At 39.8% G+C, this 128,784-nt stretch overlaps 1 protein-coding gene and 1 long non-coding RNA gene across 5 annotated transcripts; one reads left to right on the forward strand and one right to left on the reverse strand.

Annotated features, from left to right (window-relative positions):
- Positions 1-900: 900 nt before the first annotated feature.
- On the reverse strand, positions 901-115,288 carry HTR7 (5-hydroxytryptamine receptor 7). 3 transcript variants are annotated; one of them, XM_015147667.3, is made up of 5 exons: positions 114,376-115,277; positions 9,982-10,737; position 9,497; positions 3,651-3,747; positions 901-2,585 (listed from the first exon to the last, which is right to left on the reverse strand). In XM_015147667.3, the coding sequence occupies exons 1-5, from the start codon at positions 114,912-114,914 to the stop codon at positions 2,500-2,502; spliced, it is 1,479 nt and encodes a 492-aa protein (XP_015003153.2). In that variant the 5' UTR covers positions 114,915-115,277; the 3' UTR covers positions 901-2,499. The 3 variants fall into 3 exon arrangements, with proteins under 3 accessions (XP_015003153.2, XP_015003150.1, XP_015003151.1); XM_015147664.3 differs by lacking the exons at positions 3,651-3,747; position 9,497 and having other exon boundaries at positions 114,376-115,288; XM_015147665.3 differs by lacking the exons at positions 3,651-3,747; position 9,497 and having other exon boundaries at positions 9,977-10,737; positions 114,376-115,288.
- LOC144331168 (uncharacterized) lies at positions 59,606-70,635 on the forward strand. Of its 2 annotated transcripts, none has more exons than XR_013398121.1 (2): positions 59,606-60,546; positions 63,237-70,635. It is a non-coding gene; the product is annotated as an uncharacterized LOC144331168 (long non-coding RNA). The 2 variants fall into 2 exon arrangements; XR_013398122.1 differs by having other exon boundaries at positions 60,274-60,546; positions 62,718-70,635.
- Positions 115,289-128,784: the final 13,496 nt, after the last annotated feature.

The following is a 128,784-nucleotide window of genomic DNA, read 5'->3' on the forward strand; positions in this document are numbered from 1 at the left end:
AGAATAAAACTAAATGCTAAGGCAACAGTGACTCAGTTATCTCTTACAAGTAAGTGATTTACTTCTCAAGCATGGTTTCCCAGTACTCAGCCTTGCCAGAAAATGACAGCTGATACCCTAGAGTGAGAAGAGGAATAGTCCTTCTTGCTTGAACAGTCATTATATACAAAATGTTCATTTCAATGATTTTCCCAGTTCTTAGTTAAAACAAAAGCTGTGTCTTTGACACAAATTATGTCATATGTGAAACTGTATTAATGATTTATTTTTCTCATCCCTTTGCCATTTCTACCTTTGCCTTTCATTTGCTGCCATATATTTAAAGTACAGTATACACATGAAGCTCAGCCTTTGTAGCCAGAATGAAGCAGAGAGGTCAACAGTCAGGCATTCAAGTCAGGCAGGATAAAGAGCCAATTTAAATCACGAAGGTCTTCATAAAAAATTAAACAACACATCTGAAAACTCGAATCAATCCAACTAACCATAGTGCCCTGTCTTGCACTACAGGAAAGAAAAAGTCACTCCCTAAAACCTGCTATAGCACTTACTATACTACATTGCGACAAACCGAGACATGTTTGCCATCTACCTGATGGCAAACTCTTAAAAGCAAGGACTGTGCCATACCCATCTTTGTCCCCTCGATGCCAGCAATGCCGAGTGTGCCAGGAGCCCAAACAATGCTCATTAATCAGATCAAGTAATGAACAGGCATTGTTTTATAAAAATAAAGTCACTAAGGCAATGAATCCTCACAGTGAAATGTAATTGAATCCAGAGCTGTCTTAGCTACCTGTTAGGATTTTAGCAAACATATAAAGTGTTTGCCCTTCAGTCATTCTACAGACAGCAACATGTATGACATGACCTTTAATTAAAAATTTTTACTTACATTGCTTTATTTCAGCTACAAATAAACTTTATTTGATGTAATGTAATAAAACATTTTCAAGTTTAACAATATGTATCTGACCATAAATAATCATTTAAATTATGAATATAATATATACGGTCACTTTAGCAAATTTGCGGTTCAGGAATTTATACAAGCTTTGTCTGAAAGGACAGTGCCCTCCTCCCCTTTCAGGAAAGGCAACTCTTCCCCATGTCTGGTAAGAAGCAATGTCAATGGGAGTTAGAAGAAGTCCATAATCCATGTCGGAATTCCACTTTATCCTGTGACAGGACAGCTTGCTTTATTGTAGGAAAATAATATTATCTTTCAGTTCTCTCTTATCAAATAAAGAATTGCATTCATTTTTCCCCTTGTAGGTACAGGTACTCTTCTATTCTCATCTGCTGTCTTTCTGTCTCCTTAGCTCTTAATTGCTACATAGTGCCATTTAAAAAATATATATCCGCAGAGAGACCTTTTCTGTTTCCTTACCTGCCCTTCATGTCTACCATTTTTTGGTGGGTAGGGGTGGGAATCAGAGGACAGAACTGCTTAGGCACACATTTGATTTAAGATACAGAGAACACAAAAACAAATAATCTAGAAGGAACAGACTGGTGTTCTGAAGCATTTCCCAAGAGTGGTCCAGGTGACCTTGCTTCACACAATTTGGTTGAATACAATGCAGCTCAACAAGAATGAACATGTTTATGCCCCATCTCCAGAAGCATCACAACATTTCATGGAAAACCCATCATTCCCACACTTCTTCCACATAACATACAGTTATGGGCCAGCCCATGGGTGGGCCCACTGCAGCCTGGTAGAAAATGAGAGTCAAAAGCATGCCAATAATCATGTTAATTACAATGCAGTTGGGTACCACTTGAGCTTCACTGCGATAAAAATCCTCACAGAAGGCATCACCCTCACCCCTCAAGACCCTTCAGAGCACAACAAAAAGCTTTGCTCAAGTTATATGCTTCTCTCCATCCTGAGACCTGTTCCTGAGTTATACCATAATAAGTGAGTTAACAAAGAAAGTACATTGGTGGGGAAATCACAGAGACCCTGCAGAAAAGCCAAACTATTTGACAGAAGCTTGAAACAAACACTGCTCTGGGAAATCATTTGTATTAGCTGATGACTGGATTCTGTTTTCTAACATAGACATGCAACATATTCAACACTACACTCACTGCAGTTTGCTTGGAAAAGCCTTCTGTCATACAACAAAATACATTCTGTCTCAGGAATGATTCCTGCATATTCACCACAACACCTAGACTCAGAAGCATGGGAAGTGTGCATTGGAACTTTCTCCCACTTGCATGGATTTGGACATATGCAAAGCACCAGAAACTGCTTCCTTTGTGGAACTCAGTTCTGTCGGTGTGCTTACTGCTGAGATGATCTGCTATCTTAAACTGAGAACACACAACAGCACTGATCCACAGAAAAAAGGAGAAGTCACCATCTCCCTTGTAAGGTAATGTGTACAACAGATCACCCTGTTTGTCACGTTTTAGACATCCCAAGAAAGGAGAGAAGTCGCATTCCATTCTGCAGGCTCAGCAAATGACTTCCTTCTGTTTCCACCTCTAATTTGCCTTGTTTATTTCATCTCCATTGTTCTGCTTTCGATCATGAATCATGACCTTTTTTTCTACAGTAGTCAGCGTTTTGTCTAAAAAAAAAAGAGAGAGAGAAATAAGAAAATGATTTAGCAGAACCGTAAATGTGAGTTTTCATTTTGTGGTGGGTGGACTTAATTTTTACAGCAGTCAGTAATTTGAATCATTTGTGGCTTCTAATGGATTATGAGTATCCTTAAAGGGAAACAAAAAGTGCTGTGACTCTTTGGGTAAGTTTCATAACTCCCACAAGTTGCCAAGGCTTTAATATATTTGCAAATCAGCCCCAAATAACCCATTTAGAAATTCACCTTTTTAATATAGCCATAGCCAAAAATGACTTTGCTTTCAAAAATCCTTGCAAAATACTATTGCACTTGCCCTACTTGAAAAGAATAATGACTAAATAATGATTACCAACGAGAAGTGTTCTCTCTCTCAAACCTAGGAAGGTGTGTTATTGTAAGGTAAGTGTGCAGGGACCAAGAAACTTCACTTCTCTCCCTCGTTCCTAGATGCACAGAAGTGGTATTAGTGATAGAGAAGTGTCAGCCAATGGCTGAGAAAAGTCCCTTTCTCCTGGTGTAAAGCCACTCCCCTAACTGCACCTCCACCGGCCTCGAATTACCACACTACATCATGTGCTTGAGAGCTAGGTCTATGAGGACCCAGAGCCTGGGACTGTGCAACCAATCTCAGCCTACCCACCCCATCTAAAGCACTCCCTACCCTGCCATTTGGCTATTTTGCCTGCAGTCCTGCTCTTCCTTCTTTGAGGTCCCCCTCTCAGCCCAGCCCTTCAGATGGGTGATCAATAGATGGATTTTGCTGGAGACATGGTTTCTGGCTTTTCCCCTCAGCCTCACACAATAACACTTGAGGACAAGTGCTGCACTTCAGCCCAGACCCAGCACTATAGGCTCCTAGGTATCTGAAGAGGGGACTGGCAACCATCTGTGCTCCACAGACGCGTTCCTAGCCCAGGGCCTCTGTCTCTTCTCAGCACAGGAGAGACCACACTTTCTCCAGCTCAGCACTGCTCTGCTCACATAGTTCATGTTCTGAATTCCTCTAGGCCACAGCACTATCTCCAAAGTCTCCCTTTCCTTGCTACCCACCTGCTAACCAATTGTGATGGTCTGGAGATTGTAGCATCCACACAGACACCTGTGGCCTCTTTCCTAGTCTCAACAGCACCCTCCTTGTGCAGGCCCTCTTGACATGAGACCCCACTCTTGTATCAGTCTTCTAACCCATATCCCTTCTCCTATTGTGAAGCCTTCCATACATCATTTATACTGCATCCCTAGTCTCACTCCTGCTCAAAAGCCTTCATCTCCCTCCCTCACCCCTGCCCACTTAGCCCTCCATGCTGACCATAGACTACCCAGCTTCCCAGTACTGCTGAAGACATGCCCCAAACTTCTTGTCCACCTCTATCAACATCTGGGCCCCTCGGTCCATGCTGTCCCCTCTGCCTTGAGCAGCCACCACTCTACTTCCACCCCTACTATGTCTTCTTGTTAAAATCCTACTCCTTCTTCAAGACCCACCTCAAATATCCCCCTGTTCTTGATTTCTACCATGGATATTTTCTTTCTAAGAATGCCCCTCAAGACTTATTTTTCTTCTGTACTCCTCTGTACTGCTTGATTTTATATTGTGCTATATGAATTTATTATCTACTAATAGAACAAAAATATATAAATATTAGACAAAGCAAGGGAGGGAAATCACCTGCCTTCCTTAAAGAAACATTGCAAAGTTAAAATGTAGGCAATTGCGAAGCATGAAGCAAATAAGCTATTATTACTAATTGATGATTTAGTAAAAATAAAATGATGACTTAATGAAAATAAATCATCTATGGAGAAGAAAAGTCCATGAAATAGCAAACTTTTTGTTTGTTTCTGCCTTTAAGGCAGCATCCGATCACAGATACCCAGGGTTTCAGAGGCTTTGATGCTTCTTCCCAATTTTCTCTGGGATCTATTTTATTTTATTTTATTTTTAATTACTGGTTTCCACAAAGAAAGAAAGTACCTTTCAGGATGCTTCACAACAAACCCTGGAGCACTGTATTAGCAGAATTCATGGCAGAAACCCAAGGTTACTCTGCTACAAGTCACCACTAGGACTCCTGCAATCCACAGGAATTATAAGAGGCCCTTTGAAGACAATGACAATACAATCACCAGGAAAAAAGGGAGCAGGAAAAGAAGAGCTACTTTAAAACAATTTCATGACATTCTTTTATATGGAAGTATTTAGCAAGTGCTGTTCAATGTTATTCATAAATGACATCAACAAAATTCATGAAAACAGGATACTTAAAAGCAATTGATGGCAATTCAAAGCAAATCCATAAGTAATCAAATTTAAAAAGAAAAAAGAATCCTTGATTATATTTCATTATCACATTTGGTTTTATATTACCAATCTGTGAATACTTGTGAAAAGGATTAAAATTGATAGCAGTAAATTAAAATTACCAGTGCAAAAGTATTCACAACTTTTCCCCCATCTATTCACTTCATTACCCCAGGGAAAATTTTCAAGTGCCTTTTGAACTCCTGAGGTTCTGGTTATGCTGATCAAGAAAATGGGGAAAAATAGGTAAATATTTGGGAGTAGGAACACAGTCTCACAGGTTTACACAGGAAAGAAAGAAACTATTATGTAGGAGAATACGTAGAGCCAAGAAGGCAGAACAGGGCGAGAAGGTTAAGAGAGACTAGAAGCCCAGAAGCTAATGGGAGGAAAAGAGCTGGAGAAAGCCCAGAGTCTGGAGGAGCCCAGAGTCTGTAGGGTGACCACAAGATGAGTGAGAGCTAGAGAGAGGCAGGGGGAGCAAAGGGTTCTGATTACAAGTCTCCTACTAGCCACCACCACCTCTACAGCCACCCCAGCATACTAGATTAAAAGCTTCCAGAGACTACAACTGTCATTTACTCACCTTTCTACCCTACCCATGCCTGGTTCCATACCTTGTATATAGCAGACCCTCAAATGTTTCTGGGAAAAACAAGCCAATTTTCTGGGAAAAACAACATCCATTTTTTACCTTCTGAGTTACCCACACAGTGCTACTGCATCAGTCTTGACCACTGTGATGACTCCATTCCCCTACCTGCAGATTCACTGATGGCTTACTATATTTACACCAGAGTGTCACAACTTTAGCAATAAGGACTGGGTACTTCTTTGTTGGAGCGGGGAGGGGGGCAGGGGTGCTGGCCTGTATACTGTAAAATCCTTAACAGCAGCCCTGGCCTCTACCCAGTAGATGCCAGAAGCGTCCCACCCCCACTTGTGACAACCAAAAATGCCTCCAGAAAATGCCAAATGTTTCCAAAGAGTTGGGATGGGAGGCAAAATTACTCCTGATTAAGAACCATTTGTCAATACTAAAAGTCCAAATTATTGGAGCTGGCATAGAAGATCCTTTACAATTTCATCTCAATCTACTTTTCTGCTTTGATCTCCAACAGTTCCTGCACCCAAATGCTTAGTTTCAGCCAGGTGGTCCTTTGTATAAGCTCCCACATTGGTGCCTTTACAAAAAAAGTCCTCTTCACCTAGAATAACATTTCTGCTCTCCTTTCACTATAAATGCTTTGACCAACTTAATAGACATTCTTGAGTTTATATCCTTCAGGAAGTCTTCTCTGATCAGGGTTAGTATAAGCTCTGGGTTATTTTCCTTTCCTTTGAATCCTATAGCTTTTCCTGTCTCCACATTTCCTTATTACAGAAAGGTTGCATGTGCGTATGTCTTAGCCTAGCCAGGCTGCTATAAAAAAATACCATAAGCTGGTAGCTTATAAACAACAGAGATTTATTTCTTAGAGTTCAAGAGGCTGAGAAATCCAAGATTAAGCCACCAGCAGATCCCATGTCTGGTGAGGGCTCGCTGTCTGCTTCATAGAAGGTAACTTCTAACTGCGTCCTCACATGGTAGAAGATGTGAACAAGCTCCCTCAGGCCTCTTCTATAAGGGCAATAATCCCATTTATGAGGGCCCTGTCCTCATGACCTAATTACCTCCTAAAGAATCCACATTTTCATACTATTGCATTGGGAATTTGGTTTCAAAATACGAATTTTGCAGGAGACACAAATATTCAGGCCATAGCAACATATGTCTGTTTGTGTAAGGTATATCCAACAAAAATATATGCACAAGGACATGAGAGATATCATCTGTTTTCTGTATTTTCCTCAATGCATGGCAGCCACATTAGAAATTTCCTAAAGCTGATGGATGTTTTTAGGCTAATCATCCTTAATGAAGTGGATATTCTGTAATTATAAATTCAAACTGAGAGAAATGTAAAGAGGATACAGCAGACTATGGCTTGTGGGCCAAATACAACTGGCAGCCTCTTTTTGTAAATAAAGTTTTATTGGTACACAGGCCTATCCGTTTACTTATGTCAGTGACAAATTACTCATCAGTGAGAAGAGTAGTTTCAATAGGGACCATATGGCTAGCAAAGTTTAAAATATTTACCACTTGGCCCTTCACAGTTAAAGTTTGCTGACCTCTGTGTTAAGCTAACAGGAAAACAACATCCAAGCCTCCAGACCAGCTAAAGATACAAAGGCAAATATCTTTAGACTTTACGTTAGCTGATTTATTTTTATAAAAGGCACAGTAGCATAGAAGTTAAAAGCACTTTTGAACACAGATGTCCTGGGCTCAAATCCAGCTCTATCACTCTCTGTATGACTGTGGGGGAAATTATTTTACTTCTCCAAGCCCTTGTTTTGTTATTTTCAGAATGGAAATGAAGAAAACTAACCTATCATAAACTTTTGAGGATTAATTGATCAAATTCACATAAAGTGCTCAGCAAAGTGCCTGAGAGTGAGTCTTGAGCAAACACAAGCTATTATTTTAAATTGGAAAACCTTTTAGTGTTACATTTTAAAGATTACCATTTTATGATCTATCTGAATTATCTATGAATTATTAACTAAAATAATCAATAAAATTATTCTCAAGTTATTTGACCCTATAGGATGCATGCAAATATAGCAGTGTTTCCTAGCTCATGACATTATCTGTTCTTTCCTAGTTTATACACTGGCTGCTTAACTGGATCCCCTGCCCTCCTCACTATTGCCAGAGAGACCTTCCCATGTTACTCCTGAGAACTAGAACCAACACGCTTTCCTTTTCCTGTGCTAAACAATGCTGGAGCCAGGCAAAATAACCTAGCTATTTGTTCTAGGAAGTAGTCACTTTCAGAAGATAAGACTATATGCCAACAAAAATAGCCTACTTATCAAAACTAATAGTTTGCTCATTAGCACTTACTTCACAGCCCTCATCTAGTTGTACTTACCAGTCTAAAGCTATTATGTCATAAACTCTGCCTAATCTTCACCAGTTCCCCACCTTCAAATCACCCAGCCCAAGCCCCAAAACTCTATCAATATCCTTGCCTTATTTCCTTCATCTGAGAAACTACTAAGACTGTCTAGGAGTGGATACCACTCATAGTGCAGTAAGTCTAATAAACTTTACTTACTTAGTGTAACAAGTCATTCTCATTGTCTTCTTAGAGAGCTTACGGCTAGTCTCCAGCTCGAAAATATTCTGAGACTCTTCACTGCCTATATACTGAAGTCACTTGACAAGTATTATTGCATAACATTCCATAGAAGCATCGGAGTGATTCATATCACAGCTACCACTTAGGGACTGTGTGAACATAGGTCAGTTACTTTATGCTCCTGAGCCGTAAGTTGTTCTTCTGAAAAGTGGGGATGCCAGAAGCACCTATTTTGCAGGTAGCATGCTGCATAGCACGTAGCAGGTGTTCAATAATGGTTAGCAGTTATTACTTTTATTTATCATCTATTATGTGTCAAGTACTGTACTAGATTCTGCAGAAAGAAATCTGATTAAGACATAGTTCCTTCTCTGAAGGAATTCAGAATCTGGTGGGAAAATCCTAATGGTAAATTCAATGAACTCTTACAGGCATAGTAAGATCTCTGGGTTTGCTCATAGTACATGTTCTAGAACTTAAAATTACATTATTTTTTAATGCTACTTTTTATATTGTGAACAATCTCATGTGTACAAAAGAGTATATAGAAGTAAACATGAATGCCTGTGAAGCTACACTCAGCTTAAGAATTAGCATAACTGTAGTCTTCCAACTTTCAGTTGTAAGATAAAGGCAGTCCAGTATAAGAAAAATGAGTAGCACTGGGATTCAGATGATGTGGGATCTAGACTTAGTTGTGACACTAGCTAAGTGTGAGACATCTCACTTTTCAACTCCCAGTTAGCTCTTCTGTTGAATGACAGGGGTGGACAAGATGACTGGGAAGGTCCCTCTCTGCTAGAGTGGTCCCTGGTTCTCTAGTCTGCTCCTTCCCGCCAGGCTGTGAAGATGGACACCTCCAACATTAATCTGCTCACTGTCTCAACAGAACCTTCCAATTTTTCATTCCAAGTTTATTTTTCCCCTGACTTTCAAATGTGAAGAAATCTCCTCTACCTCACATTTAAAACAGAGTCTTCATCTGACATGTTGACACCTCTAACTAATATACTATCTCTTTCCTTCTTTACAATGTCAATTTTTTAACACGTGGGTCACTTCTGAAATTTCCATTTCTCTATCACCATCAGATCCTTTTTCAGATCCCAAGACCCTATGGTAATTGCTTCCTTGAAAGTCATTAAGACTTCTTAGAGCAATTCTTGGTTCTCTCCTGCCAAGATGGCCAGGAACATTTCCTAAACGGTCCTGTGGCTCTTTTCCTTTTCTTTTTTAGAGGCAGGTCTTGCTCTGTCAACCAGGTTGGAGGGCAATGGCATGATCATAGCTCACTGCATAATCCAACCCCTGGGCTCAAGCTATCCTCCTGCCTTGGCCTCCCAAGAGGCTAGGATTACAGAGGCGCTCTACCATGTCTGGTTCTTGAGACCCACACTAATCACTCTTCTTTTTCCTGGGCTGCCTCCTTTCAGCCCAGGTGAATGTAACTGCATACTAGAGAGATCATTGTGCCTCCTACCTCAAAAGAAGAATTTATCGGTGAAGGTTGAAGTCGTCAAAAAAGTTTTACTAGATAGAAGAATAATAACAACTAAAATAATAATGTTACAAAATTCAGATGTAAGGACATAATTTGGATGTCATTTATGGAGAAAGAATGGAAAATATCACCTCTTTGTTGTCAATCACATCAATTGCAATTCTTCAGCAAATTAGTCTCATCTACCAATCCAACTAAGTACCTATTTTTGGCTTTTGGAATTTTACTGGGTGGAAGATTGGAATCTATACTGTTGTCAATTCAAATCTGGTATGTTTAGTAAAAAATAAGCTAGCTACTCGTTCAGGAAACTTTCTGTGATGTGCTTCAAAAAGCTGCATGAAAGGGTTTGGGGGATAAAAGGAAAATAATGATAAATGACCTTACAGCACAAACTCAGCTCTCTCTGGCCTCTCAGCAAGCTTCAGGGCTTCATGCATGCCTGCAGCTGAGAGCTTCCGGTTGATATTCCGGTACTGGCACTGAAGCAGGCTGCGATAGGTGGTCCTCAGGTCCCGGTTGAAGAAGGCATATATAAAAGGGTTAATGAGAGAGTTTGCATAGCCTAGCCACAGAAATGTCCTCTCCACCCACAGTGGGATGCAGCTGCAGGAAGTGCCACAGATGAAGGGTCTGGCTGTCGAGAGGAGGAAAAATGGCAGCCAGCACACGGTAAAGGCCCCGACGATGATCCCCAGGGTGGTGGCTGCTTTCTGTTCCCGCTTAAAGATGGAGATGTTTTTCCTTTCATGCTTGAGGAGTCTCGAAAGGTTTGCACACTCTTCCACCTCCTTCTGGAGCTTCACTATGCCATTCAGGGCGATGACGCTGTCTGGCTCCACTCGAGGGAAGCCAGGGAATTTGTGTTTGGCAGCACTCTTCCTGGCAGCCTTGTAAATCTGGTAGTACATGAAAAGCATGACGGACATGGGGATATAAAATGCCACTGCGGTAGAGTAAATCGTGTAGCCAAAGTCCTGGCTGATCAAGCACACCTTATCGTCATTTACATTCTGAGCCCATCCAAAGAGCGGAGGTAAAGTGATGGAGGCAGAGAGAAGCCAGACGGAGAGAATCATCTTCGCCATGCATTTCCCATTTTGCCTCACAGGGTAGGTGAGGGGCCTTGTGATTCCAAGGTACCTAGTGGAGAGATGGAAAGATAACAGGTGAACACTGTGATCATAACTGGTCAGCTGAGCAAGTCCTGCCAGCCAGGTACCAGCACCAGTCCTCACAACAGCCCTTCTAGGTAGGCATCATTACTCCCATTTTGCAGAAAGGTAAACTAAGCCTCTGAGATGTTACCTATTTTATTCCAGGTCACAAAGAGGCAATGCCAGATTGTAGCCTGAGAGCCCTCTGGCTCTAAAGTCAGTCCATGCTTTTTGCATGCCTTACAGTTTTTCACAATCCATATAGTCAACAAAGTTTAAAGAGCTCCCCCTCCCCATGACCACAGCCACCAAAATCAGCCAGGACAACATATCAACTCTGATGTAGGATGCTGTGACACATTCTCAAAACAACCAAGGTCTACCACACTCTGGTATTATATACCCAGTGATCACCCCAGCTGTCTTAATTTAGGCCAGCTTTTAATTCATTTTAGCTTTCCCTTTGCATTACAGCAAAAGCATTTCTTTAAGATCACACAGATCCGTGAGATAGTCTGGGAATCCTAGAGTGTTGAAATGGTTAGCAGAAAATGATATTATTATTATTATTTACCCACAGAAAAGTCTCACACAACAGCAATGTCAGAGGAACAATCTAAGAAATAAAAACATTCTGCCTTCTCTCTCCAGTTCTTAGGAGAATCACAAAACAAGGGTACAGTTCTGCAAAATATTAGGGAAATCCAGCATTTTCTCTGTGCTTAGTTCTATACAGGGAATAAATATGACTCCAAGTCTGTGATCAAGGATTTGTAATGCAAACAAATCTGTGCACACAGAGAAAACATATACAGAAAAGATATTCTGCCAAATGCTTAATATTTTTCAGCTTTTCAAACCTGTGTTTTCCTCATATTTAATAGCCTTAGATTCTATTTTGGGAAGCTTGGAGCACTTGAGAAGCAAAGACAGAAAAAAAGATGGTCATTTTGTTGTTGTTTTTACTTCCTTTATGTATATAAAAGATACATTATTGAAACATAAAAAGGAAAGATACAGAGAGTCCCTAACTTACCAACAGGTTATTTTCTGAAAGTTGGCCAGTTAGTAGGTTAGAACTTAAAAAACAATTTCTGCTAGAAATATCCTTTAATACTTAAATTATCCCACAAAAGTCCAAAATCATACTTTCACAATGAAAATTAGCATCACTATAACACTTACAAGAAGACAACATCGAAATACAGTAAAAAATGATGAGCCAGATGTTCTTACTCCTCTAGAATTCTTTCCTTCAACAAGTATTAGTGGAGCTCGTTTTACTGGACAGGTACTGTTCCAGGTGTTGGAGATATGGCAGTGGGTAGAAGAGATGAAAATCCTGCGTGCAGGCAAATGGAGAAATCATGTCGGATGAAGGGGAAAATCTGACACCATGGTAATGTTGAAGGGGACTTCTGATCCCTTCCAAGGACTCATGCGTTCACAATGCTGGGTTCTTCATTTGCCAAATTCTGCCTTCCCTTTTCCTTAATAAAGTTGACCTACAATCACTACCCTTAGACTTATCAGCTGTAGTTAGGATTATGATGCTGCTCCCAAACAGAATGAGGGAAGAGAGAGAGGGAGGCTTTCCTTAGAATGCAAGAACAAGAGTTAAGAAAAAGGCAGGCAGTGTGGGGGAAAGTAACTCAGAAGAAGAGAGGGAGGGAAGGAGGAAGGAAGACGGAAAAGGGAGGAGGGAGGGAAAAGGAAAATCTAGTCCTTGTTCTCAACCAGCTCCTGTGAATGTGGCCTTTTGGGCACCTTCCTTATTCCCCCAGCAGCCTTTCCCCAGACCTGCACTTTGATTTCTTGTCACTCTTGGTCTACAGCCCCATTGTAAACTGCCTGCTCTCAAGCCTGAATGTGGCATCCAAGACATGAGCCCAGGTCGGTACCTCAGGTTCACCAAGGAGTGAAGTCCAGCAGGTAGAGGTTACTGTACACAATTCCCCAGGGGGCCACCAGATGGCATTGTCAGACCATTTTACACCTACTTACTGGGATTGGGGGTGTGTCGATAGGGTAGATGGTTGATGTAACAGGTGTTATGTTGGAAAAATTAAGACAAAAAAAGAAGTTATATTTTATTTGTGGAGAATTAAAAAAATTAGCAAGCCTGGAATTCACAACCTAGTAAACTCCTATTTTGAGGAAATCCTTTTTCTCTCCCATTTCTTCATACTTTCCTTACTAGAACTATGCCTTCCCACTTAAGTAACAATTCCATCTTTTTCCTGGTTAAGTAAATAATATAGAATTCACAAAGATTAATCCTGAGAGATTAATAAAGTACAAATAACATTTCGGAATATTAATCTCATTTAAATGGTATGTTTATTCATTCTAGTACACTTAGGCTGACACATTATATTTCAATCATGGTGATTAGTCTACATTCAGCCTGCCCTGGATGTACAAATTATATTTCATAAACTCTGTTCTACTTTAGGCACCATTCTCTAATTATTTCAAGACATCCTACAATAAGATAGTTATATTTACTTCTTAGGCCCCTCACTTCCACCTGGTGAGACAATATAAGGCTAAAATCAACTGAAATATTACTAGAAAAAAAAAATGAGTGCTCACTGAAGTGTCTGGATATAAAATAAATAAACAAAAGTTAATAGTTTATGTTTTAACCATTAACAATCAGAAAATAGTGTGGAGATGATGCAATTAACAACAATTAAAAACATCTAGGAAAAAGCTTTTTAAAAATAATACCTAGGGCCTATATGGAGAAAATACAAAATGCTACTGAGGTACATTTTTAAAAATACTTAAATCCATGGGGGAAAAACTTGTTTTTTCAATAAGAAAATCTAGTATTATAAAAGTACCTATTTCCCCTCAATCTATAAATACTATATAACCCCAAATGAATAAACTGGCATGGCTTTTGTTAATGATTTTAAATCTCACCAAGTCAACATGCAAAAATGGACAGATAATCTGAAAAAGAATAATGAAGGGATACTTTTCCTATTAAAAAAAAGCCACAGAAATAAAAGTCCCCCCAAAATTATTCAAAAAGATGTCAATAAAACAGGATAGTTTCAAATTGATTCAAATATATAAGAGAATTCAATATAAAAGGAGTCACTTTAAATCACTAGTAAAAAACTGGATATTCATAAAGTCTCACAACTGTTCAGCAATTGAGGTAAAAGTATTACTGGCTTCTTACCTTTCTTTTGATTAAATATAAATCCCAGATGGATCAAAGATTATCATGTAAAAAAAATTAAACCCTAAGACTATGAGAAAATATTGGCAAGTATTTCACAATCCTGAGATGACAAAGGCCATTCTTAACTATAATACAAAAGCTTGAAAGTATAAAATGAAACATCAATAAATGTTTGTAACAAACAAAATAAATGAGTGACATTTATAAGCAACATTTAGTTTAATTCAAAAATCATTCTGTGAAGAGTTAAAAGTCAAATCATAAACTAGAAATCTAAATGGCAATATCACAATATTCACAGATTTCCTACAGGTCAATACAAAACACAACCATCCCATAGTAAGAACTTCATAGTTTGTAAAAGAAAAAGGAAAAAGCCAACCATCCCTCAAAAAATATTGAAGCAACTGATCAAAGAAGAAAAACTAATGGCCAAAGCCGGGTGCCGTGGCTCATGCCTATAATCCCAGCACTTTGGGAGGCCAAGGTGGAAGGATCACTTGAGGCCAGGAGTTTGGGACCAGCCTGAGCAACAGAGCAAGACGCCATCTCTACTTTAAAGACAGAGACAGAGAAACTATGACCAATAAGCACTTAAAAATATGTAGAACTTCATTAATAATCAAAGAGATGCAAATTTTAAAACGACATATTTTTATCATTTGCCAATATTTAAGAAAGACCAAATCCAATATTAGAAAACTGTGAAAAAGCAATCGTTCTATTAGGTTGCTACTGGAAGTGTCAACTGAAATAATTCTGGTAGACAGTTTGGTAATTAATCAGATATCTAGGATTTTGTCTTAAGAAGATAATTGTACAGATGCAAAATGACTAATGTGCAGAGATGTTGCTAAACACATAATAGAGGAAAAAGGATGCAATCTAAGTATTATCAATAGGAGATTAGATATGGTATACATATATATATACTGTATATAATATGTATAATGCAACCATTAAAATGATGATGTATATCTGTATTTACTAACACAGAAACAACAGAAGAGTGCATTAAAAATGCATTGATAATAGAATATCGTATAACATATTTTATTAACCTTTCTACATAAAACTGGGTGTATGCCTGTGTGAGCACGTCTGTGTATGCACAGATGTCTACAAGAATATTAACTAAAATATCAATAGTAGTTCTACCTGAGATGTAGAAATTTTAATGATTTTAAATTTTCTTTATATTTTTCTATGCTTGATATTTTTGTAGTGAGCACGTAAAAAAAACCCCACTACTTTAAGAACAAAATAAAAGATTTAAGAGGATTCTGAGATTCCTAAATTACTAAATGATTCTGGCAATAGAAACAATCTGGTTCATAAAACCTTTAGAAAGCTGATAATTAAATCTTATATTGTTTTATTTGATTAGCTTGTCAAAAGTGCTTTATTATAATACATTCATAAGTTCATACAAAAGAAAAAGAACTCATTGGCATTTAAAATCCCATAATTACTATATAAAGTAATATTGGTATTCAGGGAAGTGTTTCTCTAAATTATACATTCATTCTTCCAAACCTTGTATCGGATAAATCTTACCTTCAAGGGAGAGAAAGAAAAAAAGAAAAAAAAACTAGACTGATTTTTAATATTCCTTAATTATGCATGTTTAATATTTATCACACTAACATTTTATCCTCACTGTTAATTAGAAAGCAGGATGCTTATAAAGTCTTCAAAATTTTACTGTAAAATGCATACAAATGTTAAAGTACAGTAAATCTCGGAGACAAAAGCACCAAAGTATTATATAATTGAGAAATATATGCAACTCACATTAGGGGTGCCATTGCAGTACAGGTTCAGAGAAAAAGAGGATTAGGGAGCTATAATCTGCATAGAGAGGGATCGGAAGCAAACTAACTCTGCTGCCTGTCTTCTGTTCTAACTGTATAGAAATGGTAAATAACAGTTCTTTAATCAAATGGCTTTTTCTGAGTTTCACTGCTATAGAATAATAATTTAGGGAGTAAAAGAAACTGGGTAGAATTATTCTGAAATATGGTGGTTTTTCAGAATGTTCAGCTTAAAAAGGGTTCACACACTTAGAACACCTCCTCCAGGAGATTCCTCCCTTGCGGTTGGCAAAATCCACTAGAATCTCCAGCTAATGTCAGTGGCTCCTGAAACTGCCAGATTATCAGAATCACTCAGGAGCTTTAGAAACATGCAGATTCCCAAGCCAATATTCTCATTCAAGGATTGGAGACCTAGGACTTTGCGTTTAGGATTGACTGTTCTGGGTCTTTATCCCACACACTGCTGTCAAAGCAGCCTTCTCCCATTCAATTACAAGGACTTTATACTTATCACATGAAGGGTTTTACTTACTATATATTTCATCTGAACAGTTTGCTTCCAGTTTAGTCTAACAAAATCATTATGAATCATGTTTCCATTATCTCAGCTATTAGATTTATTTCCCAGTACTGTGCTAAATGAGATATGTGTGGTCTTTATGTTTTAATCAAGTTGTAGATTTTTCTTAAGCACATAATACTCAACAGGGTTTTTTAAAACCTTTTTGACCATAGTTCACAAAAAGAAATATAACATTTTACCTATATAATAAACTGATATGTGTGTATATTTATATTTAGGAAATTAAAAGTTTCACGCATCTATATTTACCATTATAAACCATTATTTACTCTCTTCTATTCTATTTCAGACTTTTTAAGTGCTGGCCTTAATGCACTAAATTGATTTCATAACCCATTATTGGATCAAGGCCTAAAGTTTGAAAATTACTCACCTTCACCAAACACATGAAAAGGTGTTTAACATCCTGAGTCATGAGAAAAATGCAGATTAGCACAATGAAATGTCACTAACAGCCATCAGAGTAGTTAAAATTAATGATGATGATGATGATGATGATGATGATGATGATAAAAGCTATGATGCCAAGTGTTCTGTGAAGATATGAAACAATTGTGATTCTCACACATTACTGGTGGGAGTGTAACCTGAGGCAGTAACTTTGGGAAACTATTTTGTAATATCTACTAAAGCTAAATAATACACACACTATGATCTAGCAATTCCAAGTATATAATGAATATTAACCAAAATACACATACAAAACTTTATAGCAGCACTGTTGGTAATAGCCCCAAATGAAACTCACCCACTCTACAAAAGTAAAATTAGTATAACTCTATAATAGTAGGATAAGTACATAAACTGTGGCATATTTATGCAATGGAATTCTATAAAACAATGAGAATGAACCCACTACTGCTTGTCAACATGGATGATTTTCACAAACATAAGGTCGAGCTAAAGAAGCTAAAAAACAAAAGAGAACATACTATTCCAAACCAGGCAAAACTAGCCCCTGGTAACAGAAGCCACAATGGCAGTTACCTGTGGGGAACAACAGGTCCTAAGCAGTGAGGGTGCAGGAGGAAAGCTTGGAGTTCTGAAAATGTTCTTTCTCTTCCTCTGGGTGTGTTAAGCAGGTATGCTTACCTTGTAGAAAGTAAGTGAGCTATTCAGTTATGACTGGTGCAGTGTTCTGGATGTATGTAAATCAGGGTTTTTTTAAATACTAAAAGTAAATTTTTAACAATACACTGAACTTATCATTTGCCATTAACCTAGATGCTGACCTGTTCTCTAAAACCATCATTACAGTGGGGTTCCAATATACTTTTAAACCATTTCCATCAGTGTTTCTAAGCTGCACTTATAGTTAGGACCAATAAACAACTTAAATTCCTTATTCTGCCCTCAGCATTGAGGGAGGGAAGTAGATAAAAGAGAAGGGGAGAAAAAGCAACAAAATTCAATCAAGTCTGGAAACACAGTAGCAAAGCCTCCTCTTTGAGAAAGCATATTATCATTAAACAAAAAGGAGAGTTTCCCTTAAGAGAGAAAATCAGATTTAATTAAAATAAAACAAATCACTTAATTCTAAAAGTACCTGTAAAAATTCATATATTATATTTGTTAACTGTTGCTACATAACTAATTAGCCCACTTTAGTGGCTTAAAACACCACCAAGGAAAACCCTGTGGCAAAAAAAAAGAAAGAAAAAGAAAACTACATAACTATTAAAGGATTTTTAGATAATTATACAAACTCATGAAAATGAATAGTGTGAGAGATTAGTAGTGACCCCTGAATTATACCTGTTAATTACCTCAGTTGTATATGGATTCACAATAAACTAAATTTTCCCAAAGAATTTGGCCTTTTATTCCTCAGAAAAAGGGGGTGGGGGTGGCAGCAAAGAAAGAACCAAAATTTATCAGCAATAATACAAGAAATTAATGGCATAAAACCTTAAAAACTTTGTAAAGGTTAGAGGCAGGAAAAGAAAAGAAAATATTCTGTTTTATGATGCTTCTGTGTGGCTTTCAACCCCATCCCATAGAAGCAGTACTGAGGAAAGGGGGTGAGTAAATCCTTAAAATTCCAAATAATACCTTCATATTGGGGAGAAGCAAATCGAGCGGGTGAGAAGACAACCTAAAGAAAAGTACTGAAAAGCCATGAAGAGCAGAAGCCCCACATACCATTTTAGCAGAGTTAAGGGCGAACAGAACTTGTCATCTTTCAGGACACTGAGCTGAACCAGAGTAGTATGCCAAGTTCCAGAAGACTGGTAAATCCCGAGCTTAGCGGGATATTTTCTGGTCCAGGACATCTAATGAGTATTCAGAGTACAGAGTAGTCCTCCTTAACAAACTTCACTCAGCTGCAGTAGAATCTACTCCCTTCCTTTCCCTGCAACCCTACACTTTCAGGCAATTGAAAAGTAGATACACTAAATACTAGCCTAAAAGGAGAAAAATACCATACCAAATAAGGCAGAATATCAATGATAATTCAACCACAGTATGTGAGAACAAATATTAGGGTTTAAATAAACAACTCATGTTAAGAATGAGCAAAATGAAAAAAATAAAACAAACTGTTACAGCAACTACACAAACATGCTCCAACAATAAATAACAACAATGAAAGGAAAAAAAGAAAGAAAGAGAACATGGCTAAGACTTGAAGAACCAAGTCAAGAGGCAAACACAATTTTCAGAATAGAAGTTGTTTTCCTAAAAGTACTTTTCACTGTAAGAGACCTTAATAAATATATGTAATCACTGAAGTAGAGGCTCAAAGATGTTAAAACAGCAGAATGAGATAAAAAGAGACTGCTAAGTTAAGAAAATAAATTGAGGCCAGAACATTATCAGGGCAGATCTAATGGATGAATAAGCAGGAGCTGAGAATAGAAACAGACACACCTGACCAGGTGCTGTGGGTCACGCCTGTAATCCCAGTACTTTGGGAGGCCAAGGCGGGCAGATCACGAGGTTAGGAGTTCGAGACCATCCTAGCCAATATGGTGAAACTCTGTCTCTACTAAAAATACAAAAATTAGCTGGGCATAGTGGTGCTCGTCTGTAGTCCCAGCTACTTGGGAGGCTGAAGCAGAAGAATTGCTTGAACCCAGGAGGTAGAGGTTACAGTGAGTAGAGATCATGCCACTGCACTCTAGCCTGGGTGACAGAGCGAGGCTCCATCTCAAAAAAAGAAAAGAAAAGAAACAAGACACACCTGAAAAGCAAATCAATGGCATGAAGTAAAAAGGCTTGAGGTAATCATATCAATGCATAAGGAAAAATTTATTCAAGCAATTAGAAGGTGATAGGTAAGGAGAACACACAAAGATAAGACATAATAATAACATCTCCCTGAAGAAAAGAAAGAAACTAAACAAGGAGGGCGGAAATTGTTTAAGTAAATAGAGCTGCAACATGTAAAAAGTACACAGTGATATAATTTAGGACATTTTCCTTGAATCAATGAAAGAGCTGAATCTTACCAGCAAAAGGACACATAACATAGTTGGGAAAAAGTGATACAGAATTATTATCCATGATACCTATCCTAGTAAAGTTACTGAACTTCAAGACATAGAAAGACCACTGCAGGAATTCGGGAATGAAAAAAAAAAAATCAGAAAATACGCAAGGTAGAAAAAAAATCAGGCTGATTCTCAACAGCATAATTCCATGCCAAAATATAATAGAAAATGTCTAAAAATATAGAGTGTATAAAATGTGAAATAGCATTATGTCTGTATCTAAAATTATAAAGCTAAGAAGTAGACATTCTCAAACATGAGAGAATTTGAAGAGTAAAGTATCCATAAAGCCTATTTTGGAGGAGGAAATAAAATCCATCCAACCAAAAATGAACCAAATGAAGAATTTAAAACCAGGGAAACAATGCCTATTATTGAACTTGTTTAAATGCAACAGTAAGACCCATGGGAATTATATTAGCACAACAGAATGTAAATTTTACAAAGTAAAAATAATATAAGCCACAAGAATCAGGAGCTGGGGGAAGCAACGTAGGATACAGTGTTAGAGCACTAATCAATTCAACTTTCAAAGTAGACATCAACTGATGCTGTCTAAAATTGTAACATTTTAAAATTGTAACATATAGTTTATACAAATCCAACTTCCTAATGGCTTTCACATTTTCCCATAATCTTTACACAATCTTTCAGGAACAAATAGCTCTTAAAATTAGTGCTGCACAAAGGAAAGGAAATCAGTGTATCAAAGGGACATCTGCATCCCCATGTTTACTGTAGCCCTATTCACAATAGCCAAGGTATTGAATCAACCTAGGTGTCCAACAACAGATTAATGGATATAGAAAGTGTGGTGTATACACACAATGAATACTATTCAGCCATAAAAAGAGGGAAAGCCTGTCGTTCACAGAAACATGAATGAAACTGGAAGACATTAAGTGAAATACGCCAGGTACAGAAAGTTAAACACCGCATGTTCTCACTCTAAAATTAGTTGATATCATAGGAGTAAAAAGTAGGACAGAGGATAACAGAGGCTGGAAAGGGTAGGAGGAAAGAAGGATATACAAAGATTTGTTAAAGGCACAAAATTAAAGCTAGATAAGAGAAACAAGTTCTAGTGTTCTATAGCACTGTAGGATGACTATAGTTAACAATGCATTATATAGTTTCAAATAGCTAGAAGGAGGATATTGAAAATATTCCCAATGCAAAGAAATGATAAGTGTTTGAGATGAGGGATATGTTAATTACCCTGAGCTGATCACTATACATTATATGTATCAAAACATCAATATGGGCTGGATGCATTGGCTCACGCCTGTAATCCCAGCAATTTGGAAGGCCAAGGTAAGTGAATCACCTGAGGTCAGGAGTTTGAGACCAACCTGGCCAACATGGTGAAACCCCATCTGTACTAAAAATACAGAAAATTAGCCAGGCGTGTTGGTGGGCAACTGTAATCCCAGCTACTTGCGAGGCTGAGGAGGGAGAACTGCTTGGATCCAGGAAGTGGAGGTTCCAGTGAGCTGAGATTGCACCATTGAACTCCAGCCTGGGCAACAGAGTGAGACTCTGTCTCAAAAATAAATAAATAAAATAAACATGTACCCCATAAATATGTACAATTATTATGTGTCCAAAAAATTAAATGAAAAAATAGTAGCTCTGACTGAAAGTTCTTCTGCTTCAGTTTATTTTTCTTCTTCTAAATTTAAGTAAATTTAGTTTTAATATTTTGTTAAAATAACATGCATAGTGTGATATCATTTTTATAATTTTTTTAATCAATCAACTTTCTATCTACCTGTCATTGAGTCAACTAACCAGCTAGCCAGTCATCCTCCTAAGTGGACATAAGTATAAAGAAATATCTAAAATGATACTTACTACGTGTTATTTATTTTATTTTTCTGCATAAGAGTTTAGATGATTTGTTTTCTTTTGCATATTTTTTATAATTGAATTTTCATAATGAGCACATACAGTTTTCAAAAAATTAAAGAATTACTCTAAAATACTGCAAAGCTTTATTTTTTATTTTTGGACTGTTTCTACCTTACCACTTTCTCTTTTTTACTATACATATATTGTGAAATGATTACCACAGTAAAGTTAGTTAACACATCTATTACCTCACATAGTTACCATTGTGTGGGGGGGGGCAGGGGCGGGGGACGGTGAGGTTTACTCTCTTAGCAAATTTCAAGTATACAATGCACTACTGTTAACAATAGTCACCATGCTGTACATTAGATTCCCATACCTTATTCATCCTACAACTAAGAGTTTGGACCAACATTTCCCCTTTTTCCACATCCCCATCCCCCTGCCAACAACCATGCTACACTCTGTTTCTAAGTTTTTTAGATTCCACATACAAGTGAGATTATGCAGTATTTATCTTTCTCTGTCTGACTTATTTCACTTAGCATAATGCCCTGAAGGTTCATCTATGTTATTGCAAATGGCAGGACTGCCTTCTTTCGTAGCTGAAAAATATTCTATTGTGTATATATACCACATTTTCTTTATCCACTCATCCCTTAACAGACACTTAGATTGCTTCCATAGCTTGGCTACAGTAAATAGTGGGCAATTAACATGGGAGTGCGGATATTTCTTCAATATACTGGCTTCATTTCCTTTGGATATATACCCAGAAGTAGAAGCACTGGATCATATGGCAGTTAGTTGTATTTTTATTTTTTTAAGGAACCTCCATACTGTTTTCCATAAGAGCTGTACTAACTTACATTCTCACCAACAAGTGCACAAGGGTTCCCTTTTCTCCACATCCTCATGAACACTCAAGATTTCTTGTCTTTTTGATAACAGCTATCCCAACAAGTGTGAGGTGATAGCTCATTATGGTTCTGTTTATGTTTCCCTGATGACAAGCGATGTTGAGCACCTTTTCATGTACCTGTTGTCCATATGTATGTCTTCTTTGGAAAAATGTCTATTCAGGTCCTTTTCCCATTTTTAATGGAATTATTTGGGTTTTTGTTGTTGAGTGATATGGGTTCTTTAAATATATTGAATATTAACCTCTCATAAGATACATGGTTTGTGAATATTTTCTCCCATTCTGTACGTGGCCTTTTCATTTTGTTAACTGTTTCCTTTTATGTGAAGAAGATTTTTATTTTAATGTAGTCCCATTTGTTTATCTTTGCTTTTGTTGGTGTTATGTCCAAAAATATCACTGCCAATACCGATATAAAGGAGTTTTTACCCTGTGTTTTCTTCTTGGAGTTTTATGGTGTCAGATACTACATTTAAATCGTTAAGCAATTTCAAGTTAATTTTTGTTAGTGGTGTAAGATAAGGGTTGGATTTCATTATTTTACATGTGGATATAGTTTTTTCGGCACCATTTATTGAAGAGACTATTCTTTCCCCATTGTGCACGCTTGGCATCCTTGTCCATTATCAGTTGACCGTATATGTGGAGGTTTCCATGGATTCCATGCTGTCAATTCTGTTACATTAATCTATGTGTCTGTTTTTATGCCAGTACCATATTGTTTTCAGTGCCATTTTGTAATATGTTTTAAATGAGGAAATGTGATGCCTCGAGCTTTATTCTTCTTTCTCATGATTGTTTTTTCTGTCTGGGGTCTTTTCTGATTCCATGCGAATTTTAGGATTGTTTTCCGTTTCTGTGAAAAATGCCATTGGAATTTTGATAGTAGTTGCACTGAATTTATAGATTGTGCTGGGTTTTATGGGCATTTTAACAATATGAATTCTTCTACTCCATGAACATGGGGTATCTAGACATTTATTTGTGTCTTCTTCAATTTCCTTCATCAATGTCTTATAGATTTCAGTATATATATCTTTCACCTTCTTGATTAAATTTATTCCTAAGGATTTTATTGGTTTTGATGCTACTATAATTGGAATTGTTTTATTTCTTTTTTTATGAGATGCATAGATAAAACTTAGTCATGTTTACATTTTACTTTGAGTTCCGGGATATGTGTGCAAAACATGCAGGTTTGTTACACAGGTATACATGTGCCATGATGGTTTGCTGCACCTATCAATCCATCATCTAGGTTTTAAGGCCCACATGCATTAGGTATTTGTCCTAATGCTCTCCCTCCTCTTGCCCCCTCTTCCCCTAACAGGCCCCGGTGTGTGTTGTTCCCCTCCCTGTGTCCATGAGTTCTCATTGTTTAACTCCTACTTATGAGTGAGAACATGCGGTGTTTGGTTTTCTTTCCTGTGTTAGTTTGCTGAGGATGATGGCTTCCAGCTTCATCCATGTCCCTACAAAGGACATGAACTCATCCTTTTTTATGGCTGCATAGTATTCCATGGTGTATATGTACCACATTTTCTTTATCTGGTCTATCATTGACGAGCATTTGGGTTGGTTCCATATCTTTACTAATGTAAAAAGTGTTGCAGTAAACATATGTGTGCATGTGTCTTTATAGTAGGACAATTTATATTCCTTTTGGTATATACCCAGTAATGGGATTGCTGGGTCAAATGGTATTTCTGCTTCTAGGTCCTTGAGGAATCACCACACTGTCTTCCACAATGGTTGAACTAATTTACATTCCCACCAACAGTGTGAAAGCATTCTTATTTCTCTACAGGCTCGCCAGCATCTATTGTTTTTTGACTTTTTAATAATTGCCATTCTGACTGGCCTGAGATGGTATCTCATTGTGGTTTTGATTTGCATTTCTTTAATGATCAGTGATGCTGAGCTTTTTTTCCTAAGTTTGTTGGTCACATAAATGTCTTCTTTTGAGAAGTATCTGTTCATATCCTTTGCCCACTTTTTGATGGGGTTGCTTGTTTTTTTCTTGTAAATTTGTTTAAGTTCCTTGTAGATTCTGGATATTAGACCTTTGTCAGATGGGTGGATTGCAAAAATTTTCTCCCATTCTGTAGGTTGTCTGATCACTCTGTGGTTTTCTTTCTTTTTCAGATAGTTTGTTGTTACTCTACAGAAACACGATTAATTTGTATGTGTTGCTTTTGTATCTCACAACTTTACTAAATTCACTTATTTAGTTTTTGGCAGAGTTTTGGTGCAGTTTTTTTTGGTGGAGTCTTTAGAGTTTTCTACATATAAAATCATCATGTCATCTGAAAACAGAAACAATTTTACTTCTTCCTTTCTAATTTGAATGCTTTTTCTTTTTCTTGCCTAATTAGTATGGCTAGGACTTCCAGCAGTATGTTGAACAGAAGTGGTGCGAGTGGACAACCCTGTCATTCCCAATATTAAAGAAAAAAATTTCAGCTTTACACCACCAAGTATGATGTTAACTAAAAGGATGTTGAATTGTGTCAAATGCTTTTTATTCATCTACTGACATAATTATATTATTTTTATCTTTCCTTCTGCTAATGTGGTGTACCATATTTATTGATTTGCATACATTGGACCATCTTTTGCTAGTATTAATATTATGCTGAGGATTTTTGCATCTATGTTCATCAGAGATATTGGCCTATAATTTTATTTTCTCATAGAGTCCTCATCCAACTGTGGTATCAAGGTAATGTTAGCCTCATAAAATGAATTTGGAAGTGTTCCTTCCTGTTCAACTTTTTGGAAGAGTTTGAGAATAATTCACATTAATTCTTCCTTAAAAGTTGGGCAGATTCCCTAGTGAAGTCATCTGGCTCTGGACTTTGGTTTGTTGGGAGGTTTTTTTATTATTGATTCAATTGACTTACTAGTTATTGGTCTGTTCAGATTTTCTCTTTCTTCCTAATTCAGTTTTGATAAGTTGTATATTTCTAGCAATTTACCCATTTCTTCTAGGCTACTCCTAGAAGTAACCCTATTAGTTACTTTATGATTATTCATAATAGTCCCTTATGATCCTTTGTATTTCTGTGACATCGAGTTTAATGCATCCTCTTTCATTTCTGATTTATTTAATTATTCTCTCTCATTTTGAGTCCAGTTAATGGTTTGTTGATTTATCTTTTCAAAAAAAAAAAAAAAAAAAAACAAAAAAAAACTAGCTCTGGTTTGTTAGTGTTTACTATTGTTCATCTAGTCCATTTCATTTATTTTTGCTCTGATCTTTATTATGTCCTTCCTTCTGCTAAATTTGGTCTTTTCTATTTCTAATTCCTTGACATATAAAGTTACATTGTTTATTTAGGTTCTTTCTTTTTTTCTTAACATGTAGGTGTTTATTCCTATAAACCTTTCTGTTAGAAACACTTTCATGGCATCCTGTTATTTTTGGTATGTTGTGTTTCCATTGTTGTTTGTTTCAGAATTTTTAATTACTCTTTACATTTCTTCTTTGACCCATTGGTTGTTCAGAAGTATGTTGTTTAATTTCCACATAGCTGTGAATTTTCCACTTTTACTCTTGTGATTGATTTCCAGTTTCATACTACTGTGTTCAGAAAAGATACACGACATGATTTCAATCTTCTTGAATTTGTGAAGCATATTTTGTGGCCTAACATATGACCTATCCTGGAAAATGTTCTGTGTGTGCTTGAGAAGAATGTATATTCTGCTGCTGCCGGGTGGAATGTTCTGTATATGTCTGTTAGGTTCATTTGGCCTATAGTTCTGCTCATATCTGGGGTTCCTTATTGACGTTATGCTTGGATGATTTATTCATTGTTGAGAGTATGATATTTAAGTATCCTACTATTATTGTATTGCTGTTTATTTCTCCCTTCTATTAGTATTTGCTTTACATACTTAGGTGTTCCAAAGTCGAATGCATAACTATTTAAATTGTTGTATCTTCCTGATTAACTGACCTCTTTATCAGTGCCTAATGACCTTGTTTGTCTCTTGTGATTGTTTTGGCATAAAGTCTATTTTGTTTGATATAAGTGTAGCCACTGCTATTCTCTTTTGGTACCACTTGCATGAAATATCTTTTTCCATCCCATTTTCCATCCCACTTTCAGCCCATGTGTGTCCTTAAAGCTAAAGTGAGTCTCTTGTAGGCATCATGTTATTGGCTCTTATATTTTATCCATTCAGCCATTTTATGTCTCTTGTTTGGAGAATTTAATCCATGTACATTGAAATTACATGTTGATAGGTAAACATTCACCACTGCCATTTTGTTCACTGTTTTCTACCTGTTTTGTAGTTCCTTTGTTTCATTCTTCCTCTCTTGCTGTCTTCCTTTGTAACTTGAAGATTTTTTGTAGCAGTGGTATACTTTCTTTCCTCTTTATCTTGTGTGTATCTACTACAGGTCTTTCCTTTATGTTTACCATAAGGATTACATAAAATATCTTATAGTTATAACATCACCCTATTTTAAGCTGATATCTTAACTTCCATTGTGTATAAAACTCTACAGTCATCTCTTCTAACCTTTATAGGTTCGCTTTGGCAGGGAAAGAACTTCACTACTCAGTCCAGCCTATGGTTCTTGATGGGTCAACTGGTAGCGCTGACAGACAGACAGAGCTTCCTGTTGAGGTCTCTAATTGAGTGGGGCTACTGCAGGTACTCTAAAGTTGGTTGGGTTTGCTGCCTGGGATCCGAGGTCAAGCAGGGGCTACCGGCTGGACTCCCTGGTCTGGCTGGGCTACTAGCTGGACTCTACCCACAGGCTGTGTTCAGCAATTGGGAAGAGCCTTAGGCTGGGCTCCATGGCCAGGCAGGGTCACTGGCCAGGCTTTCTGGTGGGATGACGCCATGAGCTATGCTCCTCAGTTGAAAGGGGCTACTGGATTGGCTCTCTGCTCGGTGGGGCCATAGGCTGGGTTCCACAGATGGGTGGGGTTGCTGGCTGAGCTCCCTGGTTAGGTGGGGCCTAGAGGTAAAACTTTCTTTAAAATTATCATTTCAGCCATTAATTTCATTTGCCTGCCAATTGGTCCTTCTTTATAAATCTCTTCACGAACTTGGCAAGTTTGGAATTAACAGCTGATTTAACCATATTCAATTTCTCTGAAATTTTTACAAACTATCTTTGCACTATAAATTCTCATTAGCTTCTTAGTTTATTAAGTAAATGTTGGGAGAAAGTCAGTTCTATGCATCCTAATGGCATAATCTCCCAATGAGCTGTAGTGGACTAAATATGGCCATATATTCTTTGCCATCCCTTTTGATAGATAAATTTTTCTCCTCCCCTTTATTCTGGGCTGGCCTTGTGGCGTATTTTTACCAACAGAGAGTACAGCAAGTGATGCTATGTGACCTCTGAGGCTGACCCTGAAGAGATGTGCAGCTTCCACCTTTACTGCCTGGAAAACTCCCCCTGCATTTAGCTGGTATTTGTGTTGGGCCGTAGGATGCTTCACTCACATTCTCAGTGCTTCCCCAATTATGCTTTCCTTCTTAGCATAGTTAGCCTAGGCTTCCTGAGAGCATGACAGACTTCTCATGTGTCAGCTAGCTTCTCAGGGGGAGTTTTCTAAGCAATAAAGGTGGAAGCTTCTTAGATTATCCCAAAATTTGGATCCCAGCCAAGACTTCCCCCTGGAGCTCCAGACCCATGAATTGACTGCCTCCTTCAAATCTGTACTTGGGTATCTTTAAAGTGTCTTTTTCACTCCCTCCTCTAACAAGTTTTTATTAAACACTTCTATGAGTCTGGCACCATCTCGACATGTCCAAATATATCATCTCCACAAAACTGAACATCCTTCCATTTCCCCAACTTAGTGAGTCTGTCCCAGAAACCTGAGAGTCCTTCTCATTCACCATCTTAACCCAGCTCTGCCTATTTTACCTCCTCAATGTCTCTAAAACCTATCTACTTTTCTGTCTCCATTGCCATCACTCAAGAATCATTCTCTCTCCACAAGTATTGCAATAGCCTCTAAATTGGTTCCCCCACAACTACTATTCTCCTTCCTAACCCATTCTCCTCATGTATCTGGGGTGATCTTTTTCTTAATGTTAATTTATTTCATCAAGTAAGTAACATTTTCCCACACTTCGAAAATACATAAGGCATATATTGAGAAACCTTGCTTCAAATTCCGTTTCCATCTTCTTCATCCCTCACCTCCAATATGTATCACTTTTATTAAAATCTTGTGTGCCCTTCATCTTTTCTTTGTGCAAATGCAAGCAAATAAGAATATTGTTCTTATCTCCCTCTTTCTTATATGTAAGATAGCATACTGGATACCCTCTTCTGCAGGTTGCTTTTTTCACTTAATATATCCTCAAGGTACTTCCATACTAGTGCATCAAGAGCTCCCTCATGCTTTTTTAAAACTGCAAGTATTAAATTGTGGGACTCTGCCATCATTTATTTATCTAGTAATAAATAAATAATGTGATAAATAAATTCAAATGATATTCACATCATTCTTATTCTCATGTCCACCAATCAAGGACAAAATGAAATCCACACTTCAGATGTGAATGGTCGAACATATAAAGAATAAAACAACTCCAACTTCTTCCTTGGTGATGTGAATTCTAAAACTTAGTGGCTGTCAGTCCTTTAGTTGGCCTTTGAAGAAAAGGAAGAATGTTGTTGGCCAAGGCTGGTGTTCAGTTACAGAAGGTACCACTGAAACAGCACAGTTCTGATGATTCCTCCCACTAGCCAAGAACACTTTCATTACTACAGCCCACAGCACTACGTTCCAAAAAAAATCCTGCAACTACTAAGGGTGTGTGTCCCAGAGCCATCTTTGCAGAAAAGAAGAGCTTCCTCAAATTTCCTCAATTGCTGCACTATTTGAATGTAAACATTATTTTACTTCTAACTGTAAGGATACCATGCATAGCAATCTAGTTCCATCAATATTCAAGTTTTTAAAAGCATATAAAACTATGGCACCTGGGTAAGCTTTGGGTAAGACATTTGTCTCTGTATTTCATACTTTGACAAGACCATTTCTCTTTCTTAAGGAAGTCGTATGGAAAGTTTTGGATTAAATTTACTCTATACTCTCTTTTCTATTCATTACTTTTGATAATTGTTAATTAATTTGCCCATTTCCATTAATCTTCCCCCAAAGCAATCAACTAACAAACGTGTTCAATATTTAAATGCATGTTATTTTTGCATATGTATGCATATTTTCAATGTGTTTTCTTTCTGAATTAAATTGCTTATCTGATCGAGGCCTATCACAAATGTTCATATATTTCCACTAAAATAGAGTAAAATACAAATACTTACATATTTATCAAAATGATTTGTGGTTTACAGTTTAAATAATAAGCTTTAGACTTTACAGTGTAACCAAATATGCGCTTTAAAATAGCCATGAGGATAAATGAACAAAAGAATTTTTAGAATTAGAAAATCAATTATATATTCCAACCTAGAAAAGGAATTTAAAAAAATTAGATTCCAAAAACCAAAGCAAAAACTTTAACAGCAAAACCAGTTGCCAAAATAACAAACATTATTGACAAAAATAAATAAATCTATTACTATTTAAATTACTGACAAAAATAAATAAAACTGAAAATCCCTTTTACAGACAACAAAATTGACAGCGGCAGTAGGCAGTCCGGAGCGGCCGCTGCCATTACGCTGGATGCAGCAAGGAGGTGCCAGTAGTGGCAGCAGGAGCCGCAGCGGGAGCAGCAGTGCCGGTGGCTGGACCCCTGTGCCCCGCATCCCCAAGGCAGCTGACTGCTCTGCACCCACCCTTGCAAAGCCAGGTGGGACCTGCCCCAAGGTCCACAGCCTCCGGGGCTCTGAACCCTGGCCCAGCATGACCATTCTAGCATACCGCAGCTGCGGGGAGGGCATGGGGAGGAGGCAGAGCTGGGCCCAGAATGGTGCTGCGCTCCAAGGAGCTGGATGGAGCCAGGGATAAGAGGGACCCTCTGAGAGCCTGCCGCCCTGGGGGCCACTGAGACAGGCCTGAGCTGAGCTACCTGCCAGCGCGGGAGCAGCACTGTTAGACACGGAGGGGCAGGCAGAGAGGAGCCCGGTGAGGAACTGGAGGCCCCACCCCAGGCTGCAAAGAGGCATAGCCTGGGTTGCCTGCAGGCTCCATGGAGACGGCAGGGTTCCGCCCTCCCAGGCGCAGGACCTGGGGTCTCTGACTCTGTACCCTCAGTGGCCCAGAAGGCGCACCAACCCCCTGGGGTTTCGCTCCCACTGCCTGGCGTCTCCCCACTCCCAGTGCCTGCTCCGATTTCAGAGCCGGATTGGGGCTGAGCTGGGCACTGTCACAGCCCAGCCAGGTGTGCTCACAATCGGGACAGCACTGACACGCCAGTCCCCTGTCACCTCGGCCCCCTCTAGACATTGGATACCAACAAGCGCTGCAGGGAAGCCAAGGGGGGTGCTGAGGGCAGCTTGGCACTGGCCTGCAGGTGCCCCTTGGTGCAAGCCGCCTGGGTGCCATGGACCCTAGCAGGACACAGACAGGCTCCTGGGCAGAAGGCGGTGGGTTCCCGATGAGGCCCCACCTTCAGGCCAGTGAGGGCCTGAAGACTGGGGGTCATGCTGCCAGTCCCACACGGACCGAGGTGGGAACTTGTGGTGCCTTTTCCAGACCCACCCATGGCCGCCCATGGACTAATGGGCACACACTTCCTCCCATCTGAGGCCCATAAAAGCCCCAGGCTCAGACAGAGCAGAAGAGATAGCAGGACCACAAGCTGTAGAGAGGAGCTACCCTCTCTGCTGAGAACTGAACGCTCATCGGGATGACCAGCTGCAGACAGCAGCTACCCTCTCTGCTGAGAACTGAACGCTCATCAGGATGACCAGCTGCAGAAAGCAGCTACCCTCTCTGCTGGGAGCCAAACACTTGTTGAGAAGACCTGCCTGCAAAGAGGAGCTACCCCCTCTGCTAGGAGCTGAACACTCAATGGAACACCCTGGCCTTAGAAAGGAGCTGCCCCCTGTGGGTCTCTGCTGAGTTGTTCTGTTGCTCAGTAAAGCTCCTCTTCATCTTGCTCACCCTTCACTTGTCTGCATACCTCATTCTTCCTGTTCACAGAACAAGAACTCAGGACCCACCAAATGGCGAGGCTAAAAGAGTAGCTATAACACAGACAGAGTTGAAACATGCCCATTGCTCACCACGTTGCAGGCAAAGAGGAGAGAAGAGTTACAGCCCTTTGGGGAGACCAGACCTGAGGAGCTCCCTGAGCCAGGGCTGTGACTCCCTCTTTGAGGCCCTGTGCTTCCTGGTGTCCCCAAGCTTCTGGGTGCCACCACATTCCCCAGTGTCAGCCAGGGAAGCTGCTTGCAGTGTGCCTGGTCCAGCCGCAGCCTCCCAGAGAGCTGGCGCCCATGCCAGCACCTGGAGCTGCCTGCCCCATGGCAGCATCCAGCATGTCTGACTGCACAGTGGCCAGACCCCACGTTCACTCACACACCCCTCACCACTCCACACCTGACTCGCAGTCTCCCTTGAAGGTGTGGGACCCAGGCTGGTAGCATGAGCCAAGTGCAGCCTGCTAGGCCAAGTGGGCAGAACAAGCACAGCAGGCCCAAGCAAAACTCAGGCAAAGGCACCACGAGAGAGAGATTTCCAGCCAGAGAAATGACAACCCCAAAATCCTGTAACAAAATGAGAGATTAAAAGGGAAAGAAAATAGAGAGGAAAAAAAAGTAAAAGATACCTAACTTTAAAAAATACTTTTTTTTTAGAAAAAAAAAAATCTCTTTTGGTCAGAACTATAAGCCATTTATGTATAAAAGCACTTAGGAAGATAGTTGAAGTAGAAAATCAATGACAAAATTACCATAAAATTTATTAAGTGAACTATATTCAGACAGTATTCAAACAAATTTCTAAAAATAAAACCCTAAGTCATAGCAGCATAATTTTTACTCTTACTTAATATTTTAAAAAAGCAAATAGTCATTAGATATTGAGTTTATTATTTATCTTCTTTCATTCTAATCCTTTATCCTCATATCCTTTTAATGTTTTCTTTTAAAATGGAATCATTCTAATAGTTGTAAATAATATTCAACAGTAGTAGCCTATATGAGCCATTAGTTATAGTCTAATAATTTCAATGTCTTACTTTCCTCCTAGAAAATAAGAAATTTATCAATAAGAGTGGAGATGTTTCTTCTCTTCTACCTCTCCCATTTAGCATGTTAGCCATTAAAAAACCACAAAAGTTTAGTTCAAAGGATGTTGTTATTCATCTTTTATTTCTTTGTAGTCCCTTTTCACATGACATATCCTTAAAATAAAGCAAAAACCTTTCAGAATTTAAAATTGTAGCTAATAAACTTACCGTCCATTTCTAAGCATGTGTGTGTGGTGAGGAGGTCATATTCTTTAACACATGTATCTACCCAGAAACCCAATTGCTTTGTCTAAGTTTAATGAAACATGGTATATATTTTCCTTTTATGCCCAGAATAAGTATTACTAAAAGCAGAACAAGAACAAAATTAATTATGCCTCAAGTTTTTATTAAATACTAGCTAACTGAGCATATGTAACATGCCAGGGTCTGGGATATAAGCTTATCTATAGCACTGGATTCAGTCTTTACAAACCTCTAGATATTATTATCACCCCTATTTTACAAATGAGGAAACTGAGGCTCAGAACGGTTTACTCTCCCAACATCACATGATTAATAAAGTTCAAAACTAGGTTTCACCATGAGTTTTCTCATTCTAGAGCCTCCTCTTAACCAATACACACACACATAATCATTTACAAAGTATATCCATACACATGCTCTTCTCATATAATCCCAATTTGCCATTTCCAGTTGAAGAATAACTGAAATTTCTAGTTGGAAAAAACTTACAAACCCTGACAGTAACTCAATATAGAAATATCCGTTTAAAGCATTCCTTGTTTTCGGTTAAACTCATACATTGACGGAGAAGTCGCAGCTGCTTGAAGCAACCAGCTACACTGTGGGATAGTCACAAGTGTTTAAAAGTTCTATATTAAGTCAAGAACAAATGCTCCTTTTAATGAATTTCCCTCTATAGGTGTCATTCTTTTTTTTTAATTTTTGTGGGTATATAATAGGTGTATATATTTATGAGGTACATAGGATATTCTAATACAGGCATGCAATGTATAATAATCACATCATGGAGAATGAAGTGTCCATCCTCTTAAGCATTTATCTTTTGTGTTACAAACAATCTAATTATACTTTTTAAGTTATTTTTAAATGTACAATTAAGTTTTTACTGACTATAGTCACCCTGTTGTGCTATTGAATAGGATGTCTTTTTTTTTTTTTTTTTTTTTTTTTTGGTACCCATTAATCATCCTCACCTCCTCTCCATCCCCTACTATTCTTCCCAGCTTCTGGTAACCATCCTTCTACTCTCTATGTCCATGGGTTCAATTACTTTGATTTTTAGATCCCATGAGTGAAAACATGTGATGTTTACCTTTCTGTGCCTGGCTTATTTCACTTAACATAATAACCTCCAATTCCACTCATATTGTTGCAAATGACAGAATCTCCTTCTTTTCGTGTGGCTGAATAGTACTGCATTGTGTATATGTACCACATTTTCTTTATCCATTTGTCAGGTGATAGACACTTAGGTTGCTTCCAAATCTTGGTTATTGTGAGTAACAACAGCAACAAACATGGGAGTGCAGGGGTGTTCTTCTTTTAGAGCCATTGAAAATAAGGCTATTTTTTTTCCATCTGCCAACTATATGACTGCAGACATTTATGATACATTCCTTTCACATCCTCTGTTCAGTTAGGTCCTTTCCATTAGTGATGCTATAACCCTAAGCTCAAGCAGGAATAAGCAAGATGGCAAACATAATGGCTCACTGAATAAAAAAAAAGTTCAGGTTATCTTCAGGCCCATCTTGTCCAGGAGCTCAAATGATACCATCAGAATTTTCCACAGAAGATGGCATCAATTTTTTTCAGAATTGAATTCCAGACTCCAAATGTGTCTGAATCAGCATAGATTACATGAAAAGGGGAGCAGCTTTCTACTTTTTCCACTTTCCTGTTATATTTATAAATCAAGTTTTATATAAATATATCGATCATTCAGAGTATTTCTTCTTTATTGGAGTTGTTTGTTCCCTTAGTACTCAGTACTCACTTTATGTTAATTACATCACCAGCTTGTTCCTTGGGGAGAAATTCTACAATAGTACCTCTTATTATGACTTCTGCACTTTTATCTGACAGGTTTATAATTTGGAGGCTGCTTCACATGAATTTTGTTATGACATAGCATCAGTCAGATATACAGTATTTGGCTGGAAAAATTTTTCAGAAAACTCAACTCAAAATGGCCCAAATAAGAATGATTTAATAAGTAGGACAGATCTGAAATACTTAATTTGGCAGCCCAACGACACAATGAAGGGCTTGATTTCCTTCCATCTTTTTACTAAGTGCATGGGCCCCACAGCCCCAGGACCACAATATGGCTGCTGCAGTTCCAAACATCACATACAAACCAAGACCAGCAAAACTCTGACAAACCTTCTTCAAAAGCATTCATTTCTTAAAAAGAAAATTCATTTCTTTTTAAGAAATGAAACCTTTCCAAGATGGCCTTTTCAGCCCTCCATTCACAGCTCAATGGCAAGAAATACATCACATACCCATTCTTAAATGAATCACAGATAGAAATATAAAATACATGAAATATAAAACAACGCTGAGTGGGTTAGTGAAACATGGCCACGTGCAGCAGAGGGACTGCCTAAACAAAGTAGAGCTCTCTAAATAAGGAAGAAAATGAGATGGGCTGTTGGGTAGAAAACAGAAGAAAATTAAAGTTACCCATACTCTCATCACTCAGAAATAGATCTAATATTTTGATATATATCCTTCTAATAATTTTTCCCTTTTTGTTTGCTTAAACTTATTTCATCCATTTATTCATTGATTAGTTTATTGAAGTCGAGGGCCTACTACATTCCACTACTGTTGAGGCAATAGTGATAGGATGGTGATAAAGGCAAGGAAACAAGTCATCATCCTTGGTGACTTCAGTCCATGCTTGGTGCTGTGTAGACAGTTACAGGGATAGAGGGAGGGGGCAGCAGTGGGGTAAGGTGAGACGGTGAGTTGAGAGGTCTCTGTCCCAGCAGAGTCCAAAGAGCTGAGAGAGGGAGTTGTGTGAAGATGCCGGGGAAGAGAATCCTACATGCAAAGGCCCACAGGGAGCACCATGTGGCCATGATCATGAAACAGCAGAAGTGCCAGCGTGGCCAGCATGAAACACGCAAGGGGAAAAGGAAGTGATACATTCCAAAGTGGTCAGAAGCCAAACCTCATAGGGCCCAGCAGGCAACTATGAGGCCTTTTGTTTTATTCTAAGAAAGCCCTGGAGGGTTAAGCAGGGGAAGACTTGGCCTGACATATTTTTTAATGCTCACTCTGGCTGTTCTGTGGATAACAGACTCTATAGAGACAAAATTCTAGAAAGTAGATTCTTGAAGAATTTGTGACAGCTTTCTCAGATCAATTTTTCCTCAGTTACAAGAACAGCGCTTTCTAGTCACTGACTTTCTTCTCTATCTCTGAGAATGTTTCAATTACTTGGTTGAGACCAGCACTACCCAAGAGAAACATAACATAAACCACAAATGCGAGGCATATATGTAAAGTTTCTTGTAAAAGAAGTAAAAATAAGCAGGTGAAATTAATTTTAATAATGTATTTTGTTTCACACAATATATCCTAAATATAATTTCCACATACAATTAATATAAAAATTATTAAAGAGATAGTTTGCATTCTATTTCTTGCATACATTCTTTTAAATCTAGTGAATATTTTGCACTGACAGCACATCAATTCTCATGGGCCACATTTCCAATTTTTAAAAGCCCCACATGGCTATTGCCTACCATATATGATATGGCAGGTGTAGACAATAGGGTCTACCTGCTCTGTTCCCCCAGTGTGTTCTTAGTACTATTTCATGTCTGTAATAGTTGACTACTTAATTTCATAAATACTTTAATCATGAAAGGTCTGGCTAATTTCCATATCCAATGTCACTCAGGTCTGCTGGATGGACACTGTTTCCTTCTTCCGCTGTCTCTAACTTTTCATTTTCAAATGTTTTAATTCAGATACACCCTCATACATATACATGCCAACCAACTCTAATTCATAGATATTTATTTGAAAAAGCAGCAGGTAGGTAATCTTTATATCCTTTAATAAGTGAATAAATTTGATCAACCTTAGACAAGATGTGAAGCTTCTAACGTTTTCTTCTTTGTCTAAAGTTTATAATTTAAATTTGATTTAGTCACACAGGTAATTTCCTAAACTTCATACCTCACATGTCACACAGGTTGAAAGAACATGAGTTTGTTCTGTTTTTTTAAATTTTAAAACCAATATTCAAGCAGAAAATATCAGATTAAGAGGAATACTTAGGGAGTAAGATCATTATCTTTTTTGAATCGTAAGATTAATGTTTTGCTCCTTAATGTGAAAAACCTTTTTAAGATGTATTAGGTAGATTTCCACTTAAACAAGTATTGTATACAGACTATAATAGAAGTTTCTTTGCTGATTACAGAGGTTACACAGTCTCAGTGTTGTTATTCCATAACAGCTGTCCACATACACAGAGTCAAAGGAAAGAAAATCTAATTAATTGAAGGTCTTAGTTAGCTGAGGACTGGCAAGAATTCGCTATGGCATGGCAAATGAGAGCAATTATTCTGTAGAATAAGTGAGTATACATCAGATAGGAATGTTTTGGGCTGAATATAATAGCCTCACTAACTGGCTTAAATAAACATGCTTTGTTTTCCTCGGGAGTTCAGCAGGCCAGGACAGGTATGGCCACTTACTCTACAATACTGTCAGGGACCCAAAGGACCCAACATCCTTCTAAATTCCCATTTTTTAAAAGACTTACCTGTGGCCTTAAGATGCCTCCCACAAAAAGAGGTACATCATTCACGTTCCAGGCAAGAAGACAGGCAAAAGGCCAAAGGCAAAAGATAATGCCAACCAAGTCTGTCCATTTTTAAGAACTTTTCCAGGAGCCCCCTGCAAGAAATTTCATTTCGGTCTCACTGGCCAGAGCTATGTAACCTGACCATCATAGCACCAAGAGAGGCTGGGAGGCAACTATCTTGACTGAAAGCATTGCTATCCTAAACAAAACCAGATAACCAGCAGTTGTGAACAATGAGGTTATTGCACAATTCAGGGAAACACGGAGTTGGCTCCTGAATTGCTGTGTCGTGTGACAGCTGATGGGAAGTGAAAGCACACAGGATCAGTATGAGAGATCAAAATCTGTAGCAAGATGTAACGATGCCACTTCCTTACCCAGCACCCCCAAATCCCACACACCCCTTCATCTCTTCCTCCTCTGTCCATGCTGAAAATTCCTCTATGAACGCTTCCAAGGCTACAATTTCCTACAGTTCTTCAAACTTCCATTTCCCCTAAAGTTGATTCTAACTAGCTGAACCATGGATTCCAAAGGACAAGGATGTTGACATTACTCTATTCGCCCAGCCATTTCAGCATAGCAGAGTAGACCAATGGACATAATGAGTTCTTGATTATCCTCCTGTGCTATGGTTTGAATGTCTGTCCCTTCGGAAACTCACATTGAAATTTAATCCCCAACGTGGCAGTATTGAGAGGTGGGGCCTTTAAGAGGTGACTGGGTCAGGAGGGCTCTGCCCTGATGAATGGATTAATCCATTCATGGATTAATGGATTAGTGGGACAATGGGTTAATGGATTCATAGATTTTCATGGGAGTGGAAGTGGTAGCCGTATAAGAAAAGGAAGAGAGACTTGAGCTAGTATGCTCAGCCCGCTCATCAAGTGATGTTCTGCACCGCCTGGGGACTCTGCAGAGTCTCCACCAGCAAGAAGGCCTTCACCAGATGTGACCCCTCAACCTTGGGCTTCTCAGCCTCCACAATTTTAGGTAATAAATTCCTTTTCCTCACAAATGACCCACTTTTAAGTATTATGTTACAAACAACAGAAAATAAGCTAAGATATCCTGAAACAGAGACTGTACTAAACTAAAAGTCCCACTGCTACGACTGCTCAAACGTGGCTCCTTTAAATGAAGTGGGGTCTCCCACAGAAATGTACACTATGTACTCACCCTCTACCTGTGTACTTAATCTAGGTGGCTTTCCACTTGCTCACGCTCACTGCTTTCCTGTCTCTTCCACTGTCTAAATGTGTCTCCATTCCTGGATACACAGTTCCATTCCATGTGATCTGCTTCTACCTCTGCACTTCCCAACTCAAGTCTGAACTTGAGTTTTTAGCTTTGATTCAACACTCTCCAGATACAACTTCAAAACAGTCTTCCTCGGCCTCAGGCACCCTGACCTTTGCCTTGTTCCTGCATAACCCCCAGCTGGTGTGTCCCCATCAGGAGAAGAGATCAGGCACTCCTAACTTTCTGCACAGTGTGCTGGATTGAGGGAGTCAACCACCATGAAGGGAGGGAACTGCTGCCCTGATTCTCACTGATGAAGGGGCCAGGAGGGAGGAAGGATTTTAAACATGCCACTTCATAGTGTTATTTCCTTGCACAGCCCCCAGGAGCCATCCCTGAAGAAACATAGTGCCTCTTGAAGATTTTTTAAAAGATTTTTCCAGTTTGTTCTTCCCCACTTTGGAGCAGAGAATGTTAGAGGTTAGGACAAATAGAGAAAGAAGGACCAACATCACCAGGAATGACAAAATAGAATTCTCTATACTTCTAAATCTGCTAAGAAATAAAATCTGATGTGATTGTAACAAGTGGGCAACGTTCGGTCCCAAGAAGGAAGACAAGGCCTTCCCTGCTCCGACCTTGTGTTTTGCTCCAGCCTCACTGCTGGCTCCCTGCCTCCACCTGCTTTTTGTTTCTCATATACTGCACTGGTCCAAAGAAGCTAGGTTATGGGCTGGTCACAAACAACTCCAAAATCACAACAAATACACATTTTTCACTCGTCACCTCTTCTCTGAGTCCAAGCAACTCTTTTTTTTTTTTTTTTTTTTTTTTTTTTTTTTTTTTTTTTTTTTTTTTTGAGACGGAGTCTCGCTCTGTCGCCCAGGCTGGAGTGCAGTGGCCAGATCTCAGCTCACTGCAAGCTCCGCCTCCCGGGTTCCCGCCATTCTCCTGCCTCAGCCTCCCGAGTAGCTGGGACCACAGGCGCCGCCACCTCGCCCGGCTAATTTTTTTTTGTGTTTTTAGTAGAGACGGGGTTTCGCCGTGTTAGCCAGGATGGTCTCGATCTCCTGACCTTGTGATCCGCCCGTCTCGGCCTCCCAAAGTGCTGGGATTACAGGCTTGAGCCACCGCGCCCGGCCCCAAGCAACTCTTTAGGCCAGCTCTCCTCCATGCCATGGCTAAGTAGTACATCTCTGTGTCAAGATACTCCTACAATGCCCAGGCCAGGGGAGGAGGGCTCTAGAGAACTTGACCCCCATAATTAAATGATCCCACCCAGAAAAAACACTTGTCATTTCTCCTCACATTGCATAACCTTGATGAACCACAAGGAGGCAGGGAAGTGCAATTTGTCATATGTCCAGATGGAGGGCAAATGGAAATATTGGTGTATGACACGAATGCCTAACACACACTCCATGTTATTTTTTACCTCCATACTTTAGGGGAGTGTGGCCCCTGTGCTTAGGACACCCCATCCCCAACCCTTTTCTTGGCTAATCTGTATTCCCATCAGTCATCCTTCATCCTCCAGCCCTGCATGCAGGCTAGGTTACAACTCTGTCCATATCGTTGCACTGGTCACATCATGTTATTGTCTCTCTTACTCAAAATTACAAGCTTCTAAGTGTATCACTTGTCTTTTAAAATTTCAAGTACGAGACCAGGTGTCGTGGCTCACACCTGTAATCCCGGCACATTGAGAGGCTGAGGCCAAAGGATCACTTGAGATCAGGGGTTCAAGACCAGCCTGGGCGACATGGCAAGACCCTGTCTCTACAAAAATAAGTAAGTAAACAATAAGAAAATAAAATTTGGCCGGGCACGGTGGCTCACGGCTGTAATCCCAATATTTTGGGAGGCCAAGGCAGGTGGATCACCTGAGGTCAGGAGTTCGAGACCAGCCTGGCCAACGTGGTGAAACCCCGTCTCTACTAAAAATGCATAAAATTAGCTGGGCGTAGTGGCGGGCACCTGTAATCCCAGCTACTCGGGAGGCTGAGGTAGGAGAATTGCTTGAACCCAGGAGACAGAGGTTGCAGTGAGCCGAGATCATGCCACTGCACTCTAACCTGGGCGACAGAGTGAGACTCCATCTCAAAAAAAAAAAAAGAAAAAAAAAAAAGAAAAGAAAAGAACATTCAAGAATGAAGCACAGTATGTCAGTATGTGCCACATGGAAAGTGATTTGTAAATGAGTGATAAATGATTAAATGAATAAACACATAGCAGCCCAGAGAGTGTCAAGGAACAGTGAGAGGCACAACATCACAGGGCAGTGAAACAGACCCACACTCACACACACTCAGTACAAAGGTCAATCAACATTATCAAGAATGACAAAATCAAACTCTCCACGTGTATAAATATGCTAAGAAGTAAAATCCAATGGGATTGTGGGAAGTGGTCTGTTTCTTTGTCCCAGAAAGAGACAGACATAACCCCTAGTGCCTGGAATGTTGTGGGACCATGTGCTTTAGTTTCCTACCTTTCCTAAGAGTTCCATTGATTTGAAGAAGAAAACATATACAGAACTCCTGTGCAAGGAATAAACGTTTACATCTATGACAGATATGGCTTGAAATTTAACATTCTGAAACTTTTAATTTTTAGATTAGAAAACAATATATGACCACAGCAAAATTTCAAATAATGCAAAATAGTATTAATTGAAAAGTGAAAGTCCTCTCCCCTATTTCTACCCTAGATCCCCAACACTGCTCTTAGGAGTAATCATTGCTAAGTGTATTCCTCCAGAAATTCTCTATGCATAACTTATTTATGTATGTTGATATGTAATCTTTTCCTAAAAATGAGATCATATTCTGCATATTCTACAATTTGCTCTTTTCTCTTCACAGTATATATATATATACACACACACACACATACACACACACGCACACACACACATATATATACACACACACATGGCATCTCCCTATTAGTATATATAAACACATTTCATCAATTTTAAAGGTGAATTATGAGAGTACGGAATTTAAGCCAAATCCCTAACAAATGAGCAACAAGTTTTTAAAGTTTTACTTTTAAATAACTCTTTCAAAGAGAAAAAAAAAAAGTCTTTCAGACATTCTTCTCTGGAAACAACTAGAAAACAACACAAGACCCAGAAGACATCAGAAGGGTAATACATGGTCAACACAATGCTTTTATCTTCTAACTTAAAAAAAAAAATCCTTTTCCTAGAAAATATTATGTGCTATTCTACCAGGAAATAAAAAATCTGATTTCAAATGTCCTTATTTCAAACATTTCGTCTTGTTATATAATAAAGTTTCTTCATTTATTTATCTTAGGCAGAGAATCAGAACTAAAGTCCCTCTCCCATCAGCTTAAAGAAATATTCATGCTTCAGATTTTCTGCATCAAAATCTAGATTTAGCTGGAAAAAGCCCTCTAGCCACTGTTCTTTGCCCATTACAATTCAGTTCATGGCATAACCCTGCCCGTGGCCATAGTAAGCACAGTCAGAAGTCAAACCACAATTGGTACCTTACTCAAGACTTTCTCCAAGCCCCCAGCTTTTCTTCCTTGCTTTGGGCACTTTCTCCTTTGGCTGCAGACCTTGACTCTCTCACTTCTCTGCCTGGGTTGGATCAGGCTGGACTCCAGGACAAAGCATTGGCTTCTGGCTCTGCTGGCTCCTGCCTTGGGAGGCCTGCCATCAATGGGACATCACAAATACAAGTGAGAGAGCTCCACTCCTGGATACCACCCTAGCAGTGTTCATGGCACCTCCAATTCCACAGACAAGAGACTGCACTCAATGCCCCAGACTCCTCAGGATACCACATTGACTGCTCTGTTTGTCAGAGGACACTGAGCAGCTTCCTGAGGCAGCAAAGGTCAGAAATGTGAGCTCAGAAGTCTTAATCTTGAGCAAACCATGGAACCCCTCTAATGCTTAATTCTGTCACTTGTACCATAGGGTTTCTAATAGTAATTATGTAATAAGATTATAATAAGGTTAAGTAAAGCAAAATAATCCATATTATATTTTCAATACAATGCATGATATATAGTATGCCCCTAATAAGTATAAATGGGGATGATGATGATGATGATGGCAATGATGAAGCTAAATCTCTTCAAAACATCTTTGGAATTCCTGACTTCCTTGAGCAGTCAACCCACTAGAATCATGCCCCATCACCTTTCCTATACTTCAAGGAATGAGATCACCTAGATCCTTCCAGAGGAAAGGCATTCTGAAAAATAAATAAATAAATAAATAAATAAATAAATAAATAAAACATATGATTGTGCCTTTCAGTGGTGAAATAGACTCAACAAAGATCTTCCAAAACAAGGTAAACCTCTGATCCATGGAGATGCTTTTGAGGCTCCCCAAGTGTTCATTGATGTGTACAATTTTCTAATATTTTCTAATGTCACTCATTCTGGGGCCTTTTTTTTTCTTTCCCACAAATCTGCTTCATTTTTTAGGTGTTTTTTGTTTGTTTGCTTGTTTCTTGCTCATACTATTGATTCCATCTTTTACATATTTAAAACAGTGAACATGGCTATTTTATGTTTGGTATTTGATAATTCTAACCTGTCAAGTCTGCAGATCCATTGTGCTGTGCGTAGTTTTTGGTGGAAGTGCCTTGTTTCCTGACAAGTTTTATGATTTGGTTACTAGGAGCCCATGCTTACTGGGACTGGAACTGTGGGAATTCTCTAAGGCCTGTAATAAGGGTCTGTTTCTCCAATTACCATTTGCATCTATTTCTGTCAGGCCAGCTGTGCTGTCAATCCAGGACCCTTTTAAATTAAATTCCAGTTTGAAGTGGTTTTATTTCTCTTTTTCTGGACCTCAGGAGTAGTGTGAACTTAGCCCCATGCCCCATGAGTGCCTGCTATAATTACAGATTCTCAAGAAAGACTTCCCACTACCAGTGCCCAAGTTGAAAAGGCAAATTTTCCTCCCCGGGTCATGTTTTTAAAAGTCCTAGATTTGGTGGCAGCTTCAGTCTGACTCCCACTTTGTAAAAGCCCTGTTTATTTCCCACCTCGAGAATGCAGCCTTTATATTCAAAGTTCTGGGTCACCAGAAATCAGCATCTATCCCCAATGGAAGCTAACAGCTTCTACGCTGGTTTACCTCTTGGGCTTCTTGCTTTCTCTCCATTTCAGATCTCTAAGGATTCCTCTTACTTTCTTGCCAGCTTAGCCATGCATTTAAAATGGTACGTATTTTTAAAATTTTATCCAGGCTTTTTAGTGTTTTGCTTTTTAGTGATAGGCTTTTTAGAATATTTAATCCATCCGTAATCCTACCAGAAATAACCTAGGTTTTAATTTCATGTTAAAATTTTACTCAGTATTTTCTCCACCCCATTACTTGAATGGTTTATGTTTGCCTCTCCTTGTCACCTGCTTCAATTACCGTGATGTTTCTGCTATACTTTGGAGCCCCTGCTAATGCACAATTCACCTCTGCCTGGGTCTTCTTTTCTCACGCTCCACTCATGGTGGAGCGAAGACTTTTCACCGTTAATTTTTCCAACTAGGTTGGTCCACAGGGGAAAGGTTACTGTATAATTATCCTTTTTATTCTGTGACTTCAAGCAAAATGTCTAGAACATTTAGTTCTTGACAGCTACAATACAATTATACAAAGAAAGACGGGGATTAATTACATTCTTGCTAAAACAAATCATATTAAATAGATGATGTGGAATAGTATAACATTTTATACACTATCTATCATAAAATGCACCACATATAAAACTCTCTAATCATGATGCCGGCGAGCTGCCAGCCAGCTGAGGAGATTTAACCATTTATCTCTTAAAATCCTTTCGTTATCTTAAAATTAATTACAAAGGACTCTGAAAAGATCCATTAATAACCCTCCTTTCATCACGTGCTAAATACCTCTGTGTTCTTTCTCTGAAGCTCAGGTATTGGGGTTCTGTGCCCATCCTCTGAGACTGGGTTTGAACCCTGCTCTAATCCTTCTTAGGCAAGCATCCCAGAGCAGGCCACTTCATCTCTTGGACTGTCTGGCCCTCATCTGCACAATGGAAATATAACAACTCCTCCCTTACAGGACCATGTCAGGGTTTAAATATGAACACTTTTAAAACCCTTGGTACAATGCCAGCACAAAGGTCATCCTCTATAAATGGAAGCCATAAAAACAAATTCTACTACTATCTAGTTTTTTAAAAAACATTCACCCAGTATTATCATAAATGCAGTAGTATATATAATAAATGAATTACAACTGAGCCAATATCAGTAAAATGTCAGGAAGCCAAGAGGTTTGCTTAAGAAATGGGGATTAATGTGAATTGACTTTACTACCTTCTTTCACTTTATCCTATGTGGAGCCAACACACTCTCTAAGACAGACAGTCAGGAGAAAGCCTAATGATTCTCACCTTGATCCAGAACAATGTGTAATAGCTGACCATATGACTTGGCATCATTAGTTCCAGAACAAACAGTTCTATATTACTTCCCAGTTTCTTAACACCTATTCACATTGTCAACCACTCTGGAAAAGGCTCAAGCTTCCACCATTGCACAGGCTGCTCCTCTGCTGAGAACATTCCATAGACTTCTTCGGCTAAGACTTACTCATTTTTTAGATATCAGCTAGGATGCCATGTCCTCCAGAAAGACTCTGATCTCACTGAGCTCCCTGCTCTGAGTTCTCAGGGATCTCCTCATCATCCACTGCAGGAGGCTATATGTGACCTACTTATTTGTCTGGATTCCCAGTAATGTAAGATGCATTAGCACAAGAACCATGTTTTTCATTGTTCAGGTCAGCATTAAACCCAAACCCTGGTACAATGGTTGATATGACATAAGCATTAAATAAATATTGGTTGGATGAATAAATGAATGAATGAAACATGCAGAAAACTGTAGCAAAAATTGTACCTGTCCCATAAACATCAGAGGCAGCTAGAAACAGCAAAAGTGTTTGATCACTCAGAAAGACCTAAATATATAATTGACAATCTAATTAAAGAAATGGCAGAGACATGTACTTTGAACTCTGTCTTCTCAGTGAAAGTGAAATAGAGTCTAGGGGATTTTCAAACCCTATATGTAAATTCCTTTGATACCTTTGTAATGTCTCTCTGTCTGCCTCCTCACCTCCACTGCCCCCGGACACACACACTTCTCCATATAACATATGACTCAGTACCCGGTGCACAGGCACTAAATACATATGAATAACTGACTGTACCTGTGCATTCCCCCGCCAATCTTAACACTGCCTGTGGCAATAGCCATTTCAGCCAAGAACCAGTATTGAGCGTCCAGAACTCCAAACTTGATTTTGTGATATATTTTAAGTAACACTATGGTTCATTCTTATCCTTTACTTTAGTCTTCAAAACTATGTTGATTTTTTTCCCCAACAATTCTTACTCCTCCTCGGAACACACCATAACACCTGATGACAAGAACTGAGCCAAGAAAACAGTAATCCACGAAGTCTTGTGGCCTTGGCGCCCCTTCTCAGGAGAGCTGGAAAGCAGCCACAGTACTGCCAGCTGAGCAGCCCGATGTGGAAATGTAACTGACCCTGGAGTGTGATTTCTCACCTGTGTTCATGTGACCACTGGGATGTGGCCTTTCTACAAGGTGCTTTCCTACCACCTGGCTTCCTTCTTAAATACTGCTCATTCCAAGCATTTCTTGGGATGGAACTTCCTCAGCACATATGTTGGGTTTATCTCTGACCTCAGCCAAACTGTGTTTTCATTAAAAACACATAATTTAGAAGAGCAGGCAGATTAACACCTGATCTTTACTCAGCATTATAAACCCCACACATCCCAACACAGAGGATAACCATCGGGGGCCCTAACACTCTGTAAATGCCAAGTGGCATTTAGCCAACCATCCTTGGCTAAGGATGGTTCATCCACTTCATTATCAGGAAGATGCTGTGGTTCTCGCCTGCTGCTAGGTATCTGTTCATGTTTCTCTATGCAGACCACTGATTTTTTTTTTTTTTTTTTTTTTTTTTGCCACATACGTATTTTGGGAAATTTGAAGCTAATGAGGAAGCCAGATTTGTGCCTGAGCTCACACTCCACATGTATTTGTTCCTAATATCTAAGAACCAATATAAGAATAGGCTATGAAATGCTTAAATAGATGGAAAAGTCATGTGACCAGGAAAGAGTAAGAAAACCTGACAGAGTTTATCTTCTCTTATTCTTGGTTATTACCTGAATTTTTATTTTTAAACTACAAAGCTTAAAATTCATGAATAATACAGGAAATCTGTAAAATGCCACTTTTCGGGAATAAGCAGGACATTAAAATGCAAATTGCAGTTCTACACACAGCTGTACTCAACGTGACAAATTAAGCTCTTCCTATTCCTTGTCTTGACATTTGCCTTCAAGATGTTTGTTCAATGTAGAGAGAAAGCATGAGGGCAAGAAGGAGAATCAGACAGGATGAGTGGTGACACCTCCAGGAGACCAGCCCCCTGTAAGAGGTCCCCAAGTCACGAAAGGTCTTCATGGAAGCCTTCCTCTCGGGCACACCACATGGGAAAAATAATCGACTGCGTTATTGTATTTTCTGAGGAAGACCTTCTTAGGAAAATGGCATACTTTCATAATAAGATACCTCTTTAAAATGAGTAGGACAGAAATCTAGAACAAAGTGAGTAAACTAGAAAGTTTCTGAGCTCCTGCTAGACCCTTACTTCCACACATCACTCACTCAGGTAGATTCACAAAGCCATCCTCTAACTGTGCCTTATTCATTCAACATATTTACTCAAGAGGAGGGCCTACTATGTGCCAGACATACTGGGGATACATTAGTAAATAAGAAGACAAACCACCAAGCACAGTGGCTCACGGCTGTAATCCCAGCACTTTGGGAGGCCAAGGTGTGTGGATCACGAGGTCAGGAGTTCAAGACCAGGCTGGACAATATGGTGAAACTCCATCTCTACTAAAAGTAGAAAAATTAGCTGGGTGTAGTGGCACGCACCTGTAGTCCCAGCAACTCGGGAGGCAGAGACAGGAGAATCATTTGAACCCGGGAGGCAGAGGTTGCAGTGAGTGAGCTAAGATCGCGCCACTGCACTCCAGCCTGGGTTACAGAGCGAGACTCTGTCTCAAAAAATTAAAATGAAAAAAATAATAATAAGACAAAGCTCACTACCTACACTGGACTTACATGCTGGTAGCTGTGGGTGGGGATTTATGTCAGCTATAGTGCTAAGTGCTTCACATATTTAACTCATGTAATCCTCACACCAGCCACATGAGGGAGGTAATATTATCATTCGCATTTTACAGATGAGAAATTGTAAATAAATGAGGAATTATAAATTAAATGTGAATATTATTATTCACATTTTACAGATGACAAAGCTGAGGCACAAAGAAGTGAAGTAATTTACCTAGTAAACTAGCAAATGAACAAGCTGGGATGTGAAACCAGGAACTCTGTCTCCAGAATACGCATGCTAAACCACTTTATTAGACTGCCTCTCTTATGACCTCTTCCACCTGCTCCCTTGCTATTTCTGTATGACAATAAGAGTATATTCTCCCAAGGTCAGGGTCTGAGGCCTAGTTATCTTTGTAACCCACTACTCACAACCCCTGTAGGGTCTGGTTTGTAAGTGTTAAATAAATATTAAATAAATGATTTGCCTTTGATTACTGAATTACCCTTACCCTGAGCCGGAGCTGCAACAGCAGATGTTAGCACCATCTAGTGGAGAGAGGCCTGGCATGGAAGACTGCCATTATGGAGTGGCTGACAGCCAGCAAGGGATGATAGCAATTACCTGGATAACTAAGACAAACATCTTCATGTAGGTGCTTTGCCATCATTCTGCAGACCTCTGACAGCTGATCTGATAAACCCCCAGATTTATCAAAAAGTAAACACCTAGTACATAAACAGTATTCCAAACCCAAAATAGATCCAGCTTTGGTATTTTTAAGGAATCACCAAAGAGCATTTTAAACAGAGCTCTTCTGGAAAATCCATGATTATGCTCACAATACAACAGGGAAGATCTCAACTTCTTGCAGGAAAGGCCTACATATATATATATCTACAAATAACTGCATTCAACTTGGTTAAAGCAAATAAGATCAATCATTCGGAAACCAAGAATTAGAATGGATCCAGATATAAAGCTTAAAAGAAAATGGTTATTCCTAATCCCTACAGCTACTGGAACTCAACTCTCTTTGCACATTCTTTTACTAAGTATTAGCTAATTGTGAGATCAATGTATCAGTATGACAAAATTCAACAATGACTATCTACACTTTGTTTACAGTAAAACAAAACAAAAATGTTGAATGTACTTCTTTTACTTTAAGACCTCTTAGAAATACAAGAAAAATAAAGGAGTATTTTATTTCAGTCAGTCATTTTTAATTACTTTTCCCCTTTGACACAAAGCAAAGAAAAACAGAAGAGAGGAGGTTGATGACAAAATTCAGGGAAACAGAGTAACAGGCCAAAGTGGAAAAGTCAGAAAGTGTGTGCACTTCTAGTCCCCACTTCATAGCCTAACGAACTCCTATTCATCCCTTAAGACCCTGCTCAAGTGTCGCCTCTACTGTAAGGTCTTTCCCATCTGCACTCCACCCCAGCTACTTACCCCCATTATTGAGCTCCCTTAGCACTTGATCCATAACACTATGATGCAATATAATGTTATATTGTCATCCTGCACTGACTTATCCTTCTTCAGCAGAGATGATGAGGCCTTTCTTAAGTTTCTCCGCACATCTACTGGCTAACTGACTACTGAAGCCAGAAGTAAATAACGATCCTTTGAAACAAATACCACTGCCTTCCTCTTTCTATGCTTTGCATTGTTATACCACAAAAAGCTCTTGATAGTAGCATAAAAACCAAGCAATTCTCAAGGCCTTTGCTTTGACTCTTTTGTGATTTTTTTTTTTTTCCTACATGGTCTTCATAACTTGTCTTCTCAAGACACAAAATCAACAATCATTGAAATGTAAAGAAGAAAAAATAACCAAGGACTCTGGTTTTAAATGCTATTTCTTCTCTTCTGCCCACAATAAAACTATGTCAGGAGGGATGTGCCACACACACATCAGTGCATCTGCCTGAAATGAAAAGAATGTGGAAAGGCTCACTGGGAAAATCAAATTTTTTTTATAAATTTGAGTGCCGAGACATGATCTGTTTCTTTAAATGCTGTTAGCAAATGTACTGCTGAAGGTTAACAGACAATTAAGAATCATCACAGTTCTATGAAAATGATAAACAAAACAGAAAGATCAGCCTTTCGTGATTGCATAAAATCAGTCACAATCAAACAAAAAATAATCACTAGGCAAAGCATTGCACTTGCTGAATGCATTATGCTGGTATACTGCCTGTGGTGGCTAAACATTTGGATTAGGGGAGGTCACAGAGCCAGATTTCAAATCCATGTTCTGCAGTGGATAAGCTGGGTGACCTTGAACATATTATGTAACCTCTTTATGCCTCAGTTTTCTTATCTGTAAAATGGAAATAATAATAGTACCATACTGGGTTTGTTATGAGCACTTAGCAGAGTGCCTGGCATACAAAAAGCATTCCATAAAGATTCATTCATTTCATTATTTCATTTCATTATTTCAAGAAAATATCTATTTAGTGCACACACTAGACATTGTACTGGAAACTTTCACGTCCATTATCGCAGTTCACATCTAGAAAAATGAAAGGGTTAGACAAAGTGTACCTTCCTAGTGCTAACATCCTTTTATCCTAGTCATGTGGAATGAAAATGTGTTTCCAGGGTTCAGCAAACATTTGATTCAAGTTTCGTTGTTAAACATATTAATCATTTTTAAAACTGGAATAAAAAGTATCACCCACACTTGAGTTCTTTATCAAATTTTAATACAAGGGAGACCCCAAATGACTTAATTTGTGCTGCCTGGTTAACTTTGCTTTTCTCTGGAGCCCTCAAAATAAAACTTTGCAGTGGATATATTTGAACTCCTTAAAAATGTGACACTGATTAAGAAAACTGCAGGTCTTTTTCTGTTTTGTTTTGTTCTTTTAATTCAGACCGGTATATGTCTATTCACATAAAATCATACAAGCAAATACAATCCTATGACATTTATGTGTTCCACTCAATTAAGTGACAGGATCCATTCACATGGTATTTTCTGCCAAATGGTGACAAACTAAACTGACTGAGGAATCCATTAATTGACTCTTTAAATTGAACATTTAACAATTAATAACTGCATGCACTTGTTACTTGCTGTGATTTTAATTTGAAACAAGTGTTTCCTACCCTTTTGAGCTACTGTTTCAGTTAAATTAAAGAAGCTAATAAAAAATACTGTATCAGTTACACTGAAGAGCAAGCTATTAAAAAAAAAACTGCCATTTGTAACTACTCATCCATGTAAATGTAGATTTTCTTGATAGCATGCAGAGAGAGAGAAAGGGAGATCGAGGGAGAGGAAAAGACAGAGAAAGAGAGTAAGAGAGAGAGCAAATTACACTGGATGCTTAGACTGATGTGACTACAACTGTCTTCCATGAACAACAATTTCTTTGGAAGTTTGTTAAATCAGCCTCACTGCTCTTTTGAATGACTGTAAGAATCAAATCTCACAAATTGGAGCTAATAAATTCATACTAATAAAATACTCCCCTTCATCCCTTCTATATATTTTTATCAATCCTACATATGTATTTCATTTTGAAAAGGGGCAGTGTTCAGAAAACTTTGTCCTAAGCCCTTCTGTATTGTGAAAAATTACCATGGGCCAGTAACTATTACAATTTCTAGGTAGGACACAAACTTGAAAAAATTATCAAATACCTGTACATAAGAAGGTTTACATCTAGAGAGGACAGATTTATGTATATTTAGAATGAGACAAATGTGGAAAGTGCCATCAAAGTGTACGTGTGTATGTACACATACATAATGTGTATTATACACAATACTTAAAGCAGTGAGGGGGAGTTAGATTGGGGGTAATTTCAACTGGGAAGTTAAAGAAAGGTTATATGGATAAACTAATACTGAAGTTGCACAGTGAACACTGAACAGAATTCAACAAGAGGACTAAGTGTAAAAGACCACAGAAAGATACAGAGGTAGGAGGATTGAAAATGTTCAAGAAAGATGAGTGCCCCAGGTGTATGTAAGCATTTTAGTTTATGTGCATTGAAGCGGGAAGAGGAGTGGATAGTACAACAATGGCAAGGCCAGCCTAAATTAAAATGTCACAGCCCCCAAAATTGCACTAAGAATAAACACATATACTATGTCAAATGAACCCAAAGAAGAATTTTTAAGGTTAATTGTGTTTATGATCCCTCCAAGTGTTTTATTTCACTTGGGTACGATTACAATTTCTAGTAAGTTATAGCTCAATAATTTTCCATTTTATCATCTTTCTTAACAATTTCTTACAAACACGAGAATTATTCCATTATTTGACAGGGGTTTTGGCTCCTCAAGCATGAAATATCTGGGCACAGCTGTTTCTTACAGTTCTTTGGGATTTACCTGGGAAATCTCCAAATCTGTTTTCAGTATACTACAACAAGACATCAGGAAATTAAAGAGCAGTAAAAAAGAGCAGAAAATCCTGTGGTTCAAACTCCTCGTTTTCAGAAGCATTTACCACGCAGAAAGATTAGGTGACTCTGCTGCAAGGATGAAATAAAACAGATTACGAAGCCACTTTATCAAAAACATGAAAAATTTTAAAAACTGTTCACACAAGTTCATTACTCAATCTCTGAATGACAAAAACATAATCATGATTCCATGAATCAAATTTTCAAATTTCTTGCCTTCCAATCCAACATCACTCATGTGTAAGGCAAAGTAGTGGGAGTTAAAATTAAGTTAACAAGTTTATAGTTCTAAAGGCTTCAGCATCTAATTGGGTAAATGAAGAATAGAGCCTGTAAATAGGACTATTTTGGGTTTGTTTGTGGGTTTTCGTTGTTTTGTTGGGTTTTGTTTTGTTTTGTTTTTTTGTTTGTTTGTTTGTTTGTTTTGAGACAGAATCTCGCTCTGTCGCCCAGGCTGGAGTGCAGTGGCTGGATCTTAGCTCACTGCAAGCTCCACCTCCCGGGTTCACGCCATTCTCCTGCCTCAGCCTCCCGAGTAGCTGGGACTACAGGCGCCCGCCACCTCACCCGGCTCATTTTTTGTATTTTTTTTAGTAGAGACAGGGTTTCACCGTGTTAGCCAGGATGGTCTCGATCTCCTGACCTCGTGATCCACCCGTCTCGGCCTCCCAAAGTGCTGGGATTACAGGCTTGAGCCACCGCGCCCGGCCTTGTTGGGTTTTTTTGTTTTGGTTTGGTTTGGGTTTTTTTTGGTTGCAGCTGTACCAGAGGGAAATAATCATAATTCTTAATTTATAACATATTATCAACATACCTTTTTCATAGAATTTTTCAATGGTTACACTTTTAAATGTATATATTTAAACTATGCATTATATATATATACACAAGGGAGCTTTTTTATAAGTAGTAAAGAGATTATGGATGGTCCCTAACTAACTATGGCTTTAGTTACCATTTTTCAACTTTACCATTTTGTACGCTCCTCAACTTACAATGGGGTTACATGTGGCTAAAACTATCATAAGTTGAAAGTATCATTACATTGAAAATGTACTTTCAGCTTTCCATTTTTTTACATCTAAAATGGAAAGGTTTATCTAAGGGTTCTGATAAACCCTTAGAATGGATTTGTCAGAATTTATCAGAATGAAGAAAGAACAGTACTTCAACACCTGGTGCTGAGAAAACCATATATCCACATGCAAAAGAATACAGTTGGATCCTTACCTTATACCACATGTGAAAATTAACAAAAAAAAAAAAAATGAACTGAAGACCTACATATAAGACTTAAAACTATAAAACTCCTAAAAGAAAACATAAAGAAAAGCTTCATAACATCGGATTTGGCAATGACTTCTTGGATATGACACCAAAGCACAGGCACCCACTACCATGCCCGGCTAATTTTTTTGTATTTGTAGCAGAGACAGGGTTTCACCATGTTAGCCAGGATGGTCTCGATCTCTTGACCTCATGATCTGCCCACCTCAGCCTCCTAAAGTGCTGGGATTACAGGCGTGAGCCACCACGCCTGACCCGGTAGTTCTATTTTTAATTTTTTGAGAAACCCCCATACTTTTTTCCATAAAAACTATACCAATTTACAAACCAACAACAATGCACAAGGATTCTCTTTTCTCCTAAATAAAAAACAAGACATGAAAATGTAACTATGGCACAAACTCACTTTTCATAAACATTTATATGTAAGAAAAAAATTAGCACCTACTTCTACCACGTTCACTACCACTTTCTAAGGAGAGTAATGGCAGAAGTACAAAAATGTAGAGGTTCTCTGAATAACAACGAAACAAATGATAAAGGTAGAAGATAGTAACCATTTAAGTGTGAAACTAGAAGTAAGAAGACAGGAGATGGCAAGATAGGAGTCTACAAAAGCTAGAGGAAGGTTTAAAGAAAAATGCTCTGAATTGGTATAAAGTTGTGAACCCAAAAGTTATCTGAGACAGGTCTCAATCAATTTAGAAGGTTTTCTTTGCCAAGGTTAAAAATGCACCCATGACACAGCCTCAGGAGGTCCTAATGACATGTGCCCAGGGTGTTTGGGGTACAGTTTGCTTTTATACATTTAGGAAGACATAAGACATCAATCAATACATGTAAGATTTACATTGGTATATTGGAAGGGCGGAACAACTTGAAGCTTGCAGGGGTCAGTGGGGGTTGGGGGGTGCTTCCACATCACAGATAGATTTTAACATGTTCTGATTGGCAAGTGTTTGAAAGGGTTATCATCAAAAGAAAGGAATGTCTGGGTTATGATAAGGAGTTATAGAGAGCAAGGTTTTATCACGCAGATGAAGCCTCCAGGTAGCAGGCTTCAAAGACAATAGGTTGTATAAATGTTTCTTATCAGACTTAATATCTGTGTTGATGTTAATGCTGGTCCACTTTTCCTGAATTCCAAAAGGGAGGAAGGTATAATGAGGCATGTCCGACCTCCCCTTCCTATCAGGGCCTGAACTGGTTTTTCAGGTTAACTTTGGATACCCTTGGGCAAGGAGGCAGGGTTCCATTCAGATGGCTGGGGGAATCTCAGGATTTGATTTTGGTTTACAAGCAATAAATAGATGCAAGATACTGTCACAACTATCTGAATTATTCTATCAAGGAACAGAAGTCTGATAAAACAATGAAGAATATATCAGGGAAATTTTCCCACAACATAAATGTTCCAACCCATGGATGTTTAAATAACAAAAGGTTGAAAAGAGTGAAATCTTTCAAAAGTAATTTGTGTGCTTTCCTGCATTCTGAAACAGCACTTACAAAACAAATTTTAGACCAGGTGTGGTGGCTCAAACCTCTAATCTCAGCACTTTGAGGCCAGGAGTTCCAGAACAGTCTGAGCAATATAGCCAGACCCTGTCTCTAATAAGCTGGGTGTGGTGGCAAGTGCCTGTAGGTCCCAGCTACTCGGGAGGCTGATGTGGAAGGATCACTTGAGCCTAGGAGTTTGAGGTTACAGTAGTCCAGCCTGTGTGACAGAGCAAGACCCTGTCTCTAAAATGATTAAAAAACAGACAAGGCCGGGCGCGGTGGCCCACACTTGTAATCCTATCACTTTGGGAGGCCGAGGCGGGTGGATCACAAGGTCAGGAGATCGAGACCATCCTGGCTAACACGGTGAAACCCCGTCTCTACTAAAAATACAAAAACAAAATTAGCCGGGTGTGGTGGCGGGCGCCTGTAGTCTCAGTTACTCAGGGGGCTGGGGCAGTAGAATGGCGTGAACCCAGAAGGCAGAGCTTGCAGTGAGCTGAGATCGAGTCACTGCACTCCAGCCTGGGCGACAGAGTGAGACTCCATCTCAAAAAAAAAAAAAAAAAAGATAAATTTTAATATTCTCCTGATCACTGAGTGCCACAATCACAAACATCAAGTATTGCACTGTCTATGATAAAGGTATGTCCTCAAAAGCAGCCAAATTTTCTAGGATTATTTCTCCAACACTGGGTCCAAATTTCTAGGTTTTTTCCATTCTTATGTGTTTTTCTGAAGCTTTTTATAGCTTTTATCTTAAACACATTGAGTTTTAGAGCTGAAAGGGGCCTCAGAGACCAGTTCAACCCACACATTTTACAGAGAAGGAAACTATTTTCTTCCTCTACCATGAAGCTGTGGCTCCAATGTATCGCTGTTTTAATGTGTCTATTGGGAACAACTCATCTCCCTTTTCTAATTTTCTGTTTCTAATCTGACAACTGGGAAACCAGATAAGCAAACTTGTTAGAATCGTATCAAAAATAGCCATAATCTAAATGAAAAACTATTCTAAGAACAAAAAGTAAGAGTTTTAATGTTATTCTGTAGGGTCATACATTGTGGTAACTTGAAGGCCTCTTTTCCATTCTTTGCATTTTGGGAAGGTGTTTACAAGACAATACTAAAGGTTTCCAGGACTTTCGCATAAACGATGCTAATTCTCAGAATGAGAAAACTCTTCCCCTCATGGACTATGTGATCTTGAGTAAACTGTTCAATGGCTCTGAGTCTCTGTCTCCTCACATGTAAAAAAGAAATGAACTATCAGGGTAGATAACTGTTTAATTCAATGAGGTCACATGCTGTCTTTGCTCATTTTGTGTTGATATAACAGAATACCACAGACTGGATCATTTATAAAGAAAATAAATTTATTCCTTAACAGTTCTGGAGGCTGGGAAAATAAATTTATTCCTTAACAGTCCAAGGCTGAGGGACTCATATCTGGCAAAAGCCTTCCTGCTGCACCATTTCATGGCAGTAGAAAAAAGGGCAAGAGAGCATAAGAGGGTAAAAGAGGGCAAGAGAAGGTGGAACTCACTTTTATCAGGAGGCCATTCTTACTATAATGGTATTAATTCACTGATGAAGGTAGATCCCTCATGGGTTAATCACCTCTTAGTGGTCCCACCTCTTAATACCATCAAAATGGCAAATAAATTTCAACAGTTTTGGAGGGAACATTCAAACCACAGCACATGCTTTAAAGAAGGCTAAAAAAGTGGGAGTTCTTGTTTTCTCTCCACTTTTTCTCAAGCAGCAGAAGCCATGTTTGCAAAAGCTAATAGTATCTTCATTTTATGTAGCTCATTCAGGACTGGGTACAATCCTACTCAAAGCAATATTGGGTTTTCCACAGAAATTCTCAAATGTAGATGTCATTAGAATCATCTGGGAGCTTTAAACACTCCTATAGCCCAAGCCCCATTTGCAGACAGTCTGGTTAAATTGGACTGGGTTGGGGCCCAGGTATAGGTACTTTTTAAGATATCCCCAGGCTGGACCCAGTGGCTCATTCCTGTAATCCCAGCACTCTGGGAGGCCAAGGAGGGAGGATCAGTTGAGCCCAAGAGTTCAAGACCAACCTGGGCAACATAGTGAAACCCCCATCTCTACAAAACTAAAAATAAAAAATTAGCCATATGTGGTGGCACATGCCTGAGTCCCAGCAACTCAGGCACCGAGGTGGGAGTATCTCTTTAGCCCAGGAGGTTTAGGCTGCAGTGAGCCGTGATCATACCACTGAACTCCAGCCTGGGTGACAGAGTAAGACTGAAACTACCACTGCAAAATTACAACTGAGAAAGTGACAGAGATCTGACCTAACCAACTCCATCTTCCTTCTAACCTCCAAGTGTCCTTGTTCATTACTGGGTTTAGGCTGAACTAACTTTGGGAGGAACTTAGTTATAGTTTATACTTTGAAACAAAGATAATAACAGCCCTTTCACAAAACAAACCGCCTTCTTGCCTGAGAACTAGACTGCCTTTGTAGCGCTAACAAAGTAGTCAAAAGATTAGAAATTACGGTTTAGGAGTCATGTAACTGGAGGCTACAAGATTCTGACCTTCTCCAAATTGCTCCTGGGGATAACATCACTAATGTAAAACCTAATATTAGTGCTTGAGATATTTTGCAAACCCTGCACTTAATGGATCAGCTGGCACCACACAGATTGATAAACTGGCTCATCTGATCTTGTGGCCCCTACCCAGGAACTAACAGTACAAGAAGACCTCCTTCGACTCACTGCTCCCCACCCTGACATCCACCACATTTTCCTTAAAAACTCTGATCCCTGAATGCTCCAGGAGACTGATTTCAGTAATAAAACTCATGTTTCCCACACAGCCAGCTCTGCATGAATGAATGAATGAATGAATGAATAAATGAATGAATGAAGAGATCCCCAGTTGATTCTCATAAAAGCCTGGGTTGAGAGCCAATGCTCCTGAGAAATACTTTGAGCCTTGCTGAGTGTCGGTATCTGTCTGCAACAGATCAAAACCCCTAATAGCCCCAGCAGTCCACTGGTGAAATTCTAGGCTGGTTTCTTCTTTGTGCTTCCATACTGATACCTCTAGGACTCCCCCTTGAATCAACTCCTGGACCCCTCAAATTTGCTTGACAAAGATATAACTCTGATCTCATACCAGGTATATACACCGGTATAATGGTACCAGTTGTTTAAATATAATATTTCCATACTTGCTGGCAAATAGCTGCTGTTCCAAGCTCCTGAGGGTCCCCCACCTTTCCACCATCTACCCTATGAGCCAAATCCATTCTGACTAGTCAGTCAGTGGTGATAGTTAAACATTGTATTATCCCTAGCTTTGATGACCTGGGGCTTTGCCCCACCACACTAAAACTTAGAGGAAGTATTTTAAGTAATGATTTTTTTAAAATAATAGATGGGAGAAAATACCTTCAAATCATATATCTGATAAAGAGGTTGTATCCAGAAGATATAAAGAACTGCTGCAATTCAATAATAAAGCCACAAACAATCCAAGTAAACTGTGTATGGACATCTCATCAAAGAAAATACACAATTGGCTAAGATAACACCATTAATAAGAAGAAAAATACAAATTTAAATGACAACGGAAATTCTACACACTCACTAGAGTGGCTATAATCAAAACATTTAACATTATAAAGTGTGGCGTGAATGTGAAAAAAAACCCCGGAATTCCCATACGTTGATGTTGAGAATGTACAACCACTTACAGAAGTTTGGCCGTTTTCTTAGAAAGTCAGACACACACCTATTAGCAATTCTACTCATGGTAATCTACCCAAGAAAAATAAAAACAATGTCTAAGAAATAAAAATAAAATTCTAAGCCCCCAACTGACTGAACAGAACCTCTCTTGGCCAAAGGAACCCTAGAGAAACCTTGGAAGCTGAGTCACCATCACAAGGGAAAGGAGATTAGCCACGCCTTATTATCCTCCCACCCTCCCACCCTCACTAACAGCCATCAGGCTTTCTTCCCTAAGGGCTAAATAGAAACTAGTCCTTTCAAAAGACTACTAGCTTATCTTCACATGTACAGAACAAATACAATATGAGATTAATCATTCCTTCACCCCTCCCTGATTAATCGTTACTTTACCGCTCCCTGAGACATCTGTTTTCTCTATTCTCTTTTTCTTCCAACATTCACCTTATCTTATGTAAAATGTAGGTTTACTGGGCACTAATTAAACTCGCACAAGTATGTAATCATTTGTCTCACTGCTGTCCTGCCCTCTCCCCTTTTTAAGGAAAAATATATAAATATTAAATATCCTGAGAACCTCTTTGTAAAACACAGCCATAAAAGCTTCTGTTTTTCCTGGGCACGCCCTCAGGGTGGCTCAATAAAGCTCCATGGTTTGAGACTTAGGCCTCAGTCACTCATTAACTGTGACTGGATCTGGGAGAAGAGATCAGCCCCTCTGACCCGCAGCAATTCTCCTATCAGCGCTGGCAGGAGATTCTCTCCGACAGATTGTGCACACCGCCAAGGCTCAAAAGCTGCTCTCTTCTCCTGAGATTCCCTGATCTCCTGAAATTTTTGATTTCAGATCCCAAGGTTTATTTTGCCACAGAACTCCTCTAAAAAGGGAGTTTGCTCCCTTCCAATGGAGAGCAGTCTTCAGCTTGGGCCCCATCTCCAGGTAAGGAGCTGGTTTGAGGTTTTATTTTGAGATTTGGTAGCTGAAGGTCAAGGTTTATTGCCAGCTGGCTGTAATTTCTCCTTATGCTCAGAGATCTCAACTATACGTAAATTATGAAATCACTTTTTCTGTTTTTTGGTTTTGATCTATCTTCCATTAGATTTAACCAACTCTTCCTCCCACCCACAATGTTGACTAAAACTCCATAGTTGCAGAAAGTAAGCTCCAACCCCAGAAACATCAGCTGGTTAAAAGAAATCAATATTTTGCTCCCCAAAATTTATTTATTTGACTCATTTTAAAGTGGCCCAACCAGACCTTTCCTAATTTGGATCTAAGAAAGATTAGGTAAGAGTCTTCATTCTGAAGGTTCCCATGTAAACATGATTAAATAAATTGCATACTTTTTCTCCCATTAATCTGCCTTTTGTGAGTTAATTTTTCAGGAAACTTTCAGAGGGTCAAGGGGAAAGCTCCTCCTTGGCCCCCACAATTTGGCGTATCCAGTAGGATCCCCAAAACCACTTTTCCCTTTTGGAAGCCAGAATGAAGAGAACTCAGGAAACTTACAAGCCAGCAAATAGGTAAGAACTTCTTATCAATGAGCCTCCTGGCCTCCTTGTGCAATCCGATTGAACAGATGGTTAAAAATCACCATTTTGTCTCAAAAGTTTTCATTATTGGGAAAAAAAAGGATTTGTGTGACTAGTCTTGGGGTGTAGTGACTCTGGTGTATTTTTGGTACTTTATGGTGTGAATGTTCATATTGTTTGACCCCTTGCCTCTCAGAAATAGCCTTTTTTGTTGCTATTTTCCTTTGTCTTTCTGTGTTGTTCTCTCATAAAGAGCAGTGTCATAGGGTAGAGTACACGAACCTAGAATCCCTATAAGCCTGCTGTTCAAGCCAGCCCTGCAGACTAGCCCATTTTATGGTTCTCACTAGACCGGTGTCTGTTAAGACAAACTTTGCCGTGGGCTCCTGAGAGGGAAACTGGATGAGTTTTCCCTCTTGTCTTGTTTTATGTCCTTGGGTTACTTTTCTAGTCTCTGCCATCCAGAGGGTATGATTTTTCAGGGTCAGGCCAGCCAGCCAATCTGAAAAGACTGGGAGTCCGAGACACATAATATTTTAAGTAACACACTGTTCTGAATGTGTCAAGCTCTTGAGAGGAGTTTGGACTTAAAAGGTCCCATCCCTCCGGGGCTTTTGTAGTCTTTCGCTGTCTTAAGTCTGTTTCTGAGAGAGAATTTTGGAAGATCATGGGGATTGCTTCCTCTATGCCCTCTCCAGGAATATATGGTAAAAACCTGGAAAATTACCACCTGGGCTTTAAATGAAGAGGCTTTTGAATTGAGTCACTATTGGAACTAAGTACACTATTGGAAACAGAAAAGATTTTAGAGATCTCTTATTCTAAACAATTGATGGAAAGGTTAAATTTTTAAAAGAACACGTAATAGTGTTATTGCTAGCCTTAAAAATTCTCTTTTTTTTTTTAAATTTATTTATTATTATTATACTTTAAGTTGTAGGGTACATGTGCATAATGTGCAGGTTTGTTACATATGTATACTTGTGCCATGGTGGTGTGCTGCACCCATCAACTCGTCATTTACATCAGGTATAACTCCCAATGCAATCCCTCCCCCCTCCCCCCTCCCCATGATAGGCCCCTGTGTGTGATGTTCCCCTTCCTGAGTCCAAGTGATCTCATTGGTCAGTTCCCACCTATGAGTGAGAACATGCGGTGTTTGGTTTTCTGTTCTTGTGATAGTTTGCTAAGAATGATGGTTTCCAGCTGTATCCATGTCCCTACAAAGGACACAAACTCATCCTTTTTGATGGCTGCATAGTATTCCATGGTGTATATGTGCCACATTTTCTTAATCCAATCTGTCACTGATGGACATTTGGGTTGATTCCGTATGTTTATTGCAGCACTATTCACAATAGCAAAGACTTGGAAAAAAATTCTCTTTAAAGAGCAAAATCTGACCTAAAACAAAGTTAAAATCCCTTGTACACTCAAACTGCCTGCTTTTGATTTCATGTGGGATTAACAATGGAAGCGGCTCCATTTTGTAGTCTGGTAGTTAAAATTCATCATCATGGAATCAGTCCTTTTGGTTTGATATTTGTGTGACTTTTGCCACTTATCGATCCTTTTCCCTTCCATGGACAGCTTTTGATTTCCTGTCTTCCATCTGTGTGGGCATATGGTGGTTTGGGGCCTTTGTGTGTAGATGACTAGCTGAGAAACCGAGACCATAGAGTATATAACCAGACAGACAAAAATGAGTTGTACCCCATTTGTGGCCACTTTTTTTTTTTTTAAGCTGTCTTTGGGGTCATTCTGTTACCAGTAGCAGATCCATATGGGCCTAAAGCAACCTCAATTCTTGCCTCCTCGGAAGAAAGAATTTGACTGAGGGGTATAAGGCAGAAGAAGAGACCAAGGCAAGTTTTAGAGTAGACTGCAAGTTTATTTAAAAGCTTTAGAGCAGGAATGAAAGGAAGTAAAGTACACTTGAAAGACAGCCAAGCGGGTGACTTGAGAGCTCAAGTGTGCCATTCGACCTTTGACTTGGGGTTTGATATGTTGGCATATGAAGGTCTTGCATCCCTTCTCCCCGATCTTTCCCTTGGGGTGGGGTGTTCACATGTGCAGTAGCCTGCCAGTGCTTGGGAGGGTGTATGCACAGTATGTTTACTGGAGTTGCACACATCTCACTTGAGGTGTTTTTCCCTTACTAGTTGAATATCCCTAGGAGGTCAAATACCACTTAAACTCCACTATTTGCCATTTGATGCACAAGGTTGAACCCACTCGCCCCACTCCTGAGATCTTATCAGGAAGCTGCTGATCACCAGTTTCAGGTGTTTCTGTTTATCGGGAGACTGCCTTTTCCTGAGTCTAGCTATGACCAATTATTATTTTGGAGAGAGAGTTAACAAGTGCCTGACCATCATCTGATCGTTGCCTGACATTCCTGGTGTGGGGGAGAGGAGCCCTCTCCTGCCCTGGTCATGTCTGACTAGCTACCTACTGTAACAATTCTGGATCTTACGAGGACTGCTTTGTACTGCTTTGGAGATACTTTGTGTGCTCCTGGCAAAGCCATAATGATACAAACAGGAAGCAGGAAAATACTGGGTAGAAGAGGGTAGAGTCCCTGGCAAGGGTTCCACCTGCAAGCCTGTGCCTGTGGCCCTAAATGAGAACTTCACATCCCTGTTTCTCCCACCGAGTGTTGCTTTTTCCAAAACCACCAGGGCCTGCCATGCCCCTATCCTGTACCCATAAAAACCCCAAGCTCCACTGGCAGAGGAGCAGAGCAGCGTGGCAGAGAAGGAGAAAAGAGAACAAGCAACTAATTGTCGAGAGGAGAAGGAGCAACTGAGCATCAGAGACTAGGAAAAGATGCAGCTTAACTTCAGAAGACATGACTTCAGAGGAACCCAGCCAGAGGCTGGGCTTCAGTGAAAGATCACCTTCTTCCTGCACCATCCCCTTTCCAGCTCCCCTTCAGCTCAGAGCCACCTCCATCACTCAAGAAAACCTCCGCATTCACCATCCTTTGAGTCTGCATGACATGATTCTTCCTGGAAACCAGACAAGAACCTGGGTACCAAGAGGGCAGGGTGTATGTCTCTCCACTGAGCTAGTTAAACTTAGCCATCTTTGGACAGCAAACACTAAAAGAGCATTGTTTGTAACATATGCCCTCTGGGGTTCCAGAGGTTGTGGGCAACTGCTAGAATCTGCCACGGGCTGGTACAAGGTTCATTCCTGCTGGTGTCTAAAGGCACCCACCCCAACTTCTGCACCTGCTCAACCTGCTCACCTGCTCACCTGCATGCTCCCCTTCCCGCAAGAAGTTTGAGCTCAGCAGCTGAGCAAAATGAGCCACCACCCCTCCCCACTCCTTTACATTTGGTAAAGGAGTTCAAAGGCCAGAAATATTAGCTGTTTATCCCAGGAAATAAGAGATATGAAAGATTTTTTTTTCTTTTAAAGATTTCTATGGTTAGAAGTCAGCTTCCTTAAAAGCTGATATCTAAGCTATAATTACAATTTTTTTAAAAAAGAGCTTTATGCTGTTTCTCTTTTTGGATCCTGTCTTGCGGATTTTTATTTATTTATTTATTTCTGAATCCTGTCTGTTCCTCCTTCCTCTAGCAACTCTCAGTGCCATAGAAGGGACCAAAAAGAAGGGGAGGAATTTCTGACAACCTAAGATCCTTTGGGGAAAACATAAAAGTTGACAAAGACTCCTCTGTTGGGAGGAAAATTTTGTTTTTCCTTATGAAAACCCAAGAGTTGTAAGCAGACAGATGCCTTTCAGGTCTAAAACTCTGCACTCTTTTATATTGCATTACCTGGTCTCTGGCTTTTGCAGAGTACCAGATATTACTTTGTACTATGAAAGGACTTGACATTGGTGTGTGCATGGGCTGGTGAGTTGGGCAATAGCTACAATGTTAGGGGTGGCTGAGGACAGTTATTTACAGGAAATGGTCATTACTATAAGGGGTTACGTTTCTTTGCATGTTTGGATAAGAAAAGCATGGTTTGGGCCCTAAAAACCACATGCTTTATTTGTCCCCATTCCTTAAAGGACTCCACCCTGAAGCCAGTTATTTAAATAAGACACAAGCTAAGTTGAAAAAAACACCTATTAAATTAAATCAGTCTTTGAATCTCTTTGTGAAAGAAATTTACATTTTTAAAGGAAATCACCATTTGTAAAAGCACCTTTGTCTCTGCACCTAAACCACTAGGAAATTTAACTACAGGGAAGACAGTGCCTTAAAGTTAACATAACAAATCTTGCCTGTCTTTGTTTTGTTCTAAGTTCTGTGCCTTTGAGGTGTACATTTTCTACCTTCTCTCCCCTAAGAGTCATGTCTTTGGAAATGCAAATGTAGAGTTGCCTAGCTAATAATTGTTTAAGGTATGAAACAGGTAATAAAGAGATTGATAGTCTAAAGTGGGGGAGAGAAATTTTTTGAAACCTGACAAATGAAAAATCTTATAACTCTGTAAGATCTGCTTCTACATGTCTATATGTTTCTGTGTCATGTGTATGTGATGTTTCACTACCAAATGTTATGAAAAAGCTCTAATCAATAGGCTTAAAGAAAATTAAGTGCTTAAATCAAATATCAGAACAACATACTAGCCCAAATGCCTGGTAGCTCATAAGACCTTACTAATCTTTGATAAGTAAAACCAGTTGTAAAATTTCTTTAGTCATTCAAATCTAGAGATAATGTTATATTAAGTAATCTCAAGTTTTTCACTGTAAATTAGGGTTACTTAGAGTTAGAATAGTTATTAATAAATACAATTAAAACTACTAGATTTAAGAGAATTCTACATGCAGAGTTCATAAAGAAACTAAGATGTGTTTTGGTGAAAGTTATAAAAAACATAAGGATGTGGCTTTTGCTAAAGAAAAAGTAATTTTGTATAGTTTAGAGGCTACATAAAGGTTTCTTCAAAATGAAGAAAAAAGAAAAAGTAATTTTGTAGAGTTTAGAGGCTACATAAAGGTTTCTTCAAAATGAAGAAAAAATGACATAGATAAAATTAAATGGATAGAAAGAGAAAGGATAAAAGGGTGGGGAATGAGGAACCCTGGATTCCTAAGTGGCCACAGGGTCATCCATGGTATGGAGCTGCAGCTGTGCTGTATTAAGTTACTAAAGGTAAAAGTTACCAGTGGAGTTTAGCAATGGATCCAGCTCCCGGGGAACTGGTTCACAAGATGCATGAGGAAATGTAAACTAATAAGGAAAAAGAGAAATATTCAATCCCTTGGTTATTATTATCTATAATAGCTAAAACGAAAGTAAAAGACAGTGCTGAGTTGGGCCTCGGCCAAACCAAGTTCAGATGAGGGACTGTCTGATCTCAGATCGCTAGCCTCAAAGCCACCCACAAAGGGGAAAGATAGACTGGGGCAACAAAAAGTACCTCTGAGACCTGTGATTACCAAGAAAGTAGCTAATGTGAGGGAAGGGCAAAACCAATTAACTACTGAAACCAGAGGGCGTAATGTAAAGGAACATTTTGCACATTAGTATCATCAGCTTCCTAAAAAACCTTTACTAAAATGGATTGTAACACTGACTGATTTTGGAGTAGTATTTTGCATTTAAAATATGACAGAGTGGAAAAAAACATGTGTAGGTTGATGCAGGACCCACAGCTCACTACTGAAACATCACAGATGGGCATATGTGATACAGACTGACAGGAGGGTATTCCTAGAGAACAGTTGATATAGAAGTTAGAAAGAAATTATTGGATGGGCACGGTGGCTCACACCTATAATCCCAGCACTTTGGGAGGCCGAGGCAGGCTGATCACCTGAGGTCAGGAGCTCAAGACCAGCCTGGCCAACATGGTGAACTCCATCTCTACTAAAAATATAAAAATTAACCGGGCATGATAGCACACGCCTGTAGTCCCAGCTACTTGGGAGGCTGAGACTGCAGGATTGCTTGAACGCACGTGGCGGAGGTTGCAGTGAACCAAGATCATGCCACTGCATTCCCGCCTGGGTGATGGAGTGAGACTCTGTCTCAAAAAAAAAAAAAAAAAAAAAAAAAGTATTTAGACAGTGAGGGTTCGGGAGTCCTTGGTAAGGTTTTCCTTTCAATGAAAAGTAGCCCCCAAATCATTTCTTTTTTAACAAAGAGCAACCTGTAAAATCAAGCTGAAGACATAGACAAGCAAGCTAGAAGCTTGCAAGGGTGAATGCCGGCAGCTGTGTCAATAGGAAATGGCTATCTGGGGCTAGGCAGGTTCAAAATGGCTCCATCTTACCTTCTCTTTGCCAAAGCACGTGTACAGCTGGCCACGCAAAGACTCCATTTGCATAATAAGATTAGGGTGGGACACCCAGCTGCCTCACCAGCCATGTAAACATCGCACCTGGTCCAACCAATCTATGGGCCCTATGTAAATCAGACATGGCCTCCTCAAGCCTGTCTATAAAATCCGGTGCATTCCACAGTGGGCCAGAAGTCCCATTCAGGTGCCCCTCTCTCTGTCAAGAGAGAGAGCTGTTCTCCTTTCTCTTTCTTTTGCCTGTTAAACCTCCGTTCCTAAACCCACTTCTTGTGTCCACCTAATTGATTTCCTTGGCATGAGATGACAAACCTCAGGTATTTACCATAGACAATGGTGCTGTTTCACAGCCAGCCTGGTGGACTGGATAAAAGCCCTAAGAAGGGGGACTATCCAACTCTACTTAGAAATGCCAAATGGAGCACGCCAGATGAAGCTGCTGATACGCTTCATATACAAGCCATGAGGGACTCACTTTGTGATGACAGGAATATTCACCCACTAAATATGCCCATTACCTAGTTCATGATAAATGCTGTGGTTAAAGGGGCCCCTTCCAAATGGGCACCCCATGTAATGCTACTCCTACTGTTGTTCCAGAACAACATGAGAAGCCATAGCAAATTGGCTGTTTCAGCTTCCCCTCATGGGTCTTACAGACGCTAATAAAACATTAAGGTAATTAACAAGAGCATGGGAAAAAGCAAAAGGGACAGTCAAAGGACTCATTCCAAGAAGGTGGAAATTTTTAAATGGTTATTCTAAAAAATAAGGTGAAGAAAGAAAACAACGATAGGAAAACAATGAAACTCAGAGAAGAAATGAGAGAGAATCATGGGATTCAACCCATCAGGGTAGAAGTCTTTAGATGGTTATTAAGAAATTAAATGAATAAAATAGAAATTGATAGGGTTAAAACAAAGGTCTTAGTATGACACTACCAAGGGTCGGATGGACCAAAGGGAGTTTGCTAGTTCCCCAGCATTAAAGCACCCCAAACCTATCTATTCTCTTTGGATAGATTTTTTTTTAAAAGTCAAAAGAGAAAGATTACAATGAGAAAGCGGGCCAATACTTGCCTGGGGCAATAGTGAGGCAGGTGAACCAAGATATGGATTGACAAAAGGGCCTAAGTCCCTTGGCTCAACCTCCTGATGGGAACCCAGGTCCTTTTCAAAAGAAAGGGTAAAACGGTCATAAAAGAAGTTTCTGGGACCAGAATGTATAAATGTAGGATTGCAAAGGTTGGAATTTTTTTTTTTTTTTTTTTTAGATGTAGTCTCACTCTGTTGCCCAGGCTGAAGTGCGATGGCGCGATCTCGGCTCACTGCAACCTCTGCCTCTTAGGTTCAACCGATTCTCCTGCCTCAGCCTCATGAGTAGCTGGGATTACAGGCGCCCACCACCTCACCCAGCTAATTTTTATATTTTTAGTAGAGACAGGGTTTCACCATGTTGGCCAGGCTTGTCTTGAACTCCTGACCTCAGGCAATCCACTTGCCTCGGCCTACCAAAGTGCTGGGATTACAGGCAAAAGTTGGAATGTTTAAACAGGCATTCTGTAAAGTGATTGTGTCTCCTTTACCTAAATGTTTATAAAAATGGATGTTGTATCTGATTGGGAGATGTTTCCCCTACCTAGTACTATAAAACAGAAAGGATGTAAATGCGCCCTTCAAGCAATATTAAATGGACATGTGCGGGGAGGAGGACAACACATGCTGGGGCCTTTGTGGCGGTTCTGAGGGAGAGCACTGGGAAGAACAGCTAATGAATGCTGGGCTTGACACCTCGGTGATGGGATGATATGTGCAACGGGCCATCACGGCACACATATACCTGTGTAACAAACCTGCACATCCTGCATACGTACCCCTGAACTTAAAAGTCGAAGAAAAAAAAATGGACATGCTAAATGAGAACCAGTAAGATTGCCCAAGCCCACAGAGTGGAGAGTAGAAGCTAGAATGCTGGTGGGAACAAATTCTGTACTTTGATGGCCCTTAGTAGAGCATTTATTGCAGGTTTTGGCAAAAGCCTGTGAGCACCTCCCAATGATGACTACTGAAACTTTAAGAGAATTTCCACTTAAGAAGCATTTACTGCCTTGCTAAGGGACATTAACTGAAGCTACCCCTATGCTAACGGGGATAGCAGCACCCCAATGAAGTGTCCAGAGTTCCCTAATAAAATGGAAATGGCTTATACAGGATGATGCTATCTGGAGTGTACAACAAGGAGGTACGCATGAGCAGAGAACTACTTACAGTGCCCCGTAAGCAGCTCTCACCTGACTGACAAAGAGCTGCTTGGTTTGTGGATGGTAGCTCCAAGGTGAAAGGACAATTTCCTGTTTGGAAGGCTGCTACTCTGATTATAAAGCATACTTTTGTGAGCAGAATATACCTCTCTGAATTCTCCAAAATTTGGAAACTATTCATGAGTATTCCTAAAACTTATTTTGCACATAAATTGGCCATACTATCATTTCTTTTTAGTACAAAAGGAGGGATTAGAGACAGAGAAATTCTATTTCAAAGGAAAACTACAACACAATTATCACTGGATTCCAGCTGTGACTTTTGTTTTGAACTGTTATTTTTCTGCAGTGGGTGTCTAAAAAAGAACCTAGTTATAATTTTCTTCATGATGTTTTTAGTTAGTTCTCTAATGGAATAAGTTCCTCTTCCATTCTGACATATAAATTCTCTTTTGTCAAATTATTAATGTTATTTATTTCCCCGTTGTTTCACTTCTTCTGAGAAAACTGAAGTTGTGATGTTTTGAAAACTACAGATGATTCAAGAGCCTGTGAATCTCCCTAATTTGTAATCTCACTAGGCCTGATCTGTCTCTCCTTGCCAATTCCCTGCTGCTAAAACTACACAAGCACCCTCCCTCTAAGCCCAGGGACTATCATGGAAGAAGGGGGCACATGAAACTGCTAGGTCTGGTTTTGAGGGATAGAATTAATTCGGACCCTACAAATAACCTGGTCTTTTGGCTTTAGTTTTTAGCTCTTATATTGCATAAAAGGTTTTAAACATTGATGAGTGCCTGCCCACCTCTATTGCCATCTAGCCTAGAACACTTAAATTGACTGTAAGTTTTTTGGCTCTGTGTCCCTTGACACCACCAAGGGACAGGATGGACCTGAAGCAGATAGCCACACCATCTCAGCAACAACATGGGACAAAATAAAAGTTTGGCCACTGATGCTGCCTCTGGCCAATCTTAGCCAAAAGGGGGAAAATGAGAAATGAAAACAATTCTAAACCCCCAACTGACTGAACACACCTCCTCTTGGCCAAGGAAAGCCCAGAGAAACCTGAAAAGCTGAGTTGACAGCCATGGTGAAATGGTAAGTTGGACACACTTCCATATACCCCCACCCTCAGGGGAGCCATCAGGCTTTCTTCCCTAAAAGCAAAAGAGAAACAATCCTTTCAAAAGACTACTAACTTATCTTCACAGGTACACAACAAAGATTAATCATGCTTTCACCCCTCCCTGAGGTAAGATGAGATTAATCATTCCTTCACCCTTCCCTGAGACATCTGCTTCTTCTATTCCCATTTTCTTCAAATGTTCACCTTATCTTATGTAAGATGTAGATTTACTGGGCACTAACTAAACTCTCACAAGTATGTAATCGTTTGTCTCACTGCTGCCCCATCCCCTACCCCTTTTAAGGAAAATATATAAATGTTAAACTTCTTGAGAACCTCTTTGGAAAAAGCCATAGGTGCTTCTATGACGCAAGTTTGTCCTGGGCAAGCCCTTAAGCTGGCTCAATAAACCTCAATGATTTGAGACTTGTGCCTTAATCACTCATTTCGGTTGTCAGTCCACAGAAAAACTTGTATATAAATGTTCATAATATAACTAGTCATAATAGCAAGAAAGTAGAAACATTTCAAATGTCTTTCAATTGTTGAAAGAATAAACAAAATATGCTATACTCATACAACAGAATCTATTCAGAAAACAAAATGAGCTACTGATACATACTACAATATCCATGAACCTCAAAATTATGCCAAGTGAAAGAAGATATACACAAAAGAATACATATTTTATGAGTCTATTTATACTACACTTCCAGAAAAGGCAAATCTATAGACAGAAAGTGAGTGGCTGCCTGGAACTGGAAGGCAGAAGTGGATATAGACTATAAAGGAGCACCGGGAACTTTTGGGGATTGCTGTGGTTTAAATGTGTTCCTATGTTGAAATCTGAATCCCCAATACAACCATGGTGGGAGGTGGGGCCAAATGGGAGGTGTTTAGGTCATTGAGGGCTCTGCCTTCATTAACATAACATTGTTCTGCACTCATTAATGTAACACTGTTATCACAAGAGTGGTCTTGATATAAAAGTGAGTTTGCAACCAGTGCAGTGGCTCAGGCCTGTAATCCCAACACTTTGGGATGCTGAGGCTGAGGTCAGGAGTTTGAGACCAGTGTGGCCAACATGGCGAAATCCTGTCTCTACCAAAAGCACAAAAATTAGCCAGGCATGATAGTGCACACCTGTAATGCCAGCTGCTTAGGGGGCTGAGGCAGGAGAATTGCTTGAACTCAGGAGGCGGCGGTTGCAGTAAGCCGAGATCACACCATTGCACTCCAGCCTGAGCAACAGAGTGAGACCCCATCTCAAAAAAAAAAAAAAAAAAAAGTGAGTTTGGCGCCTGCTTCCTCTCGTGTTCTCACACTCTCTTGGCCTCACACTCTCTTACTCTTCCACCATCTGCCACAGAATGATGCAGCACAAAGGCCCATACTAGATGCTGGCACCATGTTCAACTTCCCAGCCTCCAGAACCATGAACTAAATAAGCTTCTGGTGTTTAGAAGGTATAGATTGGATTTGTGTTCCCACCCAAATCTCATGTCGAATTACAATCCCCAGTGTTGGAGAAAAGGCCTGGTGGAAGGTAACTGGATTATGGGGGCAGACTTCTTCCCTTGCTATTCTCATGATAGTGAGTGAATTCTCATGAGATCTGGTCGTTTAAAGGTATGCAGCACTTCCCCCATCTCTCTCTTCCTCCTCCTCCAGCCGTGTAAGACATGCCTACTTCACCTTCTACCATGATTGAAAGTTTCCTGAGGTCTCCCCAGCCATGCATCCTGCATAGCCTGTGGACCCATGAGCCAATTAAACTTACTTTCTTCATAAATTACCCAGCCTCAGGTAATTCTTTGTAGCAGTGTGAGAATAGACTAATACATATAAATTACCCAGTCTCAGGTACTATGTTACAGCAACACAAAATGAAGTAAAAGATATTTCAAATGTTCTAAAACTGAATTGTGTTGACAGATACAAAACTCTAAAAATTCACTCAAAATAACTGACCTATATACTTATCTATACCCACTTACCCTGGGTAGTTTTATGATCTTGAAATTACACCTCACTGAAGCTGCTAAACAACAAAAACTTTAAAAATATATATATAAATGTAAGTCTACATTTCTACCCCTTCTTAAAAATTCTCTCCTCTTCCCTTATCACTAAGCTGCCTCTTTAAACTGTTTAGACACCTAGGGTTGGGGATGGAAAGCCCACAGGAATCTGCTGGGTTTCAAACCTTTTGTTTGAACAGAGTACTTCATCCCTTTTTAATTTCTCCTAAAATATCCATTGATTCGTAGGTAATGTAGTGTTAGAACCCCAAATTGCCTCACGAAGGTTTTGCCTGATAGTTGGTTTCTGTTTCTGGGGCCAACCCTCTTCTAATTGTCCTCTTGGTTTCTGAGATCACTTTTTCTCTGACACTGGATTTAGTTCAGCCTCATTCTTTAGTATAAAACCTTGCAATAAGAAACACAAATACTATCACAGACCCCAGACCAGCAATCATTCAGATTGGCATCAGCTAGCTTCCCACTAGCTTTGAGGAAGGGTGGAGTCTAAGAAGTGTTTCAGAAACTAAAACGCTTATCCCAGAGATTTACATCTTAAAAAAAAAAAAAAAGAAGAAGAAGAAGAACCTTTTTTAAATGTCAAAACATTTTTGTAACCCACATTTAGTAGTGACTTTACTTTTAGTATTAGTTGACTGAAAAAATACAGAATGACAAAAAGCTACTAGAATAGCTTAAATGCTCTTAAGTAAATTTGCATTTTATTAATCATAACCATATCTACATTTATCAGGAAGGAAAATCTATTTTGAAAAAAGAAAGAAATTATTGCACAAGCTGCTTCTGCATTCTGGGAAAGTGCAGAATTCACCCGGGGGGAATAAGTCATTCTCCTGTTTGGGATGGCACAATCTTTAGGTTGTGAAAGGGATGGCTCTAGGCTAGTCTGATGGGTGAGTCAGGCTGACAAGAGATAAACTGTACTGCATAATGAAATAATAAAGATTTTTAGGTGGTCCCCCGGTAATTTAAAGGAGTGATGGCTTTTTGATTTTCTTTTTATTTAGTTGTTGGTGGTGGAGGAGTAGGGACGAGAAAGAAGAATCTGAACACAGTGTTCAGAAGTTTTGAGGAGAAAAGTTTTGTCGGGAAGAGTTGCTGAACATGACTTCAGACCACCATTGGTGCTTAGTGCAAAGATCCAGACACTCCCAGACATCCTGGCTTACAAAAGGGGATACCTGTTGTAAGAAATGTGCGGTCTAGTAATTTTCTTGAGTTAACCCTTTGGAATCAAAAGAACTAAAAATGAGTTTTATACATATAGGAAGATCCCAAGCAGTTTAACTCGTACTGTACACAGAACGAAATGTCAACATAGGTCCTACAAGACAGTCCCACTGAGTCTGTCAATTCAAAGGACAATTGTAACATCCTAGCCCTACAATAAGGGCAATACAGATGTTCCTTGACTTATGATGGGCTTACAATGTGTTTACCCAGACACAACCCCATTATAAGATGAGGAGGTACTAAATGCATATTGCTTTTGAACCACTAAAAAGTTGAAAAATAGTAAGTGGAACTATCCTAAGTTGGAGACTGTCTATAATCTCTTTACAACTTATTTTTTAAAAGCTCTCTGGCATACACATTTTTAAAAACTTAACCATCAAAAAACCCTATGAGGAAGGTATTATCAACCCAACTTCACAAGGTGGAAATTGAGGCTCATGTGGAATAAAATTATGTGTTATATCTCTTAAGAAAGTCACAGAGTAGAAGGTGGAACAAAATGGCTGAATACAAGTTTCCACCAATCATCCTCCCTGAAGAAATATCAAGTTTAACAGCTATCTACACACACACACACACACACACACACACACGCACACACACACAAGCACCTTCGTAAGAACCAAACATCAAGTGAGTAATCACAGTGCCTGATTTTAACTTCGTATCACCGAAAGAGGCACTGAAGAGGGTAGGAAAGATAATCTTGAATTGCTGATGCCATCCCTTCCCCAACCCCCAGCAGCAGCCCCAAAGCATAGAGAATCTGCGCACTTAGGGGAGAAAGAGCATAGTGATTGTGAGATTTTGCATTGGAACTCAGTGCTGTCTGTCACAGTAAAAAGCAACCTTGGCCAGAACTCAGCTGAAATCAATGGAGGGAGCATTTAAACCATCCCTAGCCAGAGGGGAATTGTCCATGATGGCAGTTAGAACTTGAGTTCCAGCAAGCCTTGCCACTGCAGGCTAAGGTGCTGTGGGGTCTTAAACAAAGTAGAAAGGCAATCTAGGTCACAAGGACTGCAACTCCAAGGCAAATGCCTAGTGCTGTGCTGGGTTCAAGGCCAGTGGACTTCGGGGACACATGACCTAGTGAGACACCAGCCAGTACAGCCAAGGGAACTGACATGGTTTGATGTTGGGTGTCCCCACCCAAATCTCATGTTGAATTGTAATCTTCAGTGTTGGAGAAGGGGCCTGGTGGGAGGTGACTGAATCATAAGGCTGAACTTCCCCATTGCTATTCTTATGATAGGGTTCCCATGAGATCTGGTTGTTGGAAAGTGTATAACACCTCCCCCTTCACTCTCTCTCTCCTGTTGGCAATGGGAAAGACATGCTTATTTCCTTTACTTTCTGCCATGATTTTAAGTTTCCTGAGGCCTCCCCAGCTGTGCCTCCTGTACAGCCTTTGGAACTGTGAGTCAATTAAACCTCTTCTCTTCATAAATTACCAAGTCTCAGGTAGTTCTTTATAGCAGCGTAACCACAAACTAATACATAAAATTGGTACCAGGAGTGGGACATTGCTATAAATATACCTGAAAATGTGGAAGCAGCTTTGGAACTGGGTAATAGGCAGAGTTTAGAACAGTTTGAAGGGATCAGAAGAAGACAGAAAGATGGTAGGAAAGTTTGGAACTTCCTAGAGACTTGTTAAATTATTGTGACCAAAATGCTGAAAGTGGTATGAACAATAAAGTCCAGGCTGTAGTGGTCTCAGATGGAGATGAGGAACTTATTGGGAACTGAAGTAAAGGTCACACTTGCCATGCTTTAGCAAAGAGACTAGCAGCATTGTGCCTGCCCCTGCCCTAGAGATCTGTGGAACTTTGAGCTTGAGAGAGATGATTGAGGGTAACTGGCAGAAGAAATTTCTAAGCAGCAAAGCATTCAAGACATGGCCTGGCTGCTTCTAACAGCATATGCTTGTATTCATAAGCAAAGAGACGATCTGAAACTGGAACTTATATTTAAAAGGGAAGCAGAGCATAAAAGTTTGGAAAATTTGTAGTCAGGCCATGTGGTAGAAAAGAAAAGTCCATTTTCAGGGAAGGAATTTGAGTTGGTTGCAGCAATTTGCATAAGTAAAGAAGAGCCTGACATTAATAGCCAAGACAATGGGGAATATGCCCCAGGGCATTTCAGAGACTTTCACAGCAGCCCCTCCCATCAAAGGCCTGGAGGCTGGGAGGGAAGAATGGTTTCATGGGCCAGGCCCAGAACTTGCTGCTCTGTGCAGCCTCAAGATATGGCACCCGGTGTCCTAGCTACTCTGCTCCAGCCATGGAGCCATGGCTAAAAGAGGCCAAGGTACAGTTCAGGCCACTGCTTCAGAGGGTGCAAGCCAGAAGACACCAAGGCTTCCACGTGGTATTAAGCCTGTGGGTGCGCAGAAGGCAACAGTTGAGGCTTGGGAGCCTCCACCTAGATCTCACAGGATGTATGGAAATGCCTGGATGTGCAGACAGAAGTCTACCACAGAGGCAAAGCAATCATAGAGAATCTCTACTAGGGCAGTGTGGATGGGGAAATGTGGAGTTAGAGTACCTACACAGAATCCCCACTGGGGCACTGCCTTGTGGAGCTCTGAGAAGAGGGCCACTGTCCTCCAGACCTCAGAATCTACTGACAGCTTGCACCTTGTACCTGGAAAAGCTGCAGGCTCTCAACACCAGGCCATAAAAGCAGCCGAGGGGGCTATACCCTGCAAAAACACAGGGAGGAGCTGCCCAAGGCCTTGGGAGCCCATCCCTTGTGTCAGTATGGCCTAGAAATGAGACATGGAGTCAAAGAATATTATTTTGGAGTTTTAAGATGTAATGACTGCTGTGCTGGGTTTCAGACTTGCATAGAGCCTGTAGCGCATTTGTTTTGGCTGATTTCTCCTGCTTGGAATGGGAGCATTTACCCATTGTCTGTACTGTCATAGTATCTTGGAAGTAACTAATTTGTTCTTAATTTTACAGGCTCATAGTGGAAGGGACTTGCCTTGTTTCACATGAGACTTTGTACTTGGACTTTTGAGTTAATGCTGGAATGAGTTAAGACTCTGGGGGACTGTTGGGAAGACCTGATTGTTTTGAAATGTGAGAAGGACATGAGATTTGGGAGGGGCCAGAAGCGGAATGATAGAGTTTGGCTCTGTGTCCCCACCCAAATCTCATAATGACCTATAATCTTCAATGTTGGAAGAGAAGCCTAGTGGGAGTTGATTCAATTAGCGGGGCGAACTTCCCCCTTGCTGTTCTCGTGATAGAGTTCTCATGAGATCCAGTTGTAGCACCTCCCCTTTCACTCTCTTTCTTCTGTTGGCCATGGGGAAGACATGCCTGCTTTCCCTTTGTCTTCTGCCATGATTTTAAGTTTCCTGAGGTCTCCCCAGCCATGCCTCCTGTAGAGCTTTCAGAATTGTAAGTTAATTAAATCTCTTTTTTCATAAATTACTGAGTCTCAGGTAATTCTTTATAGCAGTGTGATCACAAAGTAACACAGGAGTGCTTGTACTAACCATCCCCCAATCCCAGGCAGTGCAGCTTGCAGCTCTGAACAAGATTCCTCCCTTCCACTTGAGGAGAGGAGCGGGAAGAGCAAAGAGTTGTCTTGCAATTTGGATATCAGCTAAGCCACAACAGGATAGGGTACCAAACAGAGTTATGAGGTCCCTGTTCCACTTCCTAGTGCCCAGATGGACATTTCCAGACACACCTTGGGCCAGAAGAGAAAACACTGCCTTGAAGGAAAGGATGTAGTCCTTGCAGGATTAATAACTTCCTAACTAAAGAGCCCTTGAGCCCTGAATAATCAGCGGTGGTATCTAGGTAGTACACACTGTGAGCCTTGGATGAGACTCTGAGATGCACTGGCTTCAGGTGTGACCCAGCACATTCCCTGCTGTGGTAGCCAAGGGGAGGGATTCCTTCTGGGGAAAAGCATAAAAAAGAGCAAAGGTGACTTAGTCTTGCAGCTTAGATACCAGTTTGGCCACAGCTGGGTACAGCACCAAGCAGGCCCTTGGAGTTCCCTGATTCCAGGCCTTGGCTCTTGGATTACTGGACTTGTCCTGGGCCAGAGGGGAGCATATTTCCCTGAAGGGTGAGTCCCAATCCTGGAAGCATTCACCACAAGCTGACTGAAAAGCTCCTGGGCCTTAAGTGAACATCAGTGGTAGCCTGGCAGTATTCCTCATGGGCCTGGGGTAATGGTGGCTATGGGGAGAGACCCCTCTTCTTGTGGAAGAGGGAAGGACTACTGGGAAAGACATTGCCTTGTGGCAACAGCACACATTTCTTCAGTTTCTGACTTTAGGTCCTGGCTCTTTGGTGGCTTTTCTGGGCCCATCTAGGGCCCTGGGGAACTCCACTCCTTGAAGGGGAAGCCTGGCTGGCTTTACCACCTACTGGCTGTAGAGCCCTAGGGCCTTGGGTGAACACAGTAGCCAGGCAGTAGCCAGGTAGTGGTTACAGTGGGCCTTGGGCAAGACTCAGTGTTTTGACCCAGGGCAGTCCCAGTGGTAGTGGATACAGAGGTACTTATATAACCCCTTTCCCAGCTCCAGGCAACTCAACACAGACAGAGACGCTCCATTTGTTTAGAAGAAAGTAAGGCAAGAATATGACAGTCTCTGCCTGGCAATCCAGAGAATTCTTCAGGATCTTATCCACAACCACCAAGGTAGTACCTCTATAAGTCTGCAGGCTTATACCTCTATAAGGCTGCCCCCTAATGCAGACATGGCGGTGGTGACCAAAAACTTAGATCACAACATCCAAGTCCCTTCAAATACTTGAAAAACATTCCTAAGAAGGATGGGTACAAACAAGCCCAGCCTGAGAAGACTACAATAAATACCTAACTCTTCAATGCACAAACACCAAGAAACATCCACAAGCATCAAGACCATCCAGGAAAACATGATCTCAAAAATGAACTAAATAAGTCACCAGGAGCCAATTCCAGAGAGATGGAGATATGTGACCTTTCAGACAGAGAATTCAAAATAGCAGTTTTGAGAAAACTCAATGAAATTTAAGATAACACAGAGAAGGAATTTAGGATCTTATCAGATAAATATAACAAAGGAATTCATAATTTTAAAAAATCAAACAGAAATTCTAGAGTTGAAAAATGAAACTGACATACTGAAGAATGCATCAAAGTCCCTTAATAGCAGAACTGATCAAGTATCAGAAAGAATTAGTGAGCTTGAAGACAGGCTATTTGGAAATACACAGTCAGAGAAGACAAAATGAAAAAAGAATTTTAAAAATGAAGCACACCTACAAGACTAGAAAATAGCATCAAAGGGGCAAATTTAAGAGTCACTGGCCTTAAACCAGAGGTGGAAAGAGGATAGGACTCAAAAGTGTATTCAAAGGGATAATAGAGAACTTCACAAACTTAGAGAAAGCTATCAATATCCAAGTAAAAGAAGATTAAAGAATGCCAACCAGATTTAACCCAAAGAAGACTACATCAAAGCATTTAATAAACTCCCAAAGGTCGAAGATAATGAAAAGATGCTAAAAGCAGCAAGAGAAAAGAAACAACATACTATGTTGTATGTATGCCAGGAAAGAGTGGCATACATATTTAAAATACTAAAGAAAAAAAAATGTATACCCTAGAATAATATATGTGGTGAAAATATCGTTCAAACATGAAGGAGAAATAAAGACTTGCCCAGACAAACAAAAGCTGAGATATTTTATCAACAGCAGACCTGTCATACAAGAAAATGGAAGTTTTTCAGTCTGAAAGTAAAGGATGTAAATGAGCAATAAGAAATCATCTGAAGGTACAAAACTGACTGATAATAGTAAGTAAACAGAAAAACACAGAATATAACACTGTAATTGTGGTATGTTAACTACTCACCTCTTGGGTAGAAAGACTAAAAGATGAACTGATAAAAATAATAACTTTTTAAGGCACAGACAGTACTGTAAGATATAAATAGAAACAAAAAGTTTAAAAGCAAGAGGATGAAGGTGAAGTGTAGAGTTTTTATTACTTATTGCTTGTTTATGCAATCAATATTCAGTTGTCATAAGTTTAAAATACTGGGGTAATCCCAGCACTTTGGGAGGCCGAGGCGAACGGATCATGAGCTCAGGAGATCGAGACCATCCTGGCTAACATGGTGAAACTCCATCTCTACATAAAATACAAAAAATTAGCCGGGCATGGTGGCAGGTGCCTGCGGTCTCAGCTGCTTGGGAGGCTGAGGCAGGAGAATGGCATGAACCTAGGAGGTGGAGCTTGCAGTGAGCCAAGATTGTGCCACTGCATTCCAGCCTGGGTGACAGAGTGAGACTCCATCTCAAAAAAATAATAATAATAATAATAATAAAATTAAATAAATAAAATACTGGGATATAAGTTATTATTTGCAGGCCTCATAGCAACTGCAAAACAAAAAAAAACCTACCACAAATACACAAAAAATAAAAAGAAATTCAACCATGCCACTAGCGAACACAACCTTTACTAAAAGGAAGACAGAAAGGAAGGAAAGAAGGAAGAGAAGAACACAAAACAACCAGAAAATAAATAAAAAATGGCTGGAGTAAGTCCTTACTTATTAATAACAACAATGAATGTAAATGGACTAAACTCTCCAATGAAAAGACACAGAGCAGGCTGGGTATGTCGGCTCACACTTGTAATCTCAGTACTTTGGGAGGCCAAGGAAGGAGGATTGCTAGAGCTCAGGAATTTGAGACCAGCCTGGGCAACAAAGCGAGATCATGTCTCTACTAAAAACAAAAATTAAACTAAAAATTAGTCAAAAAAGACACAGAGTGGCTGAATGGATTTTTAAAAAACAGACCCAATGTTCTGTTGCCTACCAGAAACACACTAACACACTTTACCTATAAAGACTCACATAAACTGAAAAAAAAAGAATGGAAAAAGACTTTCCATGCAAGTGAAAACCTAAAAGAGGACGAGTAGCTATACTTTTATCAGACAAAATAGAATTCAAGACAAAAATCATAAAAAGAGACAAAGAAGGTCATTGTATAATGATAAAAGGGTCAATTCAGCAAGAAGATATAGCAATTGTAAATACATATGTACCCAACACTGGAGTGCCCAGATATATAAAGAAAATATTAGAGCCAAAGAAACAGATAAACTCCAACACAATAATAGTGGGAGACTTCAACACCCCACTTTCAGCATTGGACAGATCATCCAGAAAGAAAATCAACAAACATAGAACTTAATCTGCACTATCAACAAAATGGACCTAATAGATATTTACAGAATATTTCATACAGTGGATGCAGAACACAATCTTTTCAGCACATGGATTATTCTCAAGGATAGACCATATATTAGGACACAAAACAAGTCTTAACACATTCAAAAAAACTGAAATAATAAGTATCTTCTCTGACCACAATGGAATAAAACAAGAAATAAATAACAAGCAAAATCTTGGAAATCACACAAACACACGGAAATTAAATAATACATTCCTGAATGACCAGTTGGTCAATGAAGAAATTAAGAAGCAAATCAAAAAATTTATCAAAACAAATGATAATGGAAACACAACATATCAAAACCTGTGGGATACAGTGAAAGCAGTAATAAGAGAGAAGTTTATAGTTATAGGTGCCTACATAAAAAAAGTAGAAAAACTTCAAATAATCAACCTAACAATACATCTTAAAGAATTGGAAAAGCAAGATTAAACAGAACCTAAAATCAGTAGACAAAAAGAAATAATAAATATCAGAGCAGAAATAAATGAAATTGAAATGAAGAAAACCATGCAAAAGGCCAACAAAATAAAATCTTGGTTTTCTGAAAACATAAACAAACTTGACAAACCTTCAGCCAAACTAAGGAAAAATAGAGAAGATCCAAATAAATAAAATCAGAGATGAAAAAGAAAGGCATTATAACTGATACTACAGAAACTCAAAGGATTATTAGAGGCTTAATATGCCACTAAATTGGAAAACTTAGAAGAAATGGATACATTCCTAGACACATACAATTTACCAAGATTGAACCATAAAGAAATCCAAAACTTGAACATACCAATAACAAGTAATGAGATAGAAGCAATAATAAAAAATCTCCCAGCAAAGAAAAGCCCAGGACCCAATGGCTTCACTGCTGCATTTTACAAAACATTTTTTTTTGAAATATCAATCCTACTAAAACTATCTGAAAAATAGAATACTTCTAAACTCATTTTATGAGGACAGTATTACCCTGATGCCAACACCAGATGAAAATGCATCCAAAAAAAGAAAACTAGATAGGTTGTAGAAGTCTTACGAGGTCAAAAATTTAAAAAAAGAAAAAAAAAAAGTACAGGCTAATATCCCTGATGAATATTGATGCAAAAATCCTCAACAAAATCTCACAAATCAAATTCAACAACATACTAAAGAGATCATTCATCATGACCAAGTGGGATTTATCCCAGGTATGCAGGGATAGTTCAGCATATGTAAATTAATCAATGTGATATATTATATTAGCAGAATGAAGGACAAAACCCATATATCATTTCAGCTGATGCTGAAAAAGACATTTGATAAAATTCAAGATCCCTTAGCATGATAAAAACCCTCAAAAAACTGAGTGTAGAAGGAACATACCTAATATAATAAAAGCAATATATGACAGACCCACAGCTAGTATGACACTAAATGCAGAAAAACTGAAAACCTTTCCTCTAAGATCTAGAACATGATAAGGATCCCCACTTTTCTTTTTTTTGTGGCTGTCAAATCATTTTTTTAATACTTTAAGCTCTGGGTTACATGTGAAGAATGTGCAGTTTTGTTACATAGGTATACATGTGCCATGGTGGTTTGCTGCACCCTTCAACCTGTCACCTACGTTAGTCTCCTAATGCTATCCCTCTCCTAACCCCCCACCCCCTCACAGGCTCTGGTTTGTGATGTTCCCCTTCCTGTGAAGGATCCCCACTTTTCACCACTGTTACTCAACATAGTACCAGAAGTTCTAGCTAGAGCAATCAGACAAGAGAGATATAAGAGGCATTCAAATTGGAAAGAAAGAAGTCAAACTGTCCTTGTTTGCAGATTATATGAACTTACATTTGGAAAAACCTGAAAACTCCACACACAAAACAAAAAAAACTATTGGACCTGATAAACTCTGTAATGTTTCTTTTTTTTTTTTTTTTTTTTGAGACCAAGTCTTGCTCAGTCGCCCAGGCTGTAGTGCAGTGGCGCGATCTCGGCTCACTGCAAGCTCTGCCTCCCGGGTTCAAGCCATTCTCCTGCCTCAGCCTCCCGAGCAGCTGGGACTACAGGCGCCCACTACCACGCCCGGCTAATTTTTTGTATTTTCGGTAGAGACGGGGTTTCACCGTGTTAGCCAGGATGGTCTCGATCTCCTGACCTCGTGATCCTCCTGCCTCGGCCTCCCAAAGTGCTGGAATTACAGGCATGAGCCACCACGCCCAGCCTGTAATGTTTCAACATACAAAATCAATATATAGAAATCAGTAGCATTTCTATATGCCAACAGCAAACAACCTGAAAAAGAAATCAAGTAATCCCATTTACAATAGCTACAAATAAAATTAAATACCTAGGAATTAATCAAAGAAGTGAAAGAAATTGAAGAGAACACACACACAAAAATGGAAAAATTTTCCATGTTCATGGATTGGAAGAATCAATATTGTTAAAATGTTCATATTAACCAAAGCAATCTACAGATTCAATGCAATCCATATCAAAACACCAATGACATTTCTCACAGAAACAGAGAAAACAATCCTAAAATTTGCCAAATATTTATTGACTGTTTATCTTGTGCCAGTACACCCACAACAACCTCAGTAATCCAAACTTGAATACCACTCAATAACTGTTACCAATAAACTGTAACAACAGTCTTCCTTTGAAGAAGATCCTGATTCACTGCCATTCTGGTTCATGAGTGTTATTACACTGATGAATACTCTGCATTTATTAAAGAACAAAAACCAATTACCTGAAAGACATTAATTAAACTCACACACAAACCACTTGCTTACACAGCTTCTAAATTTGTAACCGGATAAACACAGAAGCCCATTCATGGAATTTTTTATTCTGGAATACCTAAGAAAAGGCAAAAGTCATAGCTGAAAAGTTGCCTAAGTACAGCTGAGCAATAACGTGGGCAAAAGTCATTAGAGAAAGATTTGGTCAGCCGGACGCAGTGGCTCACGCCTGTAATTCTAGCACGCTGGGAGGCCGATGTAGGCGGATAGCTTGTGCCCAGGACTTTGGGACCAGCCTGGGCAACATGATGAAACCTCATCTCTACAAAAAATACAAAAATATTTGCCAGGTGTGGTGGCACGTGCCTGTAGTCCCAGATACTTGGAGGGCTGAGGTGGGAGGATCACTTACGCCCAGGAGACGGAGGCAGTAGTAAGCCAAAATGGCGCCACTGCACTCCAGCCTGGGTGACAAAGTGAGACCCTGTCTCAAAAAAATAAAAAAAAAGAAAGAAAGAAAGAAAGAAAGCTTTGGCCCAGTTAGGACGCTCCACAAAAAAAGGCAAAAATAAAATTAACGCCTACTCCAACTAATGTGCCACTCACTGGTCTTTCCACACTTGGGTTATGTTGGGGGATCCCCAGACAAGAGGTCAGTCCGGTTCACCTTTCGAGTTCAGGACTCTGCCACTTAGCAGTTACTTCAAGCAGGCACTTACTCTCTATACTTTGGTTTTCTCCTCATAAAATGTGAAGGTTGTGCTACATAACCTCTAAAATTCTGTATCAATCAGGGTCTCCGCAAGGAATAGATTACACATTCCAATTAGGGTAGTTCAAGGAGACTATTTGCAGAGCCATGGGCTGGAGGTAGGAAAACCCTAAGAGTTCAGCAACAGAACATTCGCCATCCCACGCCCACAGGGAGGAGGGAAGAGGACAGGAACATGGTTCAGAAGGAAGGAGTCATGCAGCAAAGGCCCTCTGAAAAAGACCAGTAACTTGCAGACAAGGGCACAGCCAGTGCAAGGTGGCCCTACAAGCCGGGAGTCTACTCTCCACCTTCCCACTCCCTCCGATATCCTTCCCCGGACCCTCCACAGGCTGAACCCCATTGAAGCCAAAGAGCATGTCAGTTTCCCAGGAAAGAGGATGGAGTGGAGGAGGGTGGAATAGACTTGGAGACATGAACTAACATGGGTCCCTTCCAGTTTTAACATTCTTTGGTAGTTGTGAGGATAATTCGACCTAAACTGACCTCGGGCATGCCAAGCCTGAAACTCCTAGGTCATTAGAAATGGGTATGGCTCACCCCTGTAATCCCAGCACTTTGGGAGGCTGAGGCGGGTGGATCACGAGGTCAGGAGATCCAGACCATCCTGGCTAACACGGTGAAACCCCGTCTCTACTAAAAATACAAAAAATTAGCCAGGCATTGTGGCGGGTGCCTGTAGTTCCAGTTACTTGGGAGGCTGAGACAGGAGAATGGCGTGAACCTGGGAAGCGGAGCTTGCACTGAGCCGAGATCGCGCCACTGCACTCCAGCCTGGGTGACAGAGCGAGACTACATCTCAAAAAAAAAAAAAAAAAAAAAAAAAAAAAAAAAAGGGTATGAACCAACATATACCCCAAGGTCAGCCCCTACGTCACCACTATGGGGAATATTCCAGAGTGTTGAGATCATGCCTCTAGGGGACCTTCCAAGCTCTAGATGTGTTATTCAATTTTTATCTTTTTAAAAGAGGATACATGGTTTACCATGAATAGACCATCTTTTACATTCCCTTCTCTGTGAAGCTTAAGAGTTAAGGCACCAGCTCTGAAAGCAGACCCATGCTGGTTCAATTCCAGGTTCTGACTCTAGGTAACCTGATTAAATTATCTAAGCCTTTCCTCATTTGTAAAAGGGAGGTACTAGAACTTACCACATGGGGTTGTTGTAAAGGTTAAAAGAGATATTCAGCATGTAACACAGGGTCTGACTAATAAATAGTAACACTTATTATTAATCTTACATTGAGGATTTATTTGACAAAAATTTCTTGAGGAGTTGTTAATGGCTTTTATCTGAATTACCTTCCTTTTTCTTCATTTTGTCTCTGGGGGCCTCCTCCACATGACTTCCTGGGGTTCCCAAAATGCCAGTAATAATCAGGGATTTTAGTGAAGAGACACAGTAAATGATTTATCACCTCAGACAAGATGAAATTAATAGCTTTCATTGGGAAGATTGTTCATTTTGAAAATATGAAACTTACACATTGAAAATAAAATTAAATCTAAATGAAATAAAAATCAATCATCACATAATGCTATTTGAAAGATGTAATTTAGAAAAAGGAAACTTGGATTATTATCAAAAGGCTTTATTTTGGCTGGTGTCTTTTATGACTACATAATCCTATTTTGAAAAAACTTGGGGGCACTTTGTTGTTGTCTAACTATAGGTACACTAAGAAATTACAAGGATAAGTAAAAGGCACCCTAACTGCAAAAGAGAATGTGAAAATAGAAAATTTCAAGAATATAGCAAACATCAGGTTTTATATACCCAGTTGAGGAGTAGGAGGGAAATAAATAAAGGAGCTACTAGTGACACAGAAGCCAAGATTCAAAAGTTGAGCTGCACACATTCATGGAGTCCATCCACATTTCCAGAGCACACTCTTAGTCCCTGGCACTGGGCTAGGCCTTAGGTGTGCAGATCCTACTAGTCCTCCAGATAGTGCTCCTACCCTTGGAGTATCCAAAGTCTACCGGGGAGGCAGACTCATGAACAACCATCCGAAGAACATGATGGAGATGAGCACTGTGTTATAATCTGAATACCTAAATATGGGAACGTAAATTCAGGAGAAGGCCAGGAAAAATCACTAAAGGCTTGCTACATCAGTTATCTTTTTCTGTATAACAAACTACTGCAAAACCTTGTGGCTTAAACCACAGCCTTTTATTCAGCTTGCTCTTCTGTGAGTCAGCTGGGCTGTTCCAGTCCAGGCAGGTTCGGATCATCTCAGTTGGGTGTTTTCTGTGTCTGTAGTCAGGTGATGGATTTGCTGGTGTCCAGACAATCTATAATAACTTCATTCATTCACCTGACTGGCAACTGGTGGCCAAGGAAATAGAATGAGTAGGCCATGGGTCTCTCATTGTCCAGTGAGGGCTTCTTCACATGGTAGCTAGCAGTCACAGGGTCCCCAAAAGACGCAAAAGAAGACCAACTCCAATGAACATCCCTTTTCATGTCTCTGTTCGTGTCATGTTTGCTAAGATCCCATTAGGTAAAACAAGTTATAAGGCCAATTCTAAATTCTGTGTAGGAAGGGGTGCAAAGTCACCCTTCAGACGGGTGTGCATGTAGGAACAGGAAGAATTGGGGGTAGTTTTTATTGTCTATCACAAGGCTGCACACAAGTGATATCTTGGGACAGGGAATGTTATAGTCTCCTAGGAATTTTCCAGAAAAAAATTGCTATTCCCTGGAAGAAGAATCAAGACAAGAACCACTGTGGAAATGTAAAAAATGCCTCTGACTCACCCAAGATGTACTAATATGTATGTTTTGGGAGGTTCTGGAGATAAGGTTAGAGTTCATCTTATGATTTCCCATTTTGTGTAGGTATGTTTGAAATCTCTATAGCTATCATACTATTTCCAGTGTCTAGTCTTGCCACTAGGGCTTGGAAAGTAACCCAATAAGCTAAACCATCCCCATGCTGGGGATATTCACATAATGAGCTATGCAGATAAAATCCCATTGTACTGACCACCCTTACAGGAAGACCTTAGTGACAGAACATCCTGGGGATGAAATTGGCAGTGTCCTCATAAATCACATAAAGCAGAGTTAAGCCTTCAAAGTAACAGAACAAATGGTCCTGGCAGCTATGATGAGGTCTCCATTCAGGAAAGAAAAAAATACAACCCACCAAGGCAGAACTGGGTCATCAGTGGTACAGCTTCTATGTCTCCCTTGCATATTCCTCTGCCTACCTGTTTTATACCAAGACCTGATTAAACAGTCAACTATTGCTTGTTTTCTTGTTTCATTCATTCATCCAACCACTAATCCACCAAACATTTATTGAGCACCTTCCACATACCAATTGGAGCTGGAAGAAAACAGATAAATAAGATACCCTATCCTGAAGGACCTCAGCATTTGGTGTGCAAGGGACCCAGAAATACAAACAATTACAATGCAGCATGATGAGAGTAGAGAAGGAAGCTCAAGGGACTAAGGGAGAGCTTGAGAGGGACACCTAACCCAGACCTAAGTGTCAGAGACAGTTTTCCAAAGGCTGTGACACTTTCATTGAATCTCAAAGAGTGTTTAGGAAATAGGCAGACAAGGGTAGAGCATTCCAAGCAGAGGAAAGCACTTGTACTGGGGCATGGAAGCACAGGAGAACACATGACACTCAGGAAGTACACAAGGAAAGGGCAAGAACAACTCGGATGCTATCTGAGGTGTGATGATGCACCCCTCCCCATTCACTAAAATGTTATATAAGACACAAATTATGTATCCTTCCCAACTGACCTACTGATCCCACCTCAGCATGAATGAATTCAAACCACTGACTTACCTTGAGCAGCATCTGAACTCGATTATTAGATACATTTTGGCCCCCATTGCTGGCATCAATAAACACATAGGGTGCTTTGGAGAACAGGATGGCATTCCCTGAAGCCTCATCAAGCCCCAGTACAGGTTTTTCGTAAAGGTAAACTTGATTTATTTATTCCTTTTAGGATGAAAACAGAGAGTCAGAAAGAACATCAGCAAGCCCTCCCATTCAAACAACTCCTTAATGCCAGAAAGCTGCCCTAACTGACCGGTGGTAGAACCTGAGTCCCTGGTACAGGCCAATATTGAACAATATTACCAATAGTATTAATAACAATGCTGCCTGTCAGTGGGTGTTTATATGAGTCAAGCCATTGCCTAAACTCTTTGTGAATATATATTGTTAATTAAATTTTTTTAAAAATTTGAGATAGGGTCTTGCTCTGTTGCTCAGGCTGGAGTACAGTGGTATGACACAGCTCACTGTAGCCTCGACCTCTGGGGCCCAAGCAATCCTTTCACCTCAGCCTCCTGAGTGGCTAGGACTTACAGGCATGTGACACCACGCCAGATTTTTTTTTTTTTTTTTGTAGAGATGGTGTCTTGCTATATTGCCCAGGCTGGTCTTGAACTCCTGAGCTCGACTGATTCTCCCGCCTTGGCTTCCCAAAGTGCTGGGATCACAGGCATGAGCCACCATGTTCAGCTGTGAATGTAATCTCATTAAATCCTCACATTAACTCTACAGAGATATTTCTATCATCACGAGGAATACGGCTTAGAGATAAGGCATAACGACTTAGGTAAGGTCATAGTTAGGGAGTCAGAGACAAATCCAGAAGAACCTGTATCCTATCCCCTGTCTTCTACTTCAACAGCTTTCTGTGCCCTTAAACCTCAGTCCCAGGTCTTACCCAGTCCTATGAGAACCTTGGTCTAAACAGCTCCCATCTCTGACCTTTCCTGGCCCCAGCTTCCCTACTATACCCCTCAGTTCATTAGAGTCATTTATTCATTTAGAAATATTTTTGCATCCTGACTATTTTGCATGGCCTGTAGAAGATTAATCAGACATGGTCTTCAGCCTAAAGTGTCTGTACTCTAGTAGAATATTCATTAATTTATCCATCCATTCATTCAACTTAAATGTATAAGTATTTACTGTGTGCCAAGAACTTTTTAAGTATTAGGAAATTGAAGTGAATAAGGACATCAAAGTTTTTGTGCATTCTAATGGAATATAAGACACTTACATAAACAATGATATGGTTGAATGTGTTCCCTAAAAGTTCATGTGTTGGAAACTTAATACCTCTGCCTTCATGAATGGATTAATGTCACTACCATGGAAGTGGGTTCGTTATCTCCAGAGTGGCTTTGTTATAAAGTGAACTCTCTCTCTAGCTGTCTGGCTCTTGCCCTCTCAACATGTTATGATACAGCAAGAAAGCTGTCACCAGATGTTGGCACTAAGCTCTTGAACTTCCCAGCTTCCAGAACAGTGTGCTAAATAAAATTCTTTAGTTCATAAGTTACCCAATCTGTGGTATTCTGTTATAACAACAGAAAATGACTAATACAAGCAATTATCATCAGAGTACAATGCGGCACATTTGGGCTGGAATCTAGGTCCTTTGACTTCCAGGTGAGTGCCTATCAGCAAAACTTCTTGGAAGAGTTGCTTCTACCTGCCATCTCTCCTTTCTCCTCCTTTTCTCTTTGCCTAACTCTTGCTGGCTTCCATCTGACTGCTTCACTAAAACTACTCAAGATCACCAATGACTTCAAGGTCACCGATTTGATTATATTCCATCTTTGTCAAAACATTTTCCCCTTAATTTCCACGACAGGTGTTCCTCCTATCGCACTGACTAACCATCCCTTTTTAAGCTTTGCTGGGTCCTCCTCTTAAACTCCAAACATTTTATCTCCTCAAAGCTTGGTGTTTAAACCCCTTTTCCTATCTGCTCTCTCCTACACCATTGCCTGAAATATCATGCACAATGACACCCAAGTTTTTACCTCTAGTCCTGAATTCTCTCTGAAATTCTAGACTCATATCCAAATGTCTATTGATACAAAATTTATCAATCAAAATAGAACTCTTGATTGTTACCACCAATCCTACTGCTGTCACATCTTGGTAAACTGTATCACCATCTACTGAATTGCTTGAGCCAAAAGCACAAGAGTCATCCTTTGGGCCTCTTTCCCTCAGTGCTTACATCCAGTTCATCAGCAAGGCCTGCCTATACACCTCCAAGATAGATCTGGAATTCCTCCAGTTGTCTCTGTCTCCACTACTCCAACCCAGTACAAGCTACAATTACCTCTTGCCTTGACTAACATAGAAGCCTTCCCATTGGTCTCCAAGTTTTCATTCTCACCCTCCCCCATTTCATTCTCCACAAAGTAACCACGATGAATTATTAAAATTGAAAAACCAGACCATTTCACCCTAGGTTTCAAAGTCTCCAGTGGTTCTGCCACACTTAGAATAAAGTCCAAACTCTTTTTTTATTTATTATTATTATTATTATACTTTAAGTTCTAGGGTACATGTGCATAACGTGCAGGTTTGTTACATATGTATACTTGTGCCATGTTGGTGTGCTGCACCCATCAACTCGTCAGCACCCATCAACTCGTCATTTACATCAGGTATAACTCCCAATGCAATCCCTCCCCCCTACCCCCTTCCCATGATAGGCCCCGGTGTATGATGTTCCCCTTCCCGAGTCCAAGTGATCTCATTGTTCAGTTCCCACCTATGAATGAGAACATGCGGTGTTTGGTTTTCTGTTCTTGCAATAGTTTGCTGAGAACGCTGGTTTACAGCTGCATCCATGTCCCTACAAAGGACACAAACTCATCCGTTTTTATGGCTGCATAGTATTCCATGGTGTATATGTGCCACATTTTCTTAATCCAGTCTGTCACTGATGGACATTTGGGTTGATTCCAAGTCTTTGCTATTGTGAATAGTGGCGCAATACACATACGTGTGCATGTGTCTTCATAGCAGCATGATTTACGATCCTTTGGGTATATACTCAGTAATGGGATGGCTGGGTCATATGGTACTTCTAGTTCTAGATCCTTGAGGAATCGCCATACTGTTTTCCATAATGGTTGAACTAGTTTACAATCCCACCAACAGTGTAAAAGTGTTCCTATTTCTTCACATCCTCTCCGGCATCTGTTGTTTCCTGACTTTTTAATGATTGCCATTCTAACTGGTGTGAGATGGTATCTCATTGTGGTTTTGATTTGCATTTCTCTGATGGCCAGTGATGATGAGCATTTTTTCATGTGTCTGTTGGCTGTATAAATGTCTTCTTTTGAGAAGTGTCTGTTCATATCCTTTGCCCACTTTTTGATGGGGTTGTTTGTTTTTTTCTTGTAAATTTGTTTGAGTTCTTTGTAGGTTCTGGATATTAGCCCTTTGTCAGATGAGTAGATTGCAAAAATTTTCTCCCATTCTGTAGGTTGCCTGTTCACTCTGATGGTAGTTTCTTTTGCTGTGCAGAAGCTGTTTAGTTTAATCAGATCCCATTTGTCAATTTTGGCTTTTGCTGCTGTTGCTTTTGGTGTTTTAGACATGAAGTCCTTGCCCATGCCTATGTCCTGAATGGTATTACCTAGGTTTTCTTTTAGGGTTTTTATGGTATTAGGTCGAACATTTAAGTCTCTAATCTATCTTGAATTAATTTTCGTATAAGGAGTAAGGAAAGGATCCAGTTTCAGCTTTCTACTTATGGCTAGCCAATTTTCCCAGCACCATTTATTAAATAGGGAATCCTTTCCCCATTTCTTGTTTTTCTCAGGTTTGTCAAAGATCAGATGGCTGTAGATGTGTGGTATTATTTCTGAGGACTCTGTTCTGTTCCATTGGTCTATCTCTCTGTTTTGGTACCAGTACCATGCTGTTTTGGTTACTGTAGCCTTGTAGTATAGTTTGAAGTTAGGTAGCATGATGCCTCCAGCTTTGTTCTTTTGACTTAGGATTGTCTTGGCAATGTGGGCTCTTTTTTGGTTCCATATGAACTTTAAAGCAGTTTTTTCCAATTCTGTGAAGAAAATCATTGGTAGCTTGATGGGGATGGCACTGAATCTATAAATTACCTTGGGCAGTATGGCCATTTTCACGATACTGATTCTTCCTATCCATGAGCATGGTATGTTCTTCCATTTGTTTGTGTCCTCTTTTATTTCACTGAGCAGTGGTTTGTAGTTCTCCTTGAAGAGGTCCTTTACATCCCTTGTAAGTTGGATTCCTAGGTATTTCATTCTCTTTGAAGCAATTGTGAATGGAAGTTCATTCATGATTTGGCTCTCTGTTTGTCTGTTACTGGTGTATAAGAATGCTTGTGATTTTTGCACATTAATTTTGTATCCTGAGACTTTGCTGAAGTTTCTCATCCGCTTAAGGAGATTTTGGGCTGAGACAATGGGGTTTTCTAAATATACAATCATGTCATCTGCAAACAGGGACAATTTGACTTCTTCTTTTCCTAACTGAATACCTTTGATTTCTTTCTCTTGCCTGATTGCCCTAGCCAGAACTTCCAATACTATGTTGAATAGGAGTGGTGAGAGAGGGCATCCCTGTCTTGTGCCAGTTTTCAAAGGGAATTTTTCCAGTTTTTGCCCATTCAGTATGATATTGGCTGTGGGTTTGTCATAAATAGCTCTTATTATTTTGAGATACGTTCCATCAATACTGAATTTATTGAGCGTTTTTAGCATGAAGGGCTGTTAAATTTTTGTCAAAGGCCTCTTCTGCATCTATTGAGATAATCATGTGGTTTTGGTCTTTGGTTCTGTTTATATGCTGGTTTACGTTGATTGATTTGCGTATGTTGAACCAGCCTTGCATCCCAGGGATGAAGCCCACTTGATCATGGTGGATAAGCTTTTTGATGTGCTGCTGGATCCAGTTTGCCAGTATTTTATTGAGGATTTTTGCATCGATGTTCATCAGGGATATTGGTCTAAAATTCTCTTTTTTTGTTGTGTCTCTGCCAGGCTTTGGTATCAGGATGATGTTGGCCTCATAAAATGAGTTAGGGAGGATTCCCTCTTTTTCTATTGATTGGAATAGTTTCAGAAGGAATGGTACCAACTCCTCCTTGTACCTCTGGTAGAATTCAGCTGTGAATCCATCTGGTCCTGGACTTTTTTTGGTTGGTAGGCTATTAATTATTGCCTCAATTTCAGAGCCTGCTATTGGTCTATTCACGGATTCAGCTTCTTCCTGGTTTAGTCTTGGAAGAGTGTAAGTGTCCAGGAAATTATCCATTTCTTCTAGATTTTCTAGTTCATTTGCGTAGAGGTATTTATAGTATTCTCTGATGGTAGTTTGTATTTCTGTGGGGTCGGTGGTGATATCCCCTTTATCATTTTTTATTGCATCTATTTGAGTCTTCTCTCTTTTCTTCTTTATTAGTCTTGCTAGCAGTCTATCAATTTTGTTGGTCTTTTCAAAAAACCAACTCCTGGATTCATTGATTTTTTGGAGGGTTTTTTGTGTCTCTAGCTCCTTCAGTTCTGCTCTGATCTTAGTTATTTCTTGCCTTCTGCTAGCTTTTGAATGTGTTTGCTCTTGCTTCTCTAGTTCTTTTAATTGTGATGTTAGAGTGTCAATTTTAGATCTTTCCAGCTTTCTCTTGTGGGCATTTAGTGCTAAAAATTTCCCTCTACACACTGCTTTAAATGTGTCCCAGAGATTCTGGTATGTTGTATCTTTGTTCTCATTGGTTTCAAAGAACATATTTATTTCTGCCTTCATTTCATTATGTACCCAGTAGTCATTCAGGAGCAGGTTATTCAGTTTCCATGTAGTTGAGCGGTTTTGATTGAGTTTCTTAGTCCTGAGTTCTAGTTTGATTGCACTGTGGTCTGAGAGACAGTTTGTTATAATTTCTGTTCTTGTATATTTGCTGAGGAGTGTTTTACTTCCAATTATGTGGTCAATTTTAGAATAAGTGTGATGTGGTGCTGAGAAGAATGTATATTCTGTTGATTTGGGGTGGAGAGTTCTGTAGATGTCTATTAGGTCTGCTTGCTGTAGAGATGAGTTCAATTCCTGGATATCCTTGTTAACTTTCTGTCTCATTGATCTGTCTAATGTTGACAGTGGGGTGTTGAAGTCTCCCATTATTATTGTATGGGAGTCTAAGTCTCTTTGTAAGTCTCTAAGGACTTGCTTTATGAATCTGGGTGCTCCTGTATTGGGTGCATATATATTTAGGATAGTTAGCTCTTCCTGTCGAATTGATCCCTTTACCATTATGTAATGGCCTTCTTTGTCTCTTTTGATCTTTGATGGTTTAAAGTCTGTTTTATCAGAGACTAGTATTGCAACTCCTGCTTTTTTTTGTTCTCCATTTGCTTGGTAGATCTTCCTCCATCCCTTTATTTTGAGTCAATGTGTTTCTCTGCATGTGAGATGGGTCTCCTGAATACAGCAAACTGATGGATCTTGACTCTTTATCCAGTTTTCCAGTCTGTGTCTTTTAATTGGACCATTTAGGCCATTTACATTTAAGGTTAATATTGTTATGTGTGAACTTGATCCTGCCATTATGATATTAACTGGTTATTTTTCTCGTTAGTTGATGCAGTTTCTTCCTAGTCTCGATGGTCTTTACATTTTGGCATGTTTTTGCAATGGCTGGTACCGGTTGTTCCTTTCCATGTTTAGTACTTCCTTCAGGGTCTCTTGTAAGGCAGGCCTGGTGGTGACAAAATCTCTCAGCATTTGCTTATCTGTAAAAGATTTTATTTCTCCTTCACTTATGAAACTTAGTTTGGCTGGATATGAAATTCTGGGTTTAAAATTCTTTTCTTTAAGAATGTTGAATATTGGCCCCCACTCTCTTCTGGCTTGTAGAGTTTCTGCCGAGAGATCTGCTGTTAGTCTGATGGGATTTTCTTTGTAGGTAACCCGACCTTTCTCTCCGGCTGCCCTTAAGATTTTTTCCTTCATTTCAACTTTGGTGAATCTGGCAATTATGTGTCTTGGAGTTGCTCTTCTCGAGGAGTATCTTTGTTGCATTCTCTGTATTTCCGAATTTGAATGTTGGCCTGCCCTACTAGGTTGGGGAAGTTCTCCTGGATGATATCCTGAAGAGTGTTTTCCAACTTGGTTCCACTTTCCCCCTCACTTTCAGGCACCCCAATCAGACGTAGATTTGGTCTTTTTACATAATCCCATACTTCTCGCAGGCTTTGTTTATTTCTTTTTCTTCTTTTTTCTTTAGATTTCTATTCTTGCTTCATTTCATTCATTTGATCCTCAATCGCTGATACCCTTTCTTCCAGTTGATTGAGTCGGTTACTGAAGCCTGTGCATTTGTCACGTATTTCTCGTGTCATGGTTTTCATCTCTGTCAGTTTGTTTATGGCCTTCTCTGCATTAATTATTCTAGTTATCAATTCTTCCACTCTTTTTTCAAGATTGTTAGTTTCTTTGCGCTGGGTACGTAATTCCTCCTTTAGCTCTGAGAAGTTTGATGGACTGAAGCCTTCTTCTCTCATCTCGTCAAAGTCATTCTCCATCCAGCTTTGATCCGTTGCTGGCGATGAGCTGCATTCCTCAGTTGAAAACGCAGAAATCACCTGTCTTCTGTGCTGCTCGCGCTGGGAGCTGGAGACTGGAGCTGTTCCTATTCGGCCATCTTCAAGTCCAAACTCTTTACCTGGTCTGAATCCCAATATAATTTGCAACACTTCTCTAATCTCATCTCCTTCCAGGTTTTCCTTTTATCTCTCCACTCCAATCACACTAGCCCAGGGCCCTTCTGCCAGCTGCTGCCTTTGCCTAGAAAGTTCTTTTTCCTGATCTTCACACAGCTGGCTCCTTCATGTCATTTACATCTCAGTTATATGTCACCTCCTCAGAAAGGCCTTCCATGATCACCTACTCTTACACATTGCCCTATTTTAATTATGCGTGACACTTATTACTAACAAATTAATGTGTGTGTTTTAACTTATCTGTTTCTTACCTGTCTGTTTATTCTTACTAGAATATAAGATCCTAGAGAGCAAAGGTCTTGTTTGCCTTGTTTATGATAAGGAAGAGTAACCAAAAGCGATTAGGTAGTCAATAAATATTAAAGAAGCAAAAAGATAAAACCCCTATAACTCACATAAGAAGAAAAGGCAATTTTATTATGCTAAGGAGTTGCTAATAAAGGGCTATCACCGTTGTGGCCCAGAAAAGAAGCCAGATTAGTAGGTGCCTGTGGAATACAGAAAACTATCAAATAAAAAACTGTAAGACAATCCTTTCATCGGCATGAAAGAATTTTCAAAGACTTTTACTGAAAATAGCAGAGACTTTTCAATCCAAACATACAGAATATACATTTCCCAGAATACAATTCTGAAATATTCAGGCAACTGGACCAGACTGATTACGGATGGATTGGAGAATGCCTTTTAAGTCTCCCCATGTTTGACCATAAATATTGATAGCCCCTTTTTGGTAGATAGTTCTGCCTCATGTTCCAGATTTAAAAAACCATTTAAAAGGAAGAAACCTATGTAGCTGCCTCTCTTTTAAAGAATGGAATATGTTATAAACATGTCCAGAAAAATATAATACTCAGGTATTTGAATCAGAACAGAGGCCATGATGAAAGTGATAATACAAACTGGATAAATGGGTGAAATAAAGCCCCCCAAACAGATGCACTTGAGATAGTCCCCAATCCCAGATTAGTATCCTTTACTTTAACATACAACATCAGAAGAGTGAGTACTTAGGTTTGACCTAGAAGCCATCATTTTGCAGGAGTACTTAAGAATTCTTCAGGCACAAAAAGGCTGTTGGAAAACAGACCAGATAATAACGGGGTTTCTATTGATGGAAGTGCTAATAAAACAACACAATTCTTTGCAACCAGAAGCTAAATGACTCATATCTCTTTCAAGAAAGGTCATATCACACAGAAATTGACTGTAAAGCAATACCTACAACCTAACTTTCAAAAGCTCTGAATTTTCTGATGTGAACAAAATAGTCTTAATTTACCCTCAACTAGATAACATGTTAAGGATGGGAATCTGTCTTTATCCACTTTTGTATCCTCATAGTTCTTAAATATCTAGTAGGCAAGCAGTAACAGTTTGCTTATTAAATAAGTCTCACCACCACCATCTTCTCTAACTTGGTTGTGCATGCAGTCATCTCTTCCTCTCTCCTCTCCATCTCTCCATCTGTCTGTCTCTCCATCTGTCTCTCCATCTGTCTCTCTCTCTCTCTCTCTCTCACATACACACACACACACACACACACACACACACACACACACATCTGGCCTCTCTGTTACAGCTCACCACTTATATTCTATCTTAAATCTGTGAAGGACTAGATCTGATAGTCTATAATACCTTAATCATCATCACTCCCTGATGGGAGGGAGTGAGATCAGCTTTCTCGTCTGTAAAATGGGGATAATAAAAGTGCCTGGAATTATACTGGAAAGGAGTAAAGCCAAATGATCAGACAGGCTGCTTCATTCTCCCACTCCAAACACGCAGAAAACTTAGCTGCAGTATGCAACGCAAGTGTCCTGAACACCCAACACTCACAGCAGCCACTGAAACCAAGAGAAGGGAATCCTGTGTGACAAAGGCATGGAGTTTGTCTTATTCTTTCAACTCCTTCCATTTTTAAGAACTGTTCAAATTTTTCTTAGAGACCTGACTCCTCTATTCACAATATGTTCCTTACTAAAGAAGCATAATATTAATACAACAACATTACTAATAAGTGTAACAGTTCACATTTATCAGCAGAATTGGTATTAGCCAGGCATGTGACAAAAGACTTCACTTACATCAACTCAATTAACTATCACAAACCTATGGGGAAGGCATTAGTATTACCTATGTTATAGATGAGTATCTTTCATCTCAAAGAAGTTAAATAATGTTCACATGGCCACAGAACTACAAATGTCAAATTTGGGACCAAGGGCTGCCCAGTATTCATCTTTAACTTGTTCATCCTTATCCCCAGCATTAAGTACAGTCCCTGACACTGGTCAAAGCTTTAAGCCTCAAATCTAGGCAACAACAATTGCTTAGAAGCAAGCAGTCTAAGAGCACAGACCAAAAAGCAGAAAAAGAGACATGGCTTCAATTCTCAGAATGGTCACTTATTAGTTCTGCAACCTTAGGCATATTTGTTAACCTCTCGGAGCCTAAGTTTTCTCATCTGTAAAACGACGATAATAAAAGTGTCTTCAATAGGACACTTAGTATCTTGAGTAATGCACAGTAAGACTACTTACAGGTCCACAATTTCTTAACCATAAATCTAAAGCTCAAAAAGCTCTGAAATCAGACCTTGTTCTTAAACTGGTTGTATTCATTTCTATTGCTACTATAACAAGTTCCCACGAACTCAGTGGCTTAAAACAATAAAAATTTTTTATCCTGCAAATGTGGGTCCCTGGACTAAAATCAAGGTGTCTACGGGCTGTGTTCCTTTCTGGAGACTCTAGAGAGGATTCATTTCATCACCTTTTCCATCTTTTAGAGGCTTCTGCTATTCTTTGGCTCAGGGCCCCCTTACATCTTCAAAGCCACCATTGGTGGACTGGGTCCCTCTCACATCGCATCACTCCAACCTCTGCTCCCATTGTCACATGTCCCTCTCTGACTCTCTTGCCTCATTCTTCCACATTTAAAAACCCTTGTGACTACATGGTATACATCTGGATAATCCAGGATAATTCTCCAACTTTAAAGTCAGCTGATTAACAACCTTAATTCCACCTGCTACCTTCATTCCCCCCATTTGCTATGTAAGGTAATTATTTACAGAGTCCAGGAATTAGGACATAGCTAGGAATTAGGGGAGCTATGATTTTGCCTGTCAAACTTGTGGCAAACTGATCTTGCCACAAAACCTAACTTGAACTGATATGACTATAGTCTTAATTTTCTTCACTAAATATGAATATTCATACATTTGATTTAGGATGCAGCACCAGACCCCATTGTGGTGCTGTGTAATATACAGTAGACCAACTGAATTACATTTCTAAAATCCAAAGAATTCTGAATTCTGAAATACCTGTGATCCCAAGGGTTTTAGATAAGAGACTATAAATTTATATTCTAATTATTATTATTAACATCATCTTCTTCTCTGAAAGGCAAGAGAAAATGGTCCATGGTTAACATGGTTGATAAATCATGTTCACAGAGCCAGTGCCCCCTTGAGCCTTGGAAGACCATGGTGGCCAGGCATGGTGGCTCACACCTATAATCTGAGCAATTTGGGAGGCCAAATTTGGCTGATCACTGGAGGCCAGGAGCTCAAGACCAGCCTGGCCATCATGGTGAAAACTCGTCTCTACTAAAAATACAAAAATTAGCCAGGCGTAATGGTGCATGCCTGTAATCCCAGCTTCTTGGAAGGCTGAGGCAGAAGAATCACTTGAACGCAGGAGACAGAGGTTGCAGTGAGCCGAGATCATGCCACTTCACTTCCTCCTGGGCATACAGCAAGACTCTGTCTAAAAAAAAGATCCTGCTATGGTTTGAATGTATATGTCCCTCAAAAATTCATATGTTGGAACTTAAACCTCAATGTGATAGTATTAAGAGGCGGACTTTTGGGATGTGATTAAGTTATGAGGTTACAGCCCTCATGGATGGGATTAGCAACTTCATAAAAGGGCTGGAGTAAATTTGCTAGGCCCTTTTGCCCTCTGTTCCTTTGCCACATGAGGATGCAGCAACAAGGCACCATCTTGCAAGCAGAGACTATGTCAATACCAGACATGGAACTTGCCTGTGCCTTGATCTTGGACTTCCCAGCCTCTAGAACTGTGAGAAACAAATTTCTATTGTTTATAAATTGCCCAGTCTTGGGTATTTTGTTATAGCATCATGAAGGGGTAAGACAGATCAGGAGTCAGACATTCCTCATGGCCAAACCTGATACCACTCCTTTCTTGCTGTGTACTCCTAACCTCTATCAGCCTCCCTGTCCTCATCACCCAGGGTTAGGGGTGAGGGTGTGAGTGTGTCCACAGAGTGGTCATGGGGATTAAATGAGATGAATCATACATAGCCCTTGGCACCCAACAATGGGATTGCTACTGCCAGTTATTTTGCTCCTCTACTTGGGTATTGCCTTCATGGCTGACACCCATGGCTTGCTTTCGGGAATGTGTGGCCTTCATCAAAAATGTGTTTATTTAGCGGGAAAAAAAAGGACTCTGAGATTTTTCATTTAATTTTGCCTATGTTTTCACCCTGCTCCATAACACAGCACTGATGATAATAAAAAGCTAACTCCTGGATCTAAGCTGCTAAGACCTTCACATGACTGGCAGCTTTGCTAACGTCGGTGTTCTGCAGAACAGGAAGTAACTCACCAGCCTACTATGTTCTCATGAGGCCAACCTTTGGGATTGTCCCACTGCCTCCACACTGCTTCTATTTTCACCAGACATCTCCTGATCCTAACTTGGTTTCTCAAGTAAACTTCTCCACTGCCACCAAGGGGAATGTCTTGTAGGAAGTTGCAGAATAAGAAGTCAAGGCCCGATGTGTGGATTTGAGAATCAGAAGCACTATTCCCTTTTTCCTTCCCTTTCTTCCCTCCTTCCCTCCATTTTTTTTCCTTCCTTTCTACTTCCTTCCCTCCTTTTATTTTCTTTCCTTCCTTCTTCCTTCCCTCCCTCCCTTCCTTCTGCAGTCAATCCACAAAGATTAACTGAACACCTACCAAGTACAAAGTACTATGCCAAAGGGCTGGCAATGCAGTCTTCAAGATAAGCCTGGGTCATGCTATGCAGAGTGAACAGATGATCCCACAAGTCACGAGTTTATTACAGTTAATTTTACAAACCATTAATTACAAATTGAGGTGAGAATTAGGAAGAAAAATTGCAAGGTGTTAAAAAACTGTTTAAGATAGTCAGGGGATTCTAGAAATGTGTCCATGACCTAGTAATATCTAATCAAGGACCTGCCTGAAGAGTGATAAAATTACCCAGCTAAAGAGATAGAAGCGTATTCCAGGGGAGACATGAATAGACATGTGAAGACCCTGAACATCAGAATGTCAGGAAACTGAAAGAAGACCAGAATTGCCAAAATATGGGGAGGAGAGGCGGTATGGATACATGACTGGTTAGTTGGTGGTAGGTAGGAAGAAAGGAAGGAAAGGTGGGAGAAAAGAAAGGGGGAAAGAAGGAAAGGAGGGAAATAATTAAATGGAACCAAATCAAATCTGAAGCAGAAGCTGGCAAGCTCCAGCAGGACCAAATCTGGTCCCAGTCTATTTTTGTATGGCCCCCAGCTAAGAATGGTCTTTGTATTTTTAAGTAGTTGAAAAAAATGAAAAAGAAGAATACTATTTTATGATATGTTAAAATTATATCAAATTCAATTTTCTGTATCCATAAATAAAGCTATATTGGAACACAGCCACCCACACATTTACATATTATCTATGGCTGCTTTCATGCTACAGTGGCAGAGTTGAGGAGTTGCAACAGAGACCTTACGGTCCACAAGCTTAAAATATTTACTATCTATACCTTTACAGAAAAAAAGTGTTTGCCAAACCCTGATTTAGTGAGATTGGCAGAGGCCAGATCATATAATCTTTTCGGTCACATTAAAGATTTACGATCTTATCCCAAGACCAGGGGAACCCAATAAATTGTTTGAACAGGAGAACAGCATGACCCAGTAGTGCCCAAACCTATCTGCACATTAGACTAGAAAGCTTAAAAAAATATGGATACATGAGTCCCACTTCCAGATATTATGAATTAATTAGTCTTGGTATGGCCAGGGCTTTGGAATTTTGAGGAGATTCCTAAGTGACTTTAATATGCAGATGAGCTTGGGAACCATGGATATAATCACATTTTTATGTTTTAAAGATCAGTCCAGCTCAGGGGTTCTCCCTCTGGCTGCACATTAGAATCATCTGGGGGATATTTTCAAATATACTGATGTGACACCCAGTCCCACCTGGCATCAATTAAATAAGAATCTCTAGGGGGTCTCCCCAAGCATTGGTATACAGTTGCCCAGGTGATTCTAACATGCAGCCAGGGTTGTGCACCCTGCATTAACAGGGGCCAAGTATGAAGACCCAGAGACCCCCGAGAGGCTAATGTGAGTGTCCAGCTGAAAGATGATAGGGACTGAAGTTGAGTTGTTCGGGGTAGGGGGCTGTGTAGGGACAATCAGAAAGACTTGGTGATCAGTAAGTGAGAGTGGAAGGCTGAGGTGGAAAATTTCAAAAACGATACTCAAATGTCTAGCAAAGCAACTGGGTGCAAACTGATGGTGCTTATTGGGATGGGAACCTTGGACGAGAAACAAGGTACGGAAGTTACAGCATTATTTCTGTTCTGATGTAGTGTTGAAAAGGAGGGTGCCTTCGGAGAGTTGGCCAGATTAAAGCTATAAGGGACTGCATGATAAAGAGCCTTGAATGCTATCCTAACAATATCCTCCTCATACAGCAGGCAATGGCTACAATGATGTAGTGAAAGACGTATGACCTTTGGATTCAGACACTGTTCCAGTCACATACAATGTGTGTGAGCTTCCTCAGCTTCTTCACCTATAAGTGTTCATATATGTCTTGTTCATCTTTGGCCAGCAGAGTCACTCAATGACAGACACTCAAAAAGCACCCTCACAAGGATATTGTAAAGATTCGATGAGATGCCATGTGTAAAGTGTCTAGAAATTTAAGTAGCACAAAAGGCATTCATAAAATGGTAGTGTTATCCCTGAAGGGTTTCCAAAGAAGCATGACCCAGTGACACCCTCACACTGAAGTTTTAGAAACTGTATGTGACCCCATACATGCATGGAGTGGTCACCTCCATGCATCTGGAGACTTCCTGGTGCCGCATATGATGCCTGGCCGCCAAGAAGACCACCGCCTGCCTGGGATGGCCGCCCTTGGTGCCCAGAAGCCATGAGCTTTCCCCCTAGACCCTTCACTCTGTGATCTTCTGCCCAAGAATTTTGTTTCCATGATACCTCACCCTCTGTTCCGATGCCACCCAAGAGGCTGTGGCTGACCAGCGCTTCAGACACATTGTTCTCTTTTGCCTGTTCTCAAAATTGAATCATATGCCAAGGTGGGGAAAAAAAAGCTTATATGAACATCTGTGCAAAGGATGGGCAAATGAGAGGAGAAATGGTTGAGTATCCCTGATCCAAAATGCTTGGGACCTTTTTCATATTTTTTATATTTTGAAATATGTGCATATACATAATAAAATATCTTGAGCATGGGACCTAAGTCTAAATACAAAATTCATTTATGTTTTATATTTACCTTGTACCCATAGCCTAATAGTAATTTTATTCAATATTTTAAATAATTTTGTGTGCCCATCACATGAGGTCAGGTGTGAAATTTTCTACTTGTGGCATCATGTCAGTACTCAAAGATTCTAATCTTGGAGCATTTTGGGTTTCAGACTTTCAGATCAGGGATGCCCAATCTGTACTAGGTTTAGCTGCTGAAATTAAGTTCAGCTGCATGTGATAAACAACACAATGGTATTAATTCATCAATTAGCAAGAAGTCAAGGTTCCAGCAATTCTGTGGAGTTGACAGTCCTCCATGATCCAGGCTACCATTCCAGTATACTGCTCTTCTTTACCAAGCATGGCCATTTTTGTCCATCTTGACTAAGATGGTCAGAGCTCTAGCCACCATCTTCATATTCCAGGCAAGAAGATGGAGGAAAGGACAGAAAACAGGAAGAGGACACACACCAATTTTCTTGAAGGCAGTCTCTGGGAAACTGAAACATAATACTTCTACTAACATCTCTCAAGCCCAAATTTAGTAACATGGCCACATCTAGCTATAAGGGAGGCTAAGAAATGCAGTCTTTATTCTGGGCAGCCATATCCCCAGGTCAAAGCAGGAATTCCCATAACTGAGGAGGAAGGGGAGGATGGAGATTGGGGTAGGCAACCAGCAGTATCTACTGCAAGGGGTGAAGGGTTATTGACGGGCTTCTCCTATGCTGTTCCCTCACTCAGAATGCCTTTCTGCTCCCTCTCTGTGAGTTCACTCAAAGACTCATTCACTGCCTCTGTGTTCTTGGCATCTGCTGCTCCTTTGACTGGAATGTTCCATGTCTCCACTTTTATTATTTTCCTTAAATATATTTATACACATAGATATAAATAAATACACAATATTTGAACGGGCTTTGAACACAAGTTCCATCCATACAAACTGTATGTCCTTGGCAAGTCACTTCTACCCCCTGAGCCTTAATTTCCTCCTACATCAAGTGGGGATACTCATGCCCACCTCACAGTGTTGTAGAGGGGATCAGTGGAGATTTCTGTATTTGGGAGTGGTCTGTAAGGAATAAAGCATTAAACATCTATTAGCTATTATCATTTCTACCCTGAAGCATTACTTCCTGTTAGTTAATGTAAGAGGAAAAAAAAAGTAGTTGGTGGCTAAGTGCTACTACACAAAAGAACAGGGCAGAAGACCCATTTCATCTCCTTCTCACTTTCCCATAGCAAAGCCAGAAGAGGATTCCATCAATTCTTAAAATGTATCTACAAGCAGAAAATTAATTTTAGAGATGAGCAAGGATAACTTCCTTTGAAGTGAAAGGAGATCTGGAGAAGCCAGAATGCACCCTGCCCTGCTGATTGAAGCAGAATTAAAGCCAAAAGCAGAACTCAGATCATCAGAGGGAATGAGTCATAGTACCTGGCGAGGAAGCAAGGCTTCAGCCAGACACCAATCAGAGCTAAATATTACAGCTCTTGCAAATAAGGCAGATGAGTTCCTGTAACCATGAACAACCCAAAGGTGGCCCCTGCCCTCATACACAAATCTAAAAATTAACGGTTGCTGACAGCATTAAAACAATAACTGTATCTGCTCAGATTAATCATATATCTGACTTAATCCAAATATACCTCACGAGATGTATCAAATACATACTTTTGCCCCTTTCATTATAATATGAAATACATATGCATGAAAGTGCCTAAAATATACATGGACACTTTAACAATAATTAAGCTAACCCTTTTGTAATTACCACTCCAGTCAAGAAAGAAAACACTATACCACCTTAGAAGCATGCCTCTCTGATCTCAGTTTTCTTCATCCCATCTAACCATCTAAAAGCAATCACTCTGTTTGTTCTTTCTTTTTTTTTTTTTTCTTTTTTTTTTTTCTCTTTTTTTAGACAGGGTTTGCTTTTGCTGCCCAGGCCAGAGTGCAATGACGCGATCTCGGCTCACTGCAACCTCAGCCTCCCAGATTCAAGCGATTCTCTTGCCTCCCGAGTAGCAGGGATTACAGGCATGTGCCACTATGCCCAGCTAATTTTGTATTTATAGTAGAGACAGGGTTTCTCCATGTTGGTCAGGCTGGTCTCTAACTCCCAACCTCAGGTGATCCACCCGCCTCAGCCTCCCAAAGTGCTGGGATTACAGGTGTGAGCCACTGTTCCTGGCCTCTTTGTTCTTATGAGATATATTTCCTTTCTTTTCCTTATAATATTACCACTTATGTACATCCCTAAAAATAGTTTTGTCTATTTAAAATTTTTATTTTAATTGAATCACATACGTATATACTTTATACTTTGCTGCTTCTGCTCAGCCTTACATTTGTAACCCCAAAATATTTATCAGTGAAATGATATGACATCTGAAATTTGATTTAAAATAATTGAATGAAGGAGGAGTTGCAAATTATATTTTTAATAAATTGACCATAAATTGATCACTGTTGAAAATGGATGACGGCTACATCAGACTTACAGTATACCTGACTTTAATATATGTTTCCAAATTTATATAACAAAAAATAGTTTAAATTACTTCATGAGATTCATTTGGTTGCTGTGTGTAGTTAGAATTTGTTCATTTTCATTGCTGTATAGCAATACTTCTCTAAGATCCCAAGACCAGAAGCATCAGAATCACTTGGGAATTTATGTGAAGTATAAATTCTTAGCCCCACCCCAGACTTTTGAAATCAGAAACTCTCACGGTAAGGTTTCTGATTTGGTAAGGTCTGGGGTGACGCCCAACAATTTGTGTTTTAATAAGTTCTCCAGGTAGTTCTGAGGCACATTCAAGTTTGATAAACACTCCTAAATGGCATTCTGTTGTATGACTATACCATAATTTATTTATTCATTCTACTATTGACACATGTGTGTATTATTTCAAGTTTTAAGGTTTCAAGTTTGTGAATACCATAAATATTCTTATAGAAGACTTTTGGTGGACAAGCGTCTTTCTGATATATACCTGGTGATAAAACAACAAGGTCTTAGGGTGTATGTATTTTTAACATTACATGATAACATTAAACTATTTGCAAAGTGGTTCACCAATTTACAGTCCCACTAGTAATGTATGTAAATTCCCTTTGCTCCATATCTTTCCCAACACTTGGTAGTTTTTTGACATTTTAATTGTTGTCAATCTAGAGGGTTAAACACTTAAACTTTCCAACTTAGAATTTTTTTAAAAAACACACATATTAGAGAACAGAACTTCAGACGTAAAATCAGTTTCACAAATATATTAGTTGGTGAGTTTTCATGGAGTAAACCCGATGCAGGAAAGAATCTGGTACAATAGAGAAACTGAGAAAGGTCAATGTGACTGGAATGTGGCAAACAAGACAGAATGCAGTTCAAGATGTTGAGGAGTGAGGCAGGGACAAACCAAGGACCTCCTACATGTGCTAAAGAGTGAATTTTATTCCAGGTGAAATGAAAAGAAAATGAAAAATTTTAAGCAGGAAATTTACATAATTATGTTTCTATATTAGCATACATTTAAAATATTTCAGGCACATATCCACTTCTAGCTACAATGGGTTGTTTGATACTTCAGACCAATGCTTCTGCTGAAAGTCACTTTAAAAGCTGGATAAAGCACAAATACACACACACACACACACACACACACACACACACACACACACCTGCATGCTATGATGCCCAAAAGCATCAAGCAGTTGTTGAGACAACCAGGACTTCAGGGAACAAAATCCTAAAGAAGACAGAAGCACAGGGAGGTGAGCCAATATTGTGCAGCTGCTCTTTCCCTTGGGCATTTGTCAAAATTGGGTGAAGGGTAAGGGGCTAAGGATCCAGGTAAAGAGCCTCAGCAGAGAGTTGCTAATAAGGGGCAAAAACACCAGAAGAGCATTTGGCAGTCTCTTGGAGATAGAGAGGCAAAAGTCAGAGGCCTAAAAGGTAAAGATGCCAGTGAAACCTAAGCCTAGCACCTGTTTGATATTTCCCTCAAAACATTTGCTGAATTCTGAGACTGCATAAGGCAGGAGGCTAAGAAGCCATGCTTGACAGTTTCACAGTTTTGAGGAAAGAACATTTAAAGTTCTGAACTAGCCAGCGGGAGAAGTCATTGGGCTGAAATCCTAAGAAGGCTACATCCTAGAAAGCCATCTGCCAGTGGCAGAGCTCTATCAGAACTAAAATACAGCCTATGTTCAGTTCAGTCCCTAACTGGATTAAAATAATTAATTGTCCAATATGCCTGCCTAGCATTTTCTCTGGAACAAAATAACATCATCTACAGCATCTACATTTTTCATGCAATATGATGAATATTCAATCAACATTTGCCAGGCTTGCCAAGACCAAACACCCAGAGAAAAACACAGATCACACAAAGAAACCACAAGTGACTCAGATATTGGAGTCAGGAAACAAAGAGTCAAACTATGATTAATATACTAAAAAATATAACAAGATGAAGAAATTAGATGAAAAGGTAGAGAATTTCACCAAAAAAATCAGCATCAATTTAAAAAGCTTAAATGGAATTTCTAGAATTATAAAATACCATTATGGAAATTAACTCAATAGATAAGGTTGAACAACAGATTAGACATAGTAAAAGAGACAATTAACAAATTGGAAGGCTGGTCAAAATTTTTTCAAAACTCAAGCACAGAGGTAAAACATAAAATGGAAAATATAGAAAAGAGTAAGAAATGTGTGTGACAGTAAAAAGGTCTACAATACATATATCTGAAGACATAGAAAAATAAAGAATGGAACCATAGTAGTGTCTGACAAGATAACAGCGAACTGATTAAAGATATTAATACACAAATTTTAAAAATCATTAGGAACCCCAAACAGGGTTAACAGTAAATAAACAACAAAAATCAATACAGCCAGACCTAGTGACATCAAAGAAAAACTGAAAACTGATAAAAATTAAAGACAAAGACAAAACCCTAAAAATAGTCAGGGGAAAAAAGACACATTACCTTCCATGGAGTCATAATAATGTTGGCTAATGGCTGATTTTTCAACAGAAATGATGGAAGTCAGAAAACAATGGAACAATGTTTTAAAGTTCTGGGGAAAAAAAACTAGAAATATAAAATTCCATACTCAGTGAAAATATCATTCAAAAATGAAGCTGAGGCCAAATGCATTGGTTCACACCTGTGATCCCAGCACTTTGGGAGGCCGAGGTGGGTGGATCACAAGGTCAGGAGACTGAGACCATCCTGGCTAACATGGTGAAACCCTGTCTCTACTAAAAATACAAAAAATTAGCAGGGCGTGGTGGCAGACACCCGTAGTCCCAGCTACTCGGGAGGCTGAGGCAGGAGAATGGCGTGAATCCAGGAGGCGGAGCTTGCAGTGAGCTGAGATCACGCCACTACACTCCAGCCTGGGCAACAGAGTGAGACTCCGTCTAAAAAAAAAAAAAAAAAGAAAAGAAAGAAGCTGAAATGAAGACACTTTCAGACAAGTAAGAATTGAAGATTTGTCACTAGCAAACCCTCAGTAATATGGTTTGGCTGTGTCCCCACCCAAATCTCACCTTGAATTGTAATAATCCCCACATGTCAAGGGCAAGGCCATATGGAGATAATTGAATCATGGGGGCGGTTTCACCCATACTGTTCTCCTGGTAGTGAATAAGTCTCACGAGATCTGATGGTTTTATAAATGGGAGTTCCTGTGCACAAGCTCTCTCTTGCCTGCCGCTATGTAAGACGTGTCTTGCTTCCCCTTCACCTTCCCCCATGATTGTGAGGCCTCTCCAGCCATGTGGAAGTGTGAGTTAAACCTCTTTCCTTTATAAATTATCCAGTCTCAGGTATGTCTTTATTAGCAGCATGAGAACAGACTAATACATTCAGTAAAAAAATAATGCTGGGCAGGGCATGATGGCTTACATCTGTAATCTCAGCACTTTGGGAGGCCAGGGTGGGAGAATTACTTGAGACCAGGAGTTCAAGACCAACCTGAGCAACATAGCGAGACTCTCTCTATGTTAAAAAAAAAAAAAAAGTTTTTTAATTTAAAAAATAATAATGCTAACAGGCATCTAATTTGGCAGAAAATGATCCCAGATGAAAAGGCAGTAACGCAGAACAAAATAAAGAACACTGGAAAAGATAAACACGTAAGCAAAGAAGAATGAATACTGACTGTTACAACAATAAAAATAATATCTAATGGGTTTTAATAACCTGTAGACCTAAAATGAATGCCAATAATAACATAAAAGGTGTGAGGCGATAGATAAAATTAAAATGTTCCAAAGTACCTTATTACCTAGGATTGTATTTCCCCAAAATAAATTTAAACATGTCCACAAATGACTCACACACAAATGAATGTTCAGAGCAGCACTATTAGAGATAGCCAGAAACTGGAAAAAACTCAAATGTCCATCTACTGTGAATGGATAAGCAAATTATGGTATATTTATACAATGGAATACTACTTACCAATAAAAATGAATGAACCACTGATAGGCTAAAAACTACAGATGACTCTCACAGACATTATGTTGAGAAAAAGAAGCCAGATTCAAAAGAGTACATACTATACAATTCCATTTATATGAAGTTCTAGCCAAGCAAAACCCCAATGTGTGATGCTAAAGTCAGGACAATAGTTCTCTTTGCAGGCAATAGAAACTAGAAAGGGAGAGGAGGGGACCTCTGGGAGGTTGCCAGTATTCTATTTCTTAATATAGTTGTTTACATGGATGTGGAAATTCATCAAGCTTCATACTTAGAATTGTGCACATACATATACTTTTCTATATGAATTTCAAAAGGTTTAACAAATATTTCAGTCATACAAAAAGTTATACAAAGGATAATAAGTCTATATTCACCACTGAGATTAAGAAACAAAACCTTACCAACGTAGGTGATATATATACTACTGATTATACCTCCACCCACGCCACCAGAGATAAACCACTGTCCTGAATTTGGTGTCAACCACTCCCCTGCACTATTTTATACTTTTACTCCTTCTGTAGAAGCTTCCCTAAATGATATGTAAAACTATTTTCCATGTGTTAAAACTATACATAAAAAGTAATTTGATTTCTTTTTTTTTTTTTTTTTTTTTAAGACAGTGCCTCACTCTATTGCCCAGGCTAGAGTGCAGTGGTGTAATCATGGCTCACTGCAGCCTCAACCTCCCAGGCCAAAGTGATCCTCCCACCTCAGCTTCCCAAGTAATTGAGATCACAAGCATTTGCCACCATGCCTGGCTCTTTTCTTTTCTTTCCTCTTCTTTCCTTTCTTTTCTTTTCTTCCTTTACTTTCCTTTCCTTTCTTTTCTTTTCTTTTTTCTTTTTTTTGTAGAGGTGGGAGTCTCCCTATGTTGCCCAGACTGGTCTTGAACTCCAGGGCTCCAGCAGTCCTCCAGCCTTGGCCTCCCACAGTGCTGGGATTACAGTTGTGAGCCACCACATCTGGCTGGTAATTTGATTTCTATTTTTAAAAGATCATTCTAAAATTAGCACAAGAGAATTTTCTTGGATGACAAGATATTGTATATCTTGATTAGAACATTGGTCACATAGGTATATATATATTTGTCAATATACGAATTGGATATTTAAGATCTGTGCATGTCATTATATGTAAATTATCTCACTTAAAAAAGTTTTCTAAATAGACCGTTCTTGCTTCTTCTCAGGGAATAGATCAGGGCTGGACAGAAGTGGAACCAAGAAAGTCAATTAGAATATTGCAGTAAACCTGATGAGCATCAAAGTCATCTATCTAAAGTGTAAGGAAGAAAAGATAACTTATGGATACAATTCTTTGAGCAGCTTAACTGTGAAGCAGGGCAGTAGCTGGAGGAAGAAGTGAGGCCAGAGGCCAAAAAAGGGTTTTAAAAGATACAAAACAGAACTTAACACTGTAGAAAGGAAAAGCTGAAGAAAGACCATCAATGAGCTGGGCATGGTGGCTCACGCCTGTAATCCCAGCACTTTGGGAGGCCGAGGTGGGCAGATCAGTTGATGTCAGGAGTTTGCCAACATGGCAAAACCCCGTGTCTACTAAAATACAAAAATTAGCCAGGCATGGTGGCATGCACCTGTAATCGCAGGTACTTGTGGGGGCTGAGGCACAAGAATCACCTGAACCCAGGAGCCAGAGGTTGCAGTGAGCCGGGATTGTACCACTGCACTCCAGCCTGGGTAACGGAGTGAGATTCTGTCCCCTCCACACCCCCACACCCCCTAAAACAAACAGAACAACAACAACACAAAAGACCATCCATGAAGAAACAACGAACAAAGTCCTTGAGAAGGTGGGGAGACAGAATATAATGTCCAAGTAGTTTGGTATTTGCTGGCTCACAATGTCTTTTTGCTTTTTAACTGAAAGGAAGTTAAAAGAAGGGTACATATGCAGGACAGATTGTTTGGTGGTGAAAAGATAAAAGTTCTCATCTGATGGCTGCTACTTTTTCAATGAATACAAGTCATTTTCTGAAAAAGACAGAGGATGGGAGCTCTGAAGCCTGTGAAAAACAGTATGGCATTACATTAGAAAAGCATCCCAGTGTGATGGGGAGTGGTTAAGAAAAATGAAAGGTTCCATTTTAGACAGGTTAAATGCCCAACAGATATCCAAACTCTCAAAGTACAGTATGAACATGAAAGCAACAATACTGTAATTAATCTTTGATTATGCTGCACAAAGCACAGTGTATCCTATATTAGGTACTCAAGAGGGAATGAACAAGGGAATGAATGAAGATAATTTTTTTTACATATTTTCACAGCACATTTAATATCATCTGTCATATTCTACAACGGAATTGCAGAAAATATTCTTTTCAGAAATAATATATTTTCCTTTTTTCTCATTTTTAGTTCTCAGTGTTCTTGGAAGAAAATCAGTCTGTGTCTTCCAATTTTATCAATTCTTCATTTTCTCTGAAGACATGATATGCTGGTCTTCTAAAATAACTTTTAAGCAGAATTCACCAATGGGGCAATTCTCACAGGTAAAAGGAGAATCTATATGCCTATGTGAACACAATTTGTGACAATCATGAGAATATAGTTAACACTAAAATTTTAAGCTCTTGCAAAGAAGGATTAATCTCTTCTCTGTATCCAGGACATGCCTGCCGATGCTAAATCACACATGCATGCTGAGTGAAGAATGCCTTTAGCTCATGTATAGGGATCACAAGATGATCTCAGCCAAACCTCAACGTAGCCCAGAAAAAGAGAAACACTGGCTGTCTTAGGAGACAAATTAGCACAAGGTACTATTTATGTATCATTTATCAACTGTGAAATTTTAAAAAATGGTTATAAATACAGTACTTGCAGCATAAACCGTTATTTGTTTTATTACACTAAGTTCCATTTAAAAGGACTCCATTCATGCAGGATGCTCTGTTTTGGTTGGCTGAGCAGTCAGATTTCTGTGCTTATAATTCATGTATATACTTGCTATGTGTATTGAGTGTACTCTCTTAATTCCAGTTGCCACAGCCAGACTGTAAATGCATATGTTTTTGTCATTCTTAACTACTGTAATTCAGAACTTCAGCTGCCAAATTTGGTGCTAATATTCTCACATATGCAGTTCATGCTCTGCTCTTAAATAATTCCTTGTTTGCTGTCAGCACCTTCTACCATGATATATAAAATGGGAGAATCAATTTAAAGAAAAATAACCTAAATTGTTAACTAAATGGAGCTGCAATGTATTTTTCTTCTTGAAAATATTCCCTTTCCTATTATTTCCTTTATTTAGTAATTATAAACCCTGGTCAAGCAAAAAATATATATAGCAGAACATTTTAAGTACCAGCAAACCACAAACAGCTGTGTTTTCAAGAAGAAAAAAAGGAAAATCTCAGTTTCATGCTAGACCATTTTTTGAGGCACTGTCATTTTAAGTGTGGAGGCATCAATTATTTCCCCTAGGCTGAAAGGTCTACACATATAAAGGTTCTATAGATCCACTAAGAAAATAAGCAACCATTTCTGTGTATCATTAAACACAACAGGATACTAGTCCTGAAACACCGGCAGAATTCTGAGTGTGAACATTAAGGTTTCATACATCAGTTTCAAGTGAAATAGTTGTTTTAGGCCAAAGACGTTTGAGACCATACTTCAGGTTGTCAACTGCATAATATTTCAAGGGTCAAAAACTAGCTCCATTTCAAAAGCCTGTAACCTTACAGTCTGAAGAAACCCTGTGGGTCTCCTAGTTCAATATGACACTCAAGGCAGGAATTTTTCCCCTAGCATCCCTGACAGATGGTCAGCCTCTGTTGCAATTACTCTAGTGGGGGAGTTCTCAACAGAAGGTTCCCAAGGGCTATGATGAAAGGCCAGAACCAGCCATTCAGACCTGGAGTAAGGCTCCAGTCAGTAAGCTCGCAAGATACAGACAGCATTACCAAACATTAAAACCAGACTTCCACAAGCAAGAATGCGATTCTGAATTGACCATCATAAGGATGCAATGTCTAAGACACGCAGACCCCAATTCTAGAACCATCAAAGGTCCTTTCACTGGCCTAGGGAGTAGCTCTCACAACTGGGGAAGCAAGGTGGCTTTTCTCCGACTTTTTTTTTTTTAAATGACTCTTTAAGGCTCACAGCAAGGCTTGATCAAGTCAGGGAGCATCAAATCCCTTCCTTCCAAAAATCAAGGCAAGGGACCCCCTGGCGGAAATGCTAAAGCTTAAAATACTCTTAACTTTGGTCTTAAATTCGTCACTACAGTAAACCAGAACATTTCGGGTTTTTCTTTTAAAGATGTACATAGGCTATGCTATAAGTGAAGTTTGGATGGTGTAGGGTAGATGGGGGGTGGGGGGCGAGCCGTGTTTTCAGCGCAGCCCTTCATCCCGCCTTGAAGTCTGGCTTCATTCTCCCTGGAAATCCAGGCGAGCGCGCGGGGCTGAGCTGCCTGCCGGTCCCCAGCCGGAGCCTGGGACGGGGCGGTCCGGCCCTTACCTGTCAATGCTGATCACGCACAGGGTCATGATCGAGGCCGTGCAGCACATGACGTCCATGGCGATGAAGACGTTACAGAAAAAGTGGCCAAAGATCCACTTGCCCCCGATGAGGTCGGTGACGCTGACGAAGGGCATGACCGCCACGGCCACTGAGAGGTCGGCCAGCGCCAGGGACACGATCAGGTAGTTGGAGGGCTGGCGGAGCTTCTTGACGAAGCACACGGAGATCACCACTAGGCAGTTGCCCGCGATCGTCAGCAGCGTGATGAGCGTCAGGATGGAGCCGATCACAACTTTCTCGGCTCTGCCGTAGTTGATCTGTTCCCCACAGCCGGAGGCATTGTCCGGGGGCGCGTCCCAGGTGGGCGCGGGGCTGGCTGTCACCTCGCTCAGCAGGTGCGGCGCCCAGGAGCCCGCGACCGGGTCGGCGCCACCGTCGGGGCTCAGGTCGGGCAGCCCGCGCCCCACCTCTGGCAGAAGGAAAGAGCGGAGGTGCCCGTAGAGGTCTGGGCGGCCGCTGCTGTTAACGTCCATCATCGCGCCGCCGTGTGCCGCTGCCCATGGAGCCGGCGCCCCCGCCACGCGCTCCGGCTGCCGGCCCCGGGGCTTCACCTCACCGGTTCCGCTCCGCCCGGCCCAGCCATGGGGCCCGCGCCGACCGCTGGGGGGCGCCCCGCTCGGTCTCGGAGCCCCGCACTACCCGGACCCCCGGCCGCTGCGGATAACGCGGGAGCGCGGCTTCACTGGGACTCCCTGCGGGAGGCACCTCGGCCCCCGACGGACGCCCGGGACACGCGAAGTCGAGGGAGCTCGGGCCGGGCTCCGCCGGCAGCTCCACAGCTCGCAGCAGCCGCTCGGCTGGGCCGAGAGCGCCCGGGCGGCAGCGGCAGTGGCAGAAGTTGCGGAGTGCGCCCCGCCCCTCGCGCCCGCCGCCGCCGCCGCCGCCGCTCCCCTGCGGCAGCCGCGCCGCGTCCCCGCCGCCGCCGCCTCCGGCCGCTGCCCGCGCCCTCGCGCTCCTGGGACGGGATACCCGGGCTGGGCAGGGACCGCCGCCTCTCCCGCGCCTCCCTACCGTGAGGGGGCGGCGCTGCACGCGCCTCCCGGGATCCCGGGATCCCAGGTCCCTTCGCCCGGGAAGCTGTCCTTGCCGCATGATAGATACTCAGAACCCCTCCAGCCGACCCCAGCCTCCGCACAGTAGTCAGCCACAGTTCAGTGGGGCATTTTTCTTTTGTTAAGAGGCCTAATGAGCCAGCGGATGTTCGGGCTCATTGCGAAATGAAGAACCTGGAGGGGGATTTTATTTTTCTTAATTAAACAAACAAACAAAAAAACCTCTCCGAGCACTACACTAAGCAACAAATAGGTACTTCCGTTTTCTATTTTGACCGCTTATGGAAAGAAGCGAAGATGGAAAAGAAGCAGCCGAATGGGGTGAGGGTGGGAGCTCCGAGAAGAGGAAGAAGGAAAAAAAGGAAGGGGGATTCCTTAAGCCCCTGGCACTTGAGAGATGGGGATGCTCTGGGGACGAGGCCTCCAAGGGGGTTAAACCCATTTAGACTAATCCTTCCTGGATGTCTAGAAACAGTCCTCTTCGATCTGAAAATAGACCCTGATTGCCCTTATATTTCGACTTCAAAGCCTAATATATTGAAAAGAGAGTTAATTTTCCCGTAGCATTCTGGAAGTGTTACACATAAGCAAAGAAATGGCCGGTTATACTGTTCTATAGAGGAATCCACGAGGTGTATGTTGATTTAATACCTATTGGCTAAAATTCCCCTTAGTATCTAAACCCTGTCAGAGCGACTGATTTTTATTGTTTGTGAGACTTGCTTCATTCCATGTCGTTTAAAGGTTTCACTGGAAGCCAGCAGTGATTTCTTTAGTTTAAGACTCTAAAAATAATCAAATCTGTTTTCTTTTCTTGTTAGGCCCTAGCGGATTATAAATAAGAAGAAAAGGAATAAAAATCTCAAAGTATATTGATCAGAGTGCTGAATAGTACTTCCATTCTTCAAGGTGGGTATTAGCCCTGTTTTTCCAGATAAGGAAACTTATTTGCTCTTGCAATCAGCTAGTAAGAAATAGTTATGTTTCAAACCCAGGTTTATCTGATTACTATGCCCATATTTTTCCCTGTACACATTCAAAGAAAGTTTAATGAAAAGAAAAAAAAAAAAAAAAGCCCTCATGGTTGGCCAATGTTCACAGCTCTCTCGCTGTGATCAACATTTCAGAGGCTCCTCTCTGCCTAGGATAAGCAAACCAATCCATTGAGTCAGAGGAAGAATGGAAGATAATATCTAGGCCACAAAGCAATATTATCTAATAGTTAAGAAGATGGATGAGGAAATTTCTTCAACCTTACTTATGTCAGTTATTCTCTGTTTCGCTTTTCTTGGTTTCAGTTATCTGTGGTGAACCATGGTCCGAAAATATTAAATGGAAAATTTCAGAAATAAACAATGTGTAAGTTGTTAATTGCACACTATTCTGAGTAGTGTGATGAAATCTCTGTCTTACCCAGGATATGAATCATCCCTTGTCCAACATATCCACACTGTATATACCACCCACCATTAGTCACTTAGTAGCCCTCTCTCTTATCAGATGGGAAAAAAAAAAACATAGTATATATAGGATTGAGTACTATCTGAGGTTTTAGGCATCCACTGGGGATCTTGGGAGATATCCCCTGAGGAAATCTCAGACAAAAGACAAATAGTTTGTTGCTGGAATACATCTAAGAAACCATTTGTTCACCCTTCAGTGCAGAGGAGGAAATAGAGGCTGGGAGAAATTTTATAACTTGTCCAAGATCATATGTGACTGCATTGAAATGTCTCCATTTTTTATTTTGAGGTGTAGAATTGTCTTAAGGTCTTTTAAAAATTCGTTCATGACATTTATTTCATTTTAACTTTTCAATTCGTTTTAACTTACTTTGACTTTTGTATTCTTCCACTTGAATACCCTAATCAGTTCAGCTTATGTATTCTGTCTTGGCTCTGTCAAATAATATTCCACAATAATTACCCACAGATTTTGAAAATTAATCGTTTTATTTGTATTTAAACCTCTAGTCAATATGATTTACCACCTACACTCTTACCAGCCCTCACATAGCCCATTTATATTTCACAACAGCTTCTAGTTTTTGCTTTTGTCTTGTTTTAGTCCCTTTGGGATGCCATAACAAAAATATCATAGCCTGGATGACTTAACAACAAACATTTACCAAGATCAAGGCACCAGCAAATTCAGCATCTGGTGAGGGACAATATTCTGGCTTATAGACAGCCATCTTGCTGTGTCCTCACCTGGCAAACGGGGTAAGAGAGCTCTCTGGGTCTCTCTCTGTTTTTTTTTTTTTTTTTTTGAGACAGAGTCTTGCTCTGTCACCCAGGCTGGAGTGCAGTGGTGCGATCCCAGCTCACTGCAACCTCCACCTCCCAGGTTCAAGCGATTCTCCTGCCTCAGCTTCCCAAGTAGCTGGGATTACAGGCACATGCCACCACACCTGGCTAATTTTTGTATTTTTTGTAGAAGAGACTGCGTTTCACCACCTTGGCCAGACTGGCCTCAAACTCCTGACCTCAAGTGATCTGCCTGTCTCAGCCTCCCAAAGTGCTGGGATTACAGGCATGAGCCACCATGCCTGGCCTGGGGTCCCTTTTATGAAGGTACTAATCCCATTTAGGAGGGTTCCTCCCTCATGACTTAATCATCTCCCGAATCATCTTCCCTCTCCCATCTGACAAAGGCCTAATGTTCAGAATCTATAACTTAAATGAAGAAACAAGCAAGAAACAAATAACACCATTAAAAAGTGGGCAAAGAACATGAACAGACACTTCGCAAAAGAAGACATACAGGTGGCCAACAAACATGAAAAAATGCTCATCATCCCTAACCATCAGAGAAATGCAAATCAAAACCACAATGAGATGCTCTCTCACACCTGATACCATCACAATGGGGAGTAGGATTTCAACATACCAATTTTTCGGAGGAAACAAACGTTCATTCCATAACAACTTTTAAATTGTGTGACATATAAATACAGGAAATAATCATTAAAATACTACTTTTTAAATACTTCCTCTTTCATTGTCAATATAGCGTCGAGTCCAAGCTCCCTTTTTTATAGAACAGTCACCTCTATTATATTATCCCTAGTGATGGCTGAGTGTATTTCCCAAGAGTTGCTAGGTTTTTAATTTATAAGCTGTCACAATGCATAAACATACTTATTGAAAATCTCGGCTTCTACAGCATTACTTTGCTTATGTTGAGTTTAAATTTCATCTATCATTGTGTTATTCCAAAATCCTGACAGAGCAATCTGGAATTCTTTCAGTTTCCCTTTAACCTTCACTAACAAATAATTATGTCCTCATAAAAATGCCAAAATCTAGTGTATACTTTTCCATAATTTTCTCACAAAGAAACGCTAAAGATATAGCTTCACAAAATATTCATAAAATATCTAAATATTCATCTAAATTTGTTGTTTGTTCTGCCCTTAGTTTTCTGGTGTTTAAAAGCCATATCAAGGTGTTGCTTCCTTCTTCCCTCCCACTGCCCGCCTACTCTTCGACAGTTATACCAGAGACAGTGAGTAAAGTGTTGGCATTTAAATCAAATCATGTCTTTCGTTTTTATCCCTTTTATTCCTTGCATTTAAAAAAAAATTACTGCTTTTAAAAGTACCAACTCTTATCTAGACTCTTATTGGCTACAATAACATTCTCATAAGATTGTCAGTGAGGGCACCTGAGAATACAGCTTTTTGAGGTTTCCAACTGGCAATCTCCTGCTCTCAGAACTGCTCTGGGGGAGGGCAGAAGAGCTGTGGAGTCTTACAGCATAGTTACTGTCTTCTTATATGCCCTTCTTCCCTCTAGGTACTCATCTAGCTCATCTAAATGCATATGCGTAATCCCATCTATGAAAACCTACACATATCCCTCCATAGGACATAAGCTTAGGATAGTTTGTTTTGCCATAAACCGGCATACCCTGACAACCTAGATGTACTTTAAAAAGCACAAATAAAGCTTCCTAACCATAGGGTTCATTGGCAACTCACTAGTCAGTCAAGCATGCTGATATCATGTCTACTGGGGGTCTGATGGCCTCCCATGCCCAATGCAGTGGACTTCCACAGGGCCACTCTTTCATTTCCCCAAATTTTTCAGTCTCTCACATTTGTACCCCATTTTCTCACTCAACTAAACTAATTATCTGGGTGTCCTTTGCCCCCAGAATTGGGTGAGAAAAGACTAGGAAAACTAGAATGCTTAGACAGTGTAGCACTAAGAGTATTGTATATAAATATCCTGATACTACCCTGTGGCCATTATTGGGGCTACAGATCACTATCACAGAGACAGAACACATATGCTAGAGACAGGGACTCAAATCCATCAACACAGACATTTTTGAGGCCCAGTTAGGGTAAAAGCAGTTAGTCTGGGACACCTGAATGTCTCCTTCTCAGTGAGAGTACCCCTTGCCATAGTTAATGTCATTCTTTCTAGGGTTTTAAAGCACTTTTAAGTTATCTTTATTATAGTATATACTGTTGCATTATGCTTCATATTTCCATGACATCTTCCCCATTAGACTGTGAACTCACCAAAGGGATATTTCCTTACTCCTGCCATACACTAGGTGTCCAATAAACATTAGTCAGTTGAACTGAGTGTAGAATAATGCCTATAACCAAGAATCCGTCATGTTTCAAGGTAATTGTTCAGCTTAAAAATGAATCGTGAGTTTTGTTTTACTTTAGACATACTAAAAAAAAGTACATTTTTTCTTTGATTTTTTCCATTTAGAAAATTTTCATTCTATTTACAAAGTAAATGTAACCTTTAAAAAGTTTCCACCAAACAAGATAAATGAAAAATCCAGACAACAGCTACATCCAAGAGCCCTTATTTATTTTATTAATTACTCAATTTTTCTTAACCAGGAGTTTTCAAAATATAAGTGATGCATGCATACCCCCTAGTGGGGAATCTATTCAGCAATGCAAATTCCACAAAGACACAGCTTTCATGGAAAGTTTTTATCAATGAACAAATTTGACATTGTCAGCTTCCAATCCTTCCTGAAAGATTTCTAATGAGAAGAAAATTTAAATTCCTCAATTAAAAAATTGATTAAAGTAGCAACAATTCATTGAGTCAACATTAATTAAGGAGTGTCTAATGCAAACCAGGTATTGTTTTAGGAGCTTTGTTTTAAAAGGACACATTAAGTTTGAGATACTATTGGATTATTCAAGTGGAGATGTCAGCTGTGCAAATACAATTTCAGGGGAAAATCTCCCAAGAGGAAAAGGAGTTACAGAAGAGTCCTGAGGATTTAACCGTGGGATGCACCAACATCCGGAGATCTTGGAGAGGAAAAGAAACCAACAAAGACTGAGAATGAGGGGGCAGTCAGGCAGGAGAAGAACTAAGAGAAATTGGATATTTAAAGTCAAGGGAAGAAAATGTTTCAAGGGGGTAGAAATTGACTGAATTAAGTGCAAAGTAAGGCAAGAACTGTTTCAGTGGAATGGTAGGGGTAAAGCAGATTGGAATGGATTCAAGAGATCAAAAGAGAGAACATGGCAATTCAGAAGGTGGACAACTTTTGGAGTAGTTTAACTCAAAAGGGCAACCAGTAATTTGGGCAAAATCTAGAGAGATTTGTGGTATTTCAAGATAATCAAAATAGAAGTAAGGCTTTCATTGAAGTAGTGATAGGATACATCTTATTCTATAGTTTCTTTAGAATTTTATGAATCCTTCTATATTCAACAAAATGATATCTTAATGTGAAATTACCATCACAGTCATATCCCATGTCTAGGAAAAACTATGCCTAATCCATTATTTTATTTTATTTGTTGAGACTTTTTTTTCTCGAGATGGAGTCTCACTCTGTTGCCCAGGCTGGAATACAGTGGCGCGATTTTGGCTCACTGAAACCTCTGCCTTCTGGGCTCAAGCACCTCCCCCTGCCTCTGCCTCTTGAGATGCTGGGATTACAGGCCCCTGCCACCACACCTGGCTAATTTTTGTATTTGTAAGTAGAGACTGGGTTTCGCCATGTTGGCCAGGCTGGTCTTGAACCACTGACCTCAGGTGATCCACCTGCCTTGACCTCCCAAAGTGTTGGTATTACAAGTGTGAGCCACCGCACCCAGCTTGATCCATTCTTTTAGTCATTCAATAAGCATGTCCTAGCTACATATTAATAGGCACTGTGCTAAGTGCTGGTGTCCATAAATAAGGCAGGTTCTCTGCTCTGCAGATGTTCATTGGTAGAAGAGACAGACAAGTAAATAATTACAGCACAATGTGAAAGTCTCCTAATATAGGTATGAAGCAAACGTATGAGAGCCCAGAGGAAAGAGATATTAGCTCTGCTTGGAAAGACCAAAGAATTCACAGAGCTAACATATCAGCTCAAGTAGAAAGTTCATTAGAAGACTGGAGGAAAGGAGAAGGCAATGCTGACAGGGTCCATAAACACATGGAAGACTTGCCATAGTGGTGGAAAATGGCAAGGGTAGACTTGTTGGGGCAGATCATAAAGAAACCTGTGTGCCGGCCAGGCGCGGTGGCTCAAGCCTGTAATCCCACCACTTTGGGAGGCCGAGACGGGCAGATCACTAGGTCAGGAGATCGAGACCATCCTGGCTAACACGGTGAAACCCCGTCTCTACCAAAAAACTACAAAAAAATTAGCCAGGCGCGGTGGCGGGCGCCTGTAGTCCCAGCTACTCGGGAGGCTGAGGCAGTAGAATGGCGTAAACCCGGGAGGCGGAGCTTGCAGTGAGCTGAGATCCAGCCACTGCACTCTAGCCTGGGCGACAGAGTGAGACTCCGTCTCAAAAAAAAAAAAACCTGTGTGCCATGCAAAGTAGGTATGAGTTTTACTCTGTGCAAGAAGGGTCACATTATTTTTCTAAAATAAGTTGTTGACTGACACTTATTGCTCAATAACACATTTAAATGTTTCTTCAAATACTTAAAAATCTAAAAATGATTCTTAGCTTGCAAGGCATACAAAAACAGGTGGCAGACCAGATTTCACCCATGGACCATAGTTTGCTAATCTCCAATTTAGACTAACTACTGGCAAGATATTTGTAAAATTCTAGTGTTCCAATATTATCATTTTAAGTTCTCAATACAATGCACTGCTGTTCAAAAACTTCCTTTGTAATTTTTATTCACACTAGCAGTAGTAATTGAAAAAGGCAAATTAAGCAATATTATCATCAAGTCTAAGGGTTTAAATCAGAGTGTCTTTTTTGAATCACAGTCTTCAACTTCACAATTTGGTGCTGCAATATAGGGTTATTCCATAATTTTCATATCTGGAAACCAGTTTCAGTGCAAAAAAATGGGCTAGATCATTCCTACCTAGATGAGCTGCCCAAAGATATAATTTTGTTACATATGAATAAATCTGTTTGTATGCTTTTTTTAATGGACAGGGGTTATACATCAATCACAAGAACCAAATCTTTGATTCAGCCATCACTGGTGAGCCAAGATGGATATTTTAACCTTGATGACATTAATAAGTAAATTTCTTTCAGCAGCTCAAAACTGAGTTCTCAACATCCACTATAGCTATTTGGGGCATGAACTGTGTGTGGCCCATGGTTAATGCCGTAGCTATTATTTGTATGGCTTTTAAATTTAGAGCTCAAAGTGGTTTCTTGTTAATGGTACAATAAATTGGCTTAAATTCTGTGTCTTGACAAAATCTTGTGACATCGTGCTTATATTTCATAAGTCTGATGGTAACACTGACCCCTACTGGAGTCCCATCTGTAGCCATGGTTACCAATTCTGAAAAGTGTACTTTAAAATTCTAAAAAAAAACCTCTTCTCCATACACAAAAATAAGCCACTTCCTAATGTGCCTTTTTGAAGCACCATTTCCAAAAAAAATTTTTAGTCATTTCAAAATACTCTCCAACACAAATAGCTTTTAGGTTTCTATACACTTATCAGCTGCAATGAAAAAATGCCAGAAATAACTTAGGTTTTTTCATATAACTTGTCTTGCAAGCTCTAAGCCATATTTACAACTTACTGAGCAGTAAAAGCTACAGATATTACATTTGTAAATGTTAGTTTCTGGTTAGGACTTGTGCTTTCTTTTGCTTCCAATAAACTTTCTTTTTAAACTTGCCTTTTATGCAAAGTTTTTGTTGCCTGAGCAGTTTTTTTTTTTTTTCCACTTAATATGCAACCATTTCTAGACAGCATCACTGTGAAAGTTAATTTTATGTTTCAACTTGACTGGGCCATGAGGTGCACAGATATTTGGTCAAACATTATTCTGGGTGTGTCTGTGAGCATGTTTCTGGAGGAGATTGACATTTGAATAGGTAGACTGAGAAAAGCAGATTGTCCTCCCTAATGTAGGTGGGCCTCATCCAATCAGTTGAAGGCCTGAACAAAAAGCTGACTGTCTCCTGAGAAAGGGAAGATTCCTTTTGCCTGACTACCTTTGATCTGGAACATCAGCTTTTCCCTGCCTTTGGACTCAAATTGAAATGTCAGCTCTTTCTTGAGCCAGCCTACCTGGAACTACACCATCAGCAATCCTGGTTCTCAGGCCTATAGACTCAGACCGAAACTACGCCGTCAGCTGCCTTGGATCTCCAGCTTGCTGACTGCAGATCTTGGGACTTGTCAGCCTCCATAATCACTTAAGTTAATTCCTTAAAATAAATCTCTCTTTCGTTGTCACTTTACATACACACACAAACACACGTTGATTCTTTTTCTCTGGAGAATCCTAATACCATCATTTATTCTATTTGTATTTTTAAAATCCTGTTGAAATTTCAGTCCTCTTCTTTACATTTATTAAGTCTATCATCATGCATCTTTTCCCTATACCAGTCATAGTTCTTCCTTTGATTTCTTTCATAGTGGCTCCTGAAATTGTATTTTTTAAAAAATCAGGCACACTGTGCATCTTAAAGAGGTAGGACTACCTTTATTTTCACAATTGAGCATGTTCTTAGGCTAATTTTTGTAAATACAAGCCTACATCTGTCTCATTTTCCAATTTTTAATAGAAACATGGGTATAAAAAATATTTCACTTTCATTTAACTGCACTTAAAAACTAATATTGTGAGCAGGGGCAGATTACCCCAGCACAGAAAGACAAATTTTATGATATCAGGTCAGTAACGAGTTTCCGGGGGAAGGTAAGAAGATGAGGAAGGAATTACTGTGAGCTGTGAGCAGCTCCCTGGATGGATGATGTCCTATGGAATGCCATTAGAGTTCTAGGTTTAGCAGTTAACCCCTCTGATCTGCTTTATGAGGGCTTCTGGGAAAGGCTGGGCAGATGGTTCACTGCACAAACTTCCCAGATATGTGATGAATAGGGCAACTGTATTGTCAGCCTGGAGTTAAGGCATCTTTTAATCTCCCAAGAGCTCCTATAAGTGTCCCATCATGTGGGACATAGAGGATGGTTCTGTTTCAGTTGCTGGTGTATCATACTAGTGCACCATGTGCACAGTTCAGTGAATTTCTGGCCATGTGATTAAATAATGCATCCAATAGTGCTATAATTCTGTTGATATGGGAACGAAGTCAAACAAGAGGCCATGAGTTCATTTATTCAATCAGTTACTTTTGGCTGAGTACCACCTACTTTATGCCAGCTCTGGATATACTCTCATCACCCTAGATCTCTGCCTCATGCATGTTCCTCTTCCACTTCATGTGTCAAAATTTAATTTAAGCATTACTTCCTCAAGGAAACTGCCCTTTTTCCTCTTAGGATCTCCCAAACTTACCCCCTCAATCTGGGAGATAAATCTCTGCTTTGTGCTCCCAGTACATCTGGCTAAATCATTTTATAATATGGATTTCTTGCCTGGCTCCTCCTCAGCCTTAAGCTGCAAGAGGACAGGTTTGGGTGGAGCATTTTTCAGTTCACTCAGGAGGGGTGAATGAAATAAAAGTAGGATAAGGCCAAAGTCTGATCAAGCACACACCCAAGCCCACACACAGCCCAAAAAAGAGAGCTCTTCTGGGAGGATGAGAAGGGCCCAATGATTGCGTTGGATGTGAAAACATCCTCTTTTTCTAGGCTTCCCGCAGAGGAAGAAATGACTCAAGAGCCATCCTATCTCAGCCCAGGACTTCTACTTGATATAATGGAAATAACGATATCTCTCTCATTGGCTATTGCAAGGATCAAATCAGATAACTGATGTAAAATGCTTATCATAATTATACAGTACTTTTTTTTTTTTTTTAAACAGAGTTTCCCTCTTGTTACCCAGGCTGAAGTGCAATGGTGCAATCTCTGCTCACTGCAGCCTCTGCATCCCAGGTTCAAGAAATTCTCCTGCCTCAGCCTCCCAAGCAGCTGGGATTTTTAAGAGACTGGTCTCATTCTGTCACCCACACCGGGGTGCAGTGGTGCAATCCATAGCTCATTGTATACTAACATCGAACTCCTGGGCTCCAGTGATCCTCCCACCTCAGCCTCCCAAGTAGTTCGGACTTTAGGTGTGTGCCACCACTTCTGGCTAATTTTTTTTTTTTTTTTATTTTTTGTAAAGACAGGGTCTCACTTTGTTGCCCGCACTAGTCTTGAACTGGCTTTAAGCAATTCTCCTGCCTCAGCCTCCCAAAGTGCTGGGATTACAGGTGTGAGTCACTGCTCCCAGTCTTATACAGTACTATTATCTTCCAGTCATAAATGTCTATGGTCTTCTTCAAGCTGCAGATTCTTGCTGCCACAGCCATCCCTTCAGGTCAACTTCTGACCCCTCTTCCCTATTCATCTCCCCTATTCTGTCTTGTCCTTTTCTTCTTCCCACTTCTCTCTCTGCTCTTCCACTTCTTTCCTTTCCTTCCTTCTCCCTTCCTACTTCTCCTTTCCTCCACTCACCTTCTCTCCAGTCTCCCTTCTACTCACCTTCTCTCCAGTCTCCCTTCTCTTCTTTTCTCTTCTTCTCCTCCTCCCTCCCCAACAACTCTAGTCTCTGCTTGCTTTGCTCAGGAAGCAGTACACTAGGCAAGAACTGAAACAAATTGCCTCCATCCACATGTAGTTCTACCACTACTAATGCCTTAGATTTCTCAGATATAAAAATGAATATTGATTTTAAAAATAAAATAACAAAAAGTAAAAAACAGTACTTCTGCAAGTCTAGATCTGAAAACAGTAATAAAACAAAAATAAAAAACAGCACTTAACACACAGCTGCTTTGAAAATAAGATACATACATAAGTACTTAGCAAGTTTGCTGACCCTCAGTATAGTGCTAAATACTGATTGTTATCTATTCCTATTCTTTCTTACCTTTTCTATTCCTCTTCTTCTAGGCTTAGGGTGCAGAGAAGAAAAGAGGTTTATATGATACAGTCCACAGCAAAAGTTCTGTGACTTTCAAAGAAGCCCACTTTAGTCTCATACTAGCATCAGATAATTAAACCATCTCCTAGCTAAAGCAACTAGGCAATAAAAAGAAGTAAAAGGCATCCAAATTGGAAAGGAGGAACTCAAATCATTCCTGTTTGCAGACAACACGATCTTATACATGGAAAACCCTAAAGGCTCCACAAAAAAACTCCACCATTTAAAACTAGCGAGTAAATTCAGTGAAGTTGCATGATACAAAATTGACATACAAAAAATCAGTAGCATTCTGTATGCTAATAGCAAACTATCTTTAAAAATCAAGAAAACAATTCCATTTACAATAGCTACAAAAAAGATACCTAGGAATAAACTTAACCAAGAAGGTGAAAGATCTCTACAATAAAAACTATAAAATATTAAGGAAATAAAGATGACACAAATAAGTGGAAAGATATCCCATGTTCATGAACTGAAATAATTAATATTGTTGAAGTAGACATTCTATCCAGAATGATCTAGAGATTCCATGCAATCCCTATCAAAATACCAATGACATTCCTCACAGAAATATTTTTTAAAATCCTGAAGTTTGTGTGAAACCACAAAAGTCCTCAAACAGCAAGAGCAGCCCTGAGCAAAAAGAGCAAAACTGGGGACATCACAAAGCCTGAGTTAAAAATATGCTGCAAAGCTATAGTACCCAAAACAGCATGGTACTGGCAGAAAAACAGACACATAGACCAGTGATGTGACAGAATAGAGAGACCAGAAATAAATCACCTATAGCCAACTGATTTTTTTTAAAACAGATGCCCAAAACACACATTGGGGAATAGACAGTCTCTTTAATGAGTCATGCTGGGAAATTGGATATTCACATGCAGAAGAATGAAACTAGACCCCTATCCCTCATAATATTAAAAAATCAACTCCAAACAGATCAAAGACTTAAATGTAGGAACTGAAACTATAACACTACTATAAGAAAACAGAAGTGCTTCATGACAAGCATTGGGCTGGGCAAATATTTTTTAAATAACACTTCAAAAGCACAGTCAGCAAAAGCAAAAATAGACAAATGGGATTAAATCAAACTAAAAAGTCTCTGCACAACAAAGGAAAAACTTTAAAAGTGTGAACAGACATGAAGATATTTGGAAACTATGCATCTTACAAGGGCTTAATATCCAGAATATATAAGGAACTGAAATAATAACAACAAAAAAGCTAAAATAAATAACCCATTAAAAATGGGCAACTTGGCCAGGCACGATGGCTCACACCTGTAATATCAGCACTTCAGGAGGCTGAGGTGGGAGGATTACTTGAGGCCAGGAGTTTAAGACCTGTCTCATCTACATAGCAAGACTATTGCTATAAAAGGAAGTTTTAAAAACTATCTGGGCATGCATATAGCCAAGACAATCCTAAGCGAAAAAAGCAAAGCTAGAGACATCACTCTACCCAACCTCAAACTATACTACAAGGCTACAGTAACCAAAACAGCATGGTATTGGTACAAAAACAGACATGCAGACCAATAGAACAGAATAGAGATCTCAGAAATAAGACTGCACATCTACAACCATCTGATCTTCGAGAAACCTAACAAAAGCAAGCAATAGGGAAAGGATTCCCTATTTAATGAATAGTGCTGGGAAAACTGGCTAGCCATATGCAGAAAATTGAAACTGGATCCCTTCCTTACACCTCACACAAAAATTAACTTGCTTGTTTGTTTGTTTATTAAAATTAACTCATTTGGATTAAAGACTTAAATGTAAAAAGCAAAACTATAAAAACCCTAGAAGAAAATCTAGGCAATACCATTCAGGACATAGACACAGGCAAAGATTTCATGATGAAAACGTCAAAAGCAATTGCAACAAAAGCAAACATTGACAAATGGGATCTAATTAAACTAAAGAGTTTATGCACAGCAAAAGAAACTATTATCAGAGTGAACAGGCAACCTACAGAA

This window comes from Macaca mulatta, chromosome 9 (assembly GCF_049350105.2).
Source record: "Macaca mulatta isolate MMU2019108-1 chromosome 9, T2T-MMU8v2.0, whole genome shotgun sequence".
NCBI classification, from domain to species: Eukaryota; Metazoa; Chordata; class Mammalia; order Primates; family Cercopithecidae; genus Macaca; species Macaca mulatta.

Excerpts from the sequence above, each read along its gene's own strand:
- HTR7 (XM_015147667.3), bottom strand. The coding sequence starts at position 114,914 with ATGATGGACGTTAACAGCAGCGGCCGCCCAGACCTCTACGGGCACCTC. Across the intron at positions 10,738-114,375 it reads TGCGTGATCAGCATTGACAG|GTACCTTGGAATCACAAGGC; the intron begins GTAAGGGCCGGA and ends TCTCTCCACTAG. Across the intron at positions 2,586-3,650 it reads CCATCACAATTGGTTAGCAG|ACAAAACGCTGACTACTGTA; the intron begins GTGGGTAGCAAG and ends TTTTTTTTTTAG.